Below are 142694 nucleotides of genomic sequence, written 5' to 3' on the forward strand. Positions count from 1 at the left end.
CCTCTATTGTAACCGCCGCCTGTGGCAAAGATCGTGAGCACGAGGTTGTTGCCTCCGTGAGCTCACTGTTGTAATCATTGTGATATAGTGATAGTTAGTAGTCAATGGATTGCCGTGTTTTTTCCCTCTCAGGGTTTTCCACGTTAAACATCCTCTGTACTCTTCTCTTCTTTGTGTCGTGCGTTCATTATCTGTTTTCTGTGTTCGATTTTAGACTCGGTTGTGGCCGAGTGTTGTGGGAAGGGAGCGTGGATTCCTGTCAAAAATCTGCTTCGACCCCACTCCCAATTAGCCTTCGGCTATCTTAGAAGGACTGCCCAACATTCGATACAGAGGAGGAAATTATGAAGTTGGTGCCATACGCATCGACGATCGGCTCCTTAATGTACGCAACAGTTGCAACACGATTGGACTTAGCTCATGTCGTAGGAATCATTAGCATATTTATGCATAATCCTGACCGATTGCATTGGAATGCGGTAAAACATGTGTTCAAATATTTGGTGGGCACAAAAGACTATGACATCCTATTTGGCCTGAACAAAACTTCAGGCGTAGTCGAATAAACCAACTTAGACTTTGCCGACTGCTTGGAAAGCCAAAAATCGACAATCGGATATTGCTTTAAATTCGGGAATGGAGCGGTCTTGTGGAAGTCGAAACTACAACAGTGCACGACCACATCAACGACTGAGGCTGATATGTAACCGCTTTCGATGCAGACAAAGAGGCCTTATGGCTCAATCGACTAGCGTGCACGTTTCTATAAGTCAACTCCAGTTGTCTATAGTGACAATCAAGGTGTTGTCGCTTTGTCCACATCAATGTCTCAAAGCATATAGATGTGAGGTATCACTTCTTTTGGGACTTCATCATTTTCGAGAAAATCGGCCTCGAGAAAATATCCATAACCAATAATGTTGCAAATGGGATGACCAAGTGTTTACCGGCAGATCGATTCCGGTCTCTTCAGCACCAAATGGGCGTAATGGAATGTTGGTCCGATCAGGTCAGACCGACATCGACATTTCAAGATTCAGCTTCAAACCTTTCCGATTCGACCTCGAATTCAGACTAGTTGATTCAGATTTAGCCGATTGGGCATTTTGATTCGAACATTGCCGATTCAGACAAAAGCCGATTTGCCCGATAACCCTTTGTATAAATTTGTATCCTCTGTTCATTCTTTTCATTATAGATTTTTGTTGTATACACCCATTGTCGAATATAAGAAAACAATGAACGTATTCACACTATCCCATTGGACATACTAGGTTTAGGTCATAATTATAATTATTGGAAAGGGAAGTTGCCCTAGGTCAGTTAGTATTTAAATAGACCTTTGTAACCTAGTTGTTGTTCATATTGTACACTGTGTCATTGTAACGTTGAGCAGAATAATATTGTTATATAGTCTTGTGCCTAACTCTATTGCCTTCTCTCTGCACTTGTTATTTTGATCTTGTCTTTATTCAATTGTCTGTCTTGGTATTAAATATGTCAGTACTTTTTTGTACATGTTTTCTACTTAAAGATCTTCATCAGAAGAGTGATGATTTTGTTCCGCACTTGACGACCATTTCCAACAAGGGCGTGGCGAATAGAGTACGATGGATTGTGGGTGAGCAGACATTGTGGATGTGGGTGGGTCAGATGTCTTGGATATTGATGTTGGGGAGTCTGATATCTTGCATATGATCTGTGGTTGTGAGGAACTCCTTGAATTTGCTAGCGAGTGAGGTGGAGATGGTGTAGTTAGAGAAGAGGGAAGGTGGTTTTCTACGAAAACTAACATAAGCATATGTGAACCCCATGTCAATCATGGTTTCAAGTGAGGGATGGTGATGAAATGGATTAGGGGGGTGACAGTGAGTGTATATATAAATGTATGTGTTGTGGTGTTGACTGACAAAGCTAGTCCAATGGAGCCTTGATCTAAGTTCATTCTATGAGGGCCTTTGAGTTGGGCTTTGGGTACCTATCTAGCATGTGTTTTACATTGTATCGTTATTGGATATCAACCCAATTATTTGTTAGAGGTGGTTGTTTGGGGATCTTTAGATCTTGTTTGCAGCACAAAAATGGGTATCCACCATAACCTGGGTATTGTTGCATGGAAGATTTATGTTTGAGGAACTTAGATTTATCGGGTGGGGTGAAACATCTTCGTCTTTGTCTTGTTGGGGCAGGATTTTGCCACTATGTGCACTTTGGTTTTCTCAACCCATCTTTTTGGCTGGGGATGTTTCATTTGTTTGTTTGTCGATTGGGGCGAACCTAGGTTTTGGGCCTAGCCTAGTGGTTGGATGTTGTTTTCTGTATCTCACTCCTTATAGGTAGCCAAAATTGTGTGGCCCTATTGTGCCAACCTTGTGTTTTAGTTAAAGTTTTGCAGTTTTTATGGTGGCCTTCGGTAGATACCCCATGGGGAGTGGCACATAATTGTGATTTTACAAGCTTAGGAGACATCAAGGGTGTTGTTATCTCTCGTGTTGATGCATTTTTTGGAATCCACCTTTGCTTCTTTTTGTGGCGCGAGGTTGAACCGTGGTTTTTGCAATGGGTTTAAATTGAATGACTCTGACTTTGGTGTTTTCTTCGATGTTGTTGATGTCCGGGGCATGCTAGTAGTGACCTTGGTGTGGACTAGGTTGTCCAACTTGTTCATCAATTTCTCTTCTTGAAGCCTAGTGGGTGAGGAGAAATATATAGCCTAGTTACTAGGTGCAATCATCCATTGGCTAGTATGGCACCAATCTTGTCCCAACAAACAACTCGTAGATAATACTTTTGGTGGCAAGACTAGGGCCTAGATCGAATGTGTACTCATGGTTAAGCTGATTTGGCATGTGACAATGCCTAAAAAACATAATATCGAACCATCAAATCCGGTGTAAAGATCTAAAACACAATGAGTGAATGACGATTCTAAAACACAATGGCGATTGAACCCGCACATGTTGGATCCATAATCCATTGCCTTCATGCACTTGGCTACATTTGACACTCATCAGAGTTAGGGAATCCAAGGTTTTCCCAAGTGTCAAATGAGAGGAGTATGGATGATGCATCGATATCTATCACAACTGATAATAGGAATCGGTTGTCTGAAGCATGGTAAGTATAACATTTGTGGTTTGGCATTATCTACAATAGCTATGTTGATAGGATGGGTTAATAGAGGGTTGCATTTGAAACTAGACACGGTCTCACCATCTTCGTCACAACATCGGGTCCCAATTCGATACATAACATCGGTGGTGGCCAAAGCATGTACCCAATTAATATCACACAATATTGTAAAGGATGGGTAGGTTTTGGTTGTATAGGATGGTCGAATACGAGTGTATAATGGCCGTATTCACATTGTCCCATCTGGACAAACTAGGTTTAGGACATATTTGTAATAAATTTAAAAGGCAATTTCCCTAGTTTAGTTATTATGTAACTGACTTTGTAACCTAGTTCATAGTGTTGCCATTCATTGTATTGTAATGTTTGAATAATACAGTTACGGTTCGTGCCTCTAAGTCTCTCTCTCACTCTGTCTTGATCTTGTATTTTGATTAAGTTGTCTTGTAACTCTCGGCTTCAAGTTGTTCATGTTGTTAATCTATCATCAAATTCTTGTTCTTCAACACCTAAGTGTTGTTTTTGTTTCTGCACTGACGGCTTCACTTCCAACATCTAATATCAGAGCCAATTTTGGTCGAAGGTGATCGGAGGAAATTATTCGTACATGATTTGGCAAGCGACGCCTATATAATACAAAGTTCGGCCGACCAACCGAACAATCGAGGAAGAAGTTCTTCCATATAGCCGAACAACGCTTGAATTTAGAGCAAGTTCACGAACAATCGAATATGCAACTATAATTGCAAAAGGCCTAGACACATCAAAGCCGATTGTCATGCCCTCAAGTTCAAAAATGACAAAGCTCAAAGATAGGAGCAGAAGGGCAGCTGGCAGGACGAGGTCAACTTCGTCGACTCTTCAGCCGAAATCTTACTTGACGACCCAAACATTTTGCTCATTGAGAATTCGGTCGAAGTAGAAGTTCTACTACAACCGAAGAATCCACAATGTGCGTCATACCATGTGACTCCTCACCAATCTCAGTTCCAACAGTATTCGACCCGACACTCCAACTCAATCCGAGTCGGAAATTCGTAGCATTGTGTGATAATCGGCATCAACACAGTAGAGCTTAACCCTTTGGGTGGCTCTACTCTTGTACTACACAATGTCCAACACGTATCTGAGCTAACAAGACCATTGATTTGGTTCATTTGGACGTCTGTGGATTGCGTTTTCATGATCTTTCAAGAATGGCTAGTAATGGTGGAGAATCAGATTCCCCAGAAGCTGAAATGCTTGTAGTCCGGCAACAAAGGAGAGTATAAATCTGAAGAGTTCGTCAGATTTTGTCGGTAGCGCAACATTTCACGTGAATATACAACACCTCACAGTCTAGAGTAGAATGGAATTGTAGAGCGGATGAATCAGACAATTCAAGAAAGAATTGTCTCCATGCTGCATCGCTCCTGGACTATCGAATGGTTTATGTGTGTAGGCTCTTACTCATAGCAGTACACATCATCAACATGTCGCTGAGTAGACCCCTTGGACTTCAAATCCCTCATGAGCTATGGACTGGCAAGAAGTCGAATTATGATAAGTTGAGGATCTTCAGTTGCGAAACGTTCACCCTTGTACCAAAAGATGATCGCCAAAAGTTAGAGCCGAGGTCCAAGAAATGTATTTTCCTTGGTTATGGACCAAACAACAATTTCAGCTACCAACTCTGGGACCTGGAAAACAGACAAATCATCTGAAGTTCAAGCGTCGTTTTCAATGAGTTGGCTATGCATCAAACGACCGAAAGGCCAATTGAAGTCAAAGGAGTAACTTTTTCAGAAGTGTCGACTCTTCTTGATGGCCCAACCTAGAATACAAAAGTGGCTTCACAGGTTGCCAAATTCTCTAGCACCAATTCGAATATGTTATTTGTGGGACAAAAGGCACGAGGTGTGAAAAGAATCTTAAAGGAAAAGTGTGAAAGCGGAAGCGTAAGACAAGTGTGAAAAGGTGAAAAGAGTCAAGCACTAGCAGTCGAGGGGGAAAGTAATTGAAATACAAGCAACCAAGAACAAAGGCCGAGTATCAAGAGGAAGTAGTTGGAGCGCGCCAATAGGAGAGGAAGATATATAAATCGTAAAGTGTCGAAAGCAAGGAAGGGACATACATATATACTTATTTTGAGTCAGAGTGACTAAGCCTAATCCTAGAATTGTATTGAGTGAGTGAGCGATACTGATTATACTCAGTTTTGTACTATCATTACATGATTTGTTAAGTAATCAAATACCTATACAAAGGTATTTGTTCTTGTTTAATTTATAGAAGATACAAAGGTACCCATTTGGGTTGGCCCAGCTACATGCGTGCCAAAAGGGTGTGCTAAAGGCATACACTTGCACGAAAAGGACACCACAATATATATATATATATCTGATGGTGTACAAGGTGGGCGATTTGAGACCCACTCGTATGTACCCATACAAAATGAAAACATGAGATTCAAACGTGTATGATGATGATGCGAGAGATCCAATGGTCCGACAAGAATTATGGTGATTTGAGGTCCAAATGGTCTATGATCTGTGACGGTTCGGTTTGGGATGGGCATGAGGAGATTGCTATGTCCACTCAAATTGGCATACATAATACACATACCATGGTGAGGAGGCAAAAGAAAGAAGAAAAAAACAGAGGTTTATTATCTCTGGTCCATTATTCCATTGGCTTAGAGAGACACATGCAAAAAGAAAGAGGAAGAAGGGAACAGAGTACAGAACAGAGGAGGAGACTTATATGCATATATGTACCCTTCTCCCTGTCTGAGGAGGAGCTTGCAAACATAAATTGATACAGGATACCAAAGGCTTCTAGTAGATCTGTCTTCACTCTCCTCCCTATCACCTTCCATGGCTGCTTCAGGTAAGCAAAAAATCCGCCACAAAAGTCCTCCATTCTTCATTGTTTTTGTATATATGTGTGTGTGCTTCGTTTCTCCCCCCCCCCCTGTTTCTAGGTCCTTTCATTATTGGTCATGTGAGCTAACGCTTGAAGAATGAATGAGAGATGGCTATATGGTCTAAACAATGCCCTGTGTACAAAAAGAAGTATTGTATGGATCTGATTCTTAGAAGAGTTCAATTCAAGGTTTTCTTGAGTTTTTGAAAAACAAACGTGTGGGGCAACTGTGGTGTGCAGCCTCATGCATGTGGAAAGTATGCCAATTCACATATTTCTCTAGCCCTCAGTTGCAAGAGACCTCTTCCTCTCTTGTGAGGAGGCCTTTTGAAGGCCCGTCTAGAGCACTTCAAACAGGACTTTTGGTAAAGATGATCAGACCTCACCTCCAGATGGACTTTCGCAGCTCAAAAAAGCATTTGCTGCAACCAACTTTGCATGGTCTGTACATTTTCTTTTCCTTTCGTGTTTGTGTTGTGCTTTCATTCACTTCATGCACGCTTTTTCGAAGATTTTCTAAATCCTGAAAGTGATCGATATATAGCTCGAAATGACTATTTACCTTGGAGGGACTAATGTTAGGACTGCACTCTCTGAACCAAATAATTAACTTACTAAGCATGATTAAGTAACATAAAATTCATGTAGAAGTCTAGAGCTCTTTAGGGTTTGACTCATTGCACCCGATCATGATCCCGGGAGCCAGTGGCCCATCAGCTTGATAGAGGCATGGATGCATCCCAATATCATGTTCAGGTCCCCGGAACATCGAACATGCATCTGGGGTTTCAGAATCCATAATATGGATGATCAAGAAGCAATGATCATTGACATGGAGGATATCCATGAAAAACAAATGGCTGAAAGGGCTGATCACATGGATAGCTAAACTTTACATATATGCAAACCATAGGTCTATTTCTTGATCGTAACCATCCAGGCATGTGCCATACCCTGAGGTCTATGTGAAGTCTTTAGTCATCCAGAGCTGAAAGCCTTGAGGTCTTTCTAGACCATAGGAAACAATATTGGCCAGATCCTCTAGCGAAAAGACTTATTCGGGCCTTCATCAACCTGTAAGTATTCATTCTGCTATCTTTATGAACACCGGACGATCATCTGTCTTAGTAGCATAATTCATCAACCTGTAAGTATTCAGCTATTCACATACTCATAACAACTATCAATATTTTTACATTCTGCTATCTTTATGACCACCGGATGATCATCTGTCTTAGTAGCATAATTCATCAACATGTAAGTATTCAGCTATTCACATACTCATAACAATTATCAATATTTTTACATTCTGCTATCTTTATGACCACCGGATGATCATCTGTCTTAGTAGCATAATTCGATGTTTCCCATGAACATTTAAAAATGACTTCATTGGTTTTAAATTTAGATCTCATTCCGCTTTCCATTTAATTCAGCCATGGCCTCTACAAGCAATCCTGCTGTTGTTGATGAAGTGGATTTTAAAAAGTTGCAAAATGGCAGGTAATTTCCCTTATTATGTCAGAACTATAAGTTGTGAACGCCATAATCTTGGATGTTGACAATTTTGGCGTTTAATAATATCATTGCTTAACAGTGATATAAGGGGAGTTGCAGTTGCCGGTGTAGAAGGAGAGCCTGTAAATTTAACTACTGAGGTAGCAGAATCAATTGCTGCAGCATTTGCCGAATGGTTAATGGACAGGAAAAACATAAGTACTCCTGAAAAATTAAGGATATCAATTGGCCACGATTCACGTATATCGGCAGATGCCTTACAGGTTAGCAATAACCTTTCTAATGTGAACTTCTTAATGTGCTTTCCAAATCCCATAATTGTGCAGGCTTCCCTAGTATATGCATATTTTTGGTTCATGCATCTGTTTGTATGACCTAGCACTAGACGGTGATTTTTATGATTGCCATACCTGCAATTGAGATTATGTTAGCCTGTCTCACTCTGAATCTGGACACCAGGCCATAGCTCATTGAAGTTGAATCACAAAACTATTAGTATGGCAAACTCAATGACGCAGCAGGTGTACCATATTGTAGTGGCTTGCGGAGTCTTTCCTCTTCTAGGTTATCTTCCTTCCCCATATACTTATCTCTGAATCTTATCCTCTCTCTGATGTTGGAGAGATCAATGTTGATTTGTGTGGAGGGCAGTAGTAGTGCAGATAGTTGCAGAGCCCAGACAAGAATCTACGACTGTTTGACTGTCTGTCTCTTCAATGTCTCTCCTCGTAGTCATCTCAACATCCTCCAAGTTAGGGCTTTTGGTTGTGTGTTGGATAGATGCTCAAGAAGTGCTCTTTTATTGCTTTCTTTTCAATGTTCTGTTCTTGGGAACATGGCCTTGATATCATTGGTAACATGTCTTTCACAATCACACAATTTCCCTAAATACTCTATATGACTCTTGAGTTAATGAAATAATAATCGCAAGTGATAAGAAGCACAATTGTTGTACTTAGAAAGAAAGAAAGATATATTAACATCTTTTAAGAGGCCAAAATGGTCAATAAGACCAAACCAGAGATTACATCTTAAGTGTTATCTTGTCTTGGAGAACAACAAATCAAATTAAAATAAGTATTACTCCGGAAAAATAAGAGTGTAAGATTTAAAATAAAAAAAACTGATGAGGGAATTTGGTTTTCTGCACATGTGAGATTTTTAAGTTAGATATATTGTAACTTTTGCCTTCGAAAAATCTCTAGCATAGGTTGATCCAGAATGGAGAGGTCTCTGAAGCGAGGGAAGCACTTGCGATGGTGGGGGATAATGGCCTTTATTTTCCGATGACAATGGTGTTGAGATCGTGGTCCATGGGGCCAGGGCCTACGTGCATGACAAATTGCTATTGCCCGATCAATTGTATCCCCTTTGTTATGTCCTGGTTGGGAGCCCGCTTGTGTATCCCTTGATTGACGTGTAGCATTAGTAGGAGTGATGGGGCTAAAGAAAATTGTGATTGTGCTTTGTGGATGAGATTGTGTGGCTGTATTCTTCAACAACTTTTCACAATGTCTCTTCAGCCCTAGCAAGAAAAGTCCTAGGCACCCTTGGTCCTCATATTCCATTACCTTGTGTAGGGGGCCAAAGCCTTGTTTAAAGAGGTAATGGTATCTCCCTCTGATTTCATAAAAGACACTACAGTGACAAACATAGTGTTCTTTGGGATTTCTCTCCTTGATGACACAATTGGCAAATTCTTTATTCTAGAGGTATTCGTGTATATCTGCCTACCTCAATCTGTAACTGATGTGATGAAGTTCGCAGCTGCCTACCCTATCACACTGCGCAGCGCATAGGATAGATGTATGTCCATATAATGTTTCCTGATGATGAATCCATCCTCCGATGTGTGTAAGAAGTGTCTTATAGTGGGCCATCTTCGTACCAAGTGATATTTTGGGGCTGATCCATGTTATCTTGTTTTCCAAGTTGATAATATCAGTTCAGATCACTCTATTCTTTTCCTCTTTGGTCATATTTAGATGGGGACAGTCCAAGCTATATTGGAACAAGGGTAGTGCTTCTATACTCATGCCATGTGACTCGAACCATTGCTGCATTTCAGCATACCAACAATGAATGTCTCCATTTTTAGCCAGTTGTCTTGAAGACATAAGTGCCAACCTTGGGTAACTTCGTTTAGGGAGCTCCTAAAGATGTTGGATAAATGTCATTGATCGGAACAATGCCTCGGTGATTATAGGTGCTGCTCCCATCTCTGCCCGATTATATCGTGGGGCACTGATGCTTTGCTCCTTATCATGCGGGCAATCATTGACACTGAAGGTCTCTAAATCTTTCCAATGATTTGCCTTGTTAAGACTCGGTCCCCAAGTTTCTACTCCATAGAGAAGAGTTGGTGTGACAAGTGTATCAAATAACCATAGCTTAGTTCGTGGCTCTTGGAACTGCAAATGTGCACATTTTCTTTGGAGAGCACCAAGGGCTGCATATCCACGGGAAAGTCGGGCACAAGCAGCCTCCCGTACGGAGAACCTAGGCCCTGTAAATGTTACTCCTAGGTATGTGTAGGAGCGTGTGTATTCCACCTTTTCCTCTCCCAAGAAGAATTCCGGTTCTGATCATGTTACCCATGCTTTAGTGGTGTTAAATACCATCATTTCAGTTTTATCCATGTTGATTGACAAACCTTTGTTTGTACAAAATAGTTTAAAGGCATTTAGATGTCTTTGTAGTCCCTCTGGAGAGTCAGAAATCAGCACTATATCAGCATATAGTAATATTTGTATAGCTGTACCTGCTCGGCGTGCTCCCAAACCCCTGAATCTCTCTATGTAATGTGATACCTCATCTATATCGAGACCGAAGAGAGTGGGGGATAGTGGGCAAATTTGCCAATGAACCTGAACTAAAGTTTACATCTAAAAATTTGTGAACGGAAATAAATATAAATAAACTAGTAAAACTGGATAAGGTATTTGGTGTTCCCATCTAAAACTTCTGCCTTCAAAATATCTCTTCCATGGGTTGATCCGGATGGAGGGATCTCAGAAATGAGGAAAGCACCTTCACTATGGAAAAATGCCGAAGGTACCAATGCTTCCCATCTGAATTTTCTGTTGCCTGATACATGGTAATCCCTTTTGAATGTTATAGTTGAGACCCTGTATATAGCCTGTGCTTGACTGTCAGCATGGCAGTGGCAGGTAATGATGCTATAGAAAGTGTGAAGATTCATTGCTGATGTGATTTTGTGGCCATGCCATTGGCCTTCAAGAACTTCTCTCAACATCTATTGATTCCTAGAAAAAACCATCCCAAGAATCTTTGATCTTCATATTCAATTACCTTCTAGAGTGGGTACAGTTGGCAGATGTGTCCTTTATAGCTTTCCATGCGCAATCTCAATCTCTCACTTATGTAAATAGGTCTTGAGCTGCCCTATCACCATGGACATAAGAATGTGTATCCGTGTAAGGGGATTTGATGAACATTTATCGTGCAATCTCAATCTCTCACTTATGTAAATAGGTCTTGAGCCGCCCTATCACCATGGACATAAGAATGTGTATCCGTGTAAGGGGATTTGATGAACATTCATCGTGCGATAAGTGTCAGAGAAGTTCTTTTAGTGGTCCATCTTCCTACTAAGCAGCATTGTGGGGCTTATTGACATTTATTCATAATTATATTCAACTTATAAGTTTGGATCATACTATTCTTGTCCACTTTGGTCAAGCCCAAGTGTGAAACAAACAATGAGTATCTTTATTGACAACTATTTTGATGACACAAGGGCTAACCTTGAGTACCTTTGCTTTGGTTGCTCCCAAATCTGTTGGGTACAAGTCACTCATTGAAATAGTGTGTCGTTCACTTATTTTGGTGACTTTTATCTCAGTCTGAATTGTACCATGATCACTGAGGGTTTGCTCCTTGACTTCCAGGCAATCATTGAGATTAAAATACACTCCAGACTCTTTAGCTATATGCCTATGAAGGCTTGGTCCCCAAGTTTCCACCTTGTAGAGAAAAGTTGGTGTTAAAATATGAGAACCAACTAAATGTTTTTGTGATTCTCGGATTTGTATACATGCACGTTGTCTTTCAAGAGCACCGAGGGTGAAATATCCACATGCAACCTTCTATAAGGAGAATTAGGGCCTTGAATATAACTCTAGTTCTGATTGTTACTAACCATTATATTTTACTCCAATACAGGAGTCTATTAATCCTTTTTTTTCACATTCTCAGTACCAATCCCAATCCCAACTGCAATTATAATCTTCAGTGTCAATCTCCATCACTTTTTTTCTGCTCTGTGAACTTCTGGAACTTCCAAATGGCTGTAAGGCATTAGTCATATCACCGCTTCAGCTAAAGTTTGACCACCAGAGAAACCTTTTATAAACAAAGAAACACCTCCTTATGATTTTGGATTCTCTAAGACTCAGTTTCACATCCATGAAGCTAAATTTACTGCCATCAGTCATATCACCACTTCAGCTAAAGTTTGATCACCAGAGAAACCTTTTTCTGTAAACAAAGAAACGCCTACTTATGATTTTGGATTCTCTAAGACTCAGTTTCACATCCATGAAGCTAGATTAATTTTGAACAAGGAAGTTGACAACTTGTTGGCCCCAAAGATTGGTGTTCCCTTCAGTTCTTTATTGATAATTGATAGAAGAGGATAGAATAAGATAGATATTCAACCTTAAACCATAGTCCATAGTTGAAGCCTATTTCAGCAACGAAAACCCACATGTGAGCTTCTAACTTACTCTCCATCTTAAAAGTTCCCCGGGAGCAAGCAAAAATTATAAAATAAAAATAAAGCAGTGATTAAGTGATGTCATAAATAATGGGGGCACAGAAACTTTCTTTAAATAAGTACTTGGCACTTGCTTTTTCTTCATTTATCTTCTTAGAGTGTTTTTACTTCAATCATCAGAAAATCTCTTTTCTCTTAGCCTCGATTTCCACTCGGACATATGTCTGTGCTCGGTTGTTTTGTTTTTGTCTATTTATTTATTTTCCGTGTAGAGCTATAAAAACGCAAAACCAATAACTCACTTTTTTATTTGAGTAACAAAATTTCATTAAAATTTAGAAACCCCAAAACCATAGAGAAAGAGCGGAAAATGCGGAAAATACCAAAATAATGAAGTATCAAAATTTGCGTAAATTCTATCAATTATAGATGCAATGATTATTTGTTTATCATGGAAAAAAATACTAGTATCATTACATAAAATTTAGATTCAAACTTGAGCATAATATTATAGGTGGGACTCTACAAGGAATGAAAACGAGGGTAAATCTCTATCACCTAAGCACTTGGTATATACCCAAAAGATTCTCTCCCAATGAAAAAGGAAAATATCTTTCCTGTGGGGTACTTGTAGTTTCTTTTGTAGAAAAGGTTTAAAGTTAGAGATTCTGGATGTTCTGGAATCTACTTGTGCAGTTGGTTTTTAGATAAAAACATATCTCTCAAACACAACTACTTCAGATTTGTTTTACAATAAATCATGTGATAGGTTATTGGTAGCATCTTTCTAATGATAGATTTAGGACTGGGGCAATTTGGAAGGAATCGTTAGGTTATTATACAGCCCTGTTTATTAAAATCTAGGCGGGGTAACCAGAAAGATGAAATGTTTATGTCTCTAGCTGTCTCATGCTCATATCTGTCTTGTGAGAGCCTCTTTGACGTATTACTGATTTGATAAATAGTAATATCTTTCCTTAGCGATAACATACTTGAATGTCAATGACTGGAGTCTGGGACACCTCTCCTTTAAATTCTTGGTTGTTACTTAAGTGCAATTTGTGTTGTTTCCTATGAATAGCAAGGATAATCTGCGAGTCAAAGGGTATTATTAAGCCTTTCCATGCCATAAAATTCGAGTCTATGATTTTGTAGTTTTAAAGAAAATAACATTCTTTAAAATACACTTTTATAATAAATTGAATGGGCTGGCTTGATAAGACTTCTGTTTCACATTAAGTGCAGTATGCAGTGGCTCGAGGTATAGCAAAAGTTGGAGTGGATGTAGTGATTTATGGGTATGATTATGTAATTTTTTTACTTATCCCTTTACTCAGTCTGGGAAGCTAAGTGTAGATTAACTTAAGGTAAACAACAAACCGAGACTTACAGAACCCTATGATATTTTCTTGTTACTGTACAGCTTGGCTTCCACACCAGCGATGTTCTATAGTACGATTACAGAAAGGAAGGATATGTTCTGTCCTGTGGATGGTTCAATTATGATTACAGGTAATGAAACTTGCGAGTATTCATGGTTATAAATAGCAAGAGTTTAAGCAGTGTTGATAATTGATGGAATTGCACATGGCAGCATATTGATTCAGTAATATTTTTAATTGAAACAGCAAGTCATCTACCATATAATAGGAATGGCTTCAAGTTTTTCACAAACAGTGGAGGGCTTGGAAAGCCTGATATTAGCGACATTTTGGCTAGAGCAGCCAAATTCTACGCTAGTTTTAAGTTGGACACTCCTGGTCCATCCAGAGATAATTCATTGAAAAAGGCCAACTTCATGGATCAGTATTCCTTGACTTTAGCACAAGCAGTTAGAAAAGGAGCTGGAGGTCTTGGTAAATTATTTACTTACTGATATTTGTTTTTCTGTGGGATCATTATCTGAGGCTGTATTGATATCTTATAATCTTTCAGAACATCCATTGGAGGGGTTTCACATCATCGTAGATGCTGGTAATGGGGCAGGAGGTTTTTTCCCGGTACTTTTGTGCAGCTATTCAATAATCCATACACTTTAATAAGTACTGTTCCTAGCCTGAATGCATGGTATCATTTTCACAGGCGAAAGTGCTTGAACCTTTGGGTGCAACAACTGTTGGCAGCCAATTTTTGGAACCAGATGGTATTTTTAATAGACCATTAACATTGCATTGTTATATATAAACCAATTGATGAAGATGTGAATGTTACTGCTTTTAGACTTATAGGCTAATATGGTAATTCAAAGTTGTATGATATAATCACCATTGGGATTCAAGAAGTTTCATTGATGCTAGTATTTCCTTTGAAAGAAATAAGCTCTGAACCCAAGATATATACAAGCTATACCTAATCTTTAAAAGAGGAAATTGTTTCTTCTCATTAGTGTTTGTAAGCTTTATACTTTCATATATACTGCAATTTTATCTTATCTTTATCAATGTTCGCAAGTCCTTTTAATTAAGTAATTCATGTATAAAATTATGATCTTAACCTGCCATAAAATCAGCCTGAAACCCTTATTTTCGACAGAATACCTTCATCTGTCAATCTTATAACTCAATTCATAACGTTTGCTAAAATATTACACTCTAGAATAATTATTGAAAGTTCAAATTAACTTCAATTAGTAGAAGCAAATTTTCTAAAATGAGGGAGCCTAACGTATTGTGTATATTTATTCACTGGTTAGTAAAATCATTTATATGTGATTGTGTACATCTTGTATTTATACAATTTTTCAAGGGTTGTTTCGTTAATTTCAATTTCTTCATGGCTGAGTTAGTCAATCATGCTAGAAATTCAATGTGGTGCTTGTACTTTCTCTTCAGAATTCATAGGAATAGGGATGCCAAAACATATCCAATGTGTAGACTGGCAGTCAGTATTAATGTGTGTGTAGATAGATATATCTAGTTTCATGCTCTCATTCATTTGTTCATTCTCGCATTTATGTACTTAGGGAATTCACATGCTTTTGTTTTTATAAATGTTTATGCATGTATATGGTTGCATGGTCATGTAAACGATAATTGATCCATTAGCACTCTTACTAAATATGTTCTTTTCTTCCAGGCATGTTTCCTAATCATATTCCTAACCCTGAGGACAAAGATGCAATGGCAGCTATCAAAAAGGCTGTTCTTGAACATGGTGCTGATTTGGGTATCATTTTTGATACAGATGTGGATAGGTTTGTCTAGTGTTAAAAAATGAATAACCACAATATTCATGAGTTTCTCACTGTATTGGTTCATGAATCCCAAGGTTCATAAACCTTTGTTACATGATGCAGAGCTGCAGCAGTTGATTCGAATGGCAAGGAAATGAATCGAAATGGCTTGATAGCACTTTTATCGGCCATTGTCCTTGCAGAGGTTGAATTTTTATCCGTAATTGACATTATATTTGATTATACAAATGTATGAAGGTACACATACTTAACACATTTAGTATGACAGCATCCGGGAACAACTATTGTCACTGATAGTGTTACTTCAGATGGTTTGAGCGCTTTCATTGAATCCAAATTAGGTCAGTGGATAGTTTCATATCAGAAGTTCTCAAGATAGTGCCTACATGCCTACATCCTGTGCAAATCCTGTCACTTTGGTGTACTGACTCTTGATTTTCTTTTCAGGTGGCAAACATCATCGTTTCAAAAGGGGTTACAAGAACGTTATTGATGAAGGCATCCGTCTTGTATGTGTATAGGCAATTTCTTTTGTCAATCTTCATGTTTATTTAGCTAATGCTGTCCATGGTGTATCAAATTGAAGCTGTGTACAAGCAATTTAGAAACATATAAAAAAGATCATTCGTAAAGAACTTTCCATCCACAGATAGGGCATCCATGGATTGCTTCCCCATGCATGAAAATATATCTAGGCCAGGGCTTCCCAATGTTGCAGAACTGAGAATTGATGTCCCAGATTCCTGTCATCTTGATTCACTTAGTTACCGTAAAGGTTAATCCCTGTGCTGCTGCACCCAGTCACAGATGCTTATAACCCCTAAGGATGAAACATGTCTGTAGAGTTGAGCAGACTGTAGACATGTAACAAGTAAACACCTCTAGCATGCAATAGTTTATACTAGTGTTCTGCATTTTGCCATCCTTCTGTTTTGTGCCATCTGTCACACCCCAAAGTGGGGTCATAGATGCATTGGCTTGGTCTATAGATTGATGTCAATATCTTATGGATGTTATTGTCACATCTTTCTTGCCATTCTTCTTAAACAAAACACAAAGAAATGGGGATTGTATTTATATAGGGCTTAAAAAAGATGCAAAATATATTTGATGACATTGAAAGAGAAATCATGTTTAGCACATTGTGTGCATAAATGAGTTTAGATAGGTGCTGTCTCGCAAAAAAGCTATGATCATGTTTAGCGCTAATACAGAGAGTTTTTGAGAGGGATAGAAGCATAGTTGAATGGGAATGAAGGTAGGAACGAAAACAGTAATAGGAATTCAATGGGGGTAGTCTGCGAGGGAATAGTCTGAAAATACATTAGACTGCAGTGTAGCATGGAAGAAGGTAATATTGAGGAATTTCAGGTTTTTTCCCTCTGGTAAACTTTCCATGATAGATTTCTGGCACGAGGCTTGAACACATTCCCTTTCTGACTATGGATAGAACTCTCTAAAGGCTGTAATATAGCCACAATAATAGAATCTATGCACTATACTCACATTGAATGACATCCCTCATCATTATTATTCAAGTCTACTGTAAAAGTTTATTGACCATCAAAATGTTATGATGCATCAGAGATGATGGTTATAAAAATGACTGATATGAATGGCAGCCGCGAGGATATTGGTTGCAATTTCAATAAATTAATAAGCATTTGGGGTTTGGAAATGATATGTGGGAGGCGTATGTGGGCTTAAGATACAATCAAGATTTGTCAGGCTTTCTAGGATCTGTGGTGCACATTATGTCTGTAAATCAGGCATTAGGGACTGAGAGAATATATCCAGGACGGCGAGGATATATGTCCAAATATTGGACATACCCTTTTAAGATGATAGTTCTCAACATGTTGTATACCAGGGAGTTTTATTCTGTGTTCTTTCTGATTGTTGTACTTGCTAACAAATCTGAGTAAATGTAGTTCTTAACTGCAGTGGTTATTGCACATTCTCTGACTGTACAATGAGTTTTTCAGAATTCTGTTGGCCAAGAGTGCCATCTTGCAATTGAGACAAGTGGGCATGGAGCTTTGAAGGAAAATTATTGGCTCGATGATGGAGCTTATTTAATGGTGAGCTCTGAAGCAACAGAGATTCACCTAAATTAACAAAGTAAAAAGATAATTTAAGCTGAACAGCATGTAGCCATTTGTGTTGCTTGCATAGGTAAAATTGCTGATTAAGCTAGCCTCTGGGAAGGCAGCAGGACAGAACACTGGCAGCAAAGTTCTTACTGATTTGATCCAAGAACTTGAAGAACCAGATGTTTCTGTGGAATTACGATTCAAAATTGATCAAAATCATTCAGATCTCGCTGGGCGGTAAGCCAAATTTTATTTCTGATGACTCTTTGAAAAGATAACCATATTCAACAATGAGGTTTGAGTAATTGATTCTTATGGACATTTTTCTGAAAATTATTCTTGTTGAAGTGTTAGTTAGCTTCTCTTGTTGTCAAAATCCTGAAGGTAAAACTATGTTTCATGAATGCAGGAATTTTAAAGAATACGGGGAGGAAGTTCTAAAACGTTTGGTTTTGGTGGCAGAGTCGGATCCAAATCTGACAAAAGCACCTGTTAATTATGAGGGGGTAGGTAAACCCATTTTTGAAAGATATTATTTTTACATGCATATACAGCTTAATATTAATACTAAAACTGCAGGTTAGAGTGTCATGCTATGGAGGCTGGTTTTTGTTAAGACTATCTCTTCATGATCCAGTTCTCCCCTTGAATATTGAGGTGTGCTTTTCCCTTAATTAAAATTAATAACATTGTAAATTTTTCTTAACTGTAACCCAAGAAACTCAATGCAGGAAATATTGTTGTTTTAGGTTTATAAGAAACTCAATATAATAGAAGATTAATCACTGAACACCAACAATGCATGAAGATGCTGTAAATTTGGAGTCTAGGCAACTTCAAGTCTTAGTAAAAGGATTTTCAGATCTTTGAGTTTTTTGGGTTTCTTACATTTTTGAGTTTTTTTCAGCATTCATTTTGCCTTTGAAAATAAATTTATTTGTTTGAAAACAAATGCCCAATTGACCACTTGGTAAGTGTCTTGGGCTTTGAGTGAAGTCAGTTATAAGTTACTGATCTTCTGTTGGATAGGAACCCGACCTTGAATAGTTTTTGAAGTGTAAATTCTGGGAATTGCTTCTTTCTATAGGACCTTAATTTACCTTGGGAATTCCTCGCTTTTATAATCCTCATACATCAGTAAGACTTGGACTACAAAATAATTGTGTAAAAATGACAAAAAAATACTCGGTTTTGATATTTTGAATGTTCTTCAGGCATCATCACCTGAAGCTGCTGCAAAAATTGCGATTGTTGTTTTGTCTGCTGTAAAGGATTTCAAAGCATTGGATGTAAAGCCATTAGAGAAGTATCTTCAAACTGCAAATTAACAAAAGAGAAATTTGGAAGGAACTCAGAATTATGATCTGAAGAGATGACGCTTACAAGCATAGTATTTGAAACAGCCAAGAAGAAGACTATGGCATCATGCCGTTGTCCTGATTAAAGCAGTTAGTCCTGAGGAAATTTTTTTGTGCAGTCAGTTGGGTTGATGGAACCACTGAAATTTATGTAATCATTGTAAGAAATTGAGTTTCCATAATAAAAAGTACCAAGGTTTATCCACATGAGTATCTATAAAACCAACCTGATGAATGGAAAGTTTTTCCTAATCACGTGTCACCAACCTGTGGTACCGTGCAAAAACAATACCTGTATATCTTAAGTGGATGCAATTAACTTCTTGCAGATTTTGATGGAGCTGAGTCTGGAGTTTTGTCTCCATGCTACAGTGCATGTACAATGAGAAAAAATGTTACAGAGCATAATGTGCCGTTCCAAAACAAGAATTAAATTAACTGGCCAGTAGTACTGTAACAAAGGTCAGGTGATAACTTGCTTGTCCAAGTTAAGAATTAAATCTACCAAGTCAGAGCAATTTAGAGAATTTTCTTCAAAGGCCTTTATATTCATTTCAATTGATATGTGTTGGCTGTGTTCGTATAGGATCCATCAATTATTTGTTCTCAGAAATGCATTATTGAAAGATATTGGGAACATTGGGAACTTGGGAACTCAAATTGTTATAAATTGTAAACAAATCAATGATTAAATATCAAAGCACATGGGATGTACATTAATGTCAAAGCTGTTTGTGCTACTAGAATCGAATGCACATCAAGGGGAATAGAGTAGGAATTGCTCTACATCAGAATCATCTGACTGTTCGAGGTCTATGACAGATGCAAACTGCTTGCAGGAAGTTTTAACTCTGGGTTCGTGATGTAATGAGAATAAAATGTATTCACAATATTTCTTTACAGTAACCAGCCATAGGTACATTACAATTTTAAACGAATTCCATTTCAATTTGTGAATCCAATTTACAATGAGGGTTAATGATAGCTGTGATGTGTTAACTATTCCCGATGAGGATTGACAAGTTATTGCAGTAGCCCCAATGCTTATACCATTCCCAATTCAATTTGTGATATGGGTTGCTTAGGCAATCTAGCATCTTCCATGTAGCCATGTAAAAGGAAATCACTACAGTTCTTTTGGAACCCTTGATCGTATGGATTGTAAAATTTCCCATCTTCTCCTTTCAAGTAGCTGTAGCGCATTGCGTTTGATCGCTCATTGGTTGTGATATTGCGTGCTATCTGCAGATTGGGAAAATGTCATTGTTGAAGTATGCAAAAAAGCCATTGATAATGTGATTATTTGATTACCTGGGTTGCCTGAATTGTCATCAAGGTAGCAGCGCCACAGAATATCAAAATATCAACTATAAGGAAAGTTAAAATACCAATGTGATGTGTACTGATATAGTGGAGCCAGGCAAACCCTGATGAAGAAGCACCGGTAGCTGTCCAGATTCCTGAAAAGCATGTAGTTATCATGTCAATTAATGATAAAGTCTGTTTCCATTGAATAGATGGACTTCGCTAGTAGAAAGTACTTTGAATAGTTATAATCACACTAAGAAGAATGCCAGTAGTTTCCAAGCATATGTATACAAAAAAATCCCATTTGTTCTTCTGCATCCAACAAGTCCAAATTAGCAAGCCTCCATTAAATGTTGGGAAAAAACAAGGCTCATGATGATTGTTTAATAATAATAGTAAGAATTCATCTGAGAATGACAATACGAATTCTCATTTGCCTCATTACACCCAGCTCGTGCTATTCTCTAACAAGCATGGAACATTAACTAGACAAGTACATGTTCTACTACATTCTTCACCTTCACTTTACCTTTCCAACACAATTAGAAATCCATGGGCAATGGTGATCAAACTGTTCCACGCATCTATTACATGATGAACAATGCTTGGACCGTAGAGGCCTTATAACCTGCAACAAGATGAGAGTAGAGTAAAACCAAGCTGAAGATGAAACCTGAAGCATAGAGAATAAGATTACGTCATAGACCTTGCAAGTTGGACATAATTGGGACCAATGTCCTGCCCAAACAGCTGGATTGCGGAATTCACTTTTTAGCAAAGATTGCTGCATTACAGAGTAGCTTAGTAACAAAATTCTCAAGTCAATTTATTTTGTTACAGTTTATGACAGCTTTCATGGAACAACTTGATGCAGTCAAACAAACTAACGTCTGCGAGGGGGTGAAAACCTAATACTACTGAGTGATGAGTCATGAAAAAACTTTTATGAATACAGAATGATAATTTTCTTATGCAAAAATCATGTACGTGATTAGCAACTGCAGGGATAACTGTCAATTGTAGAATGCTGTACCATTTCTATCTTGATTCACAACTGATAAGAGTACAATATATGATTAATCGATGTGGACATGAAGCTACACCTAAATCTGGAAGTAAACTTCCTATCTTATGGCCAGGACCAAATGACCTACACATTTCATCATGTTCAATTGACATCCTAGAAAATCACCCCACAAAGATCTATGCCAACAAGGGATGTCTTTCAAGATCCAGAGCATCTGTCGATGCATATTAAACATGACAATTGATGAAGTACATCATGCTGCGTCCCGCTTCAAAATTACTGGGGTAATCTGAACTTAGTAAATGTGTCATAGAAATTGAATGATGGAAAACATTGAAAGCATATTGTAGCATGCCATTGCTCTCAAGCGTCAAAGGAACTACAATATAAGAAAACAACTCGTTCAACAAAAAAAATACCCTCATGTATTTTCAACCTATAATATTATAATAAGTGCAACAGGCCACTTTCCACTTGGGATATTGTTTGAATATATTCATTGAGATTAAGAACCTTAATCTCAGTTGAGATTATACATAGAGGGATTGCTTAAGACCAAGAAATCTGCTTCTTCTGACCTTGAAGGCAGTGAAATAAAGTCTGTATATTTATGATTGCTATTTTTAGATTAGTAGAACACTCACCTCTTTTTAGGCAGAAAATTTGGTCCTTTTACATTATGATCATATACGCACCTTTGAAGTGCTAGTAACAATCGGCAACGGTTTGAACCGAACCGAACCGCGACTTAACGGTTTAAACGGTTCGGTTCAGGTTCAGGTTTTTTTAAACAGTTTGGTTTCAGCAGTTGGAAACCGTGGTTTTAACGGTTTAACAGGTTTTTTTTTTAAAATTTAGAATTTGCTTTTAAACAATCTTTTCATTTTTAGACCTTATCCTCACATTTTAGGAACATCTTTAAAATCTTTAAAATTTTAAAAATTTTTAATTAAATTTTGACTTAAGTTGAAAACCGAAACCAAACCATGAAACCCCGATTTTAACAGTTTGAAAAAAATTTAACAGTTCGGTTTAATGGTTTCGTGGTTGGGTTTGGTTCAGGTTTCAAAATCTTTAAACGGTTCAGTTTTGACCCTCTCAAACTGAACTGAACCATTGGCGATTGTTGAGTGCTAGAAGCACTGAGCATGAAATGGGTATTTCAGGCTGCTTCCAGTTGTGGAACCCATGTAACAGTGCCCATAAAGTTTATTGTTTTTTATCATCTTCCATCCTTTCACTATGATTTATCATATATTTTGGCTAGTGTACTCCTGTGACTAGTCTCAATTTTTCAGTCGTTATACAAGATCTCCATTGAAGTTTCAAAAGTGCTCATGCAATTATATTTCAACATAGATGTTGCAGTATATTATCATATGTTGAATATTTAATGTAATTCTACATGTTTTAACCTTCTAAATATCAATCCCCTAGTTAAGTCTCTGAAAGGAAATGCTGAACCGCTTTTTTCCACAATCCTTGTTTCAATGTTTCCAAACTGCACACTATAATAGATTTAAGTAATATATAATTGGACTGCAAGTTTCCAGATTAAAGTTATGGCAGCATTGCCTCGATAAAATATAAATTGGATAACATACTACTAACCTTATCATTTTGATCTTGCATTTGAACATTGCAGACGTCAATGTATCCAGGATCATTGCTATAGCACAAACGGCACACGTGATCAAAAGGAAAAGCATAACTTCTTACACAAAGAAAAGTAAAAACGAGATAATTATTTATGATTTTCAAAACAGGTCTACAATAACTACATTTAGGATGGCTCAGTACAGCAAACGGAAGTAAACAATAATGTTACCATACACCACCCTTTAAACAGAAAACAGCATCTGGGAAATCAATGCCAAAACAATCATGATGCAAACAAATATCTCATAAACTATACTTCAGAAACAATGGAGTCATACTTGTGATCTATATGCTTTAGATTGTTTGCTCAGACTCAAAGTGATACCTGCTGCATCTATATAACAGAATAAGTCCAGTTGTTGCAAGAAAAACAGATAACCAGGCCAAGGCTCCAACAGTTGCTGATATCGTGAAAAGATGGGATGCTGTAGAGAGAAGAGTATGATTGGAAATCTAATAACTAACAGTAACTTGAAGCCCATACACAACCAATGAAAGAAAAACTCACAGATAATGACGGAGTTAATATATATTACAATCATTGAAATGTTCACGACCCAGAGAATTGGAACTAATCCCAACTTTTTTATCCTTCCTAGGGGACTTTTATCATCTCCACGATTCTTTAAGACTCTTTCTGCATTTGACTGCAAAGTAAGCATACGGAAGTCAACTGCTTGTTTAAGTGTATAAATCCTGTACAACATTTGCAATATTCATTGTGTACTTACAAATAAGATGACCAACCTCTTATGGCCACTGTCAGATGCAAGTTGTTTTGGTGTACACCCACTTTTGTCAGTGACCATGAGATCTTCCATGGTACCCGCTTGAGCTAGTACTGTGCACGCTTCTATATTCCCTCCTATTGCTGCCCAATGCAAAGGAGTGCAACCTGCTTCTTGAAAAGTTAAGCCTCATGGGAACCAGCATGTATAAAATGTTCAATTACAATTGAAATGATCTAATATCTACCTTCTTTATCTTTCCGAGACTTATCGGCATCCATAAACAAGAGTAAACGAACAATATCAGGAAATCCTTTGTAGGCAGCCCTACATTTAAAATTTTATATAAAACAAATTCCAAAGAGATGTGTTATTGTTCATTGATACAACAAGCAATAGCCAATAGAAACACATTATAACTTAAAGTGTACTACCAATGAAGAGGGCTCCTTCCATCATTATCCGGAGCATCAATATCAGCACCCCAATTTGTTATCATATGATATAGTAAATTAATTTGTCCATATTGAGCAGCAATATGAATTGCCTAGAAGAAACAAGGGGACATTTCAACACATGAATCGCCAAATCCATTACATCTTAGACTCCATTTTAATGAGCATTAGGGAAAAAGGAAAGATAGATGAAAAGTCAATTTATGGATGTATGAAAAAATGCTTTTACATCTTTTAAAAAGTTAATAAAGCTTCATATGCTTAACATGAAAACAAATATTTCCTAGAGACTCAAAACGTAATTTCTTCCTTTTCTGATTCTTTGTTTCTTCTTGTATTAGTAACTATGGTGAGTATTAACTAGTGTTCCGAAGAACATAAGGAAAAGAGGCAGAAAAAACATCATTAATGTATGCACTTCACCTTCATGATCCATACAGTGAATCTGAAACCATCACAATTTGCTCACCAAGAAAACCCTCTCCCGCTAAACACCCCAAATATCCCAAGGCAAAAGTAACTAGATATTGCAATCTGCCATGTCCAACAAAGTTTCTCTAGAAAGGAATATGCAATAAGAAGAAAATGCAAGTTGAGATAGAATCTTAAAATACCCAAAAGATAGGCTTTAGAACAAGAGGAAAGGAAACTGGACTAAAGTTAAATTATTGTAGACAATGGTTAAATTACAGAACCCAAAAAGGCTAGCTGCCTTAAAACATCATAAAAAACATTTGACAATTGAAGTGCATCCTAGCATACAAATGATATCTGAAAATCGATTTGATAATGACATTCTTAGCCTGAGTATCTGTGGTCCAAAGAATTATTGAACTGAGAACAAATGTAATTCAGCACTATCTCGTGGATAATAGAGATTACTACCTCTATGTCACATCCAGTAAGAAGTAGTGTAGCAATCAATACAAGCAACATCTGGTAAGCCACAACCAATAAATATACAAGCTTCTGATAAATAGACAGAATAGCAAGCTTGCACATCCAGCAAGAGGTAATGTTACAATCAATAGCAAGTATCATCTGGTAAGCCAACCACAATAAATGCACAGAGAATCAATGAGCAAAGCTTATGCTGAGCACACTGGATGGATGGTTGAACCTGTCTGAATTTACAAAGAAGTCAGAACATCAATGCCAGCTTGAAGCCAGGATAACGGCAATTCTAGCCTGGCAATAACCAAGTGAAACCATTTGAAGAGCGTCAAGTACGGCAATTGCAAAGGACTTCCTCCAGTTGATACTTTGATATTAGACTTCTATTTCACAAATATTTCTTTTTTGTTCAGCAGTCAGTCCATACAAGAACACAAGATCCATGTTGTAATATATGACTTTCAACTGTTGGCAAGATCGTTACCACATTCTCTACATACGAAAAAAACATGGAACGGTTTTCTAGGAAACATTGGATGCATGTCCTTTCTCCCTCCATATTGCTTGTGTGATCAAATATTTGTCGTTTAATGTGCAAGGGTAAGTGCATCTTTGTCTGAATCACTGGTCTCCACTACAATCCCAGTCCTGCATAAGAGCATGAATACTCAAGTAAGATCATGAGCACTGATACATCTTGAAGATGAATCCGTGGATAGCTTCTTAGTAGATTTCCTTCAATTCAGACATCTGAACATGAGCTGGACCACGGAGAAAAAGCAATGTCCACAGGATCCAGAATTATTTGTCTAACAAAGAACTATGTCCCGAGTTAGGGAGACAAGGATCTATGGATGCAACTTTACTTCAACTCATGTTTGCATGTCCATACTGAAAACTGGAAAAGCTAGGTTGCCTTTATGATCTTTTCAAAATATATCATCCTCATTAACTTACAAAAGTTGAAACTTTCAGAAAAATAACGGAGATCTTAACAGAGACTGCTGGTTCCGAGATATATACTCTTGTTATTGCACATCAGATAAAGTTGCTGCCTATAATAAAGAGGAAGAAAGTATGCATATCTTTCTTTCCTGGAGAAGTGCTCCAAAAGTTTTGTTTATCTATTGATCCGATGTTAACAAGCTTGTCAAAGGATGAGAAGCACAAAATTTAAATCAATACTGAGTTACAAACTTATTGTGATGTTATCACATATTGAATCTTCAAGGGGGATTGGTGGGGAGGTACTCCTAGACGAGCAAACCAATTATTGGTAAAACACAAGAATTCTTATGTTCCTCTATGCTTCAAGGAAATAGTGATAGAATGCTGGGGAGGTGATTTTATTATGTTCTTTGGCATTTGCATTAACACCTACCAAAAGATATTGATACAATGATCAGATGAAAACATCAACAGGGACCAGCTATGAAATAACATAACTATATAGAAAAAAATCTGAGTTGGCTTCAAGTTTTTATATTTCCTCAAATACCTGTATTGAACCCCCCTCTCAAGAAATTTATGCATTTATATTATCAATTCGTCCACTCTTTTTGTTTCCAAGGAAAAACAAAAGGTCATTTAAAGAAATAACGATAGACTCTGGGGCATTCTGGAGTTTCACCTTTGATAAAAATTAACAAAGGTAGACATGAAATTAAATTCTATCCGGAATATCTCACCCGATATCCATGTGAATCAGCACATTCGATCCGGGCTCCATTCTGCAACAATAGATCGGCAACTGGAACGGAGCCACAAACTGCAGCCCAATGTAACGCAGTCTGTTCTGAATGATCACGGGCATTCACGGCTGCTCCATGCTGCGCCAAACCAAGAAAACGACATAACAGGAAAGACAATGAGAAAAACCTACAAATTTCTTCTACATATAACAAGAATGGCATATTCCATGCAGATAAACAGGTGTCTTCTACAGATAAAAAAAAGGAACCGATAAATTTCTTCTACAGATAAAATGAAACCCAATTTGCATACAGCAAAAAAAACCAAAAAAATCTTTGATAGAATGCATGAGGAAAACCAGATACATAAGAAGAAGAAGAAGAAGAAAGACCTAAGAAGTTTTACTTGCCTGAAGAAGGTAATGGGCAGCTTCAAAACGACCATTTAGAGCAGACCATTGAAGAGGGTAGTAACCACCACCATCGGGGAGAGACACTTGGCATCCCGCAGCCTCGACAAAGCTGCGAAGCTTCTCCATATCTCCACTAGAAGATGCTGCGGACAAGTCATTGGCATTGTGATTACTGCTGCTGCTGCTGCTGCTGTTAGAGAGATTAAGACTGATCAAAGGTTCTTCCGTCTCCTTCTCCTTCTCATTGTCTTTGTCTTTGTCTTTCACCTCCATCCTCTCCTTCAGCTGCAGATGAAGGTCCCTACCAATCACTTCGATCTCGGACAGCTCCATCGGAGGGGCAATCCACAGAAAGCTGAATATATGAAATCTATCTGTAAAATTCGCTCCTGATCTACAGAACAACTTGGCATGTGCATAAAACAGAACAGAGTTTGTTGGCTCTGTGTGTGTGTGTGTGTGTGTGTGTGTGTGTGTGTGTGTGTGTGTGTGTGTGTGTGAGAGAGAGAGAGAGAAAAAAACAATTGAGTTTGTGTTTTTTTATGTCCCAATCAAACAAACAATTGAGTGTATATATGTATGTATGAATGGGGGAAGAATATTTTCTAGGTCACCCAATCAATCATATGCTCTCTCTCTCTCTCTCTCTCTCTCTATGTGTGTGTGTGTGTGTGTGTGTAGGTCACCTAACCCACCTCTTCCTCCATAGGTCCCTTGACAAGCTGGCGCCTCCGCCTCTTTAAGCACGGCTCCTGGCTCCTCCTGGCCCACTGCCCCCCCCCCCCCCCCCCCCCACTGTAATGGAATACTACGAGGACCAATAGTGCTTTAGGTCTCTCTGCTTTCTAGAACTCAAGAGACCCAAGGAGAAGTTGCGAAAGGACCACAACACAACCACACAATGTTCGTCGACAAAGAACAATCATCGCTTTCTTTTCGCCTTGCTGCTCGGTCTCACACCTCGAGCCGATCAAGGGCTGCACAAATGGGCTCCTTCCTAACCAATGCATCGTAAAAAGGGATTATGAATCATGATAGATCGAGCAATAGCAAATTGTCATGCTCGCCATCCCCATCCTCTTGAACCATGATCTTGCCACCCCTTGTTGTCGACAAAATAAAGGCCATTATCTCCTGCTTCAGATATCTCTCCATTTTAGATCAACCTATTGTAGAGATCTTTCGAAGACAGAAAGATGCAATATATTTGGCTCAAGAATCTTACACATATCGATTATGAGATTCTTTAGTCATGTCTTAATTCTATTTCTATTTAATTTTTACTTAGTTATGTCTAGCTTGGTTTGTTGTTCTCAAATGTAAGCCAACATTTCAAGTTGTAGCCCCTTGTTTGGTTTTATGGGCCATCTTAGGCTCTTAAAATCTGTAAATATATATTTTTTCTTTTTCTTTTTGCTTTGAGTGTTCATCTATGTTATGTGAACATCTTTGCAATGATTGTGTCTCACAAAATTTATGACTAAATATATTTGCCATTTCTGTCAATTGTTCGTAATGATGATATCTGTAAAAGCAAGGAACAATGTAGTTGTATGTTTTCAAGTCTAAATATAGGGCATGGGACTAATATGTCCGGAAAATGTGAGAGAACTACACAACATTTGCAAAATATGATATGTTTGTTCACTCATTTCTTAAATTAGTTCGCACATCTAATGTCTTTGATTAATTAATTAGTTTACTTTGTCAACGGTTTTTTTTAGTAACACTTTTATTAGTAGTGGGAAACCTCAAAGTGAGATGACAACCCACAAAGAATAAAGAGAAGTATAAAAGTGTCAATTAGACTCTAAAGAGCTTAAAAGCACTCAAAGTAAAGATTGTAAATTTGCAGTGTGATGTCTCTAAGTTGCAAACAATCAAACAAAGATTGCCTGAGGGATTGCTTAAAGAAGCTGACTTCATGCAATTGATTTCGATCAAAGACCTTACTATTGCGGGCCATCCAGATGGTCTAGAGTGCCCAAAATCTTGACCAATCTTTGTCAACAATTTGGCTCCTCATCCCTTCTTAGAGAGCCCATCATTCATACAAAGACATTTTCATAGCTTCACTCGACACGTCTTCTTCCAAGCTTTTTCTTTGCTTTTTTTTTCATAAAAGACACATTGTTGACGTTGACCAAGCATTCATTAGCATTATCAACCATTTCTAGGGTTGTCTCATTCTCAAATAAAAGACGAGTGAGTGAACTTAATTTTTTTTTATTCGGAGAGGTTCGAGGAACGCCAATGTAGCACATCTATGCATCACAAACTTATATACAAGAATACATTAGTAAAATCAATACAAAATGCAATAGTTTGAAGAAGTTTATAATAAAAAAATCATTAAAAATTCTATTTGAAAAATGGAACAGTACATTCCTTGCTTCTTTCCTTCGCAAAAGAGTGGAATGCCTAAATAGCTTTGGTATCAAAGAAGTCTGATACTGCATAAACATGCATGTGTGACTTACTAATGTAAGGCAATGCATACTGTAATGCATCTGTACACATGAAAAAGGGCCAGTCGCTCAATTAAACTTGGGAATATTATGCCTCAAAGCATGCTTAATTACTTCCATACCACAAAATTCACTGGCTACAAGGAGAAAATTTAAACATTATTTTAGGGATGAAAGGGGAATCCTATAGTGCAAAAAGCAAATCTGAAAAAACATATAGAAATAGGACATAATTGTGACCCACTTCCAAGTTGAGCATGTAAAATGATTGCGTAATAATCCACTTGCATGACAAACCCATAAAAGGATGAGGCAATAATCCACTTCCATGACAAGCCTATAGTATTATAACATAATAAAGTGGTCAATGAAAAGCCTCCAAAATTATCAACAATCAACTGAAAGGTATATATACATCACTGCTTGGGTCTTATTAAGAGCAATGGACCAAATACATCCCCATTCATGATAAAGTGCAATGTGGGAATATACTTGCCCTTGTCTATATGATGGATAAACACAATTACACAAAAGACTTCTGTATTTCAAGATGGATGCACCCAAAATTACAAGAATTCCAGCGAGAAATCAGCACAAAACCAGTTCAACTAGCACAATTGCCGATGTGCTAAAATACCTACCCATCATTATTACAATACAGTAGATATTTTGATAGTGTTATAACGTAAGATCGAACAAACTAGAGCCATTTATCGGTTAGATTTTAGCAAGCTGAGCAACATCAGGAAGAGATTTAAGATGTCTAGGTATAGCGCCACTGAAGCCCAAATATACTCATCATAGCTGAAACGTTGGATGAGGTTGTCGGTGTCAAAAATGATATAGCCACAGAATATAAGAGCACCTACTCCGGCGTATATCGATGTTGAAATGGGCCCTAGAGGGAAGAAAGCCTGCAGAACATATAATAAATCACATTCAACCCCAAGTAGACTCAAAAATGAAAAGAAGAACTCACAAAATGGCTTACACATTCAACCCAGGTGGGGCAGTAAAAAATTCACAGAATTAAAGAACTGTAAACTGTGTGTTACCTGAATGATGCCGAAGACAATGAGGATGATAAGGGATGTAAACAAGAAAGGGCCCATGAAGGAGAAATCATAGCCTTTCTTTGCCGCCCAGAAAGTGTATGCAGTCAAAGATAGAACGACCACTGCTGTCAGAATCAAAGCTTCAAGAACTATGGCTCCTGATGATGAAAGAAAACAATAATCAACCCACGAGTTAATTTAATTTTGAAACTCTAAGTACTATCCGACGATATGGATACTGATGAAATACTCAATCCAATGGAAATTAGTGCTATTGATATTCTCACCACTAGTGAAGGCACAAGAGATACCAACAGAGCAGCTAAGGGCGATTGTGAAGATGCCAAGCAAAACGAGGTTTACCGGATGCTTCTGGCGATAATAATACATGGGGCACATCACTGCAGCAACCACAAAATAAACAAATAGGTGAGTTACAATAATACCCTTGCATAAAAGGCCAAGCCACTATAATGTATTGGGCCTTGCACAAGGCCAAGTATATATATCCTGCACAAAGGCATAGACATGCCAAACAGGTACAATCTGCAAAAAAGATATAGTCATGGGGCATGGACAGCAGACGTATAGCAACATTACCATTACCCAAAGCATGATGCAAATTCACAGCAATGGAAGTTCTTAAACACAGAGATACATGTATTAAATCATACACAAAAAGATATAGTCATGGAGCATGGACAGCAGACATATAGCAACATTACCATTACCCAAAGCATTATGCACATTCACAGCCCATGGAAGATCTTAAATGCAAACATACATGTATTCAATCATACACAAAAAGGCATAGTCATGGGGCATGGACTGCAGACATATAGCAACATTGCCATTACCCTAAGCATTATGCAAATTCACAGTCTATAGAAGATCTTAAATACACACATACATGTATTCAATCATACACACACATACATGTATTCAATCATACACACACATACATGTATTGAATTATACACACACATACATGTATTGAATTATACACACACATACATGTATTCAATCATACGCATACGGGCGGCTGCGCACGCAGAGGCAAACATACATCCATACACAATAAGAGAGACAAGAAGAGAGGAAATCAAACCGATGAATGGCGTGAGGGCGACGACGTAGAGAATGGCAGGGGTATTGAGAAGGAACTGAGAGGTCGGGGTGTGGAGGACGACGAAGGATGCGACAATGGAGGTGAGGAGAAGCTGAATGCCGACAATGCCATAGACTTTGCGGATGAGGCCCCATCGCATCTCGCTCTCAGATGCAGAGATTCCCGGATATAGCACATCACCGCCCCCCTGTTGCTCCACATCATAGAATGAATTCCCCGGTTTGCCATATCCACCCAACATCTCTCTCTCTCTGTGTGTGATTGCGTCTGTATATATATATGATCTCTTTGTATCTCGGTTTCTTTCTGTGCAGAAGGGAGATCTCTCTTTGTATCCTGTTTGGTCTGGGTCTGTGTGTATATATATATGATCTCTTTGTATCTCGGTTTCTTTCTGTGCAGAAGGTAGATCTCTCTTTGTATCCTGTTTGGTCTGGGTCTGGATCTGGGTCTGGGTCTAGGTCAAGGGGAACGGGAAGAGGTAGGGGAAACGTGAGTCACGGTTTTGTTCTTCTCTGTATCTTTTGTTTTGTGAAGAAGCTACTATCTCTCTATCCATGTCCACACACCGTACACGTATGTATGTATGTATGTATGTATGTATGTATGTATGTATGTATGTATGTATGTGTGTGTGTGTGTGTATGTCTGTATGTATGTCGGTAGGTATGTATGTATATATGTATGTGTGTGTGTGTGTGTGTGTGTGTGTGTGTGTGTGTGTGTATGTATGAAGCTTTTTTTGACCTTTTGATGGGGCTACAAGGTTACCCCTGCTTTATGGAGGGTTTCAAGTGTCTATGTATATATGTGTCTACAAATGTATGTATGTATGTATGTATGTATGTATGTATGTACAAATATGTGTGTATGTATTTAATTTATTTTTATTTTTTTAAAGAAGATATCTTGTCATTAGTGTAAACATTTTACAAGATTTTTAAACTTTATGTGATCCGCAAGGGAAACAACCACTTTGGAGGTTGAAAATGCCTAAAGGAGTACCATAATTGGATGTCACGAATGGAGTGGTTGTCCAGACGATAAGAAACTCATGTCGTTGAGCAATTTTAGCATCAGAATCTCTAACTATACCATCCCATTGTCCCTTCAAAGTATAAACTATGTCTAACTAGATATTTGAAACCAATTCAGCTGGTGATGTTTTAATTTGATGGAAAATGAGAGAGCACCGAGCCTTCCAGATGTGATATATAGTGGTACTACTCAGTATCTCCCATATGATATGAAAAACAGGAACTCGGCCACAACCGAGTCGAATGCAGAATAGGGAACAAGTAAATACTAAGAGACAACAAACTGATGGTACACAGGATATATCGTGGAAAACCCCAAAATAGGGTAAAAACCACGGGTGCCCACAGACACCGAACAAATCACTATAAGAAAGATGTACAATGACACGAACACGCATGCACCGACCTAAGATTGTTCACTTCGTCGATTGGCAGTTACGATAAAGGCACTCTTAGTGTCTCTCTATCTCTCACGCGCTTCATCTGTCCTAGCTATGGAGGCAACGACCACGCACGCACAGTACTCAATTACACTCTACTGCACTCGACAAGATGATTCTCACACACACTCACCTTACAACTACTGTTTGCCCTAGTTATATTTATACTTAGATAACTTTCGGGCTATTTACATGACTAGATTGAGAAGGCTTGACTCAAACCTATTTACATTTTCCTTTTGTCATGAATTCGGCCTATCCGAAAAGGGACCTAATTCCCAACAAACTCCCCCTTCACTTCAGATGGGGCTTTACCAATCCAACCCGACTCCGACATGCTCCTAGTCTTTCTGTCGACAATACCTTTGTCAGCATGTCGGAACCGTTTTCTGATGTGTGGATCTTTGTTAGAGCAAACTCTCCTCCTTCTACCCACTCTCGGAGCCAATGATATCTTCTTTGAATATGCTTGGTCCTTGAGTGGTAGGCCACATGCTTCGCAAGGTGGATAACGCTTTGGTTGTCGTAGTAGAGTCGGAATTCACCTTGTCGAATTCCCATCTCTCCGACAAACTCCTTCATCCATATCATTTCCTTGCCGGCTTCAACGACTGCCATGTACTCGGCTTCCGTGGTCAATAGTGCCATGGCCTTCTATGACCTTGACTACCACGAGAGGACTCCCCTACACAAGTCATCACATACCCGGATGTGGACCGTCTGGTATCTACATTAGCCAACATATTCAAGTCGGTAAAGCCTTCTAACATGGGGTTACCTAAACTGAATCGGAGACACATGCTCAAGGTGCCATTCAGGTATCGAAGTATCCACTTGACTGCAACCCAATGCTCTCTTCTGGGGTTGGTCATGAATCGGTTGACGACTTCGACAATATATCGAATGTTTGGTCGTGTACACACCATTCTGTACATCAAGTTTCTTATTGTTGAGGCATAAGGTACCTTCATCATCTCAGCTTTCTCCGTCTTTGTCTTCGAACATTGTGTCGACGATACCTTGCTATTTGTCAGGAGTGTCAAACCGACCGGTTTCCCACTTTCCATGCCGAATCGTTTGGGCATCTTTGCCACATATTTTTCTTGTGACATCCATAGCATCTTCTTTGGCTGATCTCGGACTATGTGTATCCCCAAGATTTGTTTTGCCAGACCCATATCTTTCATTGAGAGTGACCTAATCAAGGCCTTCTTCAGAGTTCGAATCTTCACTTGGTCTCGTCCGACAATCAACATGTCATCCACATATAGCAGGAGAATAAGACAATCTCCTCTGTCGAACTTCTTCACAAACACATAGTGGTCGGCCTGTGTTTTGTGGTACCCTTGATCGGTCATGAAGGATTCAAACTTCTGGTACCATTGTTAGGGAGCCTGCTTCAGTACATAAAGGCTCTTCCTCAACCGACACACCAGATTCTCCTTCCCTTTCTTGATGAATCCTTCTAATTGTTGCATATAGATTGCTTCCTCTAGATCCCCATGCAGAAGTGTCGTCTTGACATCCATTTGTTTGACTTCTAGATCCAAGTTTGCCACTATGCTCAACACTGTTTAGATGGAGGTCATTTTTACCATCGAGGCAAACATTTCGTCGAAATCTACACCCTTCTTTTGTTGAAAACCTTTTACGATGATTCTGGCTTTATATATGGGTGGATTCCCGCCATCTCCCGATTTCAGCTTATATGTGCCCTCTTTCCTTTTGGCAACTCGGTCAACTCATATGTGTAGTTCTCATGCAAGGAATCCATCTCGTCCCGCATGGCACTTATCCACTTGCGGTTGTGGGTATCCCTCTTTGCTTCCTCAAAGCTTTCCGGCTCCCCCTCGTCGGTTAGCAACACATGCTCTTCATTCGAAAATCAGCGGGGGGCTCTTCTTTCTCTTATAGGGTATCGTCTCTCACCATCCGACACAATTGGCTCCTCTTCGACTTCTTTAGTCAGTTCTTCATCCGAGTCGAAGTCATGTACTTCTTCATCTTCGTCGGATCCGACTCCATGTCCAACTCTGGCCTCCGACTATCGACCCGAATTCGGTCGACTCTCCATGTTCTTCAATCAGTTGTCGACTTCCAACTGTTCAGGAGGATGTGCTCTTCTCTGACTCCCAGTTGACAATAGTCTTTTCCTCCATGAAGACTATGTCTCGGCTCCGAACGGCCTTTTTGTCGACGAAGTCCCATAGTCGGTAGCCAAATTCGTCGTCTCCATATCCAAGGAATATGCATGGCCGAGTTTTCGGGTCTAGTTCTCCCTGTTTTTTCTTTGCAATATGCACATAGGCAAGACAGTCAAACACCTTCAAATGCCAATACGAAACATCTTTCCCGGTCCACACTCTTTGTCCCCTCTTTGTGGTATATGTCCGTCCAAGGGTGCCCAAGGTAATTTGTTTATCACGTACGTTGATGTCATTAGCGCCTCTGCCCAAAACGTCTTGGACAAGTTAGCATGTGCAAGCATACTTTGGACCCTCTCCATAATGGTCTAATTCATCCTCTCGGCCAGCCCGTTCAGCTCTGGCATCTTCGGCACGGTGTATTCGAGCCGAATTCCCTTCAATTGGCAATACTCCTCGAACTGCCCTCGGTATTCACCTCCATTGTCAGCTCGAACTACCTTTAGCTTCTGGTCAATTTCTCTCTTGACTCTCGCATGAAGCTCCTTGAAGACGGACAATACCTAGTCCTTCGTCTTCAACGTGGAGACCCACAACTTTCGGCTATGGTCATCTATGAAGGTCACAAAGTATTGTGATCCAGCATGTGACTTCATGTCCACGGAGCATACATCGGTATGCACGAGTTCAAGTTGTGCCTTCTGTCTCATCAGTGATCTCGATCAGAAGGAGGTTTTGTTCTGCTTGTCAACCAAGCAATCGGTGCACTTCTCAAGTTGCACGTTCTTCACCTTCGGAATGAGGTTATCATCGGCAAGTCTCTGCATCCCCTTCTCACTCATGTGGCACAGTCGTTTGTGCCACAGATCATCGGCAACGTCGGCTGCCGCATTTTCCTCCGACCGACATATCCAAGCACGCATCAAATATAGAGTGTTGGTCTTTTCAGCTTGGGCCACAATCAGGCTTCCTTTGCTGATCATGACGTCATTCCGGATGCTACATGTGTAGCCTTCATCATCCAGCCAACCGGCTGATATCAGGTTCAATTGAACCTTCGGAACGTGTCAGACATCTTTTAGTACTAGTTGACACTAGGGATCGGCAACGGTTCGGTTTAGGCTTAGCCGGTTTGGCTTGATCCAAGCCAAACCGGCTAAGCCTAAACCGTTTACAGGATCTCAAACCTGAGCCGAGCCGGTTCACAAACCGGTTAGGCTAAACCGGTTTATGCTAAACCGGTTTGTGAACCGGCTTGGTAAACGGCTTGTAAACCGGTTTCCAAACCGGCTTGGAAACCGGTTTAGAAACCTCCCTCTCTCTCTCTCTCTCCCTACCTCCCTCTCTCTCAAATGATCCACTATATACTATATACTATATACTATACATTGTACAAGCTCTCCCTCCCACTCTCTCTCACGTCTGTGGTCTCGACTCTCTCTCCCTCTCCCTCTCTCTCCCCTCTATGTAGTTCCTCTCTCTCTCTCACGTCTATGGTCTCGACTCTCCCTCTATCTCTCTCTCTCTCCCCTCTATGTAGTTCCTCTCTCTCTCTCTCTCTCCCTCTCTGTAGTCTCTCTCTCTCTCCCTCTCTGTAGTCTCTCTCTCTCTCCCCTCTATGTAGTTCCTCTCTCTCTCTCTCTCCCCTCTGTGTAGTCTCTCTCTCTCTCCCCTCTATGTAGTTCCTCTCTCTCTCTCTCTCTCCCCTCTGTGTAGTCTCTCTATCTCTCTCTCTCTCCCCTCTGTGTAGTCTCTCTCTCTCTCCCCTCTATGTAGTTCCTCTCTCTCTCTCTCTCTCCCCTCTGTGTAGTCTCTCTATCTCTCTCTCTCTCCCCTCTGTGTAGTCTCTCTATATATATCTCTCTCTCTCTCTTCCCTCTGTGTAGTCTCTCTCTCCTTATATGTTGTCTCCCTCCCTCTGTCTCTCTCTCCTCGTCTATGTAGTTCTCCCTCCCTCACTCTCACTCTCTCTCTCTTTCCCCTTGTCTTTTGTCTCTCTCCCCCTCTCTAAAGTTTATAAACGGCTTAAACGGTTTATCCGGCTTAGCCGGCTTGAGCCGGTTTGGCGAGGCTCAAGCCAAGCCGAGCCGAGCCGAGCCGCTAAGCCGCTAAGTCGTTTTCAAGCCGGCTAAGCCAAACGGTTTAGGCTTGAGCCGAGCCGTTGTCGATCCCTAGTTGACACCCAGTCGACATTACCAGGCACACATCTCTGATGCCGACAGTTCGGCATTAACCTTCATTTCCCATCCTTACAAGGCCATGGTCTCCAAGCCAAACCAGCTAAGCCTAAACCGTTTTGGGGATCTCAAACTTGAACCAAACCGGTTCACAAACCGGCTTAGGCTAAACTGGTTTGGTAAACGGCTTAGAAACCAGTTTCCAAACCGGCTTGGAAACCTCCCTCTCTCTCTCTCTCTCTCTCTCACAGATGATCCACTATATAGTATACATTGTACAAGCTCTCCCTCCCACTCTCTCTCTCACGTTTGTGTGGTCTCGACTCTCTCTCTCTCTCTCTCTCTCTCCCCTTATCTGTTGTCTCCCTCCCTCTCTTTCTCTCTCCTCGTCTGTGTAGTTCTCCCTCTCTCTCTCTCTCTCTCTCCTCGTCTGTGTGGTTCTCCCTCCCTCTCTCTCTCTCCCTCTCTCTCTCTCCCTCTCTCTCTTTCCCTCTCTCTCTTTCCCCTTGTCTATTGTCTCCCTCCCTCCCTCTCTTTCTCTCTCTCTCTCCATCTCGCTCTAAAGTTTCTAAACGGCCTAACCGGCTTGAGCCGGTTTGGCGAGGTTCGAGCCGAGCCGAGCCGCTAAGCTGCTTTAAGCCGGATAAACCAAACGGTTCAGGCTTGAGCCGAGCCATTGTCGATCCCTATTGTTGGGGGTTAGATGGAATGATGCGCCCGAGTCGACTGCCCGTGTTGATTCATCGTCGACAAGGTTTACTTTGTTCTGCTCACTTATGAGCAACAATTCTTCCTCACTTGTCGTGATTGCCGACATTCCTTTTTGGTCCGAACTCTTCTTCGAGTCGGCACTATCGGCTTCCCCTTTTTCCTTTCAGAAGTGTCGACAATTCTTCTGGAATTGCCCCGGCTTCCCACAGTAGAAGCACATGGGCCTCCCCCTTGACTTCAACCTTGTCCCCAACTTCTCTCGGTTTTGGGGACTCCTGTTTCGGCCTCTGAGCCTCTCCCCGATGTGTGTCACTTTCCGTGACTAGGGCCTTTAGGTCAAGAATTGGCTCCTTGTCCTTCCAACGAGCTTCCTCATCCAACCAGCTCGATTTTACTCTGGCTAGAGATAAGTGCATCCCTTCCAGTCCGGCATTGCCCAATGCAACGACTAGCATCTCCCAGCTATCTGGAAGGGATCTGAGCAACAACAATGCCAGTACCTCATCGGCTAAAGGTACTTTGAGTGAGGTAGTCTGGTTTATTAGCCCCTGGAAGGTGTTCATGTGCTCTGCCATATTAGCGCCATCCTAATACATGAATCTCACTATTTTTCGGAATACTGAGACTCGATTCATGACATTTTTGTTCTCCAACATAATGTCAATCTTCTCCTAGAGTTCATGAGCCTTGTTCTCTTCATTGAAGTTGTTGTATAGGCTCATCTCGATGAAGCATCGAATGACATGAACACACAGGCACCAACCTAAGATCGTTCACTTCGTCGAGTGGCGGTTGCGATAGAGGCACTCTCAGTGTCTCTCTATCTCTCACACGCTTCGTCTGTTCTAGCCATGGAGGCAACGATCTCGCACGCACAGTACTCAGTTACACTCTATTGCACTCAACAAGCCAATTCTTACACACTCTCACCTTACAACTACTATTTGCCCTAGTTATCTTTATACTTAGATAAATTTCAAGCTATTTACATGACTAGCCTAAGAAGGCTCGACTCGAACCTATTTACATTTTCCTTTTGTCATGAATTCGGCCCATCCAAAAAGGGACCTAATTCCCAACATCATACTGGTTGGACTTCCTTTCGTATTCCTGAATACTATAATGACAACAATGGTAATGTATGAACACTTCCAGATTTAGTGTAAAATCCATGGTCCATAGATTCGGTGTCATAATGGAACGCCTCACAGACAAGTGATGTCCAAACCACCATGACCTATATGAAAACCAATGGGGGAAAATAGTTACCAAGTGATATATGTATGTTTATACATATAGATAATAAAAAATGCATGCATGCATGTGTGTGTACGAACGTACGTACGTATGCATGTATATTGCCCATAGAAATCACAAGTACTCAATCAATCCTCTTGTCGGCATCGCCCCAACACCTCATCGTCGACAGATCGCTATTTATTATCACCCTCCCATTATATGCATTATTACCTTTGACAACAATGTTTAGAGAGAGAGAGAGAGAGAGAGAGGTATTGGGGGCTATGGTTCAATTGGAATATGCGGAATGCCTTCATTTTTTATTCGCAAGTTGGGGTGAGAAAATATGTTCTAAAGTTAAAGGACTTCTTTTGTGGCAATTGACAGTGCTAGAGAAGTCATGAAATCTCAACCAGGAAGAGAGAGAACTCTCCAAGGTCACATATCATCATACTCGCCATTTGAATTGGTGTGTAGGGTGGCATTGAGTTTGGTGTCGTAGTATTCTTTATATCCCTATATAGGAGGGTTCTATACTTTGTAGTAAGTTAGTCATGGTGGTGTTTTTTGTTTCGTAATGAAAGCCATTATTTACGAGAGAGAGAGAGAGAGAGAGAGAGAGAGAGAGAGAGAGAGCATGTTCCACTACCTGTGTAGTCAGTTAGTGGGTGACCATACTCTATCATGACTCCCATTGCAAGTAGTGTTTTTCACACACATTTATTAATATAATTGTGTGTTTTCACCAAGTGAGAGAAGAGATAGACAAACATACAAAGAGAGATAAGGGGGTCAAACATTGTTTTTGCAAGCGACTACTAATCGCTAGTGCCATCATTCCATTGAGTCTATTCGAATGGAGACAATCTAAGGCTTAACAAGAATGGGTTATCATCTGATGCTTATAAAAAATTGAAGGATTGTGGATGGTCACAAATCTTTAAATGTAATTGGCACTTTTAGCAAAGGTCTTTACCTTGAGAATATTGATCGAGGATTTGTCTTGGTATTAGCTCTAAGGAGACATAAAATTGCCTCTTTGTCATTGTTCTAAGTGGAAAACAATGCTTATCGTTACATACAATGTCTTATCGCTTGGCAACTTTTGAGTTACATTTCTAAGATTTAGCAAGTATTGCCACATTGTTACTTGATACCAAGACAATCAACGTTTGCACAATTCAAATTGAAATCAGAGTTGGAAATTATTTTTCTATTTCTACATTATTTGGGGATCTCATCATAATTTGGATATTTGCAATATCTATGTATGGATGGTAGGCATGGAGTTAGAGCATATCTCCCTAAGTTAAAGGAAGTCTTGATGAAGAAAAAATAATTTATTGGAGCAAGTAAAATTTATTTCCTCAATATTTTGTTTTAAGTCACCTATTGGCGATTTATCATGTCCCACTATTCGTGCAGTGGTGACATCACTCAATTGTGCTATAATTGTAGTGTTTCTCACTCACATTTTTTAATATAAATGTCCATTTTCACCATAGAGAGAGAGAGAGAGAGAGAGAGAGAAGCAATCTTGGGACCCCTTTTTCCATATGCACTTTTGGATCATTAGCCATGGGTAGGGTAGGGTAGGGCTAGTAGGGGCAACCTTACCATCCTTGTAGAAATAAGGGTTTAGATAGATTTTTTTGAATAGTGAGAACGTTGGGAGCACAAAGGTTCAATGTTTGGCAATCTATAACACATGTGGCCTCATGACTTTAGTAAAAATAAGATTGTAGGGGGAAATGTTAAGTTGATAGAATTAAAATTAGGGATGTTATATGTCAGGATGATCAACATTCCTCATTGATAGAGGAACAAATGCACAAGTTAGATATGCAATGTGCAATATTGGATGGATTATTCATGCAATTTGACATTGACGGAGGCATTGGCACAATCTACGGGTCATTTTATAGTATCAACAATGGTAAAGTTGGGTCTTGGCCCATGTATGATTTTCTTTTATGCAAATAATCTCTTCTCATTCTTGATTGCTACATAATTTACTCTTAGGAATCAAGAAAATTAATGAATGGCCACATAATTGAGTCTTAGCAATCAAGAAAACCAATGGATGCTTGGTGAGTGCTTTGTTACATACCACCACAACTTCTGCATTAGTTTTGGATAATTGATTGAGCATTGACATATAAATGGCTTAATTTTGTAACATGTTGCAACACAAGTTATTGATGCTGAAATTTTACAATGCCTACTACCAAGTTAAATGTTGATTCTAGAAGGTATTATCCACTTGGGCTGAATGCGTCTTATAATTCGTAAGAGAGAAGTTAACTTATATGGGGAGATGCAACACGGCTAAATCATTCAAGATTGCCAAAAAAATAATTATTAGGACACATACAAGTTTCTTCATTAACATGGAGGAAAGATCATGAGGATGGGTTCCAAGACATGCATACATTTTGAATACACAAGTCCATATTGCCACTTGTACTCTTATCAAATATATAACATATAGCTCAAAATTATGCAGATATTATGGTGTTACCAAAGTACAAAAAGGCTTCTCAGCAATCATATTCCCAAGTGGTTCTCAAGATTCAGACTATCATTTACCATTGTTCATCAAGTTATAACAGAACACAGTTTTTTAATCATTCCACATGCTTATCCCCGCTTTCTAGATTATCCTTTCTAAGCAAATAACCCCAATTTGTTCAAAACTTGATCTCATTGCCACTTTTCTTTTTGCGTGAACTTGATCATCCTATTGGTTTGTTGAATGGATTTGAAATGGTAAGTGAACATCCATACTATTATAATAATACCTATGCTAAAAATATGAGACATCTATGCATATCATGATTGGATCACTTAAGTCTATTTTCAACCCATAACACAAAAAAGTGTCTGCGAATGTCTTAAAGGTAGTCAAAGAGCTCATCCAATCAATGGTGGATCATACACATGAACATTGAGAGAGGGTCCTACGGCTCACAAAACATCAGTGCCAATAGCATCTAAATTAAATACCAAAACAAAAAACAATGCGATTCCTCAAAATGGTTTCATTAGAAGTAGATTTTGTCAAAATCATAGTATTTATACAATAAATCTTTCTCAAAAAGGCTTTTAAAATGAACAGCTTAAAAAAAACATCAGCTAGTTACTTCGTCACACTTGCCATTTCTTGTACTCATTAGGAAATTTGAGATTGAGAGGGTGGGTTTCTAATCTATTCTCTCATATGTAAGTACCCAATTGTTTTTTGTGTCGGGATCTTCTCACTTCTCCCAATAGTTGATCTTCAAGCACTTTCTCTAATGCCATATCTTTTGATACAGAAGGAAGCCATCTCTCTCCTCGTTTTGCTTTCAATAAAGCAATGCGCTCCTCCTCTTTTCTCCGGGCCTCTTTCTCTTTGGCCCAATACGCAAGCAAGGATGAGCAAGCCTTGGCAGCAGCTTTATCTGCATTTGCCTTTACTGCCATGCCATCAATCGCAGCCGCTAATATGCATGACTGGAACTGTCAAGCCACATATAGATGAAACATCAGTGACAACTGGCATACAAAAAATAAACACATGCCAAACCAACAATATTGGACTTCTCAACCAAACTCCTTCCATTTGAAAAAGGAAACTTTGTAGTCAGCCCCATAGATGATTTTTGTTTTACATAGATGCAAATACATCCTCTCTCTCTCTCTCTCTCTCTCTGAATGCCTATTGATCGTATCCAACCTTATCTCATTACCAATATGAGTAGCATGCTCGTGGAGCCCTTACACTACTTCGCACTCGATCTCACAAGTTAGGTATTGAAGTTGCATCATGGTATCAAAATGTAACGAATTTGAAGACATGTAAAGTATGCAATGAAGGCATGGTAGAGGATGAATGTCACTTGCTCTTCACATGCTCGACATATAGTGCAATTCGTTCAAGATATGTTGGCATACTAAGAGGTAGTGATAACTTAAGATCCATACTTAAGACACCACCTAGAGCTCATATGTGTATGCTTTATTAACACATAGAGACTTTATGCTTCAACATATGAATACCCCTTCTTAGGAAGGAGACATATATCAAGAACACATGTATACTCTGGTCCCATAGGTCAAAATTGGCCTCTTTATGGACGATAAAAATTCTAATTCTAATTCTAATTCTCTCTCTCGTACAAAATAGAAAAACCCTTGTGAAAGAAATAACGGAAACTCATCAAGCCATACCTTTTCCGAAGTTTCGTATGAATCGTCATCTATATTCTTGGTTCTTTTTGCTACTACATTTTCTATCTTCCTGGTCCTTGGTACTCCATCTGTGATAGGAAAAATAAAAAATTATAATTTAATATTTTGAAATATTAACAAATTAGAATTCATTTATTTCAGTCATTCCAGAGACTACCATTCACATATACTTGCCTTCACGAGGGTGTTCATCGGAAAGACCAGGTGGTGCACAACGAAATAGATAGAATGCACTACTGCTATCATCATTATGTTGCTCCATGTGTGTATCGTAATGCTTTGAAGTTTTTATTTCCAATGCATTGTCAATATACTTATTAAGCAGATCACGTGCCTGTTGCAAATGAAGAATATCATACATTTGAAGTGACTCTAAAGTAAATTCGACTTCTGTGAAATCTGATCATTTGTCTGCAAGAAGCAAGCATTATAAGTACTAAAACCCAAAAGCTTCTTATCAAGTTGGAAGGAGACATGTTTCCTACATGCACTAAACCACGACTTGCAATTCTAGTTTCCTTGGAAGAAAAAGCATTTCCTTCTAGCAAGAATAAGGGACACATGGACAGAGTACGGGCACACCATCCTATGCAATGGATGGTTAAACGATTATTTGGGGGGCCAGGAGGATCTACTAGCATATCTCAGGCAGCCTATGAAACCAATCTAGAGATTATATCTGAGAATGCTGTCTCACCATGGAGAGCAACAATATTAACATGGGTAAAACTGCTCAAGGTATGGTTGCTATTGCTCAAGTAATTCATAAAGAATCTAAATTGAAACATTCAATGCTCTTGAGGAAACATTATTGTTAGCTAAAAAGATAACATTGTGACCTTAGATGGATTCTGCCTTCAAAAGATCTCTAACATGGGCTATTCCAAGATAAAGATGTCTTTTGAGACAAATGTCTATAACACGATGCTCAATTATGCAAAGGTTCTTCTTTTGTTATCGTCATAGATGTCACAGTCGTTGACCATCACAAGTTTATAAATCTTGGTGGTAATGGTGTGGTGCATTGCCCATTACAAGTTTATAAATATTGTGGTAATGGTGTGGTGATGCCTTCATTCTGGATCATGATTTCCCTCAATAGAGTAGACGCCATGTGCATCTCATCATGTTGTCCCATTATTTCATGCTGTTAGAGACTAGCACAGTAATAATCAAGAAAAACAACTGCAATGAACATGCACTTGAAGCAAATGCAGATATCCTGCTCACAAAACCCTTTCCTGGAATATTTTCATAAAATTTACTCATGTTGGAAAGATGAAATATCGTCCATTCACGGTTCAGAATATTCTTTTCTTATAGTGGATTCGTCAACAGGGTAGAATGAGAGACGAATCCCTACCATTTGGATAGTAGATTGCGGCTGAAGATTTAGTGAAAAAGCTCTCATCTTTCCTGTATATAAGCATGTTCTAACAATCTGAAGGACCTAGACGTTCCAAAAGCATAGCCTGAGACAACCCATATTGGTCAGCACTAAAATGATTCGATTCACATGCAACCCATATATTCTTCAGTACTAATATGAGTCAATTCACATGCAACCCATATATTCTTCAGTAATAAGATGATTCGATTCACGTGCAACCCATATGCTTCAGTATTAAGATAACTCGATTCACATAAGCAGTGAGAAAAAACAATTGTAGAAATGATCAAATGTGTGTGTCCATCGGCATCATGGTCAGGTTTAAAGGCCCAAAGGCATGAAGCTGGCCCACAAAAGGTTGAAAATGCTTCGCTTGGACCAAAAAAAAGAAAAAAAAAGCAAGGAGGCTCTGTTTGCAGGAATCGTACCCGAGACTGGTAGAATTTGAGGGCGGGGCCAGAATCGTCTCCGGCGGCGGAGGAAGTGGAAGCAGGGGCGGCGGCGGCGGCGACTGTGGCGCTGTCGACGGCCACACTACGCAGCCTTTCCGCCTCTTCTTCGTCATCGCCATCGCTGTCGCTGCCTGAAGAACCCATATCTCTTCTTCTGTAGATCATTCATTCATCCCTTCATTCATTCATTCATTCTTTCATTCGTTCGTTCGTTCATTCATTCATTCATTCAGCCCTTCATTCGTTCATTCGTTCATTCGTTCGTTCATTCGTTCGTTCATTCGTTCGTTCATTCGTTCGTTCGTTGAGAGCTGGCTCTGCTCTGCTCTCACTCTCTTCACTAACAAAGTCTCATGTATGTATGTTTGTGTGTGGGCCTATTGAATCCCGGCACCGCCTCGTCATCATGTCCGCCCGGACATCTTTTCGCGTCGTCGTGTCCCCGCCCTGATTCCCGGGCCGTATGATTCCTTGACCCCGCCCAATCATCTTTACTTGGACAATGGGAAGCCTTGCGTATTCCCGTCTACTAGATATGTAGATGAGAAATTGATTTACCCGTGCTAGAACCCACACCATCCCCATGATATGTATAGAAGCTTTCCTCTCTCTCTCTCTCTCTCTCTCTCTCTCTCTCTCTCTCTCTCTCTCTGTGTGTGGCTGGCCAAAACTTGTAACAAAAATACCTTGCTAGAATCGTGGAAGTCGTATCAATATGTAGAAGTGTCGTTTCTTCGGCAAAACTTGTAACACAAAAATATGTGTTAGAATTGTGGGCATCTTATGAATATAGTTGTCATTTCTCTCTTCACATCCCACTTTATTGTTGTATTACTCGAGATTACTAATAAAATAATGTTTTTGGCATTTGGTTGTACAAGAAAGCACACCAAAGATGAACGGGACTAAGTGGTCGGCGAGATGTCGAGATACACATGGTAGGAGAGTGTTCCATCCCAAGTAAAAGAACTAGAGGAATGTTCCATGGTAGGTAAAAGAATCAGTACAAAGCAGTCCACAAAGGAGTGTTCCATAGTAGGTAAAAGAATCAGTGCAAGTAGCGTGTGGACATAACAGAAGTGAGAATACTGGATTGACTAACGCAAACAATTGGCGAGAATCCAATGCCTCCGAAAACCTAAGGGTTCCTTCGCACAAGGTTCGTCCACATAAGGGTGAGTCGGGGCAACAAGCCCAAGTTTGTGTCCCCAATGAAATGAGTAACCCACATCCCTTGCCAATTGTGGCCTTAACACTTAGTCTCGATGGTTGGTGGGGAGTGTAACAACTTATGTTCGAGCGTCTTCCTACACGTACTGGACACGTGTCAACTATAGAAAGTATTGTTCCAGAAATGACACCAATTCACCAATTCATGTTCAACTCGCTTGACGTTAGTGGACTTGCATGATACTATCAAGCAATTCGGGAAGAGAATGCATTAAGGTTGTGAACTTTGAATTTTCCTCTCTGAGCCCAGAGAATGTTATGCATTTTCCAGGGGCTTTAGCCACTCAACCGAAGGGAAGAGGGTAAACTGATTCTTACTCTATAGAACTGTGATGCATATTTTCATTCGTAGAGCTATCGAAGTCCCCTCACCTACTCTACTCTCCTTGCCGCTTTTTGATGAGAAAAGTAGAAAATGAAACAATGCCGCCTCTAAGGCCCCACATCTAGCACAAGCACTTCCCGCTAAATTCAATCAAGCTACTTCTATGACATGCTATGCTTTTTGTCCTATGGTTAGAAGGTCAATTGGTCGCACGTCCAGCATATAGGTTTTTTTTGGCCTTGCATGTTCATAACTTAACTATAGGTGACCTTACAGCCGCTCGACTAGACATACCAATAGTTACAAAATTCATATAGGCTACTAAAGGCTAGGCAATAATCATTTTCAGATCAATTTATCTTATAGTAGTAAGGAGAGTGTATATAATAGCAATCATGGTTAGAGTATAAATAAAAAGAGTAAAAGTATCACTCCAAGAAACATGAGTACAAAAAATCTTTAAAAAACATAGGTTCCCAGTTAAACAAAAAAAAAATCCCGCAAAGATTACAAATCTAGTTGTAAAGTACCTCTACATGAGCTTCGGGTAACCAAATATGAACTGGTATCATAGGCACTTTTACCCAGAAAGAAGCGAAAAAGGTGAGCCATAGCAAGATTTAGCGCCATTCACTAGACTCAGTGGTTAATAATATATGCAATTTCGATAGTTTCCGTATGAAAGAAAATCAATAAGATAGCTAAGAGCATGAAGACAGATCCAAGCAAGGTATATAAGAGAAACTAATGTGCCGCTCATATTTTTTCTTTATCTAGAACCCCATATCCCTATAATAACAAACATAAAGATTAATAAAAAAAACATAAAAAAGTAAAATATACAGCATGCGAGAGACACAGCAAAAGCAATCGTAAAAGATTCACCAATTGAAAATGCTATTAATATACTCTTTCTCAAAACTATCGATGTCCTTTGTGTAGATTGCATGTTTTTCATAGATATGAAAACAGAAGCAATCATACAGATATATATATATATGAGGGTTTAGGGTTTAGGAGATGGGCGGGGTGGGAGACCGGACACAATTCGGGCGGGTAAGCGGACACCGTAAAAAAAAACCCAAGGGCTCCACCGGACAATGGCCATTGGGCCGGACAAATTACAATCAATGCCCTGTCTTTTCTTTTCTCTCTCTCTCTCTCTCTCTCTCTCTCTCTCTCTCTCTTCACAGCAGCAGCAGATCCAGCCACACAGACACAGCCCCAGCTCCATCGCCATAGCTCTCAGGAAAAACGAACAAAAAGAAATATATATACATATATATTTGCAGAAGATAGAATGAAGACGACGCAGGGCCCCCCAAGCTCCGCCATTACCGCCTTCGCCTTCTCTCTCTTCCTCCTCCTCGCCTTCTTCGCAGGTCCCGTTTCCTCCGTCCTTTCCCCAGACGACTGCTCCCAGGCCGTTTCCATCCCTGACTTGACGTTTCCCGTCTCCCCACTCACTTGCGAGGTCGCCTGGCCTCAGTACAACTTCGTCCTCAGGGTACAAATGCTCTCTCTCTCTCTCTCTCTCTCTCTCTCTTTAAAATACTCATTAAACAGGTAATTGATCTCAATCTCGGGGAATATAGACAGAGATAAGAAGAAGAAGAAGAAGAAGAAGATATGTATACTATTACACGAGTGATAATGGTATAATATTGTCATCAGTATAGCACTCCCCTATGGCAACAGGCGTTTGCTTTAACTACAATGCTTCCCTTTAGTGAAATTGGTATATGCCTTATTTGTCATCAATGTGCCTCAAATGATGCTTCAATTTTCTCTCAAAAATGTCCCATACCAAGTTTGTTTCCATTCCTACGCCGGATATGTAGTATAAGTGCACTGGAGGATACATCGTATGAGTGCATTGGTGCAAAGATAGGGAGGATACATAGCGGGTCATCTTCATACTTACTCACGGCAACTTGGGATTGATGTGTGTTCTTTCATTGTTTATTTGGTGACTACGTGTCCTTAGGTGTGCACGGATAAATGTGGATGTAGCAGCCCCAGAAATACGCACTGTATGAAAATATCATATGTGAAATGGGAAGTCTGTAATTTATACAACCCGTTCCAAACTGCACTTGAAATTAATATTTGTTGGACTTCCTTATAAATTGCACAAATGATTGATCAATTCTGAGAGAGCGGTCTATTGTTGAAATAGAGACTACTGAATGGATTTGTGCATGGTGAGAGCATGCAGCGAATATTCACTCTATTTAATGGGCTCCAGAAATCTTGATTATAGGGCAGGGCTGACATGTTGAAGATGATGACATGGCCAAGTGCTCATCTCATCAATCACTAGAAGTACACAGTTATATGTGAAATTAATTGTCAGTACAATCCTAATGTTGCTTTTTTTTACAGTAAATATATCTATTTAGATCCCTGACTGACATATCAGATCTCTAATGTCTGCTCAAGATGTCTATTTACTTTAATTTAGTGCTCAGTTGAGCAGTGTTGCTCCCATAGATGCATGATAATTAAGGATAAAATGTGAGTGTAATTATATAATTGATTATAACATAAGTTTATACTTTGATTAGAAAGCTAAAGCACTAGTTAATTACCGATGATTGCTACAAACATTATTGTCCAATGCTCTTATATGGAATATTGAAGAGCTTAAAAGTCAAATATAAAAGAGTGTATAATAAGATCTGTGGGAAAGAAATGCCCCAAGGTAGCTATCTGGTTATGAAGAAATTGGGGAAGCATACCCCACAATTCCCACTTTAAATAATTATTTGAACTTATTCAAATGTATCAGACGTTTCAGTACATGTCCCTTGATAATGTTTTGAACTACGATGTTCTTGTGCATCATTTATAGTGATTACTTCTTAGTGATGCAAATGGATTGAAGACAAAAATGCAAATTTAGTGTTCCCAACATTTCCATTGATTAGATTCCAGATTGTTCCACAAAATCTTATGTTTCATCAAGGCCTCACATTTGAATGTTCCATTCCAGTCTGATGCAAGTCTTTTTTTACTTGACAGTATTTCTATGACAAAAACATACAAAGGCTTAGCATTGTTTTATCTGCAAATACTGCCATGAATTGGTTTTCCATGGGGTGGTCTCCAACAGGGAATATGGTTGGTGCAAGTGCCATGGTGGGGTACATGTCAAATGATGGTGAAGTTGCTGAAGGTATCATAAAACAATATTATCTGGCAGGCAAAACAAACTCTGGAGTTCTTGTAGATGATGGTAACTTAACAGTGATTCAAAAGTCGGCGTTGGTAACAATGAAAAATCAGACTATATACATGGCATTTCAGATAGAGATGGACGAATCATCAGCATCATCTAGTAAACTCATTTATGCATATGCACGAACTGGTCAGACGCCAGATGAAAATGGAAATATTCTCGTAGTCCATCAAGCTTCCTACAGAATGTCATTGGACTTCACTACAGGTAAGCATGCACTATGGTGGCAAACCATTCTTGCACTCATCAATTTATTGTATCACAAAAATAAAGGGAATACTGTTTTTAATATGTGCTGGCTTCATTAAAAGACAACATGATAAGAAGGTTTAACGCCTGTCCATACATCTAGGTCTGAACTCTACATTCTTTAGTTGTTCTTTGGTGTTTTTCATACCTTTTTGCTTCAATAGGTTACCTTATATGTAAACCGAATGTTTTAATCATGGCACATTCGTATGTCACTCCAATAGAAATGTAAATCTTACAACCAAGTTTTATGATTTTATCCTTTGTGGCTCACAATTACCTTTTTCGTTTTTTTATCTGCTGCCTATATATATAATTTTCTCTTTATAGTGGGCAGTCTTTTACATGTCTTTATGCCCCCCACTTTGTGTTGGTATGAACAATCACCAACTTAAATCCCATAACTGTGGTCAATGAAGGGCGTGGTCCCATTAATGCAATAGATGGTTAACTGAATGTATTATAGTTCTGACTATTTTGCCCAGATTGGCTGAAGCGCCCACGAAGTATGAGGCTCATATGATGGGCAAGTAGTGTTATATAGGTCTTTCAGCATGAGCGGATTAGAGAGCATTCTTCTTTGGACTTGAACCATGCTAACCTCTGTGGAAAGACGATGATAAAACAGATATCCAGATCATCCATTAATGAGACATGCATGCTGTAATTAACCAGCTCCTTAGAGCCTATGTTCAAACATCAACATAATCTCTAAATTACCCGTGGCATGACGCAACATTTGGTGAATGTCATGTTTTTCTAAAATTCTATTCTAGTGTATGAATAGGGTGCTTCATCCACTGCCAGTTTGGTGATTGGACTTAGGGCCTGCCTGGGTTCAACATGCATGTTGACATGGACAAATATTCAGAGCACGTTTGACTGTGGGATGATATGGTCAAAAGTTGAAGAGGATGGGTATGAACCCGCATTGTCATTTTAATGTGGATCTTGATATGAAGGGATTTTACATTAATAGTAACGGAGGCTAGCTTATTCCAGAAACATGAAACAATAATTGAAAGTGATCTAGAAGCTCAATATGGATTTTTTTCTAGGAAAAAGTTCTCATGAAGAGAGTGCCAACCTCCATCATGTTTCTCACTCTAAGTAACTGAAATTTGAGTTTTCGTAATCTGATCAGAATTGGGCAGAAATTAGGTATTAAAAAAATCAGAAATTAAGGTTTCTGATATTTTTTTGTCTGAAATTGGTATTTTGCTCTGGGATTTGTGAAATAAAGAACTTGGGGTTTACGTCGGTTACGAAATTCAGAAATTAGAGTTTCTGAAATATCCTGAGAATATTCAGTTGTGCCAGTAGGCTTTGCAGTTGCAGATCATGACAATTGGGACACTTCCGTGGACTTACTTCCTGGAACTTGTGGTTTTCTGGCTGAAACACCTTATTCTTGTGACCTCTTGATTTTAATTGAATTACCAAAGGGTCTATGCTTTCGGTTGAGATTTGGGAAGATTATTTGAGAGTGAGATTTAGATTTGTGGGATGTTGCAGTGAACAACTGACAAAAGTGGGGTAGCAACAGTTAGAAACTGAGGGAAGTGGGACAATAAATTAAATGATCTACCATTATCATATCTTGCAAGCCAATTCAAGAACGACAGTTGCTCATAGCTAGAGCCAGGATTGATTTGAGAGAACAAGTAACAAAGCCCTTATATCACTGGTAGGGATCGACAACGGCTCGGCTCAAGCCTAAACCGTTTGTCTTAGCCGGCTTGAAAACGGCTTAGCAGCTCTGCTCGGTTTAGGCTTGAACTTGCCTTAACGGTTTGAGCTCGGCTTGGCTTGAGCCTCACCAATCCGTCTAAACCATTTAAGCCGTTTATAAACTTTAGAGAGAGGGGGAGAGACAACAGACAAGGGGAATTAAAGAGAGAGAGAGAGAGAGAGTGAGTGAGGGAGAACTACACAGACGAGGAGAGAGAGAGAGAGAGAGAGAGGAACTACATAGAGGGGAGAGAGGGAGAGAGTTGAGACCACAGACGTGAGAGAGAGTGGGAGGGAGAGCTTCTACAATGTATAGTATATAGTGGATCATCTGAGAGAGAGAGAGAGAGGGAGGTTTCTAAACTGGTTTCCAAGCCGGTTCACAAACCGGAACCGGTTTAGGCTAAACCGGTTTGTGAACTGGCTCGGCTCGGCTCAGCTCAGGTTTGAGATCCTGTAAACGGTTTAGACTTAGCCGGTTTGGCTTGGATCAGGCCAAACCGGCTAAGCCTAAACCGAACCGTTGCCGATCCCTACTTATATGTAAACAGCTTGAATGATGGTTTCCAACCTGACCGAGGTTGAGATAATTCTCTCTTATGTAGATCCCATCTCTGTAGTAAAGATGGGCTAATGACCCACAGCAGTAAGGCATTCTCTACGATGATCCAACAACTTTTGATGCAGAGAAAAATGTTGTCATTGAATCGAAGTACATATTGGTTGTTTTGATGCTTTTACAGTGTCTGTTGTAGTATAATCATAATTTATGTCTGTTAACAGTGAACCAATTTGGACAAAACATTTTACTATGTCATATATGCTTTTATTGATGTCTTCAGAAGGTCAGACAGTATAACTTCTTGCCTTTTGTCTGATTTAATAACTTTGAATTCTATATCAGCTCTTCTAAAGCACCAAAATATTCATCCCTACAGGATCTGAGACCTCAACCTCAACTTCTGTAGAAAATTTACGGACAAGCCATGGCATTGTTAATATATTTGCATGGGCAATATTAGCTCCTGTTGGCGGTTTTCTAGCCCGGTATCTCCGACAACGGGCTCCTTTGTGGTTTCACCTGCATATTGGTTTCCAAACATCCAGCTTTCTTCTTGCGATAGTTGGAATTGGTTTAGGGATCAAGTTGACCCACGAACTCCCTGATGCCAGTTGGGGACGTCATAGGCTCATTGGAATCTTTGTTATCACTTTTGCAACTCTTCAGGTATGCCACAACATCATGGTCTTATATCATTTTTTGGCATTGTATTCATGTCGAATGAACGTGATATATGCATTGCGTATATGATTTAGGTTACAGCACTGTGTTGGAGGCCCGCCAAGAATCGCAAGTTCTGGAATTGGTATCATCATAATGCGGGTCGGTTTGTCCTTCTTCTGGCTGCGATCAATATTGTTGTAGGTATCAGATTAGCTGATGCAGGCCATTCTTGGAAGGTTGGGTATGCCTTTATTCTAGCTATAACTCTCATTTCATTTCTTATCTTGGAGTCCATCTACTGGTATAAGTGGTTCAAGCAACGTAGAAACCCGTCTACAGCTTTCTCCAACTATGAAATGATGTAAACAACATACTTTGCTAAAGAAGATCCCGCATCTTTTCAAACATTTGTAATTCATCTAGTTTTTCGTAAGCATATTGATTTTTTGGATGCACCAAAACATATCAGGCCAATTGGCTACTTCATGTGTCTTACACGACAAATGTATTATTGCTTTGAGTCTTTGCAAATACTGTGGTTAAAACAGTTAAAAGATTAACCCAACACATTGCATCTTGTATGATTTAGGCAATACCCCCAAAGCCTAAAGCCTAAAACTCTAGGTACCTCAGGGGGAAAGGAAGACTTGAAAGAAACTCAAAAGTTTTGTATAGTTGTGGCCATGTGGTTATATATGTACAAACAAAACCTATATTTCAAGTTATTCTTGTGGAATGTGTCGGCAGCAGTAAACCTATATAATGTCATGATTTGTGAGTAGGGCCAAGAAGTTCCAATTTCCAAACATGATCGTCACCTTGCCATACAAAATCATTACAATGAGCACCGCGTCAATGTTTAGAAGCCTATAACCAATAGCCCTAACTTAGCAAAAAAAACCCCAAAGAGATTATATTGTTGGGTGATTTGGACATTGTTTTTGGATACTTGATCTTTGTTTTCTTGAGAGTTAGTATTGAGTTAATTATTCACCATGATCCATAGATCAGGCAAAGTTCATGAGCGATCTTTTTCATAAAAATTTGTCTTCAAGTGTAGATATAAGCTTAATTGCCGATTAGTTTCCCATAAGAATTTGCTTGTAGAGAAACAAAAATAATCATAGGTTTAGCTAAGGAGAAAATTATTTTAAATGTTGGTTTTTTTATTTTTGGTGAGGAGGAAAAATTAACCCCTTGTGGTAAGTGCCTAGGACAAATGCAGAACCCCAATTGAATGGACTCTACATTAGGTGACATGTTTACAGGGGGCATTCCATAGATGTAACATATGAAGCATATTAAGACTCTAAAACGATCTCTACCAAATGCACATTAAATCCAAAGCCATACAAAAGATGTTTGCTTATATATTATGTATTGAACTGGGAAGCCATTTTTAAACATGGGAAGCCATTTTTAAACATGCCATACAGTAAATGGGATTCACTAATAATGGGACAAAAGGTGTTAGATTGAATTCTAATAGTTTGTTGGAAATTCGTGTACCTAATGCTTTCACTTGGAGTATACCAAAGGAACATTTCATTTGATTACACTTAGACAACCATGATAGGTATATCATTTTGACCTTTAGAAAATCCTCAAAAAATTTGCGAGAAACGCAATTAGTTGCAAATAGCTAGCTAGAACTTGTACCTCTGGATTTTGTAAAACTTGATGTCTTTTTGGTCGGGTGATGCTCATGCCTAGGTGAAGGCATCAAATGGTACCTTGACAAATAGAAGAGGAAAAAAATGGTGGACTTTGGGCATTTTGTCACAATTTGTCCCTACCTAGTTTGACCTTAGCTAAGACTGAAGCCACATGCATGTAAATTGCACGAGAGAGGAAGGGAGAAGGACATTGACACATGTCGTTGTCACAATTGCAAGTCGGCATCGGTGATTGGCGCACGTCATTGAACCTATAGCTACATGATCCCAAACTTAGGTTCCACACACACACACACACACACACAAAGCCCTACCTAAGGAGAAAAGGGAGGGGAACTTTAGATTCCCGAAATACCCCTGCCTTCCAACAAAATTTGCTAAACACATGTAAATCCATTTCCCACAATTTAGCATTCCTCCATGTCTCCACTTTATAACTCTTTGGAAAGTTACTTCACTTCTCTCTTTAAAAGATGGTAGAGCTTTTTGGCATTTTCAGACACCAAGATGGTTTTTTTTTAAAGATATCTTGTCCTTAGTATAAACAATTTACAAGATTTTAAACCTCAATGTGATCGGCGGGGGAAACAACCATTTCGGCGGCTGAAAATGCCAATAAGGAGTGCTGTCATTGGATGTCATGAACAGAGTAGTTGTCCAGATAATAAGAAACTCACTCCATTGAACAATTTTAGCTTCAAAATCTCCAACTATACCATCCCATTGACACGATCTTCCCTCCACATATCACTTTTTTATTTTGTTTTAAAGAAGATATCTTGTCATTAGTGTAAACATTTTACAAGATTTTAAACTCTATGTGATCGACGGGGGAACAACCATTTCGGAGGCTTAAAATGCCAATAAGGAGTGTCGTAATTGGATATCATGAATGGAGTAGTTGTCCAGACGATAAGAAACTCATGCCGTTGAGCAATTTTAGCATCAAAATCTCCAATTATACCATCCCATTGACCCTTTCAAAGTATGAACTATGTCTAACCAAATCTTTGAAACCAATTCAGTCGGTGATGTTTTGAGTTGATGGAAAATGAGAGAGCGCTGAGCCTTCCAGATGTGATATATAGTGGCACTACTCAATGTCTCCCATACTAGTTGGACTTCCTTCCGTATTCCTGAAAATTGTAATGACAGCAATTGTAATTTGGTATGAACACTTCCTCATTTAGTGTAAAATCCATGGTCCACACCTCTATGTATGTATATTTGTGTATATGTACTTAAAAAAGTCCAGGCATACACATACACATGAGAGCCACGCCTCTATGTATATTTGTGTATACTAAGGAATGCATATCTTTCTTAAAAAAAGTCTAGGCACATACACACACACACACACACACACACACACACACACAAATGTACATACACATACACATACACATGCACATACACATCCACATCCACATGCAAATATGTATATACACATACACATGCAAATATGTATGCACATTACACATAGACATAGACATAGACATAGACATAGACATAGACATACACATAGACATACACATAATACACATACACATACACATACACATACACATACACATACACATACACATACACATACACATACACATACACATACACATAATACACATAATACACATAATACACATAATACACATACACATACACATACACATACACATACACATACACATACACATACACATACACATACACATACACATACGGATACGCATATACGCTCAGCATACGGATACGCAAATACGCATGCTTACCATAGGGAACAGAACTCTGCAGCTGAACAGAGCAAACGAAGAAGCAATTGGGAAGGAAGGGAAGGGAAGGAAGGAGGCAGAGAGTATGTATGTGAGGAAGAAGGGTTCTTCTGTCTCTTTCCTTCTTCCTGCTGTCGGAGGCGGAGGAGCAGTCCTCAGGGAAACCCTAATCGGAAAGGCGAGGCGCGGCTATGGCTTCTGACGATGGGGAGCCTCAAGAGGCAACCGGAAGGGAAGAAGAAGAGCAGCAGCAGGAGGAGGAGGAGGAGGAGGAGGAGGAGGTGACCCCACCTCCTCCTCCTCTTCCTCTGCTTCTTCTTCCGGCTCCTCCTCCTCCTCCTGCCTCTGCCTCTGCATCTGCTGCTGCTGCTGCTGCTGCTTCATCCTCTCTGCCGCCACGGATCCTCTCTCTCCATAAATTGCGTCAATCCGGCAAGAAACCCCCTGGCACATGGACCCCTGCAGAGACCTTTCATCTCATCAACACCTACCAGGAGAAGTGGTATGCCCTAAAACGAGGCCAGCTCCGCACCATCCACTGGGATGAGGTTGCAGAGAAGCTAGCTTCTCTCTGCCATGGCCTCCAGGATGTTACTCCCAAGTCCTCCATGCAGTGCCGCCACAAGCTCGAGAAGCTCCGCCGGCGGTACCGAGCGGAGAAGCAGCTCATCCTCCGGAAAGGACCTGCCTTCGCAGCCTCCGGATCTTGGCCCTTCTTCGTGCAGATGGATCATATGGAGAGAGGCCCCTCTGCCCCACCCTTGCAGGCGCAGCACTACCAATTCCATCCCGATCTGCGCCAGGGCGCAAGTCATAATGCTGTCGCTGTTGCACAGGAGAATAATGCAATGAATGAGTCTACCACAATTAGCTTGGACGAGGATTCGGACCAGCCCCCTCCACGAGTATTCGCGACCCGCAAGCGGCGGATGCATCATCATCAGAACCCTTATATCAAAGAGGACCATGAAGCAGATTCGACAAAGAAGGCGAATAAGAAGAAGCCTGTGAATGGTGGTTCTAGCAGCAGCAGTAAGAGAGAGAAGAGTAGAGAAGCCTCTCCTGTAAACCCTAGCCCTCCCCCTAACCCACCATGGTATGAGATGGGTCATTCTGATGTTCAGCAAGCCTCGGAGCTAGCATACCTTGTCCGTGCCTTGGGAGAGAATTTCCTCAGGATGGAACAATTGAAGATCCAGATGCAGCGTGAGAATGAGCTGTTCCGAGCTGACATGGAGCTCCGACGGACCGAGATGGTTATCGACTCACAGAAACAAATTGCGGAATTATTTTCCGAGGCCATGATAAACATGAAGAAGAAGACAAAGAAGACAAAGAAGGATCAACCAACCAGATGATAGCTAAGTTCAACCAGGTGGAGAGCTTAAAACGTTATAATCGTGGAATTTGTAATGAAATCATTTTTCTTCCAGTTACTGTGCTTGAAAGTTCGGTTTGCCTATCTGAAATAGAAATACGTGCTTGGTATCAGAAATTGTTTTTCTAACATTCTTTTTTGGAGCAACATCCATTAAAAAAAAAGACCATGAATTGTATTGTAGGATAATGCTCGTGTTTGGTCATCTATCACCAATATTTGTCAATTGGCCAAGTTATAGGTTTTCAATAGGATAGAGCTCTTCAATGGCTGTCTCAGACGCATGTATTCCAATCTTCATTACAATCATCAATGCCTAAACTAAGTTCACGCCTGATATATATTAGTTGATTTTGGGCATTTTCTGAACAAGAGCTTTTTATATACATCTTGTTGGGCTTGGAGGTGGAACCATGTAAACATATTGTTGGCCAGAATGGGACTTGGTCAATGCTTGATGGATTGTTGGATTGCACACAAATGGCTTGTTGAAGAGTATTTTGATGTGCACATAGAGAAATAAAAGGGACAGGAGAACTCAAGTCCATGTTTTAGTCACCCACATTGGAATTCCTGCACACTAAATTCAGAAGAACCCAAAACAGATCTAATTTCCAAGCATTGTGTAGCTCGATTCATACTCAATATGGGGAAAATTACTGAAGGCAGTTGACCGATGCCCAAGCTCACATGTGGACGTGCTTGCGGAAGCAAACAAGATGTGTCATCATACTGATGCGCATGTATGTGCTCACATTGAAATAGAAAATGGGGCTGGCTGAATATGGAGCAGAGAATTAGAATATGCAGCCTATATTGCCTCACAATGTACAAGAAACAAAAGAAAGTGTCACTTTGTAATGCCTTGCATATTTATGGATGTTTGCTGAAACAAGTGAAGCTAACTTCATAGGTTCTGTAGCTGAGAATTTATAGAATCGTATTTATTATCAATTGTGCAAGGGATTCATTTGATTTCAAGTCTAGATCTGCAAGTATTGAGTAGAGATTTGTGATTAAATTTTTCATGATAAGAGGACAAAATATTGTTTCTGAACTATCTGCACCTCTTGTTATTTGTTTCAGATCAATGGGAGGTGGACCGAACTTCTGCCACGTCGATCTATCAAACATATATGATGAATCTCCATATTTTGGATGAAGATGATGATGCCATGCTTCATATTCCTGTATGATATGAGCAGGATGATGTAGGGTCTATTAAGACCTTATACTCTAGGTTATAAAGATTTTTGTATATAAACATATTAATAATAAAATACAAGAGAATCCTACTAACATGCAGGTCATTGGCTACCATAGAAGTTTTTTTGCAAAATGAAAACAAATTTAGATAGTCATTATTTTTGCTTTCTACTCTGGGTAGAAGGTATACAGCATGTAATTGTAGTGCACCTATCCCTAGTCACAATATTTTCTGCCCACTTCATCATTGAGTCTTCTTGCCTGACGTTTTTGGATTAGAGATATGATGGATGGTAAGAGTGAAAACTTATCTTACTTCAATTCGAATTTTTGAAATTGATTGCCTTCCATTATAATCATGCATAGGAGGTCATCTCTCTCTCTCTCTCTCTCTCTCTCTCTCTCTCTCTATATATATATATATATATATAGTAATGTATTAATTGTGAAAAGTCAAATTACAATGATGGAATACGATACACCAGAAAATCAATCAGGGTGCAAATGACATCCCTCATCTCTAGATACATTGTTATGGACGTGTATTGTCTCATGTGATAAAACCTGATGCAAATGACAGACATGATACCATACCAACCTACGAATCCCAGTTTCCTCATGTCTTGACCTCCTTTAGGTCTCCAATAACCTTTGTTGTGGATGCGCAAGAGTTTTCCCACAAGTCATGGGGCACATTCCTTCATGAGTTCCATTTGCTTGATAGACCTTGGGAGTGAAATGCAAGTCTTGTGGACTCCCTTAAGTTTGTAAATCCTATCAACAACTGTTATGTATGTTTCCCTTAATTGTTTTTGTCCATATACATGAATCATTGTCACAATCCTTCGGTTACCAAGCAAGTTCCATGTAAGAGATTATTCCTAATGTAAGCATGAAATAAGGAAATATAAGATAGGTAGATAGAGAAAGAGAGAGAAAGAAGGGTGGCAATCCACCAGACCACCCTCGAGCAAAGGGATCGAGACGGACTCGAGGCTTGATTGGCATCCCATACCACCTCCATGGCATTGAGTCATACCTGGTACTTGCGTGCTTGCTACAAGAGCTTGTTCATGACACAATCACAAATTCAATGTAGTCAAATGATGTGTCTAATGAGGGTAGCTAGGCCTCATATTTATAGCCCAACCTATGGCTCCCATGCAAGTTCACACTTGGTCCTAATGGGTTGTTCCAATTCCTAGTGTTAAAAGTAATCATTCCTTCTTTACACTCTTGATTAACCCTCACACTTTATCTGCGTGTATAGAATATTGCGGTACAACTTACCACGGAATAAATTATGGTCATGCCCGTAACAATCCAACTCTTGCTTTTAGTATCTCCTAGTGTATTTGCATCAACTCGAAATTTTGACCCCCATAGCTCATATGATTTCTGATTTAGGATTCAATTAGTTGAGCATGAAGTTAGTCTTTTGGTTTTGATGAATATAGTCAACTATTGCTTTTTAAACTAAAGAGAAAACCTCATGCCATGGCAAACAACTCCTTGACCTAAAGCTAATGAGATAGTAAAGGGCTTGAATAATAATATAAAGGGGTTTGCTTAACTATGATCAAATGCACCAACAATTCAAAAAATATAATTGCATGTTTGCAATGACATTGTCAAAATATGGATTCCTAATCACAAAAATCAAGATGATGCACATCGTTGTAGCTTAATTACACTAGAGAATCACTAATTTCGTTATAGTATGAGACATGATAACCCTTAATTGATTAAATCAAAACCTTAATTGCTAGTCGTGCTTTGAATGAGATAGCATGGCATGCATAGATTGTGATTACTTGAAGAATTTTTAAAAATGAATAATTAATTATATCAGACACATGTATAGCATAATCAATTAAGATCATAAGGCGGAATATGCTAGATCGGCGATCCATGATTGACATGAGACAATTATTAGGCAATTGAAGCTAGAATCATACAATTGTCGAGTATTGTTGAATGGGTGGGTCACACGTGATGTGTCACGACATCTTTGGCAATGAGCTTAATCTTAACTGTCACGGTCACTCATTGATCGATACAATTAATTGGCAGACGAAGCTAGCAACATATGGTTCCATGTGTTTTTTTGTTTCTTTTTCCTATTTTGAAGGAACAATAACAGAGATTTCCCCGAGAATGTCATGCTCGATCCGAAAAACCTTCCGATACAAATCCGGAAGTGTGTGTTAGAAGGCATTGGCAACGTTAACGGGACCAAAAGGCATTGTCCGTTGCCCATATTGCCCATATTGTCCGAAGCTAGCAACATATGGTTCCATGTGTTTTTTTGTTTCTTTTTCCTATTTTGAAGGAACAATAACAGAGATTTCCCCGAGAATGTCATGCTCGATCCGAAAAACCTTCCGATACAAATCCGGAAGTGTGTGTTAGAAGGCATTGGCAACGTTAACGGGACCAAAAGGCATTGTCCGTTGCCCATATTGCCCACTTGCATTACGCAGTGCTCATTTGGGCATGCAAAAGAAGAAGAAGAAGAAGAAGAAGAAGAAGAAGAAAGGGTTAATGAAAAAGCAAATTAGACAGAGGAAAGCGGAAAGCGGAAAGCGGAAAGCAAAAAGCAAAAAGCAAAAAGCAGAAAGCAGAAAGCAGAAAGCGAAAAGAATTTATATTTCTGTCCTCTCCTCCTCCTCCTTCTTCCTGAGGTATCTCTGAGAAAGAAGCAGAAGCAGAAGAAGAAGAAGCAGAAGCAGAAGCAGAAGCAGAAGCAGAAGCAGAAGGAGCAGAAGAAGCTCTCAAAGAGAGAAGTAGAAAGAAGCAGAGCAGGAAGACTGAAGGACAGACGCAAAGATGCTGAGTCGACAGAGCCTGCGTGTTCTCCTCTCAATTAGGTCATCGTCTTCTTCTTCTTCTTCTTCCTGCGGAGGGCTGCGTGGCTTCGCAGTGAAGGCGGCCGATATCCCCCCTCCCGTTTCCGATGCCTTCAAGGAAGCTTTCAAGAAGGCGGCCCCTAACCTAAACCTCCCCAAGTTCCCTTCGCAGTTCATGGCCCCTCGCCCCCCTGTTCCCTCCACCCTACCCTCCAAACTCACTGTCAATTTCGTCCTCCCATACAAGACCGAGCTCGAAGCTAAAGAGGTAAACATAGTCTGCGATCCTTTCCCTCTCTAATTCTATCTCTCTCTGTCCCTCCCGCCTTTCCTTTCTGCGTTTGCCTTCCAAACGAAACAGATCTCTTTGTTTCGGTGCTCTCTCTCTCTCTCTCTCTCTCTCTCTTTGTGTGCATGTGTGTATAAGAGAAATAGAGATATACAAGAGGAGGATTATGTCTATGTTTCTGAGGAAACGGATCTTTATGTTTTTATGGACTCTGTGTGTAAGATAGATGGATAGAGAGAGAGAGAGAGAGAGAGAAAGGCATGAAAGGAAAATCTATGTTAGTGTTCATAAAGAACAGATTTGTATGTTTTCGTGGACAGAAAGAAAGACATGAAAGAAAATGCAATATTTGTGCTCGTGAAGAAGAAACAGATCTTCATGTTGGCCATTGCCCCCTCAAGAGTGAGACAGTATGAATATCTTCTGAACAAAGAAGAATTCACACCCCTGTTTAGATGTTTGTGCGGTCATGGGCTTTTATGAGACAGAGATTAGTCAGAAATGTATCTGAACGTCTGGACAAGGCCATAAATGACCTGTGAGACAAATGTGAGTCATTTTGTATGCTGTCTGCCATTGTGCCTGTGAGAATGAAATGAAACGGTCTCTTAGCATCTTCAAAAGACCAAAAAGAGGCAAAAAAAGATGTAAGAGACCCGAAAAAATTATATTTCATGGTGTCTTTCTGTTTTTGTTGTTGTTATGTTATTGCCCAGAGAGAAATGAAAATGAAACGTTACTGTAAATTTTCCTTCTAAAGGCCAGAAGAAAATGAGATCAATACGCTACCATGGTCTCCTGTGAGAGAGAAATGGAAACATAAATGAAGCATCAGATTAGCATCCTCGGAATGAAATATGACCTACTAAATTGCTGCAAAGTGAGATCTTACTGTTGTCATGGTCCATGTGAGAAATAAATAAAATGTTTTAATGTGTTGAAACGGATTAAAAATGACATAGGAGACAGAAATGAAGACATGATGCTCTATCTTTATGTGGTAAGACAGATTTTCTGAGATTAATATGAATTGTCCTCTAAATGGCTGTACTGATGCAATACATAAGAACAACGTTATGCTCATGCTATCTGTTTTCGATGGCAGTATTCTGCACTGGTTGACATTCAGTCCAGGTATACCATCATGTTTTGCGTTTTTCACTTGCTGAACAATTTTCAAAATTAGAACTGCAAAGTGAGATCTTACTGTTGTCATGGTCCATGTGAGAAATAAATAAAATGTTTTAATGTGTTGAAACGGATTAAAAATGACATAGGAGACAGAAATGAAGACATGATGCTCTATCTTTATGTGGTAAGACAGATTTTCTGAGATTAATATGAATTGTCCTCTAAATGGCTGTACTGATGCAATACATAAGAACAACGTTATGCTCATGCTATCTGTTTTCGATGGCAGTATTCTGCACTGGTTGACATTCAGTCCAGGTATACCATCATGTTTTGCGTTTTTCACTTGCTGAACAATTTTCAAAATTAGAACATATGCTGATGTTCTTTCATGGGCAGACTGATGCAAAATGTAAGAACAATGTGTTTGCTTTTCTTTTCAGTGTCTACATGACACTAATTCAAGGATTTACTATAATATTTGTGTTTCTTTGTTTACTGAATGATGGTAGAATGCTTGCACCTCAGAAAACATAGAATATTATCCACTGGCGGTTTTAAATTCCATAGAGGTGGCTAGGAAAAACATTTTGTTATCAAGGATCCACTGCAGTCCATATAAGCTTAAAAGCTGCTATTAATTTGAAATCTTGTACTTGTTTTTATCAATGAAGATTGATAATGGTTGTCTTATAATCATCCTTTATTTCTATTTTATAAACCCTATGCAAGGTTCTAGAAATGATGCTGGACATCCTTCTGATCCCTCTGAAAAAGAAATATTCTAGAGGACTTTTCAATTCCTCTAAAAGGGAAATGTGGGTTTAAAATCGATAGTGGTGATCTGGAAAAACATTTTGCTATGAAGACTCCAACTCTGTCTGATCCAGCTGACGAGCTCTTAGTAATTTTGAATTCTTGTATGGATCTTATCATTAAAGACTGACATCCTTTCAAATCCTGCCAGAGGGAAATGTCCAGGCACAGAGACGTAAATTTGGCTTTAAGTCATGTGCAAGAGTTGATATCTTTCCATTTATAAGTTTATATGAAAAAACTAAATGTATGCATATACTACATCATGCAAAATAGATGTAAATAAGAGCATAGCATTTGGTATTAGAACATCAAATTAATTATCCATCGGAATGCAGTAGAGATGGTCTGTGTGTTGTTGTGAACATGGATATATAGAGATTATGAAAATGCTTGAATGAGCTCAGGCTTTGCTTCACATCTATTGACTAATCGATAAACTAACATGCTATTGGCCTCTTGGTATTTCATTTGGATGTATCTCAATACACCTGTAGTTCTCCTCAGCTTGTCTCCATGCTGTTTAGGTTAATGATATTCCATGGAATCTAGGGAATAAAAAGCATGAGCAGCCACAATCTATGCTTAAGATACTGATAAATGATTATTAGGATGTAGTTGGTTATTACAGAAGTTGTGTGTTTAGGATATGCAACTCATAATATGTTTAAACGAATGACAGGTTGACATGGTGATTGTACCTGCAACATCAGGACAAATGGGTATCCTTCCTGGACATGTGCCTACTATTGCAGAACTCAAGCCAGGTGTTCTATCTGTTCACGAGGGTTCTGAGGTGAAGCAGTATTTTGTAAGTGGTGGCTTTGCATTCGTCCATCCGAATTCTGTTGCAGATGTCACAGTGGTTGATGCGTCACCTCTTGATTGGTTTGATCCTGAAGAAGTGAGAAAAGGTTTAGTTGAGTATACACAGAAATCGAGTGTTGCAAACACAGAACTCGAGAAAGCCGAAGCTCAGATTGGTGTCCAGGTCCACAGCGCTTTATTTGCTGCATTAGGCTTGTCATGAAGCAATGGTTGATTTTCTTTCCTTGTTTGCTTTTATGTCTACCGAAGAACTTTGCATCCTAGGTCTGTCTCTCACTAGCATGCATTAAATAATATTGTTTTTTTTGAAAGGGCACAATGCTGTTATTGTCTTAGGTGAGCAGATATGTACTTCATCATAAAAGGAAACTTTTCAAAACATTTTCGTTTCCTTTCTTGGCCTCTCTTTTCTATCATTTCTTCAGGTATCCAATACAATTACTGTTAATATTTTTCTTTTGCTTACAGCATACCTAGACTCTGGTTTGCATGTGAATTGGTGATTCAATAATACTCACTTTACCTGATTCTGTTTAATGTTAACAAGAGTACAAGAAATTGCATGTGTATATTTGAGTTACTTTTTCTTGTCTTTTAGATTGAAATTTGAAGATGAGGTGAATCAATATTGCGACATTTTTATTATACTAAATAAAAGAGTTCATGTCATGCATCTTCACATGATATGCTCATTAGTGGCATTTGTCAAATATTCTCGTTATTATATCAATAACCTTAAGAGTGGTAGATATTTGCTACCAGTAGATAATATCAATCTCTTCCATTTGATAGTTAGCCTTTTGTTTTAGAACGCATGGGAACCATGTGCAATAAGTGAACAGTGTGATGGCATGGAAAAAGGTTTATTACTGTTGATCTACATACAAGGTTTGTGAAGGGACTGTTCTATATTAACTTTCAATTGAAAATATTCTTGGAATTGTATTTACAAAATGAAGATCGGAAATAGGATAGTTAAACGATATTCACTGTTGACTTTGCCTCTGAAGCTTTTTGGGCCTTGTGAAAATAGTTTTGTAGTTGTGATTTGTTGCATAAAAATCACAAGGGAGCAAGAGGAGTACAAACAATGGATGTCTGCTTTTTAATAGCAACATCTATATTACTAGTGGGAAACTTCAATGTGAAGGAAAAACTGAAAGATCTACAAGCTTTCAGTACCCAAAACAAACTATGTATGTCTGTGACCTATCTCACTCCGTCAATATGAGTCATGATTTGGGTGTTCAATGGTTCTGTGAATATCACTAATTTATTGTGCCTCTAACCGATCAAATATTTAAGTTTTGTGACCAAGAAAGTCTTATGGTTGAGCATTTTCTTGGCCTGGAAAGTTGAAGCTGATTTTGGAATCAGCTGTAATTTGGGGTTTTAGATAGCTGGGAGGGAACAGGGGCCCTCAAATGAAAGGCCCGACCCCTATTGATCTTATTTGTATAAGGTGGCAGAGGAGTCTAAATCAATGGACATTAATGAACTATCATTGATGGACGTTGTACACTTGAATGACATGTGAAAATTGACTCCAGTTCCGGATGGATTAAAGCTCGAGGCTTTGACAACAATGTAACAACAACTACGTGTCTTATGGGATCTAAGCTGTCGAGATTGAGCGAAGGTCGAAAGACCATTTCGATGGGACATAGATATATGACGGATTGCTGCCTATGAAAAACTAGCACCTAATCTCAGGTCAATGGTGACCAAAGTGCATTATGTACTCAAAGGTGCCTTAACATCATCGGAAATTGTGACTGGAATTCTTGTGATTTGGGATTGTGTTGTGATGAAGATGTAATGTGGTGTTTTTTCATGCCCAAAACTATTTAATATATCTAAGTTTTATTCATTATCATGAGCATAAATTATATTTTCTGGGGTGGGAGTATTTATGTGAAGTTGATGGCTTATCACCTACTAGGGATGGTTTGCCAAGTCTCAGATGTTTTTCAGAGGAACATCAAAATGTTACTCTCACTTGAAATGTCGTGTCAGTATAAACCATGTACGATTTAAATGATGTGAAAACAAGGCTCAAGCTAGCTCTACTTCTGATGGTCTCATTGATGGATGCAAGTTTAAATCCTTGTAAGTTTAATTCTTATAGAGTATGTTAAAGGAGTAAACACAACATTCACAAAACGTTTCCATTATATCTAGAAAATCGTTTTATTCCTCCCATATAGACAAAAACTATGAGTGTCAATAAAAATTGGGTCATCTTACTTAATGATATACGTGAGCAAAGATATCATATGCAAGAGTGGACGATAACAAAAACATTCGCAGTCTCTTCAAAAGGAAATGGACAATACTTAACTAAATTAGGGTTTGAGCAAACAAAAGCAAAAACTTCATTTTTCTTCTTTTATTTCTTTCCCTTTTTTGGCTTTAATATGGATAGAGCTATGGGTCTTGAGAAGAGCCGAATTGTGATGCTAGTGATAACAAAACAAAAAGCACACACACATTCTTTCTCTTTTTATCATAATTACACCACTAGCCCTACATCTTGGGTTTGAAACTCTGATTTTCTCACCTCTTTATACCCTCTTAATTTACTAGATGCCCTTCTGGAACATAGGGGTTGAATCCATGACTTTATGGTCTCCATTGGAGAAACTTACCAATTGAGCTACATCTATCTTAAGAACATATTGATAAGGTTGAGCCAACATCTAAGCACGAATACCTTTTGTTCAATAAGATGTTATTTGGGTCAAAAGTATCCGGATCTCTCTGCTGCATGAATTTCGTGCGGTTACAAGATCGTACAAACTCCTCCAATAGGACTCATCTATAAACCAGCCATCGGCACGAGTAATGCGAAGAACAAAATCTCTCTCTCGATCTCTCGATCTCTCGCCACAAAGAAATGAAGATTTCCGATGGGATGGGTATGGATCCACTCTGGCTGGGAGGGGCATCCATGAGAATATCTGTAAAACTACTCCTTTCTTCTGTTTCTTTCTCCCCCCTGCTCTGTTTCTACTGTTACTCCCCTGCTCCTGCTGCTACTCCCCTGCTCCTTCCTTCTATATATAGATGAGATGAAATGAACAAAGAAGAGACCGTGTTTCCACCTACGCTAAGCATCTTGCATCTTGCATTCCATCGCCCCCCTCTTCGCTCGAAGCTTCCATGGAAACAAGCAGCAGCAAGGATGTGGTTGCAGCTCAGGTCTCTTCTCTCTCCCCTTGGCTTTTGTCTTTCTGTGCACTTCCACCTGAGGAATAAACGTTCCTCAGGTAAAATTTGTTTTTATAAGAGAGAGAGAGAGAGAGAGAGAGAGAGAGAGAGAGAGAGAGAGAGAGAGAGAGAGAGAGAGAGAGAGAGAGAGAGAGAGAGAGAGAGAGATTTCTTTGGTTTCAGGAAGTAAAAATAAAAAAGTTTTTTGTGGGGAAATGGTTAGATCATACAAGTATTGCATCGTCCCTATTCTCTCGTGAGTGTGTTCTTCTCCCAATTATCTTTGAGAAAGAGGGCGAAATGCATAAATGGAGAGAGATATCTTAATGCCTTAGGCTGAAATGGCCTGTTGGTAACGAATGAGAGACCACATCTTTAAATGTTTGTCTCATCTTTTGAGAACTAACAACCCAAAATAAATATAACCAAATTAGACGATCTGCCTGAGGTATCAGAAATGTCATTAGGTAAGCACTTAACATTTTAAGAGTAGATGAACTCAATCATCTCCCTTAGAAAGATCTCTGATATGGGCGGATCTTTTACCTATCGAAGACAAGTGTGACAGGAATATGGTCCAGACAGACATGGCCTATGTACACGACAAATTTTTTATTGCCCAATCTATTGTAACCTCTTCTGAGCGTTATGGTTGAGACCCTGCTTGTGGCCCTTGACTGACTTGTGGCACGAGAAGTAATAAAACGACTTTGGTGATGGTCTTTGTTTATAAGCTTTTGCGGTTATCTTTGTCCTTCAACATTTCTTCTCTATGTTTTTTGAGTCATAGCAAGAACAGTCCCAAAAACCGTTGATCTTCATTTTCCATTACCTTGCATAGTGGACCAAAGCTTTGAATGAAGAGGCTGTGGTACCTCCCTCCTATGTCTGTCTGGTTGAGGTTCATTTTTTTTAAAATGATGTCTATCATCATGTGGGGTGTGGCAAATTCAGCCCAGATGGAAACATTCATGAAAACATGTGGGATGGATGCTTTGGTCATATCATCCATGAAAACATCATGGCTAGTGGATGCTCCATTTCTGTCCATGAAAGGTGTGGAGATCATATTGCTACACTGTACATTAGGGTGGGGTTGACCACGATGTTAAATAACAACATTCTAGTTTTTCCTGGAACTGTGCATGGTGACATTGTTACTCTAGCAAGGATAGAGCTATATATCGTCGAGTGAGTCAATATTTGGTGTCTTAGGTCAAAGGGAAGTGTCCAAGGATGCTTGTAAATGTGACTACTAGAGAGACTTAGAATCCAATGCTTTGACTTGGCCTCCTGCTAAGTTAAAGTTAATTTGTTCTTGAAAATGTTTGTTACAGCAGGTAAAACCTTTTCTTGAGGACCGAATAGGTCATATTATAGCTGCATTTTGAAGAGATGTATGGTTATAAACTAAAAAAATGTTCTTCCTGAGGAACATTATAGATCATACAGAAGTGAGAAACTATTTATTTGGCTAAATGCGAGGTAGATTTTGTTGAAGAAACATAAATTCATGAACAATTCATGTTTTGTAAAGCTTTCTTTGGTTAGAGAGAATCTATTTATTTGGCTAAATGTGACTTAGGTTTGTTGAAGAAATTATAAAGTCATAAACAAGTTGTGTTTTGTAAAGCTTTCTTTGGTTAAATGATGCATATTCTTGGCTGAAGAAATTATTTTACAGGCTTTGCTAACAGCCATATCTGAGAAACTTGGACGGGAAGTAACCGTGTCTGTAAACAAGGCTGCAATTGTCACAACAGATGTAGACCTATCAACTTCTACAGAAATGCAAGGTGAATTCAATATTGAAGAAGATTGTGTTTTTCTTTTCCATCATACATTTACTTTAGAGCTGCATATGTCCTATTTCATGTATTAGAAGTTTTTTCATGCATTTGTTGAATTGGCATTTTTTTTTTGCATCCTCACTGCAGAGGAACCCGATGACTTTTATGAGTTCACTAAAGAAGACTATGCTCGAATGGTGGCTAGTAAGAAACCAGGTTAGATCTACTATTTCTTGCTCATTTACAAGAATATTCATGGAGCAGAACCATTTATTTTCCAATCACTTCTTATAACCTTTCACTGGCAGAGATTTTGGAATCCTGCTGATTGACATTATAGCATGTTTATAAAAATGCATATTATGATGATAATATATTTGATTTTGTGATCACCTAAATTATTTTGATGCTATCCAGATGTATTCCTGAAAACTAAGAAAATCAGAGATGCTGAAGCAGCAGCAAGACGCTCATCTATCTCTAAGGTATACTGATGTGGCAACATATTTATATTTATATTGCAATATTATGGCCAGAGAAAACTGGAATCTATGTCTTTTTTTGTTCAGGCTGTCATTCGAGTGCTATTTCCTGACAATTACATTCTTGAAGCAAAGTTTCAAGCTTCAGATTCTCTTTCTGAGTTGGTTGATCTTTTGAGAAAAGTAATATCGAGACCAGACATACCTTTCTATCTTTGTAAGGATGTTTCTGAATTATTATTATTTCATAATTCGTAATTGATGGGATATGGTAGAAGAAACAGGGAATGTTATTTCATAGAAAATATACCTTTATATTTTTTTACATGTACATTTTTCCAAATAAATGTTACTGTTATGAAGTAGCTAGCCTCAAAATTTGAGGTTGAATCACACTCCCAAAATTTATCCACAAGATTTATTTGGTGCGAATGAAAACATTAGTGTTAAGTTGAACGCTTGTGCTTATTGTTATTTTATATTGTCGGCTCTATTGTTCATTACAGATACCACTCCTCCCAAGCAGAAGTTGCAACATCTAGAGAGAGATTTTTATACTGCTGGATTTACACCTGGAGCGTTGGTTCACTTCAGTTATGATGCCCTGAAAGGTTTCTTTTTAACTATTCAAATATATTAACTAAGCATATTAGTCTTTAATGGCATCAGCAATTTAAAAACTGCTGCAAGAGATTAGTACCCTTGCTTCCCACAAAATAATGTTAATATATTTTCAATGGAAATAGCCATCTTGATATCAATATGATTATGCCAAATTAATTGGAAATGATCTGGAGACCTCATTTCTTCATGGTGACATGAACCAAGTCATCGTTTCTTCAAATTTTTAGCAAAGCATTCTTCAGAACAGATCATCATTTCTTCATGTGTGCAATATAGGGACTACTGAAAATCAATTGCAGGAGATTATTGGTGGACCATATCTCAAAAGTGATGTGATGGATATTTGTGACTTGCATTTGCTGGTAAAGCCTGTAACGGATGTTGAGAAGCCAGAACTCACAAGTGGAGCAGAGTCCCCTCCAGATAGAGCAGATAGAGCAGAGCAAAATGTGGTCTCAAAATCAAGAAAGACAGGAACAAAACCAAAATGGATGAAGTTATAGTGGGAATTTAGAGACTATGTTGTCATTATAAACTGAAGCCAAAGTGGAAGAAGCTATAATCAGAGCTTCAGTGACACTATTGACGAAGTTATAATTAGAAATTAAAAAGTACAATTGTACAGTAAAGAGTACTGCACCGTGTCTCGAATAACGTTTTTGTAATTTAGTAGGCTGTGTACTATGTTTTCAATTCTGTTTTGGTGAGCTTCTGGCTTTTAAAATAATAGAAATTCTAAAAAATTCTGGATGATGATTGGCTTATATTTTATAAGTATCCTAAGTCACTGACTATGATAATCAAATCCCCATTTTGACAGTCCGTTATAATCCTGTTTAAAGTTTGTTAAGTTGTGTCATAAGTTTCTTGTTAGTGAAAGAACTTGTCTGTATGATAATATCACCGTAAACTTGATGTTCAACAGTGCGTAAATGGCATGCAATATGGCTCTTATTTTGTCTCCAATACAGAATGAAAGCATTGATTACTGACATGTTGATGTATTGTCTTTGTTTCTCAATTCATCATTCTGGTCATTCGACATTGAGCTCTACAATAGTTTTCTTTTCTTGTCTGTACTACTTTTTCAGTGTGAGCATATGCACTCAATATTGAACTTAAATGAAATCAATACTAGCTCCATTAGCAACCTCTGTAGCCCCTGTACAGTTTATCTTTATCCTTACCCCAATTTAGAGCAGTAATAATCTCCTCAGAAAAAAATGTGCTACATAAAGAAGACTGAAAAGTAATCACAAAATTAAAATGTTACCTATCCCTGATCTAGATATGTTTTCTAATGTTTACAACAAAAATTGGCTTCGAGGCATGGAAAGTACTACTGTTTTAGCCTCCATGCAAATAAAATATTCTTATATATAGACTGATAACGTACACTAGAAATTATCAACTCCATACTGACATTGTTGCGAAAAATAGTTCTTTCAAGATGCTATGGTGCTCTGCCACATGAACACATTGCATACTGTCATCAGTTTGGTATCATGCAGTGGAGGTTCCATGCATTGCCTTGAGCACTGCTTCTTCATTGTTTTTATGTTGGCACTTGGTAAGCTGGGCACAGATTTTCAACTACACGGATAAGCAATCATGACAAAGAATCTCATCACTTCCTGAGGAATCAGTTGAAATCTTTATCATAGTGAAGTCAATAAACTTGTAACATTTACATACACTCTAAAATGGCTGCTGTTCATCATGACTTTTATAGCTACAGAAGGTCCAAGGACACTTCGTGTTACAGCAGTGATGCCAGCATGATGACATGGAAATCAAAATTGGCCAAGTATAATAGCTTCACAACAAACTAGAATTACATCTACTTTACAAAAAATGCTACATATTTACATGGCTGCCAGTAGTGGTTATGATGCTGATAGATTACGGGAATGTTTTCCTTTCACACAATCCTTTCCAGTTTGTGAAAGAATATCATGATTCATATTGGCAAGCTGTGATGCATTCTGTTGATCATAAAAGATGGATAGTTCAGAAAAATAATTAATACATTAAATTCAGACGCATATTGTCTTCAAACAGATGGGCTATTTTGAAAATCAGCAAGATCCTCGTGGTCTTCATCCTGCAAAATGAACAAAAATCCTTTTATTCACAACATATTATCTAAATCTAATATGGCAGAAAAAATGACATCTCGGTTCGATCAAGTCTCTTATAATTCTTGGGAAAACATTCTAGAAGCAAGCCTCATTTAGTTTTTTAATTTGTTTCTGTAAGAAATGATAAGGGAACACAAGGAGCCAAACACCAGAATCATCCTGAGATCAGCGAACATACTAAACAGGAAAATTGCATCATTAAGTCGTCAGGTGAAGTATCACCAAATAATGTAAAGAAAATAGCTGCAATTGTTTTTGAGGTTCTGCTGATTCCAGAAATATTTTATGATGAAAATTAATAATGCTTACCCCTTCGTTCAATGTAACTTTCAGTGAACTAGAGCTTGAACAACTTGTCTCACAATCACTTGAGTAACCAAATAATGATGATGAATTTGCATGACTCTCCAGATGCCTCGATGTGAAATAACTGGTATCATCAATGCTCTCAGGAATTGGAACAAAAGCAGCCTGCATCAGTCCTAATTAATGAGTGGCAAGTTGGACACTCCAAAATAAAATTTCAAGGAACACAGTTTTTATGCACCTTTCCCATTCTTAAGCATGGATTATTATACAATAATCTTCATTTGCTTTTTTACTGTTGACAACATGTAGTGGGGGGGCAGGGTTTGAACCTGCAGTCTTCAGGTCATGAACCTCTGTCTAGCTAGATTCTCCCAGCTGATGTCCTTGAAAAATGGGTGACTTTTTACCTGTGCTCTCAAATGTTTATCATCTTGATGGGTAAAATCTTAAAAACACAACAAACCCATTGCGTACCTCGGAGGCTCCTTTTGATCCTAATCGCCGATTGGGATCTTCCGTGAGAAACCTATATTAGAAAAACAATCACAGAAATTACAAACACAATTTTATTAGAGGATGTGCCAATTCTAATATGCACAATAGCTTTTTCCAGCTTGATCACACATTGCATCTGGACTTTGCTAACCATGTCAACCTAAAGTAGGTTACTGAAGCTATCTATGCTAATTATTCATCATTGCATAAATCATTGTCTTATTCTCATGCCCTAGTACTAGATCATGTAAGAAATAATCATGCATAGTAGTAAGGAACTAATTTGAGAAAGGTTCTCCTCTAATGACTGATGGATGTCTAATTAAAATCTGTTAGAAGAAAATGTTTTAATGAGTTAATTTTTTTTGCTGACTTTAGGTATAGGCAATTGTTGATCCTCACTTGCTTCAAATCCAAATTAAGAAGAATTCTGGAAGCAAAAACGTTTGTTCCATTTCAATCATGCATACAAACAGAGGTGAATTCTAGTGCAAACATGGAATCCCCAGTGTGTGTTGAAGATAATCAACGATCCGTTATCGATTCCTTCTACACATATAGGGCCACACTGTGCTAAGGGTAGAACAATAATTAGTCAGCGTTTTCCCTACACCTGGAACATTGAATTTCAGATATATGCTTTGGAGCTAATCAACAGGCATTATCCATATGTAGAATGAGGGATGTTAAGTGCAGCAATTACAAAGATTGAAGAGGTCATGTTAGTTAAATAAGCGCTTAGATCAAAATCATTCTTCCTTAAGTGGAAAAATCTTGTTTCCTTGATTATAATATTTATTTCATCATAAGAGCATAAGAAATCCTGCTACAGATAAAACTTCAGAGTTTACCTTAACATCAACACAACATAAATGTTAAACATAATCTACATGTCATAATCTTACCAGCAACTGATGAATATTCCTTCTTTTATTTGAGAATGAAAATGGAAAGCTTAATCTATCTTGAACCACCAAATACCAAAATGATAAACATAAATGAGATGTATTTATTTGTTGAAAACTGGAGTTTAATCTAATTAGCTTTTACACACCAAGGAATTCTTGTTTAACGCTGAAAGTCATTCCTTAGAAGGCCACGTGCATTATCCTCATAGTAACTAAAGCAACTTTAGACATAATTATCATATTTACAACTACAATGATAACTTGACCTGATTTACGGTGGACCTTTAGTGCTTGTGTATGACATAAAGATTGTTGTTCCACCTTTTCATTTGCATTTGAGACAGGAAAACTGCCAGAAGAAAAAGCATGGCTTACACTTGGTATTGTAATCTGATCAGGGTGCCTCCTCCCTGAATAAAACCTTTGAAGTCTCCATGCCTCACTTTTCCTCCTTGACTTTCCTTGTGGAGATTTGGAAGATATGTCCACATTCATAGTAATACTTGTTTTGCAAAGGTCGAGTTCTCTAGTACTCCCCAGCTTAATTTTATGCACATGTTTGTGTATCTCATTCTGCCAATGAAATCTTTGATAAATGTGTCTCTCATGATCGGCTATTGACTCATCATTTTTAGTATCTTTGCCCCCTGTAACAATGACTTGGTGCTCCTCTTCAGTACACAAAGGCCCTGATCTTGTCCTTATTCTATTAAGCCCAAGAGAAAGTGATAATGATGAACTATCAAGGTCTGAACTCTCATGAACCACATTCTCATTCTTAATCTGTATTGAAGGAGCTTTAGTTTCAGATTTTCCTTGAACATTCAGGTTCCATCTACTTCCTTTATAACCACCAGACCCTTGAGAATTCGGATTCTGTCTTATTTCCTCATAATCACCTAACCCTTGAGAATCAGGCTTCCATCTCCTTTCTTCATAACCATCCTTCGCTTCAGATTCTCTTTGGTCAGGATTATACATCTGCTTTCCTTACAACCAACATTTCTTTTGACATCCCCAGTTTCACTTTGCCCAGATTCTCTTCGTTCAGAAGGAACATGATCCATCTCTCTCGTCATACCAGGACCGCTATCATGTAATCTTTTTGAGACATTAACTGGAAAGCAAAGATCTGGTATTTGGGAAGATGCCAAATTTGCATTATCCTGCCTAGCCTTTTTATCAAGATCCTCTATTCTCAAACTCTCATGAAGACATTTATCTTCTAAGTTAGTATTGATCAAACCCTGATCCTGCTTTCTTAGTGAGTCCAGCCTAGTGTCCATCTCGAATTGTCCATTGTTTGGTGTCTCTCTCAGATGCCCTTCGATCTTATTTGTGAGCTTCCCAAATGGCCCTGTTGCAAAGGAATGTTTAAATCAGGGAGTACTTATGCAAAACCTAGTCGTGTTTTTTGCATTATCTTTCGTTCATATGATCCCAAAAACTCTATGTTGAAATTTGTCATCCTTTCCATTATGTGAATTGCATAAAATAGAGAATGAAACCTCTCTATACGTACACAAAATCAAACCTAGAGAAAAACCATTAGGCGTATCCTCGTGAAGAGGTCTAACTCAAAGTGATATACTGGAAATATTTGCAGAAATAACAGGAGTCATAAATACTAGTTACCTGGTGATTTTCTAGAAAGAAAGATTATGAGAAACTTGAGAGAATTTCACAATCAGATAATTTTGTTTCTAAAGTTTCAGGTAGTTTATGAATACCAGAAGTCCTAAATCTGCGATTGGCATGGTATGGTTGATTCTTTACAAGAACAATAACCTGGATATGGAATAACTTCTTCTGATGGATCCACGCAAGTCTAATTTTATTAATGCTCCAAAAAAAACAGTTGCTTTTCTTTTTACCCAGAATGCATCGGAGAAGGATTTGATATTCAGCTGAGAGATCACTAGAGGTTTTTCTTCTTAATCTAGCATGTATCCGAGATTGTTCAATGTTCCGATGAAACTGTACGTGAGAAATCTTCGACTTTGGATATGTAAATGTTTCAAACTTATTGAAGATTTTCAGAAAGTATAGATTAGTCTCCATGTTCTTCTCCAAGCCTTCTTCTTTAAAACCTCTTAATCAAAGTTCTTCTTCTTTCAATTTTTTCTCTTTCAAATGTGATGTATATCATTTTCCTTAAGAAACTGATAGTAAGAATCTTTCTCTTTCTGTTTTTCCTCTGTGTGTGTGTTCGACATTTTCTGTGCAGGCCAGAAAACAGCAGCTCGTCCGCCTCCATTACTCCAGATTCAACAGTGGTATCAGAGCGTGGACTTTGTGAGACTGTGTGTAGCAACAAGCATCTACATTTCTGCGTTTTCCCCCTCTGCGCATGCTATTTTTCAGGACCTCGACAGAGGTAATATCTACTACACGTTTCCGTCTTGAACAGTTTTTTTTTGTGTGCCTATTTTTTGGGGAAAAATAGACCTTGGTGGAAGGTAGAAACAGAGAAGACTTGTTGTTTCAGAAGTGAGGATTTACACGCAAAAGAACCTGTGTTTGGTTTTTTTTTTTTTTTTCCTTTCGATGCTTGCTCACTTGATGTGAGTTTGTGACGTTGGAAGTTACGTCTTGGTTACAGACATTTTACCTTGGCTGATATAAGAAAGAGGTGTTGTCCTCAATCGAACACGTATACCTACCCTAGAACACGGCTTGAGACTAGGTAGGGAGTAGTGTCTCAACTATTGTTAGTTGTTTATATTTGGGATTGACCAAGTTTACCTAGCTTCCGAATGGCTGCCTCTGAAATGTCCGAGGTTTCAAGTACCTCACGTGGTGGTTCGTTCAATTCCCATAGAAATCACCCTATGAGTGGAAAAGACCACCTTGAGATCCGTAAATTTGACGGATCCAACTTTGCCCTGTGGAAGAATCAGATGAGAGATGTCCTGATTCAAAGAAGGCAATTAAGAGCTATAAGTGGTGAAGCCAAGAGACCCGAGGGCATGACCAAGGACGATTGGGAAGAGCTCGATCTCTTGGCAATGTCTACCATAAGACTGCACCTGGCTGACAACGTGTATTTCACGGTCTTGGACTGTGACTCAGCTGAAAAGCTATGGACTAAACTATCCAGTACATACGAAAAAGAGACCGCATCAAACAAAGTTTATCTAATGAGAAAACTTTATGATCTTCGAATGAAGGACAATGACAGTGTCGCTTCTCATTTGAATGATTTTGATGCATTATGGTCACAATTACTGGCTCAGAAAATGATTTTTGATGATGAGTTGAAATGTGTATTTTTGTTATGCACTTTGCTTAGCTCATGGAACACTTTTTGCACCGCTATTAGTGCAAGTGCACCAAATGGGAAATTAGTCTATAATGACATATGTGGAGCTCTTTTGGGTGAAGAAATTCGTAGAAAATCTGTGATTGCATCACACAATGGAGATGCATATAATGTTTCTGATGTTGGTCCTCGCAAGAACCAACAACGTGGTAGGAGCCAAACAAGAAATAGTGGTGGAAATGATAGAGGTAGAAGCAAATCTAGGAAGAAAAATATGGAGTGCCATTACTGTCATAAAAAGGGTCACCTTAAGAAAGATTGTTATGCCCTTAAAAATAAGGAGAAAGATAGTGCTAGAGGGCATGGTAGACAATCTAGTGGTCCCTCTTCCTCGTTGGAAACGGAGGAAGTAAATGCAACATGTGGTGAGACGGACATCTTGGTCCTAGATGATGTTAGCACACATGCTGGGGTGAACACGGTCTTTTCTCCATCATATACGTGGTTGTTGGACTCCGGTGCATTGTTTCATGTGACTCCACATAGAGAGTGGTTCACATGTTATGAAGCCAAGTCGCTTGGGAAAGTTCGACTTGGAGACTCACATCAATGCGATGTGATTGGCATTGGAGATATCTCAATGCATTTTAGTGATGGTGCTCATTTGACCATTAAAGATGTACGCCATGTTCCCCAACTAACTCGTAGTTTGATCTCCGTTGGTCAGCTTGATGACAATGGATATAAGGTGATGTTTGCTTCTCAATCCTTTCGTATAACGAAAGGAAATATGATTGTTGCAAAAGGGAACAAAGTTGGTTCCCTCTACCCTCTATTTGTTCATCAAAAGGAACACTTGTTGGCTGTCACAGACCAGCCAATGACGAGCATTTGGCATGGTCGTTTGGGCCACATGTCAAGAAATGGCATGGAAATCCTATCTCGTTATGGCCACTTACCTAAGTTGTCATTCTCTGATTTTGCCTTATGTGAGCATTGTCAACATGGTAAGCAAACTAGAAGTGCACATAAGACTAGTGTAAACTCATCCACTAAACCATTGGATCTTGTCCACACGGATGTTTGTGGACCTATGCCCACAAGATCTTTGGATGGTGCCCTATATTTTGTTACTTTCATTGATGATGCCACTAGGAAAGTTTGGGCTTATCCAATTAAGGGAAAGGATGATGTATACCCCACTTTCAAAAAATGGCTTAGTTCGGTTGAGCTAGAAAAGGACATAAAGCTTAAGGCTTTACGTTCGGACAATGGAGGTGAGTATACCTCTCACGAATTTGTTGACTTTTGTAAGTCTAGAGGTATTCGGAGAGAGTTTACAGCTCCTTACACCCCTGTCCAAAATGGTGTGGCTGATGTCATGAAGACATACATCTTGGCTTATCATGACATTCATCTTGGCGAACCAGGAATCGAACCCATAACCTCTTGGTTTACATATTGTACTTTAACCATTGTAATAACATATGTGAGATGTAATCATAATAATTATATGTTTAGTTATTACGAGATATTTAGAACATTCTAGATTATTCTAGAATGTTCTTGAATATTTCATGATTATATTTATTATTATTATTATTCATAAATATCTAAAATATTCTAGAACATTCTAGAATACTCCATAAGGGCCTATAAATAAGAGTCCATACACTCATCACAACTCATTCGGTTCAACACCAGTCTTTAGCCCTTAGCCTACTCCTTGTAATCTTCTTTCTCATAATATAATCTCATTCCCATTTCTTATCTCTCACTTATACTTTTCTCTCTCTCGCACTCTCTCCCTTTTTCACTCTCTTTTGCTATCACTATCGCTATCTCTACCGCTCTCGCCATCTCTATCGTTATCGTTATCTCTATCGCCATCGCTCTCTCTCTGCTTCCTACTCAAGAGTCACGACAGTTTGAACCGAATATTTCTTTTCCCTTTCTCCAATAACCCTAGCAAGCTTTCTTCTTTATCCTTCTTTCTTTTTCCCCCGCGGTTATGGAGTCGGTCAGCAAGCAAGAGTATATGCGTGTCCTTTCGGAGCTCGATATGCTCACCACTAAGTTTGTGGCATTAGAGCAAGAAAATCAAAGGCTACTCGGGGATCTTCAACAAGTCAATACTGAGAAAGCTCATCAATATGAGGAGTTATCACAACGGGTTCATCAACTTGAGGCTACTATATTAACATTACGAGAACAAGCGGCGGGGGTTCAAAACTCCCCAAGGGAACCAAAGATTAGCCTCCCTGCCAAGTTTGATGGTACCAGATCTCTCTTTCGAGGTTTCCTGAATCAAGTTCGTTTGGTGATTCAGTTACATCCCAATCGGTATCCAACTGATGCTGCCCGTGTGGGATTAATAGGAACCTTGCTAAGCGGTACAGCGTTAGCATGGTTTGCACCACTTCTTGAGAAGAAATCACCATTACTGGAGGATTTCGAGGCATTCGTTAAGGAGTTTCAAGCTAGTTTTGGAGATACGGATAGCACTAGGACTGCAATAAACAAGATTCGAAGACTCCGACAAGGAGATCGTCCCGCTTCAGCTTATGCCGCAGATTTCCGTCTCTTGGCATGCGACATCCCTTGGGATGAGGCAGCCTTAATGGATCAATTCCGTCAGGGTTTGCGTAACGATGTCAAAGATCTTCTTCTTACTTTCCATGAAGATCCAAAGTCTCTTACTGAAGCTATTAGCCGAGCTGTGCGATGTGATAATCGCCTATTTGAGCGACGTTCTGAACGTCAACAAATGTTACGCCGCCAACCGGAACAGACATACGCTTCTATAGTCGCCACACCGCCACAAGGTTCTAGACCCGTTACGAGGGATGGTCCCACTCCGATGGAAATAGAGTCGACACAACGTCGAGGGCCCTTATCAGATGCTGAGAAACAACGACGTCGGGCGCATCGCCTATGCCTCTACTGTGGTGGTCCAGGACATATAGCTGTGAATTGTCCACATAAACCCAGGCGTCAAGTTTACCAAGTAAGTGCACATGACAACCCTACATCAAGTTCTACTATCACTTCTAATAACTTAAGTACTAAGCCTAATAGCCCATGCCATGAGAATAGATTTGATGTCTTGAGCCAATTAGAGGATGTGTTAAACGAATAAGTCCGGCCAAAATAGGAGCCATTTGGTTGGACCATCCTAGTTATGTAGAGTCAGTACCTAGTTGTGGTTCCATTTCATCAAATCAAGTTAGTAGAGTTTTTTCTGCACAAGTCGAGCTTAGCACATCTACAGGTCATCGCGCCCTAGCCTCTGCCCTCCTAGATTCCGGAGCCAATTCTTGTTTCATGGATCGCGAGTTTGCATTGACTCAAAACATCATCTTGAAAAAACTCCCAAACCCAGTAGCTGTAGGAGTCATCGATGGTCGCCCTATAGCATCAGGAGATATAGTCGAAGAGTCTGAACCAATTCGTGTAGTCCTAGGTAATTTGGCTAGTGTCATCTCATTTAACATCATTAGTAGTCCGGAGCACTCTCTAGTTCTTGGTCTTCCTTGGTTTGAGTTACATAACCCAACCATTGATTGGAGAAAAAGAACTATTGAAGAGGTCACCGTACAATCCAAGTCTCTTGAAGCTCCAACTAAGGATCTAGGATCCCCCACAATTTCAACAATCTCTATACATCAATTACGAGAGGATGGAAGAAAGGAAGACATGATGGTATTTGCGGTTTTAGCAACTCCCTCATCTAGCTCACAAGAATTGGGGGTCCAACTACCAAAGAAGTACATAGAATTCTCCGATGTGTTCGATAAGGTGAAGGCTAATAGACTACCAGAGCATCGACCATATGATTGCCCAATTGATTTGCAGCCAGGAAAAGAGCCTCCATGGGGACCAATTTATAATCTTTCGCCCACGGAGTTAGAGGTTCTTCGAGAATATATCAATGAGAACTTGGCAAATGGTTTTATCCAACATTCAAAATCTCATGCTGGTGCACCCATCTTTTTCGTTAAGAAGAAAGATGGTACGCTTCGTATGGTCGTGGATTATCGAGGCTTGAATAAAGTGACCGTTAGAAACCGATATGCTCTCCCATTGATCTCAAGCCTTCTAGAACGCCTCAGTGAAGCAAAGTATTTCACGAAGTTAGATCTTCGAGGTGCCTACAACCTTGTTCGAATTCGTCCTGGGGATGAATGGAAGACGGCGTTCCGCACTCGCTATGGTCATTTTGAGTACACAGTGATGCCTTTTGGCCTCACGAATGCACCAACAGTCTTCCAACATATGGCGAATGATATTTTTCGAGACTTCCTCGATATCTTCATCATTGTTTACCTGGATGATATCTTGATCTACTCAAAAACTCAAGAAGAACATGATATACATGTTCGCCAAGTTTTGCAACGGCTACGAGAGTATGGTCTCTATGCAAAATTGGAGAAGTGTAGTTTCGACCAATGTCAAGTGGAGTTTTTGGGGTAAATAGTCTCTTCAAATGGCATCTCTATGGATCCATCAAAGGTTCAAACAATTTTGGATTGGCAAACACCACAGTCCGTGCGAGATGTGCAATGTTTTTTGGGGTTCGCAAACTTTTATCGCAAGTTCATCAAAGATTATTCAAAAATTGTGTTGCCCCTCACTCAACTGACGCACAAGAATCGACCATTTGTATGGAGTATAGATGCGAACTCTGCATTTGAGGGTTTAAAGCAAGCATTTACATCCGCATCAATCTTAATCCATGTCGATCCAATGAGGCGCTTTATACTTGAAGCTGATGCATCGGATTTCGCACTCGGAAGTGTACTATCCCAAATTGGTGATGATGGTGAACTGCACCCGGTGGCTTTTCACTCACGAAAATTTGAAGCCGCAGAAATCAACTATGAGATTCACGACAAAGAGCTTCTTGCCATTGTGGATTCTTTTCAACAATGGCGTCATTTTCTGGAGGGTTCTTCTCAGCAGATTATTGTCTACAATGATCATAAAAATCTAACATACTTTCAAAGTGCTCGAGTCTTGAATCGACGACAAGCTCGTTGGGCGCAGTTCTTAACTCGTTTCGATTTTGTAATTCTATATCGCCCTGGGATGCAACAAGGAAAAGCAGATGCTTTATCTAGACGTTTGTATATGGAACTTCAACCTGGAGAGGCCGCATTTGAAAGCCAAAAGCAAATCCTCTTAGGTCCTGATCGTCTACGAATAATGGCAATGCATACCATCAACACACCGGGAGATTCAAGGCTTCTTGATTCCATTCGTGAGCAGATTGCGACTGATGCGTTCGCCCAAGAGATTTTGAGCCATATTATCCCAAATCGTGCATCTAGCTCCCAAACTCAAAATCCTCGTCTAGACTACACCCAGTTTAGTTGGCATGATGGGTTACTTTTTCGACAAACTCTCTTGTATGTGCCTGACGGTCCTTCTCGACTCAAAGTCATGCAACAATGTCATGACACACCAATGGCGGGACACTTCGGCATCCACAAGACTTTTGAGTTGATTTCTCGCCGATATTGGTGGCCACGGCTTCGCCATTTTGTTACGGATTATGTTCGTAGCTGTGATACATGTTGCCGATCAAAAAAGCCTCGACATCATCCATATGGCTTATTACAGCCAATGCCTATTCCGGAGAGCCCATGGAAATCTATTTCCTTGGACTTTATTACGGATCTTCCACCTTCCAAGGGTTTTGATTCGATTCTCACGGTTGTCGATCGTTTTACGAAGATGGCACATTTCCTTCCATGCACAAAGACCATTACTAGTCTAGAGACAGCTGATTTACTCATGCGGGAGGTGTTTCGCCATCATGGTCTTCCGGATGATATTATCAGTGATCGGGGTCCCCAATTCATCTCGAAATTTTGGCGGCACATGTTCAAACTCTTACATACTTCTTGTAAACTCTCTTCCGGCTACCATCCAGAGACTAATGGGCAGAGTGAGTGCACCAACCAAACAGTCGAGCAATATCTACGTTGTTTTGTCAACTATCAACAAGATGATTGGGTGGATTTACTACCTTTGGCAGAATTTGCTTATAACAACTCCGAGCATTCTTCTACTGGATATTCCCCATTTTTTGCAAACATTGGGTACCATCCTCGTTGGACGATGCTTGAACATCCTGAACTCCCAAAAAACCCAGCTGCTGAAGATCGGCTCACTCGACTCCAAGAAGTTCAGGATATGCTTTTGCATCATTTATGTGAAGCCCAAAACACTCAAAAGAAGATTGCTGACCGTCATCGGCGTGATTCATCGACTACATTTCAAGTAGGCGATCGTGTATGGCTCTTACAAGGTAGCATTAAAACGACCCGACCTTGCTACAAATTGGATTATCAACGTTTTGGCCCATATGTCATAAGTGGTAAGATCAATGATGTGACATTTCGTCTTGATCTTCCTCCTCATATGCGTCTTCACCCGGTCTTCCATGTTTCACTTTTGGAGCCCTACACAACGAGCTCTATTCCGGGTCGTGTTACACCTCCCCCACCTCCAATTGACGTTTCCAATGGCTCTGAATATGAGGTTGCCGCTATCCTCGACTCCAAGATCATTCGCAACAAACTATACTACTTGGTTGATTGGTTAGGCTATACACCTAATGATCGAACATGGGAGCCTGTCGAACATCTTGCCAATGCCTCTGACATGGTTGTTGCATTTCACAACCAATATCCTCATAAACCAAGTCTGAACTCTTTTCTTCCGACTCGTGCAACTCGTCATCGAAAAGGGGGGATAATGTCATGAAGACATACATCTTGGCTTATCATGACATTCATCTTGGCGAACCAGGAATCGAACCCATAACCTCTTGGTTTACATATTGTACTTTAACCATTGTAATAACATATGTGAGATGTAATCATAATAATTATATGTTTAGTTATTACGAGATATTTAGAACATTCTAGATTATTCTAGAATGTTCTTGAATATTTCATGATTATATTTATTATTATTATTATTCATAAATATCTAAAATATTCTAGAACATTCTAGAATACTCCATAAGGGCCTATAAATAAGAGTCCATACACTCATCACAACTCATTCGGTTCAACACCAGTCTTTAGCCCTTAGCCTACTCCTTGTAATCTTCTTTCTCATAATATAATCTCATTCCCATTTCTTATCTCTCACTTATACTTTTCTCTCTCTCGCACTCTCTCCCTTTTTCACTCTCTTTTGCTATCACTATCGCTATCTCTACCGCTCTCGCCATCTCTATCGTTATCGTTATCTCTATCGCCATCGCTCTCTCTCTGCTTCCTACTCAAGAGTCACGACAGCTGAGAGGATGAATAGAACCATCCAGGACAGAGTCGTCTCCATGCTACACCATGCAAACCTCTCGCAAGGTTTTTGGGCAGAAGCTGTTTTAACAGCAGTCCATGTGATTAACCTATCACCGAACACAACCATAGGTCTAAGAGTGGCACAAGAGGTGTGGACTGGCAAGACACCTCATTATGCTCATCTTAGATTTTTTGGATGCGAAGCGTATGTACACATTCCAAAAACTTTAAGAAAGAAATTAGACTATAAATGCAGAAAATGTATATTTCTTGGTTACGGAATTGATGGACAGTTTGGATATCGCTTATGGGACCCTGACACACGTACTGTGGTCAGAAGTAGTGATGTTGTTTTTGACGAGAACAAAATGCATAAACAGTCCGTAAAGGAGGTAGAAGTGAGAAAGGTTGCATTTAAAGATAGTACGCCTTTTGTTGATGAAAAACAGAAAAATCTTATTGATGTAGATGCTTCGCAGTCACAAAAAACTGTTATTGACCAGGATGAAGATGCCCAAAATGATAATGCTCAGCACAATGATGTGCAAAATGATGCTTTTCAGCAAGAATATGCTCATAATGATGATGCTCAGAATGAGGTTTCTCATGCACAACCTGATGGCACTCAGGTTTAGGATTCATTGAGGAGATCTATGCGTGTGCCCAAGGCACCTAGTAAGTTTGTTGATTATGTAATGCTAACAGATGCCGGTGAGCCTTCATGTTACAATGAAGCCATATCTGTAAATGACCATGTGAAATGGAAACAGGCCATGCAAAGTGAATTGGACAGCATTTATAAAAATGGTACTTGGGATTTAGTACCTTTGCCAAAGGACAGGAAAGCATTGCCATGCAAATGGGTATACAAGTATAAGTATACATCTGATAGTGCTTCTCCAAAGTATAAAGCACGCTTGGTTGCAAAAGGTTTCAAGCAAGAATATGGAATTGACTTTGATGAAACCTTTTCTCCTGTAGTTAAGATGACTACATTACGTATGTTGCTTTCATTGGCTGCAAATCAGAATTTGGAACTTGTCCAAATGGATGTGAAGACTGCTTTCTTGCATGGGGACCTTGATGAGGACATTTATATGGAACAACCAGAAGGTTATGAAGTATTGGGAAAAGAACATTTGGTATGTAAACTCAAGAAGAGTTTGTATGGGCTTAAGCAGTCCCCGAGGTTATGGTATCAGAAATTTGATGCCTTTATGAAGACTCAAGGATGTACTAGAAGCAATGAAGATGCATGTCTTTATACGAAAAACTGTTCAGATGGGAGTTTTATCACATTGATATTATATGTTGATGACATGCTTATTGCTGGTAAAAACAAGGATGAGTTATCCTCGTTAAAGAAAAACTTGAGCCAGAATTTTGACATGAAGGATTTGGGAGATGCAAAACATATCCTTGGTATGCGTATCACTCGTGATAGGAGTAAGCGATGTATTTACTTGTCTCAGGCTGAGTACATATCGAAAGTGCTCATGAGGTTTAATATGGAGAATGCGAAGCCGTTAAGCACTCCACTACCTTCATATGTAAATCTGAGCACACGTGATTGCCCCACATCCGATGAGGACAAGAAATTCATGTCCAAGGTTCCTTATCAATCCGCTGTTGGGAGTCTTATGTACGCTATGATAGCGACCAGACCAGACATTGCTTTCGCAGTGGGAGCTGTGAGCAGATTTATGTCCAATCCTGGTAATAAACATTGGGAGGCAGTTAAACTGATTTTAAGATATCTGTGTGGCACTAAGAATAGGTGTCTATGTTTAGGTGGTGGAACTGTATCCATCATCGGATACACAGATTCTGATTATGCTGGCTGCTCTAACAGCAGAAAATCCACTTCAGGATATATTTTTCAGTTTATGGGAGGTGCGATATCTTGGAGATCTCGTCTCCAAAAATGTACTGCTCTGTCCACTACAGAAGCAGAGTATGTCGCAGCTAGCGAAGCTTGTAAGGAAGCCGTATGGCTGTCCAGATTAGCTTGTGACATGGGCATATCTAAGCTTGTACCCATATTGTTTTGTGATAGTCAGAGTGCCATTGCATTGGCTAAAAACCCAGTATACCATGCGAAGACCAAGCATATTGGAGTGAGATATCACTTCATTCGAGAATGCATAGCTGCTGGCTATATTAGGCTTGAGAAAGTTGTCTCTCAAGACAATGCCGCAGATGCGTTGACCAAGGCTCTATCGCACGAAGCACTAGAGCATTGCTGCCACTTGATGGGGATAACTTAGGTCATGAGGTTACACATTGTTTCTTGTACATTGTGTAACATACTCATCAAGTAGGATGTGTAGGTCTTGTTCAATCTCCCCATTAGCCTTGTTGATCCCTAGTTTGGCCTTTTAGTGGGAGATTGATAGTAAGAAAAGGCCAAATCTGTAATTTCTTACTATTTACGCATAGGTATATAAACTAATAGAAATGAGGGTTTCGTTTGCCCCCGAAAAAGTTTTGTCTTTCTCTTTCTGTTTTTCCTCTGTGTGTGTGTTCGACATTTTCTGTGCAGGCCAGAAAACAGCAGCTCGTCCGCCTCCATTACTCCAGATTCAACAGAAACAACAGTAATTTTATATGAAGACCACATTTTGCATGGATGAAGCTGGTTCAGAGGAGCTCTTTGGTGAGAGAACCGTCCTAATCCAATCATTCATCCACCATTCCTTCCCAATTAAATGAATGAGAGCACAATTCTCAACTTCTCCCTTCTCAAAGGTATTCCAAAACTTTGCTCCTCCCTCGTTCAATTCCATAACAAGAAACCCCAATCCATCATATCAATGATGATCTCTCTGTCTTTCTATTTCTTCTTCTCGCCCTGTCTTACCATAAGAAGAGGGTTTGCAGGTGGGAATACTCACCACTATAGTACAATGACATTCACGTGTTGGAAGTTATCGACCGTACAACTCGTTCGGAGCATGGATGGGAATGTCGAAAACGATATGCGCCTTGCATTGTGGACGATCGACTGTACCTCACAAGGGCTTGCAACAATGGTAGAGGATCCGACGGACCGAGGAAAGCATTCAGGATATGCCGGTGCGGTGTCCTAGGCGCCAATGCCGTAGGAGGTGACATAGGATTGTGAATGCCCTTCATGCCGTTGCCGGGGATCGAACCCGGGTCACCCGTGTGACAGGCGGGATTACTCACGACTATATTATAACGACATCCACGTGTTGGAAGTATCGACCGTACAACTTGTTCGGAGCATGGATGGGAATATCGAAAACGAGGCCCGGTGTCGTCGCTAGCAAGGGGGTTGCAAAAAAATTTGTATGGAAATGGGCGGGGAAACCCAAGAGTGCGCTCGGACAGTCGAACGGGATCATATGGCGATATGCGCCCTGCATTGCGGATGACCGACTATACCTCACAAGGGTAGGGAATCCAGCCCACCCAGGAAAGCATTGAGGATATGCCAATCCGGGGCCTTACGCCCCAATGCCCTAGGAGGTGTCATTGAATTCGACCCGCCCTTCACGCCGTTGCAGGGGATCGAACCCGAGCACCCGCATGACAGGCGGGAATACTCATCACTATCTTGGAAGTATCGACCGTACAACTTGTTCGGAGCATAGATAGGAATTTCAAAAACGAGGCCCGGTTTCATCGCTAACACAAGGGTTGGAACGAAATTCGTACGATATGGCCGGGGAACTCCAGGAGTCCACTGGGACAGTATCATATGGCGATACACGTCCTGCATTGCGGACGACCGACTGTACCTGACAAGGGCTCGCAACAATGGTAGAGGATCCGACGGACCAAAGAAAGCATTCAGGATATGCCAGTGCGGTGTCCTAGGCCCCAATGCCCTAAGAGGTGACATCAGATTGGCCCCGCCCTTCGCGCCGTTGCCGGGGATCGAACCCGGGTCACCCGCATGACAGGCGGGAATACTCACCACTATACTACAACAACATCCACGTGTTGGAATTATCAACTGTACAACTTGTTCGGAGCATAGAGGGGAATCTTGAAAACGAGGCCCGCTTTAGTTGCTAGAATAGGGGTTGGAACGAAATTCGTACGATATGGGCGGGGAAACCCAAGAGTCCACTTGGACGGTATTTTATATGGCGATACACGTCTTGCATTGCGGACAACCGATAGTAGAGGATCCGACGGACAAAGGAAAGCATTGAGGATATTCCGATGCGGTGTCCTAGGCCCCAATGGCCTAAGAGGTGAAAACGGATTGGTCTCGCCCTTTGCGCCGTTGCCGGGGATCAAACCCGGGTCACCCGCGTGACAGGCGAGAATACTCACCACTATACTACAACGACATCCACGTGTTGGAAGTATTAACCGTACAACTCGTTCAGAGCATGGATGGGAATGTCGAAAACGAGGCTCGGTTTCCTCGCTAGCACAAGGGTTGTGCAACGTACGCATATGGGTTGGAAAACCCACGAGTGCACTCGGTCTCATCTGCCGATATACGCCCTGTGTTGCAGACGATCGATTGTACCCCGCAAGGGCTTGCAAGAGGTAGAGGATGCAGGGGAGCGATGAAAGTATTGAGGATATGCCCATGTGAGATCCTAGGCGCAAATGCCCTAGGAGGTGACATTGTATTCGTCCCGCTCTTCACGTCGTTGCCGGGGATCGAACTCGGGTTACCTGCATGACAGGCACGAATGCTCACCACTATACTACAATGACAACCTCGTTTTGGATGTATCAAACAACTCGTTCGGAGCATGGTTAGGAATGTTGAAAACGAGGCCCAGTTCCGTCGCCAGTGCACGGGTTGCAATAAAATTCGTTTGTGTATGGGCGGGAATACCCACGAGTGCAGTCAGAGGAGATCATATGGTGATATGCGCCTTGCCTCACGGACGATCGAATGTGTACCCCACAAGCGCTCTCATGGGGTAGAGGATGCGAGTGAGTGAGGAAAGTATTGAGGATATGACGGGAATACCCACGAGTGCAGTCAAAGGAGATCATATGGCGATATGCGCCCTACCTCGTGGACGGTCGAATGTACCCCACAATGCCTCTCAAGGGGTAGAGGGTGCGAGAGAGCGAGGATAGCATTGAGGATATGCTTTGCCCTAGGAGATGACATCGTATTCGACCCGCCCTTCGCGCCGTTGCGAAGGATCGAACACGGTTCACCCGCGTGACAGGTAGGAATACTCACCAATATACTACAACGACATCCACGTGTTATCGATCGTACAACTCATTTGGACCATGGATGGGAATTTCGAAAATGACGCTCGCTAGCACAGGGATTGGAACGAAATTCGTACGCATATGGGCGGGGAAACCAAGGAGTGCACTCAGACGGGATCATTTGGCCATATGCGCCCTGCATTGCGGACAACCGACTGTACCTCACAAGGGTAGAGAATCAAACCCATTGCCGAGGATATGCTAGTATGGGGTCGTAGGCCCCAATGCCCTAGGAGGCTTGACATCGGATTGGCCCTACCCTTCGCGCCGTTGACGGGGATAGAACCCGGGTCACCCGCGTGACAGGCGGGAATACTCACCACTATACTACAACGACATCCTTGTGTCGAACCGCACAACTCGTTCAAAGCATGTATGGGAATTTCGAAAATGAGGCCCGGTTCCGTCGCTAGCACAAGCGTTGGAACAAAATTCGTACGATATGGGCTGGGAAACCCAGGAGTGCACTCGGACGGTATCATATGGCCATATGCGCATTGCATTGCGGACGACCAAATGTACCTCACAAGGGCTCCCAACGATGGTAGAGGACCGGCGGGACCGCCGAAAGCATTGAGGATATGCCGGTGCGGTGTCGTAGGCCCCAATGGCCTAGGAGGCTTGACATCGGATTGGCCCTACCCTTCGCGCCGTTGCCGGGGATCGAACCCGGGTCACCCGCGTGACAGGCGGGAATACTCACCACTATACTACAACGACATCCTTGTGTCGGAAGTATTGACCATACAACTCGTTCGGAACATGGATGGGAATTTCGAAAATGAGGCCCGGTTCCGTCGCTAGCACAAGCGTTGGAACAAAATTCGTACGATATGGGCTGGGAAACCCAGGAGTGCACTCGGACGGTATCATATGGCCATATGCGCATTGCATTGCAGACGACCAAATGTACCTCACAAGGGCTCCCAACGATGGTAGAGGACCGGCGGGACCGCCGAAAGCATTGAGGATATGCCGGTGCGGTGTCGTAGGCCCCAATGCCCTAGGAGGCTTGACATCGGATTGGCCCTACCCTTCGCGCCGTTGTCGGGGATCGAACCCGGGTCACCCGCGTGACAGGCGGGAATACTCACCACTATACTACAACAACATCCTTGTGTCGGAAGTATTGACCATACAACTCGTTCGGAACATGGATGGGAATTTCGAAAATGAGGCCCGGTTCCGTCGCTAGCACAAGCGTTGGAACAAAATTCGTACGATATGGGCTGGGAAACCCAGGAGTGCACTCGGACGGTACCATATGGCCATATGCGCATTGCATTGCGGACGACCAAATGTACCTCACAAGGGCTCCCAATGATGGTAGAGGACCGGATGGGCTGCCGAAAGCATTGAGGATATGCCGGTGCGGGGTCCTAGGCCCCAATGCCCTAGGAGGCTTGACATCGGATTGGCCCTACCCTTCGCGCCGTTGTCGGGGATCGAACCCGGGTCACCCGCGTGACAGGCGGGAATACTCACCACTATACTACAACGACATCCTTGTGTCGGACCGCACAACTCGTTCAAAGCATGGATGGGAATTTCGAATTCGAGGCCTGGTTCCGTCGCTAGCACAAGCGTTGGAACAAAATTCGTACGATATGGGCTGGGAAACCCAGTAGTGTACTCGGACGGTATCATATGGCCATATGCGCATTGCATTGCGGAGGACCAAATGTACCTCACAAGGGCTCCCAACGATGGTAGAGGACCGGATGGACCGCCGAAAGCATTGAGGATATGCCGGTGCGGTGTCGTAGGCCCCAATGCCCTAGGAGGCTTGACATCGGCTTGGCCCTACCCTTCGCGCCGTTGCCGGGGATTGAACCCGGGTCACCCGCGTGACAGGCGGGAATACTCACCACTATACTACAACGACATCCTTGTGTCGGACCGCACAACTCGTTCAAAGCATGGATGGGAATTTCGAAAATGAGGCCCGGTTCCGTCGCTAGCACAAGCGTTGGAACAAAATTCGTACGATATGGGCCGGGAAACCCAGGAGTGCACTCGGACGGTATCATATGGCCATATGCGCATTGCATTGCGGACGACCAAATGTACCTCACAAGGGCTCCCAACGATGGTAGAGGAACGGATGGACCGCCGAAAGCATTGAGGATATGCCGGTGCGGTGTCGTAGGCCCCAATGCCCTAGGAGGCTTGACATCGGATTGGCCCTACCCTTCGCGCCGTTGCCGGGGATCGAACCCGGGTCACCCGAGTGACAGGCGGGAATACTCACCACTATACTACAACGACATCCTTGTGTCGGACCGCACAACTCGTTCAAAGCATGGATGGGAATTTCGAATTCGAGGCCTGGTTCCGTCGCTAGCACAAGCGTTGGAACAAAATTCGTACGATATGGGCTGGGAAACACAGTAGTGTACTCGGACGGTATCATATGGCCATATGCGCATTGCATTGCGGAGGACCAAATGTACCTCACAAGGGCTCCCAACGATGGTAGAGGACCGGATGGACCGCCGAAAGCATTGAGGATATGCCGGTGCGGTGTCGTAGGCCCCAATGCCCTAGGAGGCTTGACATCGGATTGGCCCTACCCTTTGCGCCGTTGCCGGGGATCGAACCCGGGTCACCCGCGTGACAGGCGGGAATACTCACGACTATACTACAACGACATCCTTGTGTCGGACCGCACAACTCGTTCGGAGCATGGATGGGAATTTCGAAAATGAGGCCCGGTTCCGTCGCTAGCACAAGCGTTGGTACAAAATTCGTACGATATGGGCTGGGAAACCCAGGAGTGCACTCGGACGGTATCATATGGCCATATGCGCATTGCATTGCGGACGACCAAATGTACCTCACAAGGGCTCCCAACGATGGTAGAGGACCGGCGGGACCGCCGAAAGCATTGAGGATATGCCGGTGCGGTGTCGTAGGCCCCAATGGCCTAGGAGGCTTGACATCGGATTGGCCCTACCCTTCGCGCTGTTGCCGGGGATTGAACCCGGGTCACCGGCGTGACAGGCGGGAATACTCACCACTATACTACAACGACATCCTTGTGTCGGACCGCACAACTCGTTCGGAGCATGGATAGGAATTTCGAATTTGAGGCCCGGTTCCGTCGCTAGCACAAGCGTTGGAACAAAATTCGTACGATATGGGCTGGGAAACCCAGGAGTGCACTCGGACGGTATCATATGGCCATATGCGCATTGCATTGCGGACGACCAAATGTACCTCACAAGGGATCCCAACGATGGTAGAGGACCGGATGGACCGCCGAAAGCATTGAGGATATGCCGGTGCGGTGTCGTAGGCCCAATGCCCTAGGAGGCTTGACATCGGATTGGCCCTACCCTTCGCGCCGTTGCCGGGGATCGAACCCGGGTCACCCGCGTGACAGGCGGGAATACTCACCACTATACTACAACGACATCCTTGTGTCGGACCGCACAACTCGTTCAAAGCATGGATGGGAATTTCGAAAATGAGGCCCGGTTCCGTCGCTAGCACAAGCGTTGGAACAAAATTCGTACGATATGGGCTGGGAAACCCAGGAGTGCACTCGGACGGTATCATATGGCCATATGCGCATTGCATTGCGGATTACCAAATGTACCTCATAAGGGCTCCCAACGATGGTAGAGGACCGGATGGACCGCCGAAAGCATTGGGGATATGCTGGTGCGGTGTCGTAGGCCCCAATGCCCTAGGAGGCTTGACATCGGATTGGCCCTACCCTTCGCGCCGTTGACGGGGATAGAACCCGGGTCACCCGCGTGACAGGCGGGAATACTCACCACTATACTACAACGACATCCTTGTGTCGGACCGCACAACTCGTTCAAAGCATGGATGGGAATTTCGAATTCGAGGCCTGGTTCCGTCGCTAGCACAAGCGTTGGAACAAAATTCGTACGATATGGGCTGGGAAACCCAGTAGTGTACTCGGACGGTATCATATGGCCATATGCGCATTGCATTGCGGAGGACCAAATGTACCTCACAAGGGCTCCCAACGATGGTAGAGGACCGGATGGACCGCCGAAAGCATTGAGGATATGCCGGTGCGGTGTCGTAGGCCCCAATGCCCTAGGAGGCTTGACATCGGATTGGCCCTACCCTTTGCGCCGTTGCCGGGGATCGAACCCGGGTCACCCGCGTGACAGGCGGGAATACTCACCACTATACTACAACGACATCCTTGTGTCGGACCGCACAACTCGTTCGGAGCATGGATGGGAATTTCGAAAATAAGGCCCGGTTCCGTCGCTAGCACAAGCGTTGGAACAAAATTCGTACGATATGGGCTGGGAAACCCAGGAGTGCACTCGGACGGTATCATATGGCCATATGCGCATTGCATTGCGGACGAGCAAATGTACCTCACAAGGGCTCCCAACGATGGTAGAGGACCGGCGGGACCGCCGAAAGCATTGAGGATATGCCGGTGCGGTGTCGTAGGCCCCAATGGCCTAGGAGGCTTGACATCGGATTGGCCCTACCCTTCGCGCCGTTGCCGGGGATCGAACCCGGGTCACCCGCGTGACAGGCGGGAATACTCACCACTATACTACAACGACATCCTTGTGTCGGACCGCACAACTCGTTCGGAGCATGGATGGGAATTTCGAATTTGAGGCCCGGTTCCGTCGCTAGCACAAGCGTTGGAACAAAATTCGTACGATATGGGCTGGGAAACCCAGGAGTGCACTCGGACGGTATCATATGGCCATATGCGCATTGCATTGCGGACGACCAAATGTACCTCACAAGGGCTCCCAACGATGGTAGAGGACCGGATGGACCGCCGAAAGCATTGAGGATATGCCGGTGCGGTGTCGTAGGCCCAATGCCCTAGGAGGCTTGACATCGGATTGGCCCTACCCTTCGCGCCGTTGCCGGGGATCGAACCCGGGTCACCCGCGTGACAGGCGGGAATACTCACCACTATACTACAACGACATCCTTGTGTCGGACCGCACAACTCGTTCAAAGCATGGATGGGAATTTCGAAAATGAGGCCCGGTTCCGTCGCTAGCACAAGCGTTGGAACAAAATTCGTACGATATGGGCTGGGAAACCCAGGAGTGCACTCGGACGGTATCATATGGCCATATGCGCATTGCATTGCGGATTACCAAATGTACCTCACAAGGGCTCCCAACGATGGTAGAGGACCGGATGGACCGCCGAAAGCATTGGGGATATGCTGGTGCGGTGTCGTAGGCCCCAATGCCCTAGGAGGCTTGACATCGGATTGGCCCTACCCTTCGCGCCGTTGCCGGGGATCGAACCCGGGTCACCCGCGTGACAGGCGGGAATACTCACCACTATACTATAACGACATCCTTGTGTGGGACCGCACAACTCGTTCAAAGCATTGATGGGAATTTCGAATTCGAGGCCCGGTTCCGTCGCTAGCACAAGCGTTGGAACAAATTCGTACGATATGGGCTGGGAAACCCAGTAGTGTACTCGGACGGTATCATATGGCCATATGCGCATTGCATTGCGGACGACCAAATGTACCTCACAAGGTCTCCCAACGATGGTAGAGGACCGGATGGACCGCCGAAAACATTGAGGATAAGCCGGTGCGGTGTCGTAGGCCCCAATGCCCTAGGAGGCTTGACATCGGATTGGCCCTACCATTCGCGCCGTTGCCGGGGATCGAACCCGGGTCACCCGCGTGACAGGCGGGAATACTCACCACTATACTACAACGACATCCTTGTGTCGGACCGCACAAATCGTTCGGAGCATGGATGGGAATTTCGAAAATGAGGCCCGGTTCCGTCGCTAGCACAAGCGTAGGAACAAAATTCGTACGATATGGGCTGGGAAACCCAGGAGTGCACTCGGTCGGTATCATATGGCCATATGCGCATTGCATTGCGGACGACCAAATGTACCTCACAAGGGCTCCCAACGATGGTAGAGGACCGGATGGACCGCCGAAAGCATTGAGGATATGCCGGTGCGGTGTCGTAGGCCCCAATGCCCTAGGAGGCTTGACATCGGCTTGGCCCTACCCTTCGCGCCGTTGCCGGGGATCGAACCCGGGTCACCGGCGTGACAGGCGGGAATACTCACCACTATACTACAACGACAACAAAATTCGTACGATATGGGCTGGGAAACCCAGGAGTGCACTCGGTCGGTATCATATGGCTATATGCGCATTGCATTGCGGACGACCAAATGTACCTCACAAGGGCTCCCAACGATGGTAGAGGACCGGATGGACCGCCGAAAGCATTGAGGATATGCCGGTGCGGTGTCGTAGGCCCCAATGCCCTAGGAGGCTTGACATCGGCTTGGCCCTACCCTTCGCGCCGTTGCCGGGGATCGAACCCGGGTCACCCGCGTGACAGGCGGGAATACTCACCACTATACTACAACGACATCCTTGTGTGGGACCGCACAACTCGTTCAAAGCATGGATGGGAATTTCGAATTCGAGGCCCGGTTCCTTCGCTAGTACAAGCGTTGGAACAAAATTCGTACGATATGGGCTGGGAAACCTAGTAGTGTACTCGGACGGTATCATATGGCCATATGCGCATTGCATTGCGGACGACCAAATGTACCTCACAAGGGCTCCCAACGATGGTAGAGGACCGGATGGACCGCCGAAAGCATTGAGGATATGCCGGTGCGGTGTCGTAGGCCCCAATGCCCTAGGAGGCTTGACATCGGATTGGCCCTACCCTTCGCGCCGTTGCCGGGGATCGAACCCGGGTCACCCGCGTGACAGGCGGGAATACTCACCACTATACTACAACGACATCCTTGCGTCGGACCGCACAACTCGTTCGGAGCATGGATGGGAATTTCGAAAATGAGGCCCGGTTCCGTCGCTAGCACAAGCGTTGGAACAAAATTCGTACGATATGGGCTGGGAAACCCATGAGTGCACTCGGACGGTAGCATATGGCCATATGCGCATTGCATTGCGGACGACCAAATGTACCTCACAAGGGCTCCCAACGATGGTAGAGGACCAGATGGACCGCCGAAAGCATTGAGGATATGCCGGTGCGGTGTCGTAGGCCCCAATGCCCTAGGAGGCTTGACATCGGATTGGCCCTACCCTTCGCGCCGTTGCCGGGGATCGAACCCGGGTCACCCGCGTGACAGGCGGGAATACTCACCACTATACTACAACGACATCCTTGTGTCGGAAGTATTGACCATACAACTCGTTCAGAACATGGATGGGAATGTCGAAAACGAGGCCCGGTTTCATCGCTAGCACAAGGGTATCAATGTACGCATATGGGTTGGATGCAGGGGAGCGATGAAAGTATTGAGGATATGCCTGTGCGAAATCGTAGGCGCCAATGCCCTAGGAGGTGACATCGGATTCGCCCCACTCTTCGCGCCATTGCCGGGGATCGAATCGGGTTACCCGCATGACAAGCAAGAATACTCACCAGTATACTACAACGACAACCTCGTGTTGGATGTATCGTACAACTTGTTCGGAGCATGGCTAGGAATGTTGAAAACGAGGCCCGATTTCGTCGCCAATAGATGGGTTGCAATGAAATTCGTCCATGTCTGGGCGGGAATACCCACGAGTGCACTTAGAGGAGATCCTATGGTGATATGCACCCTGCCTCGCAGACGACCGAATGTACTCCACAAGCTTTCTCATGGGGTAGAGGATGCAAGGGAGCGAGGAAAGTATTGAGGATATGCCAGGAATAGCCACGAGTGCACTAAGAGGAGATAATATGGCGATATGCGCCTTGCCCCGCGGACGACCGAATATACCCCATAGGGGCTCTTAAGGGGTAGAGGATGAGAGGGAGCGAGGAAAGTATTGAGGATATGCTTTGCCCTAGGAGGTGACATCAGACTGGACCCGCCCTTCACGCTATTGCCGAGGATCGAACCCAGGGAACCCGCGCGACAAGCGGGATTACTCACCACTATACTACAACGACATCCACGCGTTAGAAATATCAAACGTACAACTCGTTCGGAGCATGGATGGGAATTTCGAAAACGAGTCCCGGTTTCATCGCTAGCACAGGGGTTGCAACGAAATTCGTACGTATATGGGCGGGAAAAGCCAGGAGTGCACTCGGACGGGATCATATGGCGATATGCACCCTACATTGTGAACAACCGACTGTACCTCACAAGGGCTCGCAACAATAGAAGAGGATCCGACGGACCGAGGAAATCATTCAGGATATGCCGGGGCGGTGTCCTAGGTCCCAATGCCCTAATGCCCTAGTTCGGAGCATAGATGGGAATGTTGAAAACAAGGCCCGGTGTCGTCGCCAGCAAGGGATTTGCAACGAAATTCGTACGGATATGGGCGGGGAAACCCAGGAGTGCACTGGGACGGGATCTTATGGCCATATGCGCCCTGCATTGCGGACGACCGACTATACCTCACAAGGGAGGATCCGGCCGACCGAGGAAAGCATTGAGGATATGTTGGTGCGGGGTCCTAGGCCCCAATGCCCTAGGAAGTGACATCGTATTCGACACGGCCTTCGCGCCGTTGCAGGGGTTCGAACAGGGTCACCCGCGTGACAGGCAGGAATACTCACCACTATACTACAATGACATCCACGTGTTGGAAGTATCGACCGTACAACTCGTTCGGAGCATGGATGAGAAGCAGGAGACGACAAACCCCTGCAACTACGTCGAACCTCTCGAAGTGAAAAAGAAAGCCAGATGGTGGTAGACTATCACGTACGGATTTGCCTTCCCCGCCAACCACGTGTCAATGTTCCTCTACGGATATGAGATTGTACCCCCAACACTTTGTGCCCCTTTGGCTCAAGGCCTCTTACATCCGATACAAGTTCAAGCTCCATTTGAAATTGTCGGATAGGACATTATGGGCCCCTTTCCCGAGTCACAAGAAGGGAACAAATTCATCCTCGTCATAACCGAGTGCTTGACGTGTTGGGTTGAGACGGTTGTTATCCCAGAGGCTACGACCATCGCCTCCAAGAGAAAATCATCTTCCCCCATGGTTGCCCACTCCAAATCTTGTCCGATCGAGGACCCCAGTTCAACAGCGAGCTCCTATGCCTAGTTTCTACACAATTAGGAATCCAACAATTATTCACGTCACCCTACCATCCGCAGAGGAATGGATTGACGGAGCGCCTCAATCGAACCTTAAAACAACAAAGCTTGGCCTACATCGATCCGTTGCACTCGACCTAGGACCAGATCTTGCCCTTTGTTACGAATGCCTACAACACAACTGTGCAAGCCTCCACCTGCATTAGCCCATTTCGGGCCCTTTACAGAAGGGACCCGCGCTTACCCCCAAAAGTGGCAGTCCCACAACCAATCACATGACTCCACTCTAACACAGTGTCCTGGTGGTCCCACCTGCAACAACTCCAACCCCTCCTCCGCAAAGCCATCACGAGCAACCTGCACCAAGCACAACTACGTCAAAAACAACAACACGAAGCAAGCCACACCGACCATCAATACCACGTCGGCGACAAAGTCCTCGTCTATTTCCCCATCCGTCGTTGAGGCCTCAGCGAGTCGCTCATGCACTGATGGATCAGTCCCTTCGAAGTTTAAAAGCAAATACGCAACACTACATATATGCTCCGCCGCGCCCCCAACAACCGCTCTACCTTTGCCCACCAGTCTCACATGAAGCCCTTTCATAAGCTACCATTGCCCCCGCCTACACTCATGCCCACGCCCACGCCCTTGTCATCCCCCCACCTAGAACCGTCGTCCACGCCCTGTCACGATCCGACTGCACAATAACATTTTTTACAAGGGGGAACTGTGGCGGTCACATGAACCAGACCCAAATTAGGCCCCTACCACCACATGGACCACACCCAAATTAGGCCCCTACCAAGCCCCATAATTAGAAGAGCTAATTGGAGCGAGAGAACACCCTCCACGCTAAGAGTAGTCTATAAAATGTAACTTAGAACGTAATGGAATGGGAGCTATTCTTGAGAGCATTTCATATCTTCAACATTTCACAATATGGTGATATGTGCGGGAATACCCACGAGTGCACCGGGAGGAGATCATATGATGATAATCACCTTGCCTCTCGGACGACTAATTGTACCCTTCAAGGGCTAGCAAGGGGTAGAGGAGCCGGGGGAGTGAGGAAAGCATTGAGGATATGCCGATGCAAGATCCTAGGCCCAAATGCCTTCTTCTTCCTCTTAGAAAAGAATGAATGTTCCTTCGATCTTTTCTTCTTCTATGTCAGTCTGAGACGTGAGATTTTAAACCTCGTCTTCACCTACTTCTTCTTTCGTAGAAGAAGATGTAAACCATTATCGTTTGTCATGGTTTCTTCTTGGTTCCTCACATGATTGCTTGACACACACAAAGGGAAGCTTCTCTTTCTTCAAATAAGGAGGGCAAGCAGGAGGTGTGAATGACCAGAGACAGAAAGAGAGATGGAAGGATAGGAAAGGAAATTAAAGGTTTGAGCTGAAAGATGGAAGAAGGGGAGGAGGAGGAATTTGCAGAGAGAGAGCAGAGCACAGAGAGAGAGAGAGAGAGAGAGAAGGAGATTCTAGTTCAAATCAAAATAAAGGCAGACACATGGAGAGCGCGGCCATGGCAGAGCAGAACAGAGCATGGACATGGACATGGGCATGGAACAGAGCATGGACATGTCACATGTCACATGGAAATGGAACAGGGCACGGGCACGGGCACGGGCACGGGCACGGACACGGACACGTGTAAACCCTCCCAAACACATCTGGTTGCATCCCACGAACTGGGCAAAGCACAACACTCGAAAGGATATGGACATGGACGCGGACGCGGACATTGACACGTGTAAACCCTCCCAAACACAACACTTTGCATCCCCACGAGCTGGGCAAAGCACACTCAAAAGGCTCTCGCTCACCACATCGTGGCGCGGTGCGATCGATCCCTCGTTGCTCACACTTCGATCCCTCGTTGCTCACACTTCGATCCCTCGGCATAGAAAGTGTGTCCATTCCGACACCTTTAAGAGCACATGTCTAGCCCTTGCCACCTTTTAATCAATAAAAAGGATTGATGTTGTAAAGGATAGCCAACTGTTTCTGGACGTGATTGTTCATCTTCTAGCATATCAGCCTCCATAGAATATGCCTCTAAACAATCAGCCAATCATTCGTGAATATCATCCCAAATGGTGCCAAACATATTGAGAGAGATTGGCATGTCGACTTACACTCTCCATGATAGTTCACATCGGACCCGAGAAGGAAGTAAAATGATTCAAACATCAACCTATTATAAAATGTTAATCCAATATAACATTTTGCCAAACATGTGAGATGCATAAAATCCATGAAAGAACATGCGGGATCAATTGTAAGGGTAATCCAAGTTGTGATTTGAATGGAATAAATATATGAGATTATTGATGAATGTGATGAACGCGACCTTGAAGTGCATGTATGTAGTAATGTATCATGGATCAACTATAACTCAACATCCATGGGGTAAATTTCAAGGAGTTTATTGCATATCGGCAAATGTTGTTGCATACTGTCTATAAATGAAGGCATGCGAAATACCATATTGCCTAAGTTATCGCGAGTCAAAGCTGCTTCATGGATCATGGATGTGCCACGTGATTGCACTGGACACTATCCATTGCTTTTACCTAAGAACTCGTGGTCGACAAAATATACCGAAAAGATGCATGTCAACTATTGATCCTTGTGATGCTTGATTTGTATATTGAAAGGTCCATGAGGATATTATATGTCTATGCATACCCCAAACATAACTTTTATAGTGAGCACCTCTGAACCATTGAATGAGTCTAACAAAGGCACCATGTAGTGATGTAAACAATGGTAGAAAATGTATCATGTCTTTATGTAGTTGTCTAAAAATGAATCATGATAAGATAGAACCATATATGATATATTTCGACAGAATCTGCGAAGAAAAGAGCTAAGTGTCCAACATATCTTTTGGGCATGAATACAGTGTTGGGAAACTTAATAGCAAACTCATGCCAAGAACTAGTTTACAAGTAACCAACTCTTGCAAATGCACCAAATAGTGATGCAACCAAATCTTACAAAAGCTTGTGTCTTGGGAAGAGCCATAAGATGGAATCGTTTTCATTATACCTTGTTGAGATGCATATAGAGTATGCAACATGTCCTAAGAAATGGAGAAGAATAAAGAGTTTGGCAAATCGTTAATACACACACACACACACTCTCTCTCTCTCTCTCTCTCTCTCTCTCTCTCTCTCTCTCTCTCTCTTCATAATTACCTTACCCTAGTGATAAGTTGTTACACTACAAGCACTACGTCTTGGGTTCGAAACCAAATTTCTCAGCTCTCTATTCGATACTATTTACATATCTCTTCAATTACTAGATGCTTATTTTTTGTTATAATTAACTTACCCTAGTGGTAAATTGTTACACTACGTCTTGGGTTCAAAATCTAATTTTCTCACCTCTTTATTAGATACTTCTTACATATCTCTTAATTCACTACATGCCACTATGAAATGTAGGGGTAATCTTGGATTTGAAACCCAAATTTCTCATCTCTTTATTACTCCATATATATCTCTTATTTTACTAGATGCCACTATGGAATGTAGGGGTCAACCCATGACCACATGGTCTCCATTGGGCAACCTTACCAACTCCATAGATATCTCTTACCGATGCAAAGTGCCCTATGGTTACATTTATGTAGTAGCAGAGAGCTTATCTAAAGGTTGTTGGTTAAGCACCCATTGGTAAATGGATCATAATATCTTTCAAGTGACGTGGAAACTAACCAAGATGGCCATTCTTATCCACCCTAGTCGACTATCCATAGGCATGCATGCCAATGGGGGATTGCGGAGATGAGTCTTTGGGAATGAAATGATCATACTCTAACTTGATTTAGTCCATGAAAATTTTCACTTCACACAGTTTTGAGGATATAGTACTACATGTAAGAATCGACAACGGTTCAAATTTGGGTTAATCGGATTGTCCTTGTCCAAACCAAACTAGTTAAGCCTTAACCGGTTTGGGAGTTTCCAAACTTGAACCAAACCAGTTTAGGATTTGGTTTAGCCAAGCTGATAAGGTTTGACCAGTTTGGAAACCAGTTTGGCCCAAATCAGTTCAGTTCAACTTGAGCCATCCCAAAACGAGCTCAAACCGGTTAAGGAAGCTCAAGCCCAAAATGAATCGAACCGAACCACCAAACCGTTTAAAAAAGGGTTACGGTTCGGTTCAGGCTTAAGTTGAGTTGTTGTCGATTCCTAACTTTATGTGGATGATGAAGTTCTCTTCTCATGTTGGATGGTGCACAACAATATACAGGGACTCTCAAGTCATTTTGTGATCACAATGGTTAGGTGTTTACCTTCCAAAAGATCAAGATCATGCTTCTCTAAGATAATATAGTAAAAGAAGCCTCTCATTACTTACAAATTACAATAATGCACCCTCAATGTTGCTTGGAGCTTTAAACGCCTCGTGCTTGAAGTCCTTCTTAATTACAACTAATCAAGGAAAAGGGCTTTATAAAGTATATTGTATTTGAAATATGTGAGTTGTGGTTGGGAAAAACTTTATAAAGTATCTCAATGAGATTGCAAAAGTATAGGGGAAAAACACAATATGGTGTAGCAATAAATCTTAGGTTTTACAACTATAGGATCGTGAGTGGAAGCTTGACACAATGGCCCTTAATTGTAGTTGCATTATTCGTTGTAGATTTGAGAGTTGAGACCATAAACACAAAAGGCGATGTTTTTAAAATTGCATTTGTTGTAAGTATAATTACAATTAACGTTTTCAATTTGAGTTTAGACATTGCCATAAATAACATCGAATCTTTTTAATTCGAGATCATATAATTCATTGTGAACAACAACACATTAATATACACTAACTTTTCTCTGTAAAGGGTGGGAATTTCATTTTTCACAATCAACTTGTTGAAAGCGTAACAATGGCTTTGTCGCAATGGCAATGCGGACAAAATAGACGGGCTCTGCATGTCAATGTACAATCATGTCTAACAAGCATCAAGACATCAAGAGTAGTATTATATTTCTAGACCCAAAAACATGCAAGTGGATATTCCATAGGGTATACATCCAATATTTAAATCTCAAAGACGAAACAAAAAAAGAGAAGATAGAACCCAACAAGCTCTGACATGTTTTTAAAAAAATAATATAAAAAACGAGGATGTTTTGTACAAAGAAAAGCTCATGTATCGAATACCCTTGACAAAATGTAGAACTCAACCTCACTCTGAATTGTGTAAGAGGAGCGTATTTGGTAATACCAGTTCCACACAAATATAGCTCTATTTTCCTTTGCTTTACATAAGGCATGAAAAGTGCAAACTTATTGGGAGGTGTTTTGTTATTTTTTCCCTCATGTTTTAAAATGCCTCTAAGAAAAGTGATGTTATTTTGCTTACAGAAATATGCCTTTTGTGTCTATCATGCAAATATGGCTGATTCATTCATTCATAAAGACACATAGTTTCTAATGGCAAAATATGCACTCTGGTGTGGTCAACTAGCATCACGGTCCACATTATTGGTTAGTGCATATTGAGGTTTGATTTGTCTTAGGTATAACTCAATGTAACCTAATATATATGTATTAAAAAATGTCGAAGAAGGTTGCATAGAGTGTTCATATGTCAGTGTTGAAATATAACAACTATAACACAAAAGACGGGTCATTTTCTGAATGACAAAAGTTATGATATTTTCAACTTGTACAATGTTTGCATATTTGAGAAACATAAGCAATAGATAAAAAGAGATCTATCTCTATATATAAGCTGATCGAAATCTGTGTTGCATAATGACATGATACCATTTATATTATCAGATGACCATATTTAAAAGAAGAAAAACAATTTTTCAAAATGAAGTTCATAAATGAATAGAAAGAAACACTCTTAAACATTGAACCATCTTTTTCTTTTTTCCCCTCTCGCTATGACAATGAAATCATTACAATAATTGAAAAGATGAAACTTTGGTTTTGGCATGTGGTTTCCTTGGACTTTTTTTGGTCAGTTGAAAGTAGGAATTTCTTTCCTTTTTTTATGTTTGAGTATCCATGTTGACATTGTTGTCTTGATCTGGTAGCTCAGGTCATCACCTTGTAAGACAAAAGGGTTGCTTCAAGAGCCAATCAACCCCCCATTACAAGAAAGGCAAAACAATATCTAAGTTGCCCTTAATCATTCAATGGCTCTTACTGTAAAGCAGACAAAAATGAACGGAGATACTTGCATCTCATTTTTTGTCAAGAAATTCTAAACCTTTTGCACTCGGCACAAGGTTTAGTTTTGCAAGATATTCAGTGTTGTAGAACTTGCTAAGATGCCGCAATCCACTATCACAAAGAATTGTTACAATGGTGTGTCCAGGTCCTAACATCTGAGCAACATGATATGCACCCACGCAATTCATTGCAGATGAGCTCCCAAGAAATAGTCCCTCGTTCTTCATCAGATACCTGAACAGTAAAACAATTATGCCCTGTGTTAGACATCCTTTTTACACTGTACGGTGTTAGTGTTGCACAAAGTATTTGTAGAATATATTGTATCCAGAGAAGTCATTACAGCAAATCAAAGATGACACAACACTTAAGATGTAATCACTTGTTTGGTCTTATTGACCATTTTGGCCCATTTTGGTCTTAGTAGTAAAGCACATTCAACAAAGTTTAGAAAAACAATTCCCCTATTTATAGAAAAAACATGCACCTACCCCATTCATCTATTCTTAGAAAATAAATTAATTTGGAGAAGAAAAGAAACTATGGATTCAGCCTTTTTCAATTTACTAATCTATAGAATTACTTACTAGAAAACATTTACTCCACCTTTTTATCTGTACTAAACAATAGATTTACTTGCTAGCTTCACTTTTTTATCCTTACATTCAGCCCGAACAGAAACTATTTAAACTTGGGGACCTTAAAGCAATAGGTTGCAATTCAGCAGTTACAAAAACAATTCCGACTTGTGAATTTTCATGAAACAGATAGACGCCACTACATCAAAATATAATAGAGCTCAAAATTAAAGGTAGCAGATGTAAGATTCTGAGAGGACCTTGACATTTCCACAGCTTCCCGGTCAGTCCCTTGAAAAGCTCCATCTAATTGAGCAAGCTTGAAATTCTCAGTCAGTCGATTTATTCCAATGCCCTCCGTGACTGTATCAAAGGGGTTTTTCAATCTCTTCCCTTCAGCTTCTTCACGCGCATACATAACTCCCCGTGTAACACGATTAAACAAGGCTGAACCAGGAGGGTCTATTAAGAAACACTTTATGTCTTTATCTTTCTCCTGTCTTAACACAACAAATTTGTCAGAACTTTCAGAGCACAGGGTATCCCTCAGTCTTCAACAGTTTACTACCCTACAAATGAAGTATTTTTGGAATAGCTAGGCCTATTAGCACAAACATCCCAAATGTTGGGAATCGTTTAGTATTTTTCCCTTACTATAAATTTGCACTTGCAAAATTTAAAAATCTCCTGTCAATTGTAACCTTATCGCGGAAAACCTGGAACTTCAAGAATTTCTAGATGAAAAACATTCCAAATTTGACAAAGTTTTCCTTACAGACAATTTTCCAGTTAAGACATATTTTGGTATTTTTTCCTTATTTTGAAATCGCCATATTTGAAAATTACCTTTGAATTGTAGCCTTAATATGGAATAACCTGGAATTTCCAAGATTTTCTAGAAGGAAACTTTCAAATTTCGATGAAAATTTCCAAATTAAATGATGGTTTTCAACTTTTTGCAAGATGGGAAACCAAAGAGAAATACATCAACAAAATTAACCTTTAAAAATCGAGACACACCAGCTATTGTACCCCCGGTACCAGCTGCGGCAACAAATGCATCAAGTTTGCCACCTGTTTGTGCCCAAATCTCTGGTCCAGTCCCGTAATAATGAGCTCTAAAATTTGCTAGATTCTCAAATTGGTCGGCAAAAAAGCCCCCTTTGCATGTATCTTGTTCATGTAGTGAAGATTCAGGGTTTTCCTTCAAATAATTATGTACAGGCTTATCTGAATTGAGCTCCAAATTAAATGAAGAAAATTCATACTTTAACTCGTTTCCACTATTTAGAGGCATGGCCTTTTTATAAGAAGCTTCTGCAGATGCTGCTTTTCTTCTTGCAATATTTACAAAATGATCCTTGTGAGAAATAGAGACTGGTCTAACTCTCTCTACAATGGCACCAAGAGCTTCCAGAATCTGTGCCTGAGGAATAGAGATGCAATGTTAGGCTCTCAATACTTGTAATAAAATATTATTTTGTAGCAAGAGTTAAATGCTCCAAGAAGTGAAAATTATGTATTTCTTCATGAGAAAAGTACAGCCGTTTGAACTTTTTTCTTTGTGATATGTATTATTTCATCAAACTATAAAATTTCCACTTTCACAAGGATATCCATGTTTCCCTTGTTTTTCAAATTTGAGCTTTAATATTGCATCAACTTGAACCTCAGGACTCTTAACCAATTACATTAGGGTTCAAATAGTAGGCTCACATCTACATATTGATAAGTCTGACTCCAAAAATTTTATTCTGAGGTTTTAGCAAAAAACACCCTAGCTTCAACTTGATTATCTCTTCATTATGATATAAAGAGGTAAATATTAACTCGCAAACAATAAATATCACTGCATTTTCAAGACTGAATTATAAAAGCATAATCTGACCCTTGGCGCTCAACATTTATGCTGATTAACACCTATTGCAAGCATTATTCTCCACCTATAAACTATTTGATATTCAATAAACCACAACACCCACATAAACATTACAATATATGTGCAGCAGAAACAAAAAATTATTGAGGATACTAAGAAAGGGGGAACCTTCTCAATGGCTGCATCATCTGGAATAACTACATGACACTGACAGCCATATGCCGCAGCAACTGTTGCAATACTGATTGCAGTACTTCCTGCACTTCCCTCTGTTATGATACCTCCAACACGAAGCTTCCCAGATTCCATTGCCTATAAATAAATTTTGAACACATTTCTCACTCTGGACCTTCACCTACAATTTCTTCTCCTACCTATCTATTTATCTATCAACATCTTAATCTACAGATACATCACACGGTCTCCATCTCGTCATTTCTTCCATAGTAGTGATCAGCAATAACTCAATACTACATACTTGACCTCTATACACCCATTACTTTTCTTCCATCTATCTACCTATCCCCATGCATGCATCCATCTATCTATCCATCCATATATTCATACATACAAAGACTCCATCCACCTAGTCTTCTCTTCTGCTTCAAATCCTATCTATCTATCTATCCATCTATAAATCTATCAATCAGTACCACAAAAATATATCTCCTACCTCTTCAATTATCCGGACAGCTACTCTGTCTTTGATGCTCCCGCCAGGACTAAGAAACTCTGCTTTTCCCAGAATCTGAAAATCCAAGTTATCTTTCCAAATCTCATCAAATGTGGCAAAGAGGAATTTTGAATTGTTACCAAAAACGCCAACAAAGAGCCAGAAATATTTTGAATTACATATGGAAATGGTCACAAAGCTTTTGAATTACTAGTTGTAATTGACGCTAGCCTATTAATTTACTAAAGAAAAATGTCACAAAGCTTTTGAGCTACCAGCCTTGGAGCGAAATGCTAAAAATGCAGTGCCACTAAACTTTTGCGTAACAAAAAAGAAAATATGACGGAAGAAGCACAAAGCTTTCGAATTACCAAACGAAATGTCAACCAACTGCCACAAAAGAAAAAAAAAAAAAAAAAAATCGAAAAAAGGAAAAGAAAACCCATTCTGCAGTTTCCCGTTTAGTCTTTTTTTCTACCTCACATCCAGTTGCGAGGGACAAGCTATCGATTCTTATCAGAGGAGTGTTTCCGATGGCTTCTAAGACGCCGCCTCTGTTCTTCTTCGTTCTCCGTTTCGCTACTGCTCTGCTTTTTCCTCTTCTTCTTGTGGCTAGGGACGCGAGGGAGAAACATCCATAGGTCGCAAAAACAGAGGCAGCAAGACCTGCAGCAACCAAGAGGGAGAGGGAGAGGGAGAGAGAGAGGGGAAGGAGGCCTACTCTGTTTTCCTTCATTCTCTCTGTTCTCCTTCTCCTTTTCCTTCTTCTTCTTCTGCTTCTTCTTCTTCTTTCTTCTTCTTCTCCTTCTTTTGTGGTTTGTGGAAACCATTTAAACCGATCTCTGTCTATTTGGGCATTTTGTGTCATGAAATCTCTCTATTTTGGTGTAAACACAACCAGATAAGGCAAAACCCCAAATTAAAACTCTCCAAATGAAGACCTATACAACAAGTCGCAATTTAAAGTGCCCAAATTGCGTTTCAAGAATTACCACCATCCGTAATCAGAGTTGTGTGTTTTCCATTCTTGTTCAGCCTTAAATGATAGCCATTGAAGAGACTAAACGAAGCCATGATACAAGAGATTTTAGTAGTCACTTGTAAAAGCGGCATTTGACCTTGTAGAAGACAATCAACCCATGGCTGCTCTTCTATTTGTAGAGGTAAAGGGCCTTGCATCAAACTTATATTTTGTCTTCGTTCATAAATAAACTCATGATTGGGCAAGATGCTTAATAATCGTCACTATTAGAGACATGAACTAATGTAAGCATTAGATAAGGATAGAATATAGATCTAGATAGAAAGGAGATAGAGAAAGAAGGGTGTCGATCCACCCGACCACCCCCGAGCGAAGGGATCGACTTAAGAGATAAGGAGGTATACTTATTAGTGCAACGTCAGGTACAATATCTATATGATGGTCTATATTACGTTTAGGAGGTAACCCATCTGGTAGTTCACTCGGAAAAACATCACGAAAATCATTTAAGATTCCATCAAGTTGTTGTTGTTCAAAATATGGTAATTGAACCGAGACATTGTCGATATTATAAACGTGAATGTCCGGATCAAGTACACAATAAAATAGAGTAGAACAAGACAACTCGGACATTGATGGAGAGGAAACAATCGAGAGTGATTGTTTTTTTACACATTGAATAAAATGAGTACAATCGTTCAGTACAAATGTAATTGAATGATGAACCCAATCAATAGATAAAGAAGAGTTTTTATTATAGAACCAAGGATAACCCAGTATTACATCAGTGGTACAAAGATTCATCACATGGAAGTCTACTTCCTCTATATAAGTGTCAATAGAAATTCCTAATGAATGAATCGCCCCGTTGATGTATTGTACTCTTCCATCAGCCAAGTGCACCGTATAGGTGTGATCACTTATGGTGGGTTGGATTCCCCATATCTGAACCAAACGATCATTCACAAAGTTGTGTGAGCTTCCCGAATCAAACAAAAATTGTACGGGTGATCCATTGATATACCCGTTTGCACGTAGTAAATCATTGGGACCTAATACATAGTGAGGGAAAGAACATTGACAATTACTTAAATGATGTGTATAGACCTGAAGGACATTAGGAATCTAACCTTTATGGTCTGCAGCTTTAGCTTTGCTGTCGTGCACTTTCCGTTGGAGTTTTCGACATTGCTCTTTTGTATGACCCTTCTTTTTGCAGAATACGCAAAAAGGATGTTGTCGCTTACAATCGCAATCCATGAATTCGTTGGGTGTCTTGCATTTCCCAACGAATTGCGACTGCTTAGTCCCGGGCGCTTCGTTGGGTTTGTTGTGGTCCTTCTTCGAAGTGCGTTGATAGCGAAGAACTATTTCAACGGCCCCTTCTTTACACTCTCGTTTAACCCTCACACTTATCCACGTGTATAGAATACTACGGTAAATTCTCACCACGGGATATTATATGGTCATGCCCGTAACAGTCACACTTCAACAAACTCTAAAATTCTTTGAGATTGAGCATCAAATATATCTCCCACCTCTTTGACTCCCAAATGAAACAATTGATTAAAGTGAGAGTATAATATCTCTTGTCCAGGCCAATATAATAGCCAAGAAGACACAAGTAGATATTTTTGCAAAGAATTACAATGCCTTCTATTAAATTATGGTTTCCATACAAATAATGTGAGCGCTTCATGCCATGATCGCTTCTCGTTGCGAGATGGTTCCACGCAACCCATGTGATTCCCATCTTATTCCTCTTTCTCCACCACAAATATCAAAGAGGTTGCAAAATGGAATACAAAGCTTTATTTGCCTTTAGCAACAATGGCAAGTAATATATTGTACAACCTTTAAGCATATGTGAAATAGCAAAGTTTGTGACTTCCAATACATTAACTTATCCCTTCACTCGTTAGACGTTAATTCAATCAATTGACCATTTGTGACATCCATTCCCAATGGATACCCCAAGTGCAAAAAAAAAGAGCCTTGATGATGGATCCCGTGAGGGCAATATCTGTGTAATTCCCTAGTAAGCATTACTTAGGACACCACATCTTGTCCTAATAAAAATATGAGGCGAGACATACGTGGTCCAAAGCTCGTTTTATGTATTAACATGATCATACCATCTCTCCAAATCTAATTGTACCATAATAATTCTTGATGAGTGTGTCAATTCTAATTCATGGCCATTTGAAATCTAACATATTATGCAATCTATTCTTACCTTTAATGAAATCGTATTGGGTGGGGTGTATCAACTATTACAAATATTGTTGAACTATTTGCCAAGTCCCAATTTGTAAATATCTTACACAAACCCCCATCAAAGCAATAGGTTGTCATTAATGAAATGACTCGAGTGATGTCACATAAATAACTAATTTAATGTGACCAACCTTCCATGCTTGAGGCGCACAACCAGAATCCCAACAAAGTTGAAACATTAAAGCTAGGAACCCATTTAAAATGTTGGAATAACGCTTAAAAACTTCATTTGTCAAGCCATCCCAACCAATGCTCTTACCATTAGGAAGATGCCTTAAAACTATGCCTATATCATCCTTTGTAAAATTTGTATCCAATTCATGACTAAAGAGGTCATGCATACGTCCGACCACATCATAAAATTCAACGTGGCTTTAATCACCTCATTTTCATAAACAATTGTGGGTCAATCAACTCCCTAAAGTGAACACATATTGAAATTATTGCAATAGGATCCACTATAAATTCATCCCCTTACTTCCCATGTACTACATTAGATCGAGTATAAGCAAGATGTAGTGCATGAAGAAACAAATGAGATTGACACTTATTTCTATTAGCCCATCCTTGAGGTGTCACATAGCATAATGATAACTTTAACATTGCCACCAAGAAATAGTGGCTTGCAAATATTGATTATGAATATCCAAAATCTCCTCATCTAATGGGTCATATATCAATAATACAATACACCTAGATAGAACTTGTGGGAATCATTGAAGAAGACATTGTTGCCGTTGGGCATTAGTTAACGCATACATAAGATGAATTATCTTAATGTTTCATAAACCTGCATCTCATGCTCTTATTGCTTTATTATCCACTTCTGAAAGTTCGCCAAAATTTGCTCCATGTGATAATCAAAGTGAGGTTGAAACAAAAGAGAATAGTTAACACATTGCATGATTGCGAACCTCAAAATGTCGAGAACTATCCGTCCCCTATGCACAACGCTCGGCCACAACTGAGCTTAGAATCATACACAAAAAATGGGAATGAATGCATGACATAGTGAAGAGAAGAGTACACAGGATGTTTACGTGGAAAACCCAAACTAGGGAAAAACCACGACAGCCCACAGGCTGCAAACTATCACTATGTTACAGTGTACAACACGCCGAGGCAACAACCTCGAGCTTTCTATCTTCGCCACAGGCGGCGGTTACAACAGAGGCAACAACCTCTTCCTCTCTCTCTCTCTCTCTCTCTCTCTCTCTCTCTCTATACACAGTTACGTGCTCTGATCTCTTGCACCAACAAGAATGACAACAACTATTCTATATAAAAGTTTGCCCTAAGTCATATTTATACTAATATGACTTTTCGGCTATTTACAAATATAGCCTCGATGGACTCTCAGAAACATATTTACGAATATGTCTCTTCATCCGGTGAGCACTCCTCACCGGGTCTTCACCATCCGGCTCTCCATAGCTGGGTACTCCTCATCCGGTTCTCACCGGGTCTGCACCATCCGGCTCTTTGTAGCCGGGTACTCCTCATCCGGTTCTCACCGGGTCTGCACCATCCGGCTCTTCGTAGCCGGGTACTCCTCATTCGGTTCTCACCGGGTCTGCACCATCCGGCTCTCCGAAGCCGGGTACTCCTCATCTGGTTTCGGCCTCAGCTGAGTTTGCTCATCATCACTGTTCTTCTCCCTTCCCATCCGGAGGGACTTATCTCCCAACAAACTCCCCCTTCACTCCGGCATGGGGTGTCTTACTAGTCCGATCCTCTTCCGGCATGCATCCAGCTTGTCGGGTATCAGCACTTTGGTCAGCATATTTGACCTGTTGTCGGCCGTGTGGATCTTCGTTAGCGTGTACTCCTGGTCATCTACTCTTTCCCGGATCCAGTGATACCTTCGCTGGATATGCTTCGTCCGGGAATGGTAGGCCGCATTCTTAGCAAGGTGGATGGCACTTTGACTGTCGCAATAGAGCCGGTATTCATCTTGCTAGATACCGAGCTCTCTGATGAAGTCCTTCGTCCATAATATTTCCTTGCCGGCTTCCACAACCGCCATGTACTCCGCCCGCCTCTGTGGTTGACAACGCAACCGTCTTTTGTAGCCTTTACTGCCACGAAACAGCTCCCCCTGCATATGTCATTACATACCCGGATGTAGACCGGCTGGTATCCACATTAGCCAACATGTCCGAATCGGTGAAACCGTCAAGTTGAGGTTTTCCGGAGCCGAATCGGAGACACATATTTGAAGTGCCCTTCAAATACCGGAGTATCCATTTGACCGCGTTCCAGTGCTCCTTGCCGGGATTGCTCATAAACCGGCTCACCACTCTGACTGCGTATCCTATATGTTGGGAGACAGGTCCCTCCGGATGGGAAGGGAGAAGAAAAGTGCTGAGAAGAAAAGTGCAGACCCGGTGAGAACCAGATGAGGAGTACTCGGTTACGGAGAGCCGGATGGTATAGACTCGGTGAGAACCGGATGAGGAGTACCCGGCTACAGAGAGCCGGATGGTGCAAACCTGGTGAGGAGTGCTCACCGGATGAAGAGACATATTTGTAAATATGTTTTTCTGAGAGTCCATCGTGGCTATATTTGTAAATAGTCGAAAAGTCATATTAGTATAAATATGACTTAGGGAAAACTTTTATAGTGTTGTTGTTATTCTTGTTCAAGTAAGATCAAAGTGCGTAACTGTGTACAGAGAGAGAGAGAGAGGAAGAGGTTGTTGCCTCTGTTGTAACCACCGCCTGTGGCAAAGATAGAAAGCTCGAGGTTGTTGCCTCGATGCTTTACTGTTGTACACTGTAACATAGTGATAGTTTGCAGCCTGTGGGCTGCCGTGGTTTTTCCCTAGTTTGGGTTTTCCACGTAAACATCCTGTGTACTCTTCTCTTCACTGTGTCGTGCATTCATTCCTGTTTTTTTTTGTGTATGATTCTAAGCTCGGTTGTGGCCGAGCGTTGCGCATAAGGAGCGTGTAGTTCTCGTCACTATATCCGGTCGGGTACACACCATTGCGTACATTAGGCTCCCGACGGCAGAGGCATATGGGACCTTCATCATCTCCGCCTTCTCTGCTTTCGTCTTCGGGCTTTGCTTACTGGATAGCCTGCAGTTTGCCGGAAGTGTCGATCCGACCGGTTTCGCATCTGACATGTTGAACCGCTGAAGCACCTTTGTCACATATTTCTCTTGTGACAGCCACAGTTGCTTCATTGGCCGGTTCCGGATGATATGCATCCCCAACATTTGTCTTGCCGGACCCAAGTCTTTCATTGAGAAGGTCCGGTTGAGAGCCTTCTTCAGCATCCGGATTCTGGCTTGGTCCCGTCCGACGATCAACATGTCGTCCACGTACAGAAGGAGTATCAGGAAGTCGCCTCCTTCGAACTTCTTCACAAACACACAGTGATCGGCCTGCATCTTGTGGTACCCTTGATCGGTCATGAAGGAGTCGAACTTCCGGTACCATTGTCGGGGAGCCTGCTTCAGTCCGTACAGGCTCTTCTTCAACGGCAAACGAAGTGCTCCTTCCCTTTCTCCACGAATCCTTCCGATTGCTGAATGTAGATCTCCTCTTCGAGGTCACCGTGAAGGAATGCCGTCTTCACATCCAGCTGCTCTACCTCGAGGTCCATGCTTGCCGCTATACTCAGCACCGTCCGGATGGAGGTCATCTTTACTACTGGGGCAAATATCTCGTCAAGGTCCACGCCCTTCTTCTGCTGGAACCCCTTCACCACGATCTTGGCTTTGTATCTTGGGGGGTTGCCGGCATCTCCCGGTTTCAACTTGTACACCCACTTGTTTCGGAGTGCCCGCTTTCCTTTCGGCAACTCCACCAATTTGTACGTATGGTTCTCATGCAGGGAATCCATCTCATCTTGCATGGCACTTAACCATTTTCAGCTGTGGGTGTCATCCTTCGCTTCTTCGAAGCTTTCCGGCTCACCCTCATCGGTCAGCAGAACATGCTCTGCATCCGAAAATCTCCGGGGGGCCCTTCTCTCTCTTAGAGGATATCTCTGTCTTCGGGCTTCGGTAACCGGCTCCTCCATTTGCTCTTTATTCGAATCCGATTCGGGGTCTTGGCCGGTTCCGGTTTCAGCTTCCTCTACTTCTTCTTCTGCCGGTTCGATATCCTCACCGTAACCGGCTAGTTCCTCGAGTGCTAACCGGTCTCTTGCCGGTTGGGTCTGTTCATTGTAGAATCTATCCTTACCGGTCGACTCGGAGTTCATTATCTTCTTCTCTGACTCCCAGTCGGCGAGCGTCTTGTCCTCCATGAAGATAATATCTCGACTCCAGAATACCTTCTTGTCGACCAGGTCCCACACTCGGTAGCCGAACTCATCGTCACCGTAACCGAGGAATATGTATGGCCGGGTCTTTGGATCTAACTTTCCTCTCCGGTCCTTAGCTACATGCACGTACGCGAGACACCCGAACATCTTCAGATGCCGGTAGGATATTTCCTTACCGGTCCATACTCTCTGTGGTGTGTCTCCGTCCAAGGGTACTGAGGGTGATCTGTTTATCACATATGTCGCCGTTGACAGTGCCTCAGCCCAAAACTTCTTGGGTAGTTTTGCATGCGCTAGCATACTCCAGACCCTCTCCATTATGGTCTGGTTCATCCTCTCGCCCAGTTCGTTTAGTTCCGGCGTCTTCAGCATGGTAAATTCGAGTCGGATTCCCTTCGAGCGACAGTACTCCTCGAACTGCCCCCGGTATTCACCTCTGTTATCTGCTCGAACCTCCTTCAGCTTCCGGCCGGTTTCTCTTTCCACTCTCGCGTGGAGCTCTTTGAAGACGGATAGCACCTGATCCTTCGTCTTCAGCGGTGTGGCCCACAGCTTCCGGCTGTGGTCATCTATGAATGTCACGAAGTACTGCGCTCCGGCATGTAACTTTGTGTCCACTTGACACACATCAGTATGCACCAACTCCAGTGGTGCATTACGTCTCATCGGTGGCCTTGGTCGGAAGGAGGTCCGGTTTTGCTTACCAGCCAGACAATCAGTGCACTTCTCCAAGTGCACGTTCTTCACTGGAATGAGGTTGTCGTCTGCCAGCCTCTTCATCCCCTTCTCGCTCATGTGACACAGCCTTTTGTGCCACAGCTCACCGGCAGTGTCGGATGCCACGCTCACTTCCTTCGGACATAACCGGGCATTCATCAAGTACAGTGTGTTGGCCTTCCGGGCCCGAGCCACAATCAGGCTCCCTTTGTTGAACTTCATGACACCCATGTAGCCTTCATCATCTAGCCGACCGGCTGATATCAGGTTCAGTCGAACCTTCGAAACGTGTCGGACATTCTTCAACATCAACTTGCATCCGGTTGGTGTTGTCAGTCACACATCTCCTTAGCCGACAATTCGGCATGTACGTTCATTCCCCATCCGGACACAGCCGTGATCATCGACTGAGTAGGATGAGAAGCATTTCTGGTCCGGGGTAAGGTGGAACGACGCTCCGGAGTCTACCACCCAGGTCATCTCGTCGCCGACAAGGTTTATCTCACTCTCCTCGGTGATGAGCATCAACTCTTCTTCACTTGCCGTGATTGCCATCGTTTCCTTCCGGTCCGGCCCCCTCCGGTCTTTACCGTTCCGGTCTGGGGTCCGCTTCGAATCGGTACCGTCGGTTTCCTTGTCTTTTCGGAAATGCCGACAGTTCTTTTGGAAGTGTCCCGGCTTGCCGCAATAGAAGTAAGTAGGTCTCCCCCTTCACTTTGACCGTGTCCCCGACTTCTCCCGGTTCTGGGGACTACGGTTTCTTTGTCTTCCGCGTTCCGATTCGGTAAGGAGCGCTTTGGAGTAAGAGCTCGTATCCTTATCTTTCCGACGCGCCTCCTCATCTAGCAAGCTCGACTTCACTCTTGCTAGGGATAATTGTTTTCCTTCCGGCCCGGCGTTGCCCAAAGTGACAACCAACGTTTCCCAGCTATCCGGGAGGGAACCGAGCAAGAGTAGCGCTAGTACCTCATCGGCGAGAGGTACTTCCAATGATGTTGCCTGGTGGATCAGCCCCTGGAAGGCATTCATGTTCTCCGCCATGCTGGAGCCATCTTGGTACCGGAGTCTTACTAGCTTCTGGAATACCGAAACTTGATTAACAACATTTTTGTTCTGAAACATAATGCCGATCTTCTCCCAGAGCTCATGAGCCTTGCTCTCTTCATTGAAGTTGTTGTATAGGCTCATGTCGATGAAGCACCGTATGTACGCCGTTGTCTTCATGTGCATCACCTCCCATATCGTGGCGTCGATTTTGTCCGGTCTCTTGTCCCCAAACTGAACCGACAACCAAAGATCTTTAACCACGACCATGTCCCTCATCTTCGACTTCCATACCGAATAGTTGGAGCCGGTGAGCTTGAACATGCCTCCCAACGAATCGTCCATTTTATGTGTCGTTTCGCTCTGATACCACTTGTCGAGAACTATCTGTCCCCTATGCGCAACGCTCGGCCACAACCGAGCTTAGAATCATACAAAAGACAGGAATGAATGCACAACACAGTGAAGAGAAGAGTACACAGGATGTTTACGTGGAAAACCCAAACTAGGGAAAAACCACGGCAGCCCACAGGCTGCAAACTATCACTATGTTACAGTGTACAACAGTAAAGTGCCGAGGCAACAACCTCGAGCTTTCTATCTTCGCCATAGGTGGCGGTTACAACAGAGGCAACAACCTCTTCCTCTCTCTCTCTCTCTCTCTCTCTCTCTATACACAGTTACGCGCTCTGATCTCTTGCACCAACAAGAATGACAACAACTATTCTATATAAAAGTTTGCCCTAAGTCATATTTATACTAATATGACTTTTAGACTATTTACAAATATAGCCTCGATGGACTCTCAGAAACATATTTATGAATATGTCTCTTCATCCGGTGAGCACTCCTCACCGGGTCTTCACCATCCGGCTCTCCGTAGCCGGGTACTCCTCATCCGGTTCTCACCGGGTCTGCACCATCCGGCTCTCCATAGCCGGGTACTCCTCATCCGGTTCTCACCGGGTCTGCACCATCCGACTCTCCGTAGCCGGGTACTCATCATCCGGTTCTCACCGGGTCTGCACCATCTGGCTCTCCGAAGCCGGGTACTCCTCATCCGGTTTCGGCCTCGACTGAGTTTGCTCATCAGCACTGTTCTTCTCCCTTCCCATCCGGAGGGACCTGTCTCCCAACACAAAACTGTGAGGAATCGTTCTCGGCCACAACCGAGATCCAAATGTGTAATGGAAGAAACAAAACAGAAAATAGAGATTGATACACTTACACAGAAAGGAGACGACATTGTATGTTAACGTGGAAAACCTCGAGAGGCAAAACCACAGGAGTTCGCAAACTCTTAACAAGATCACTATAGAGGAGAGGAAGGCTACAATGAGAGACTCAGAAGCAACGACCTCAAGCTCTATGTCTTCGCCGACCGGCGGTTACAACATATACAACTACTTGTATTTCTTTCTCTCACTCTCTATCTCTCTGTCTCGCTCTGTATAAAGTAGCTAACAGCTCACAACAAGAAATAACTACATTCACCATACGATGAGTTTTGCTCTAGTTATTTATACTCATATAACTTTTTGGCTATTTACAAGTATAGCCTCAACATGCGCATCCGAACATATTTACTAATATGTTCCTACTTCTGGTTCACACCGCATTCGGTCGGGTACCTTCCGGATTCATCTGGTCCGGTTTCCCAACAAACTCCCCCTTCACTCCGGCATGGGATGTTTTGTCAATCCGATCTATCCCAGACACACGTCTAGCTTCTCAACCGACAACACCTTGATCAACATGTCCGACCCGTTCTCTTCCATGTGGATCTTCGTTAGGGAAAAGTCTATGTCTTCTACCTTCTCTCGGATCCAGTGATATCTCCTTTGGATGTGCTTGGTCCTAGAGTGGTAGGTTGCGTTCTTTCCAAGGTGGATGGCGCTTTGACTATGACCGCAATAGAGTCAGAATTCCTCCTCTTGAATTCCCAGCTCTTCGATGAAGTTCTTCATCCCGATTACTTCCTTGCCGGTGTCTACGGCTGCCATGTAATCCGTTTCTATTGTCAACAGTGCCAACGATTTCTGCAGCCTTGACTGCCACGATATGACTCCCCCTACATAGGTCAGGACGTATCCGGACGTGGACCAGCTGGTATCTACATCACCCGACATGTCCAAATTAGTAAAGCCTTCCAATAGAGGTTTACTTGAACTGAATTGGAGGCACATGCTCGAGGTGCCTTTCAGGTACCAGAGGATCCACTTGACGGCAACCCAATGCTCTCTTGCCAGATTGCTCATGAACCGGTTGACCACTCCGACCGCATATCTGATGTCCGGCCGGGTACACACCATTGCGTACTGTAAAGAATCAAGAGATGGATTCTTGTGAAGCGGAAGAGATATAAGTTGTGTGTGTATGAGAGAGAGAGAGAGAGAGTGAGAGAGAGACAAGGAATACGCAAGGTAAAAGTATATTGACAAAGGAGAAAGACTCAACACTTTACAAAGTGGGAGGAGGGTGCTTTATATAGTCACCCTCTCTCTTCATTAACTACAAGGCTCATGGAGCATGGGGAATGTGAAAGCTCATAAGTTATGTGTCATAGAATATGATTCTATGACTCATACTAAATGCTAGAATACAAAGTGGTGACTTAATGGTGACTCTTGACCGTTGGAGTGTCTATTCACTCTCAAGGTGAGTTCACACACTAGACCAAGTTGAGCTTGATTCTCAACACGCCCCCTCAAGCTCAAGTCGGGTTAGTTTCAGACAGTATCCGAAATCCGCTTCGACTCGCGTTCCGGTGTCCGCGTTGACTCGCGTCGACTTGCTTTATGCGGAGTTGCGGAATCCGTTGCTCCAGCTTGCGTTGTGCGTAGTTGCGAAGTCTGTGCTTCGGCTTGCGTCTTTCTTCGCGGCTTTGAGCGGTAGATCGGCTCTTCGCAGCTTCGTTGCGTGGTTTCGGAATCCACACGTTATTGCGTAATGCGCGGTTGCGGAATCTACGCGTTATTGCGTAGTGTCTTGCGTACTCCCCCTCAAGCTTGGCAGGTCAGGGATCGTTAATCCGAGATTGGTCATGAATTGCCATAGCTTGTCGGCTCCTAAAGCCTTAGTGAAGATGTCGGCCGTTTGAAGATTTGTACTAATGTGTTGTAGGTCGACATCGCCAGCTAGAACGCGCTCTCGGATGAAGTGATAGTGCACTTCGATGTGCTTTGTCCGCGTGTGGAACACCGGGTATCGAGCCAGATAAATATTGCTCATGTTGTCGCAGTAAAGGGAAGTCGAATCCTTGATGGGTAAAAACCCAGATCCTTCAAAATCCTCTTGAGCCATATGGCTTCACACGCAACTACGATTGCGCCCTTGTATTCCGCCTCCGTACTCGAAAGAGCGACAGTAGGCTGCTTCTTGCTACTCCAGGATATTGCTCCGCTGCCGAGGGAGAAAACAAGTCTAGAGGTTGATCTTCTATCAGCTTTGTAGCCGGCCCAATCGGCGTTGGTGTACCCCTAGAGTCGTATTGGCATCGCGGTCTTGTAGAGGATGCCGTAATCCATTGTGCCGCTCACGTATCGTAGAACTCGCTTAGCGCAATGCAAGTGAGTATCACGTGGTGTTTGCATGAATTGACTAAGGAGACAGACCGGATAACTGAGATCGGGTCGAGTGATCGTGAGGTAGATGAGACTCCCGATGAGTTGCCGATACTGAGTCGGCTCACACGCTTTGGTGCCGAAGTTCGCATCTAGTTGGAGATTACGATCGAGCGGGGTTGCCACGGATTTGCACTCAGCCATCCCGAACTTGTATGACAAGTTGAGGATGTAGTGCCGTTGAGAGATCATGATTCCAACCGGAGTCCGAATTACCTCGATGCCGAGGAAGTATGGAGCTCCTTCATGTCCATCATCTCGAACTTGTCGGAAAGGAGGGATTTGACTTTATTAATTTCGACGGGATGCTCACCTCCAATTACTAGGTCATCCACATATAAAATGATGACGATTAGACTTGCAGAATCACTTCGTATGTAGAGGGAGTTGTCCGATTTTGACATATGGAAGCCGATTTGATGAACATATTGCGTTATCTTCGAATGCCAAGCATGCGGTGCTTGCTTGAGGCCGTAGAGTGGCTTCTTGAGTCGGCATACAACTTTCGGATGTGTGCTCGAGTTGAAGCCGGGTGGTTGTATCATGTACACCTCCTCTTCTAATTCGCCTTGTAGAAAGGTGTTCTTGACGTCCATTTGATGGAGGTGCCACCCTTTCGCTACAACAATCGCAATTACGGTCTGCACTGTCGTCATCTTTGCCACCGGGGCAAAGGTCTCTTCGTAGTAGACGCCATGCGTCTGAGCGTATCCTTTCGCTACGAGTCGAGCTTTGTAGCGGTTGACGGAACCGTCGGCGTTGTACTTCACTTTGTAGATCCATCTGCATCTGATCGCCTTTTTGTGCGGTGAGGTGGAAATGAGATCCCACGTCTCGTTCTTCCGTAGTGCCTGCATCTCCTTGTTCATTGCTTCGATCCATCGCGGGTCCTTCGCGGCTTCCGAAAAGGTTTCCGGCTCTCGTACTGTTGCTATCTTCATCATAAAGGCGTAATGGTATGCCATATAATTGTTGTAGCCGAATCGGCTTACGGGGTTCTTTTCACGAGTGGATCGGCGGAGCTTCTCGTTTGCAGAGATGAGGGCTTTCTTAGCTCCAATTGGTACCTCGAAACCGCCGAACTCACTGTCGAGTGACTGAGTCGACTCATCGTCGTCGACGAGATCGTTTGCGTATTCCACCATTTTCGCCTTGCAAAGGTCCATCATCGGGCTAGGCCGTGATGTGCTTTGATTGCTCAAAGGCTCTTGTGGTCCGCTCAGTCGGGTCGTGATCGGACTTTCTTCGAACATGTGCGTAAGGCGATCTTCATCCTCTATGTCTTGTTCGGCGGATTCCAGGTCGAGCGGAGTTGGAGTTGGAGTTGTCTCTGGTGCGTACCAAGATGCGGACTTGTCGAAAACGACATCTCGACTTACTCGAGATTTTCAAGTTGAGGGGTTGTAGCACTTGTACCCCTTTTGCTCCAATGAGTATCCTACGAGGATACATTTCTCCGACTTCGGGTCAAGATTTTGACGCTTCTCGATGGGGATGTGCACGTACGTTATTGCGCCGAATAACCGGATGTGCGATAAGTCCGGCTTCTTTCCGAAGTATTTTTCATGCGGAGTGACCTCGTGCACGCCGGATGTTGTGCACCGGTTCATTAGTTAGACGGCCGTATTTGTAGCTTCGGCCCAATATGACTTGGGCATATGCTTCTCGTTTATCATGGTCCGGGCTACTTCGAGGATGTGCCGATTTTTGCGCTCGGCTACCCCGTTTTGTTGCGGAGTGTGTCGGCGATACGCCGAATTCCTTCCTTTTGGAGATACGCCGTGAAATTGTCGAAGACGTACTCCTTGCCGCCATCCAATCGAAGACAACATTCATGTCGGCCCGTGGCTTTCTCGACTTCATTCTTGAATGTTTGGAAGTGTCCGAACACTTCGCTCTTTTGCCGCATCGGGTAGATCCAAGTGTACCTAGAGAAGTCGTCGATGAAGAGCATGTAATATCGGCATCCGCTGAATGTCGCCGTTTGTGCCGGTCCCCATACGTTAGAATGGACTACGTTGAGTAGACCTTTGCTCACGTTCCGCTCTTTCGGGAATGGGTGTCGGTGTTGCTTGCCGAATTGGCACGCTTCACATACACCTTCAATCTCCTTCTCTTTGAATGTCGGGAGTCCGATGACGACTCCTCTTGATTTCATTGCTTTGAGCTTTTGGAGATTTATATGGCCAATCCGCTTGTGCCATAACTCTATGTTGGAGTCGGCTTTCATGCCCTTTGCGAACATGGCCGATTTCATCTCGTGTGGGTCAAGAATGAACATTCGGCCCTCTCTTCGTCCGCGTGCAATGAGTCGGCCCTCTTTTTCGATGAAGCAACCGCCTTGATTAAATCAAACTTGCATCCCTTGCTCTACAATTTGGCCAACGGAGACCAAATTCTTTGTAATGGTCGGTACATGCAAGCCATTTTTAATGTAATTTTGCTTACCTCCTTTTCCGAACGGAACATTGCCAATGTGCTGAATCGGGTGCGTAGTGTCGTCTCCGGTTTCAACATAGCCGAGTCGGTCTGGCTCTTGAAGTTCTCGGAACCATTCTTGATGCGATGTCATATGGTTTGAGGCACTGGAATCGACGAACCATACGTCTTCCGGACCGGAGGCACTAGTTGAGGTAGCGGCCGACATAGAGTTTGCTCTATGTTTCATCATGAACATTCCGCCATGGTCGGAGTTGTGCGCATACATTCCGCCACGATCTTTGTAGTCGGAGTTGTGCCCATACATTTCGCCATGGTCGTAGTTGTGTGCATACATTCCACCACGATCTTCGTAGTCGGAGTTGTGTGCATAATTCGTGAGTTGTTGGCTTGTGAAAGCCGATTCACGCATCTTCTTTCGGCACTATTCTTCGTGGTGGCCGAGCTTTCCGCAATATCCGCATTCGGTTGCATTTTGACGGCTCGGGCCGGAGTGAAAGCTCCCCCTTCGTGCGAAGGTTCCTTGTTGGCCTCCGTTTTGTGGCCGAAATTGGGAGTTGTTGTCGTAGGTCAGACCTCGTCCGCCTTGTCCTTGGCGGAATTGGCCTCTCGCTCGTCCGCGTCCTCTTCCTCCATTAGAGTGCATGTAGAGCATGTGGGCTTCCGACTCATTGCTCCTTGTACGCACGTGGTTTTCTTCGACCAATAGCATTGATTGGAGCTCGAAGAAGGAGGGAGATTTCTCCCGTGCTAGAATGGAGGTTCGCATCACGCTGAACTGTGGTGCGAAGCCGCCGAGGCATATTTGCATCATCTCATCATCATCTATACTTATGCTTATTGAGCCGAGTGAGTCGCAAAGCTCCTTGATCTTCAAGGTGTATGTCGTGATGGACATGTCCCTTTGTTGAATGTTGTTCAACTCTTGGCAGAGTTGAAGCTTCCTCGTGGTCGTGTTGGCGGCGAAAATCTTTCGTAGATTTTCCCACGCTTCCTTCAGCGTCTTGGCTTCTCGAATGTAATCGAGCATGTGGTCGTGAACACATGTCGCCAAACAATACATCACGCGGCTTGCGGCTTGCTGCTTGCTCCCATGTCGCGTATCCGGGAGCCGCTTCGGTGGGTCGGTCCTCATGCACTCCTTTGATGTAGCTCCAATAGCCTTGTCCGACAAGGTATTGGTGCATCTTGTACTCCCAAGATGCGAAGTTGTTTTGATCCAACTTCTCGGTAGGGAGAGCACTCCCCATTTGAGTATTCATTATGTCGATTCTTCTTCTTCTTCTTCTCTCTTCAAATGCGAGCTATGTAGCGAAGCTACGATAGCTATGAACCAGTTCTTGGTCGTCGGCGTAGAGCACAACACACGATCACGATGAGGCGAATGGGCTAGATTGAGCTACCAAATCGCTCTGATACCATGTAAAGAATCAAGAGATAGATTCTTGTGAAGCGGAAGAGATATGAGTTATGTGTGTGTATGAGAGAGAGAGAGAGAGAGAGTGGGAGAGACAAGGAATACGCAAGGTAAAAGTATATTGACAAAGGAGAAAGACTCAACACTTTACAAAGTGGGAGGAGGGTGCTTTATATAGTCACCCTCTCTCTTCATTAACTACAAGGCTCATGGAGCATGGGGAATGTGAAAGCTCATAAGTTATGTGTCATAGAATATGATTCTATGACTCATACTAAATGCTAGAATACAAAGTGGTGACTTAATGGTGACTCTTGACCGTTGGAGTGTCTATTCACTCTCAAGGTGAGTTCACACACTAGACCAAGTTGAGCTTGATTTTCAACACGTACATTAGGCGTCCGACTGTTGAGGCATACAATACCTTCATCATCTTAGCTTTCTCTGCCTTTGTCTTGGGTTTTGTTTCCCAAACAACTTGTAGTTTGTTGGAAGTGTCGACCTGACCCACTTCGCATGCGCCATACTGAATCTTTGGAGCAACTTTGTCATGTACTTCTCCTGTGATAGCCACAATAACTTCTTCGTCTGATCCCAAACAATGTGTATCCCTAAGATCTGTCTCACCGGTCAAGGCCTTCTTCAGTATCCTGATTTTGGTACGGTCCCATCCGATGATCAACATGTCGTCTACATACAATATGACTATTAGGAAGTCTCCTCCATCGAACTTCTTCACGAACACACAATGGTCGGCCTACATCTTGTGGTACCCTTGGTCAATCATGAAAGAGTTGAACTTACAATACCATTGTCGGGGAGCTTGCTTCAATCCATATAAACTCTTCTTCAACCAGCACATAAAGTTCTCCTTCCCTCTCATGATGATGAATCCTTCCAGATGTTGCATGTAGATCTCTTCTTCGAGGTCACTGTGCAGGAACGTTGTCTTGATGTCCAGCTATTCGACCTCAAGGTCCATGCTTGCCACTATGCTTAGGCACCATCCAGATGGATGTCATCTTCACTACTGAGGTAAAGATCTCGTTGAAATCCACTCCTTTCTTTTGTTGGAAGCCCCTCACCACAATGCGGGCTTTGAACCTTGGTGGATTTCCGGCGTCTCCTGGTTTCAACTTGTATACCCACTTGTTCCGGAGTGCCCACTTTCCCTTCAACAACTCCGTCAATTCGTATGTGTGGTTTTCATGCAGGGAATCCATCTTGTCTTACATGGCACTTAATCACTTGCGCCTGTGGGCGCCACTCTTTGCTTCCTCGAAGCTCTGAAGCTCTCCCTCGTCGCTAAGGAATACATGCTCTTCATCCGGAAATCTCCCGGGGGGCCTTCTCTCTCTAAGAGGATATCTTCTGTCCCCGGCCAACACAGTCGCTCTTCGACTTCTTCAATCGGTTCTTCATCCGAGTCCGAGTCAACTCTGTGTTCGGCCGACTACCTTGTTCCCTGTTTGATAGTCGGCCTGACTCTTGGTTCGACTCTGACTGTCGACCCGAGTTCGGTCGACTCTCCATATTCTTCAGTCGACCGTCGGCTTCCGACTGTTTGGGAGAATGTGTTCTTCTCCAACTCTCAGTCGACAATAGTCTTCTCCTCCATGAAGATTATGCCTTGGCTCTGAGCGACCTTCTTGTTGACTAAGTTCCATAGTCAGTAGCCGAATTCATCATCTCCATAGCTGAGAAATATGTATGGTCGAGATTTTGGATCTAATTTTCTCCTTTGATCCTTAGCCAAATGCACACTTGCAAGATAGCCGAACACTTGTCGGTATGACACGTCTTTGCTAGTCCACACCCTTTGTGGAACATCTCCATCCACAGGTGTTGAGGGTGATCTATTAATCACGTACACTATTGTCATCAGCGTCTCAACCCAAAACATCTTGGATAACTTAGCATGTGCGAGCATACTTCGGACCCTCTCCATAATTATTATCGATCATAGTACTAATGTAAGCTTAAGATAAGGATAATGAAAAGATAGATAGAAAGGAGAAAGAGAAAGAAGGGTGCCGATCCACCTGACCACCCCCGAGCGAAGGGATCGAGACGGACTCGAGCCTCGATCGGCGTCCCATACCACCGCCGTGGCGTCGAGTCGTACCTGGTGCTGGCGCGCTCGCTACAAGAGTTGACCCACCACACGAGCAGAGTCTCGATGTAGTCAAAAGATCATCAAATGAGGGTAGCTAGGCCTCTTATTTATAGCGAAACCCAAGGCCCCCAGGCAAGTTCACACTTGACCTAATGGGTTGTCTCAATCCCGAGGATTAAAAGTAATCCTCCCCTTCTTTACACTCTCCTTTAACCCTCACACTTATCCACGTGTATAGAATACTACGGTAAATTCTTACCACGGGATATTATATGGTCATGCCCGTAACATACTCCCCCTCTTTAAAACATTGCACTCTTGCAATGGAAAGTTAGGGAAGTTAGTTCTAAGTGTATTTTCGCGTTCCCATGTGGCATCTTTTATTGATTTATCCATCCATTTTATTTTGAATTCTCGGATTTCTTTAGTACGTAATTTTTTTGTTTTAACATCGAGAATTCTTTCTGGTACATGTGGTTTAGAAGATAATTCTTCAGAAGTAACCAGAGTTTCAGTCGTAGCTGTATTGTCGCCAGAACCTAGAAGTTCTTTTAGACGACTCACATGAAAGACTGGATGAATTCCGACACCATCGGGAAGAGCGAGACGATAGGCTGATGACCCAATGCGTTTGAGGACTGTAAAAGGTCCACAAAACCGTGGGGCTAACTTAGCGCACTTACCCGTAGACAATGTCTTAGAATTGTGAGGTACACGTAAAAATACCTTCTGTCCAGGGTTGAATACACGAGGTTGCCTATGATGATCGGCATAAAAACGCGCTCTATCTTGAGCTGTTTTTATATTATCTCGTGCAATATGCAACATATCTTGCATATCCCAAAGAAAGTTTTGCGTACTTCGCAACTCATCATGATGTATAGTAACATCAATCGGGGCTCGTGGCTGAAAACCATACATCAACATAAAAGGACTATATCCCGTCGACGTATGCTTGGAGCTGTTATAAGCAAACTCCAAAATTGGGAGATAACGTTCCCATTTTGTTGGTTTTGCACCAACGTATGCTCGAAGCATGTCCTCAATAATTTGATTTACTCGTTCTGTCTGTCCATCGGATTGAGGATGATCCGTGGAGCTCATGCTCAATGTAGTTTCTAACTTCTTAAAGACCTGTGTCCAGAAGTCACTAGTAAACTTTGGATCTCGATCACTCACGATATCCATCGGTAACCCATAAAAACGAAACAATTCGTCAACGAATTGGTAAGCCAATTCAGGAGCTGTTACCGTGGTTTTAGTAGCAATAAATCTGGCCATTTTAGTTAGTCGATCAACGACAACCCAGATGGCATCATGACCTTTTTGGGTGCGAGGAAGGCTAACAATAAAATCCATGGATATACTTTCCCACTTATTATTGGGAATGTCCAAGGGATGTAAAAGTCCTGCGACTTTAAGTCGCTCGGCTTTGTTAACCTGACACTGGTGACATTTAGTCACATAGCTATGTATGTCAGGACGCATCTTAGGCCAATAAAATTGAGTGGAGATGAGAACGAGTGTACGATGTATTCCAGGGTGCCCTGCTGAGGGTGCATCATGGCATTCAAAAAGAATCCTCTTTTTGACCTCGGGTAAATCTGGAACACAAACCTTCCCATTACGGTAGAGCAAACCGTTAGCAATGTGGAAGTATTCCTTCGAGGATGTGGTGGTGTCTGTTCCAGACTCAACTCTTGCCCAATATTTTGCGAAATAACTGTCATCAGGATACTTTCCTCGAAGGTGATCATAAAGATCTGATGATATTTCAGTGAAGCTAAGCGTGTTAACTTCACGGATGCGACTTAGTGCATCAGCGACAGTGTTCATGGAACCTTTACGATATCGTATGGAAAAATCAAAGTCCTGGATGAGATCAGCCCATCGTGCCTTACGACCTTTCAGGTCTTGTTGGTCACAAAAATATTTCAAGGACTCGTGGTCCGTAGTTACCACAAAGTGATTTCCATAAAGATAATGGCGCCATGTTTTGAGCGCATGTATAACTGCAAATAATTCCTTTTCTTGAACGGTATACCGACATTGAGCAGAATCAAGTTTCTTACTCTCGAATGCTATCGGTTTACCATCTTGATACAAGACAGCACCTATAGCGTAATCGCTGGCATCGGTTTCAACCTCAAAAGGTTTTGAAGGATCGGGTAAAAGAAGTGAAGGAACCTTGCAAACCAGGTCCTTGAGTTCCGTAAAGGCAAGGTCTAGTGTAGCATTCCACACAATAGGTTTTGTAGACTTACGCGTTTGACCTTTTAAAAGATCAGTAAACGGCGTCGTCAATTGGGAGTAATTACGAAGAGACTTTCGCAAAAACCCCACAAAACCAAGGAATGATCGAACTTCTCGAATATTCCGAAGAGTGGGCCAAAGCTTGATTTTCTCAATGCGAGAAGGATCAATTTCAACTCCTCGTTCGGTTATGAGATGTCCTAGATAAGTAATTGATTTCTTGAAGAACTCACATTTTGAGATCTTCGCATAAAACTGTTTGTCACGCAATGTTTGTAAAACAAAGCGGACATGTCTAGCATGTTCTTGTAATGTACGGCTATAAACTAAAATATCATCCAAGAAAATAACGACAAATTTTCCAAGTTGTTCTCGGAAAATGTCATTCATTTCTTGTTGAAAAGTAGCCGGAGCATTGGTCAAACCAAAAGGCATAACCAAAAACTCGTAATGGCCATAGCGCGTACGAAATGCCGTTTTAGGAACATCGTCCTCACTTATTCGTATTTGATGGTAGCCAGTACGGAGATCAAGTTTCGTAAAATACCGAGCTCCCTGGAGACGGTCAATTAGATCGTCAGCCCGGGGCAATGGATACGAATTCTTGATCGTCACTTTATTCAAGCGTCGGTAATTAATACACATACGCCATGTGCCCTCTTTCTTTTTAACCAAGAGAACTGGTGCACCCCATGGAGATTTACTATAACGTATATAACCCATTCGTAAATAGTCCTTGAGTTGCTTAGATACCTCATCTTCTTCGGATCGACTTAAGCGATACGGAGGTATACTTATTGGTGCAACACCAGGTACAATATCTATACGATGGTCTATATTACGTTTAGGAGGTAACCCATCAGGTAGTTCACTTGGAAAAACATCATGAAAATCATTTAAGATTTCATCAAGTTGTTGTTGTTCAAAATATGTTAATTGAATCGGGACATTATCGATATTGTAAACGTGAATGTCCGGATCAAGTACACAATAAAATAACGTAGAACAAGACAACTCGGATATTGATGGACACGAGGAAACAATCGAGAGGGATTGTTTTTTTACACATTGAATAAAATGCGTACAATCGTTCAGTACAAAAGAAATGGAATGACGAACCCAATCAATAAATAAAGAAGAGTTTTTATTATAAAACCAGGGATAACCCAGTATTACATCGGTGGTACAAAGATTCATTACATGGAAGTCTACTTCCTCTATATAAGTATCAATAGAAATTCCTAATGAATGAATCGCCCCGTTGATGTATTGTACTCTTCCATCAGCCAAGTGCACCGTGTAGGTGTGATCACTTACGGTGGGTTGGATTCCCCATATCTGAACCAAACGATCATTCACAAAATTGTGTGAGCTTCCCGAATCAAATAAAAATTGTACGGGAGATCCATTGATATACCCGTTTGCACGTAGTAAATCATTGGGACCCAATACATAGTGAGGGAAAGAACATTGACAATTACTTAAATGATGTGTATAGACCTGAAGGACATTAGGAATCTGACCTTTATGGTCTGCAGCTTTAGCTTTGTTGTCGTGCTCTTTCCGTTGGAGCTTTCGACATTGATCTTTTGTATGACCCTTCTTTTTGCAGAATACACAAAAAGGATGTTGTCGCTTACAATCGCGATCCAGGAATTCGTTGGGTGTCTTGCGTTTCCCAACAAATTGCGACTGCTTAGTCCCGGGCGCTTCGTTGGGTTTGTTATGGTCCTTCTTCGAAGTGCGTTGATAGCGAAGAACTATTTCAACGGCCTCTTCGAAGGATTTTGGATCCTTATCGTGCACTATCCAGTGATAGTCCGAATTGGGGATGCCATTGACAAAACAAGCTATCAACCAATTGTCCCCTTCTAGACCCGATTTTTGGATTTGGGTTCTAGCATGGTGAACATAGTCTTCTAGCGAGGAAAATTTCCTGCTAGAGAGGTTCATTAAAGCTTGTGCTGCCTCGGTTCGAGAGGGAGGTTGCAGAAATTGGCCCTTAAAAACCGTGACAAAATCTGTCCAGGTATCGGGCAATTTCCCCATAGTACGGAGGCCACGCCACCAGGCGGCGGCCTTACCCCCGAGTTCTCGGCCGACATATGCAATCTTCGTACTATCTGGCGTGGGATAGAGCTCAAAATGAGACTCCCATCGTCCCAGCCATGTGCAGATTGCTTCTTCGGTTCTTTCCTTTTTGTCTCCCGTAAATGGCTTAACGACAAATGATGGTTCACCTTGTCGCTCATCAGGTCTATTAGTCTCACGTTGTAGGCTAATGACACGTGCCTCAAGAGCACTCTGAGATTGCCGAAGTTCGGTCATCTGTTGAGCGGTGAAACTAAGGAATTGGGTTATTTGTGCCAAATACATCTCAGTGGACATTTGTCCAGGAGGATTCCCTTGAGTTCCTTCCGCTTGAGCGGATGACATCGGGTCGTTAATTTGAGCCATTAAAGATTATTTCTGGAAAAGAAATAGGATAAGGTCAGAGATATAGTCATAACATCTTGTCGTGATGTAAACATATCATGGGCGAGCATTAATCGATATCATTATCTCACGTCAATACCCCTCTAGACGTATGAGATGAGGTTCAAGATCAGGTTACTATGGTAACACAAAGGTGTTTTAAAAACCATGGGGGTGACAAATAAATGTCTTTCCCTGATCTCTATATCGATTTTTTCATGGTGGCTCCCCGAGGCTCAACCATGTATGTTCGCGTCATGAATAGTTTATACACGAAAAAAAATGTTAACAATAAACTATGTTTCGGTGCCCACATAAGTGGTTTCGGCTCTTTAAGTCCTATTACGAGGACCCCGAGGTGCACTTAGACCTTAAGTCTAAACATGTGTTATAGTCATATGTATCAAGGATGTTGTATGGTCTTGGTCATATTTGAACTCGAGACCTCGAGAACAAATACATTAAACACTTGAGCCAACCAAGTAAGTTGCTCTTCTCGAATGCTTAATGTTTGATGCGTATAAGAGATATGCGAGGCAATTGATCATATACGTTTTTTTAAAAGAACATATATGTCAAGGGTCCTTATTTCGCCCTCATTTACCAACACTATGTTGGTACGTTACCTAACCTCAAGTCTCGTAATTACGATGGCATATGTCAAAGGGCAACCTAATGGTCAAGCCAAATGAGCCCTCGTTTCGTAGTAGGCTCACGTGGGCCATCACATGGTCACGTCATTACGAATGCCTCTCGTAAGAACGAGCTCATGGTGGCATCGTATCCATGTAACGAGGGAAGGATGTTGGATACGTGCGTCATTGGAGCGACCTCACTTGAAGTGGGTCAAGCCCTACGTACTCAACATCATTTTGGCTATTGGCGTTTCTTTACGTAACGAAATCGAGGTCGTCAACGGGGTTATCAACAATAAAAAAATGTTGAAAAAGGGATGGTGACAACGCCATTCTCACAAAAATGTGAGGACGGCCACCAACATCCTTTTCCCGATCATGACAACTTTCGATATAATCACGTAATAACGAATATACACATATGGTTACTTATCACATATATACGATCAAATACGTATATATGTGACCACATATGCCTATATTCAACATATCGTTATAGTAAATAGCCACAAATGATGTGATCGAGATACGTAATCGAGGTATATACCTCTACGCACACGAAACATCCACAAATAAGAGATCATCGTAATACGCAATGGAGGTATTGACCTCTTACGCATACGAGACCAAACGCATATCGTTTACAACAAATCAAGGTATTAAACTCATACGCAAACGTAACATATGTTCGTGAACGTAATACGTAATTGAGGTATTAACCTCGTACGCATACGACACTCATCACATATTATTAACATGTCAAACGAGGTATTGACCCCGTGCACATATGTAAACGTTTTAGATAATCAATTAAAGACCACTACAACATCATTGATTTAATGAAAAAAATTACATATAAACTAAACACATGATTAGATGGGAGAAGAGAGAATAGAAAAAAAAATATGGAAAGAGTTACCGAAGTTCTTTGTTGATCGTTGTCTGGATCAAGGCCAACCGCACAATGATCGATCAGCATCAATCAAAAGACAAATGAAAAACAAAGAAACATTAGTAAAAAAATCTGATACCAAATATTATCGATCATAGTACTAATGTAAGCTTAAGATAAGGATAATGAAAAGATAGATAGAAAGGAGAAAGAGAAAGAAGGGTGCCGATCCACCCGACCACCCCCGAGCGAAGGGATCGAGACGGACTCGAGCCTCGATCGGCGTCCCATACCACCGCCGTGGCGTCGAGTCGTACCTGGTGCTGGCGCGCTCGCTACAAGAGTTGACCCACCACACGAGCAGAGTCTCGATGTAGTCAAAAGATCATCAAATGAGGGTAGCTAGGCCTCTTATTTATAGCGAAACCCAAGGCCCCCAGGCAAGTTCACACTTGACCTAATGGGTTGTCTCAATCCCGAGGATTAAAAGTAATCCTCCCCTTCTTTACACTCTCCTTTAACCCTCACACTTATCCACGTGTATAGAATACTACGGTAAATTCTTACCACGGGATATTATATGGTCATGCCCGTAACAATAATGGTCTGGTTCATCCTCTCGGCCAACCTGTTGAGTTTAGCCGTCTTCGGCACGGTATACTTGAGTTGGATACCCTTCAACCGACAGTACTATTCAAACTGTCCTTGGTATTCTCCACCGTTGTCGGCTCGAACCGTCTTTAGCTTCCGGTTGGTTTCTCTCGACTCTCGCATGAAGCTCCTTGAAGACGGACAATACCTAGTTCTTCATCTTCAACTTGGAGACCCACAACTTCTGACTGTGGTCATCTATGAAAGTCACGAAGTACTGCAATCCAACGTGTGACTTCGTGTCCATGGAGCATACATCGGTATGCACGAGTTCAAGTGGTCCCTTCCTTCTCGTCGGTGGTCTCGACCGGAAAGAGGTTCTGTTTTGTTCACTTCTAAAGTTGCACATTCTTTACCTTTGGAATGAGGTCATCTTCAGCAAGTCTTCACATCCCCTTCTCACTCATGTGACATAGTTTCTTGTGCCACAAATCATCGACAGTATTAGCTGCCACATTTGCTTCCAACCAACATATCCGAGCATGCATCAAATATAGAGTGTTAGTCTTTTTAACTCGGGCCGACCGGAGGACGAAGGATTGGACACCTTACCGACACCGGAACCGACATAGAGATGGGAACATCGGCGGCCAAACAACGGCTACGATTAAGATGGCCTTCACAACAGCCAAAGCGGCAACGGCCGAGTAGAAACAATCCGATAAATGACGATCGGACGAACAAAAATGTCCCAGAATGGCGGGAAACCAGCCGGAATACCCGGACATTGGCCTGAGTGGTTGTGGTAGCCAGATAGTGGCTGGAGGGTCGGACAAGGCTTGGGAAATAGTCAAGAAGACTGACGGCCAGATAGCGACCAAGAAGACCGACGATGGAATGATGTCGATGGAGCTAGAGACGGCAACCAAAGATGACAACCGATGGATGCCCGGAAAGTCGAATGGCTGGCCGAACAGATGGGCAAAGAAAGAAGGCCGAATAGAGGCTGGATAACGACCATACAGAAAACCTCTGATTGAGAAAGAGAAAAACGACCACTATCCGGACATGGTCGTTGATTATGGCAGCCACATGGACGACGACTAAACAGATATGTAGAAGTAGACGGAAAGAGAACCGACTAAGAGCAATAGAGAAGGTGAAGGAATAGTTGAGATGAGCAAAATGTCACAGACTTACAGCGGCAAAAGGAGAATATTGTAGGGCTTGCCGGCGACAGTCACTCCGAGAACGAGACATGGCTGGTGTTGCAAGAATGCAAGATTACGCTGCCACTAGGAAGACTCCTACAGCTCGTGCCAAGATTCACGGAAGGACTGAAGACGGCCATGACGGCAGGAGAATCATCACCGGCACCGGTACTCTTCTCAAATCCGGAGGAGGGACCAACGGTGGTGGACACCAACAGTCCGGTAATCACTGCCATTGTAAAAGGGAAAGAACTCCCCGGCACAGTTATAGAGGGAGGCTCCGGGGTGAATGTAATAAGCCTCCGGACGTGTGATGCCCTGGGAATCCACGAGTGGGAGCTGTGTCCGTTCTGGTTACGGATGGCCGATACAAGCTCAGTGCGGCCGACAAGATTAATACGAAAATTAGAAGTCACCGTTGACGGTCATACATTTCACATCTCGGCAGTAGTGCTACAATTACAAGCACAAGGCGCATACCCGCTATTGCTGGGGCGGCCGTGGTTGAAAATGGCACATATCAAACAGAATTGGAGGAAAAATATAATTACCTTCCGGCGAGGAAAAGCTAAGGTACGCGTACCAACACAACCAAGGACGAGCACGGCCGAGGAATGTACATCATTGTATGCAGAGTGCGTCAACATGCTAGAAGGGTTAGCTGACGAAGAAGAAGCTCAGTACTTGCAGGAAAACCCGAAGATCGTACCCCTCTTCGAAATTGACATTGTCGAAGCAGTAGCACCATACTTCCCGCAACCGAAAGAGACTAAAGCAGAACCGGATAAAGACGCAATCCGAGAGTTACGGCAAGCGCAGGAAGCGTTGGAACGGGAAATGGCCATTTCACAGCGCGTAAAAGCGTCGCAACTTGAAGAGGTGAACCTAGGGACCACGGACGAAGCAAAACCGGTGCACATCGCCAAGGAGATGAAGTCCGAAGAAAAAATCGTGATGATCACACTTCTCACGGAATTTCGCGACGTGTTTGCCTGGTCATACGAAGACATGCGAGGGCTCGACCCTCAGTTATACCAGCATCAGATTCACTTGAGCAAGGACGCAAAACCAGTGGCATAAAGACGGTACCGGATGAATCCCAATTATGCCGCCAAAGTCAAGGAGGAAATCGACAAATTGCTAAGAGTTGGCTTTATCCGTCCGGTAAAGAAAGTGACATGGCTGAGCCTGATCGTAGTCGTACCGAAGAAGAACGGAAAAATTCGAGTTTGTGTGGACTACCGGAAACTCAATGCGGCTACGGTAACGGATGCGTTTCCACTTCCGTTCCCAGATGGAGTGTTGGATGTCGTCGCCGTCCATGAGGTCTATAGCTTTCTAGACGGATTAAGCGGGTATAATCAGATCCGGATGCACCCCGACGACCAAGAGAAAACGGCTTTCGTCACCGAATGGGGGGTGTTTGTGGCCGTGGTGATGATGTTCGGACTCAAAACGGCACCGGCAACATTTCAACGAATCATCATGGAAATCTTTGGTGAATATATCCCGGCTTTTATGCAGGTTTTCCTTGACGATTTCATCGTCTATAGCCGGGAGGAGGACCATTTTCAGCACCTCCGTCTTTGTCTAGAAAAGAGTAGAGCGTACCGGCTAAGCTTGAATCCGGCGAAGTGTGTATTTGGCGTGTCCAGTGGAACCTTACTAGGACATATTGTGAGCCAAGAAGGCATTGCAGTCGACCCAGACAAAGTGAAAGCCATCTTAGAAGCACCAACGCCAGCAACGGCAAAGGCATTGAGCCGGTTCTTAGGTCAGATCCGGTGGCACAGCCGGATGCTTCGATACTTGGCCGACCTGGCTACACTGTTGCATGCCGCCGTACATCGAATACCATTCCAGTGGACCGACACCGAGGATAGGGCGTATAGGGCCCTCAAGGTACTATTGTCGCAAGCACCGGTAGTACAGCCTTCGGATTGGAGTAAAGAATTTCATGTGTTCGTGGAAGCCTCCGACATCGCAATCGGAAGCGTACTGATGCAGCTTACGGAGCCAAAGTGGTACCGGCCAGTGTACTATGCCAGGCGAAAGCTATCCCAAGCGGAACGGAACTACTCTACCACGGAACGGGAAGCTCTAGGGATGATCTACAGTGTGACAAAGTTTCGGCATTATTTATTGGGAAGGAAGTTTTCCTTCCATGTAGATCATTCGACACTCCTTTACCTGGTGTCCAAGGCGTCACTCACCGGTAAGTTGGCCCGGTGGACCTTACTGTTACAGCAATTTGAGTTTGAAATATTCCACTGACCCGGTATACAGCATGTCGTGGCAGATTACTTAAGCCGATTAGAGTCCGGAGAGACGGGTGACGGAGTAGCGGACGAGTTTCCGGATGCGGAGCTGTTTCGAGTCACTACGGAAATGGCAGCAGATGAGACGGTGGCACAGGAAGACAAGTGGCTCACAAATATGCACCAGTTTCTGAGCACAGGACTGCCTCCGGAAGAGATGAACCAGGACGAAAGGAAACGCCTGGCGGTGCAAAGCCGACATTTCTGCTTACTGCGAGACACACTTTACCACAAGGGCGCGGACGACATATGGAGACAGGCTGTGCGCAGCGATGAAAAGGACCTCATACTGAGGGAAGCCCACTGCGGAGTTGCCGGAGGTCACTATGCCGGAGATGCGACGACCAGGGAAATATGGCAAAGTAGCCTATGGTGGCCAACGACATTAAGAGATGTTGTACGGTACGCAAAAGAATGTGACCTATGCCAGCGAATGGGCCAGCCAACGGAGCAGGCTCGGATGCCACACCAGCCTGTACTACCACTCGAACCATTCCAGAAGTGGGGGTTGGACTTTGTTGGACCGTTCAAACCACCGGCAATAAGAACAGGTAATCGATACGTCATCGTCGCGACGGATTACTGCACGAAATGGGTGGACGCCAAAGCCTTAAGAGACAACACCGCTGCGTCAACGGCAAAATTTCTATACGAGTACATCTGGTGCCGTTATGGATGCCCAATCGAATTAATAAGCGACCAAGGGGGGCACTTTCTTGGCCAAGTAGTTGAAAGCCTGACGACATTCTATGTCGTTGTCCATAAACGGAGCACACCCTACTATCCGCAAGCAAACAGGTTAGCTGAATCGACGAACAAAACGCTCCAGAATATCCTCCAGAAGATCATCAACGAAAACCGAACGGATTGGGATACCAAGCTACATAGCGCGCTTTGGGCATACCGGACGACATATAAAACGAGCATCCGAACAACACCGTTCCGGTTAGCGTTCGGACTAGAGGCGGTAATGCCGGTGGAATTCCAAGTACCCAGCTTACGGATCCAGCTACGGGAACGGCTGAACGAGAAGGAGTCGAAGGCAATACGGTTAACAACGGTGTGTGAACTCGAGGAACAACGACTGGCAAGCATCCTGCACTTAGAATTGGAACAACGGCGACGGAAAGCATTTGTCGACCGGCACAGGAAAGGAAATGAAAAAATGTTCGCAATCGGCAAGCCGGTGTTAGTATTTCAGACCCGGATGGGCAAGATGCCGAGTAAACTACGGTTTAGATGGACTGGTCCGTATTGGCTGACACGTGAGTATAATGGGTCCTACCAGTTAGAGACACTTGCCGGTGAAGTGCTAGATAAATGGGTCAACGGATTCCGATTGAAGCCATATAGAGGACCAATGCCCAAGAACCCATTTGAGCAAAGGACCGACACCAGTGAGGAAATGACAACCTGTGAGGGGAATGGCAACCACCAAGACGGAGGAGACGGCAAGCCGGTAACAGGGGAGAATGAGGCGACGACAATCCGTAATGAGGCCGGTAAGGGTCCGATAGGACCAACGGACAACTAACCTCAAACCACATTTAAAAAAAAAGAAAAGAAAAAAAAGAAAAAAAAGAAAGAAAAAAGAAGCGAAGTAATCATGCAAAAGCGAGGTATGAGAGAGAGCGAGGAGCGAAAAGGTACGTAGTGGGCATTTAAGCGCCACCACAAGACATAATGCTATTTTAGTACACGACGTGCACACACTCGAAAAAGGCGCCAGAATGCACAGAGAAAAACCATTGCGCGTGGAGACCCTCTACTTTCGCGAACACAGGAGCACAGAAGCACCAAGGCGCTGCAAGATCATCAAACGAGAACCTACACACAGAGAACCCCCGCCTTCTGAACTCTCTCTCTCTCACTCTCACTCTCATCACCAGCCAACCTCGCCACCACAATCCGACCTCGACACAGACATGGACCCGCAAACGTTGTCGGAAGCCGCTAAGAAATGGCTAAAGCAACACGATCTCGAGGGCTTCTTGAAGATTATGGAGGTACCGCCACACAAAGAAGCCGACAAGGTGATTAAAGAAATCGACATAGAGGTCATAACGGATGAGGCGATCCATGCGTTAACAGGCCTTCCGGAGGGAGGCATATTCATGATTGACAATCCGACCTCGAAGCAACTCATCAAGTATTTTGGTGAGTACTCCCTAGCCAGCAAGGGCTACCGGACAGAGGGCGGCGGAGATATGTTGTTCCACGAGATTGCCCGTGTGCTCCACGAATACGGCCATGTGTACCCCAGACCCCCTGTCATGCCGCAGAACCAGGCAGGGATGATCATCGCCACCTATGAAGGGATCAAGGTGGATTGGCCGGTATTGATCGCAGACGGTTTGTATGCGGCGATCGAGATCGTCAGAGGAAAAGACGGCAAAGAAGGCCGAGAAGGACGGAGGATATGGCACGCAGTAACGCACTGGCTCACCTTGCTTGTGCCACCCGTCAACCCCGTCCAACCCAAGAAGCGGGGAAGAGTGGCGGACGACACCCCAAAGACGGCTTCCAAAAGACAACAGTTGTTGGCCTCTAAGGCCACTAAGGGGAAGGCGGCAGACGCAGAACAGGAGGGAAAGGAGAGCGCCAGCCGGAAGCGGCCAATGGATGCGTAGGAGGAACCACCAGTACGGCCCGTAAAGTTTACACTCTGCCGACCGGTGAATAGAGAAGCGTATCTCTTGGCGGCAAAACTCAATGCAGGGACTCGGGAAGAGGAAATAGAGGAGGAGCCTACAGAGCACCTCCAGCAACGGTCGTCGGCAAGGACCGTTGAGGCAGTCGGGAAATGTTCGGACCCTCAAACGGAGGGAACACCGGCTCCCCATACTGAGACTCCCACGCCAAGGGAGGAACCGGAACCGGTGCGTAGGGCACCGGAATCAAAAGCCCCTGCACCACCGACAACACCGACAAGCCCCATTCTGCTAGAGCCAGAAAGGTCAATACAACCTCCCTCGGCCAACCAAGAAGAAGCGCAAGGGGAACTAGGACAGCAGGGTGGTCCACGGGCAGAAACGGAATTACAACTCGGCGCAATCAAGTGGGACCACCCATCTACAAGCGAGCCCATCTGTCAAACCTCCATGCAAGCACAACAACAATGCACGGATAGCCTGTGGCTCCGGTGGATAGGCGAACAGATTGCCGGAGCAGTGGGGTATATTGAGGCGGAAGAAAGAGCGCAAAGCGAACGGTTGCTCGTCACAACCGAACAACTAGAGATGGCCCAGTCCAGAATCTGGTGCCTTGAAAAAGACTTGGATCAAGTCACGGCAGAGATGGCCAAAATGGCCTTAACGGCAACACAGATCCAATCACCGGTGACTCCGGTAAGTGTACAGAATAAAGAAACAGATCAACCTGTACATACCAATAAGACCCCGGCAACGGAAACCGTTCTAGAGAGAGATGCGGCGCAAGCCCAGGAGCTTGCCGAATTGAGAGATGAACTTGCCGCACAAGAAGCGCTAAGGAGCCGGGAACGGGAATTGAAGACAGCAGCCGAAGCAGAATTAAAGAAGACTGCTGAGAACCTCCGCCGGGCAGAGGAGAGCCTTCGGAAAGGCCACCAAGCGTACGATCGGCTAAGGGAGGAAAAAGACAAAGTGTTGCAGGAAAAGGACAAGCTGCGGAAGACGGCGGAAACGAAAATTGAACGGCTAAAGGAAGAGCTCCGCCAGCAGAAGGACCGCGAGGACCGGGCCCGTCGACAGATCAATGCACGGCTCAAGC

General features: G+C 42.2%; 9 protein-coding genes, 10 non-coding genes and 1 pseudogene across 21 annotated transcripts; 5 read left to right on the plus strand and 15 right to left on the minus strand.

Annotated features, from left to right (window-relative positions):
• The first annotated feature begins 5815 nt into the window (after positions 1-5815).
• Positions 5816-19135, plus strand: LOC147858806 (phosphoglucosamine mutase family protein). Of its 2 annotated transcripts, XM_087325884.1 has the most exons (18): positions 5816-6000; positions 6277-6477; positions 7473-7539; positions 7634-7817; positions 13538-13590; positions 13716-13804; positions 13921-14148; positions 14228-14292; positions 14375-14435; positions 15368-15485; positions 15588-15669; positions 15754-15826; positions 15933-15994; positions 17471-17566; positions 17661-17815; positions 17988-18084; positions 18158-18235; positions 18793-19135. In XM_087325884.1, exons 1-18 carry the CDS (start codon positions 5988-5990, stop codon positions 18904-18906), a joined length of 1836 nt encoding a protein of 611 aa, XP_087182010.1. In that variant the 5' UTR covers positions 5816-5987; the 3' UTR covers positions 18907-19135. The 2 variants fall into 2 exon arrangements, with proteins under 2 accessions (XP_087182010.1, XP_087182011.1); XM_087325885.1 differs by lacking the exon at positions 6277-6477.
• On the minus strand, positions 9433-10756 carry LOC147858807 (uncharacterized; annotated as a pseudogene).
• Positions 19136-19796: 661 nt separating the features above from the next.
• LOC147858808 (protein S-acyltransferase 24-like) lies at positions 19797-27553 on the minus strand. 2 transcript variants are annotated; one of them, XM_087325886.1, is made up of 13 exons: positions 27109-27546; positions 26696-26836; positions 24093-24205; positions 23906-23985; positions 23662-23825; positions 23439-23577; positions 23256-23355; positions 22883-22940; positions 20951-21028; positions 20774-20872; positions 20478-20556; positions 20248-20396; positions 19797-20178 (listed from the first exon to the last, which is right to left on the minus strand). In XM_087325886.1, the coding sequence occupies exons 1-13, from the start codon at positions 27442-27444 to the stop codon at positions 19981-19983; spliced, it is 1734 nt and encodes a 577-aa protein (XP_087182012.1). In that variant the 5' UTR covers positions 27445-27546; the 3' UTR covers positions 19797-19980. The 2 variants fall into 2 exon arrangements, 1 of the variants encoding a protein (XP_087182012.1); XR_015530360.1 differs by lacking the exon at positions 20478-20556 and having other exon boundaries at positions 20041-20178; positions 27109-27553.
• A 2400-nt stretch (positions 27554-29953) lies between these two features.
• On the minus strand, positions 29954-32064 carry LOC147858809 (BI1-like protein). Its single transcript, XM_087326167.1, has 4 exons — positions 31743-32064; positions 30922-31035; positions 30635-30792; positions 29954-30493 (listed from the first exon to the last, which is right to left on the minus strand). The coding sequence occupies exons 1-4, from the start codon at positions 32002-32004 to the stop codon at positions 30290-30292; spliced, it is 738 nt and encodes a 245-aa protein (XP_087182293.1). The 5' UTR covers positions 32005-32064; the 3' UTR covers positions 29954-30289.
• A 10412-nt stretch (positions 32065-42476) lies between these two features.
• LOC147858810 (uncharacterized) lies at positions 42477-45745 on the minus strand. The gene is made up of 4 exons (XM_087325289.1): positions 45563-45745; positions 43919-44078; positions 43724-43812; positions 42477-43012 (listed from the first exon to the last, which is right to left on the minus strand). Exons 1-4 carry the CDS (start codon positions 45728-45730, stop codon positions 42728-42730), a joined length of 702 nt encoding a protein of 233 aa, XP_087181415.1. The 5' UTR covers positions 45731-45745; the 3' UTR covers positions 42477-42727.
• Positions 45746-48400: 2655 nt separating this feature from the next.
• LOC147858811 (cytochrome b561 and DOMON domain-containing protein At3g07570-like) lies at positions 48401-54048 on the plus strand. The gene is made up of 4 exons (XM_087326348.1): positions 48401-48648; positions 50166-50589; positions 53301-53590; positions 53680-54048. The coding sequence occupies exons 1-4, from the start codon at positions 48442-48444 to the stop codon at positions 53950-53952; spliced, it is 1194 nt and encodes a 397-aa protein (XP_087182474.1). The 5' UTR covers positions 48401-48441; the 3' UTR covers positions 53953-54048.
• A 3045-nt stretch (positions 54049-57093) lies between these two features.
• LOC147858812 (uncharacterized) lies at positions 57094-59715 on the plus strand. The gene is made up of 2 exons (XM_087326331.1): positions 57094-58407; positions 59497-59715. The coding sequence occupies exon 1, from the start codon at positions 57224-57226 to the stop codon at positions 58388-58390; it is 1167 nt and encodes a 388-aa protein (XP_087182457.1). The 5' UTR covers positions 57094-57223; the 3' UTR covers positions 58391-58407; positions 59497-59715.
• A 2668-nt stretch (positions 59716-62383) lies between these two features.
• LOC147858813 (ATPase, F1 complex, delta/epsilon subunit) lies at positions 62384-65981 on the plus strand. The gene is made up of 2 exons (XM_087326012.1): positions 62384-62733; positions 65384-65981. Exons 1-2 carry the CDS (start codon positions 62446-62448, stop codon positions 65729-65731), a joined length of 636 nt encoding a protein of 211 aa, XP_087182138.1. The 5' UTR covers positions 62384-62445; the 3' UTR covers positions 65732-65981.
• Positions 65982-68567: 2586 nt separating this feature from the next.
• PUX1 (plant UBX domain-containing protein 1) lies at positions 68568-72307 on the plus strand. The gene is made up of 7 exons (XM_087326564.1): positions 68568-68730; positions 70424-70535; positions 70677-70745; positions 70947-71014; positions 71099-71228; positions 71518-71622; positions 71912-72307. The coding sequence occupies exons 1-7, from the start codon at positions 68692-68694 to the stop codon at positions 72136-72138; spliced, it is 750 nt and encodes a 249-aa protein (XP_087182690.1). The 5' UTR covers positions 68568-68691; the 3' UTR covers positions 72139-72307.
• Positions 72308-91940: 19633 nt separating this feature from the next.
• TRNAD-GUC (transfer RNA aspartic acid (anticodon GUC)) lies at positions 91941-92012 on the minus strand. Its single transcript has one exon. It is a non-coding gene; the product is annotated as a tRNA-Asp (tRNA).
• Positions 92013-93105: 1093 nt separating this feature from the next.
• TRNAD-GUC (transfer RNA aspartic acid (anticodon GUC)) lies at positions 93106-93177 on the minus strand. Its single transcript has one exon. It is a non-coding gene; the product is annotated as a tRNA-Asp (tRNA).
• A 1459-nt stretch (positions 93178-94636) lies between these two features.
• On the minus strand, positions 94637-94708 carry TRNAD-GUC (transfer RNA aspartic acid (anticodon GUC)). The gene has a single exon. It is a non-coding gene; the product is annotated as a tRNA-Asp (tRNA).
• Positions 94709-95402: 694 nt separating this feature from the next.
• On the minus strand, positions 95403-95474 carry TRNAD-GUC (transfer RNA aspartic acid (anticodon GUC)). The gene has a single exon. It is a non-coding gene; the product is annotated as a tRNA-Asp (tRNA).
• A 311-nt stretch (positions 95475-95785) lies between these two features.
• TRNAD-GUC (transfer RNA aspartic acid (anticodon GUC)) lies at positions 95786-95857 on the minus strand. The gene has a single exon. It is a non-coding gene; the product is annotated as a tRNA-Asp (tRNA).
• Positions 95858-96167: 310 nt separating this feature from the next.
• On the minus strand, positions 96168-96239 carry TRNAD-GUC (transfer RNA aspartic acid (anticodon GUC)). Its single transcript has one exon. It is a non-coding gene; the product is annotated as a tRNA-Asp (tRNA).
• A 693-nt stretch (positions 96240-96932) lies between these two features.
• On the minus strand, positions 96933-97004 carry TRNAD-GUC (transfer RNA aspartic acid (anticodon GUC)). Its single transcript has one exon. It is a non-coding gene; the product is annotated as a tRNA-Asp (tRNA).
• Positions 97005-97610: 606 nt separating this feature from the next.
• Positions 97611-97682, minus strand: TRNAD-GUC (transfer RNA aspartic acid (anticodon GUC)). The gene has a single exon. It is a non-coding gene; the product is annotated as a tRNA-Asp (tRNA).
• A 311-nt stretch (positions 97683-97993) lies between these two features.
• On the minus strand, positions 97994-98065 carry TRNAD-GUC (transfer RNA aspartic acid (anticodon GUC)). The gene has a single exon. It is a non-coding gene; the product is annotated as a tRNA-Asp (tRNA).
• A 311-nt stretch (positions 98066-98376) lies between these two features.
• TRNAD-GUC (transfer RNA aspartic acid (anticodon GUC)) lies at positions 98377-98448 on the minus strand. The gene has a single exon. It is a non-coding gene; the product is annotated as a tRNA-Asp (tRNA).
• Positions 98449-106153: 7705 nt separating this feature from the next.
• LOC147858825 (Pyridoxal-5'-phosphate-dependent enzyme family protein) lies at positions 106154-110461 on the minus strand. The gene is made up of 6 exons (XM_087326135.1): positions 110155-110461; positions 109677-109751; positions 109172-109315; positions 108125-108550; positions 107385-107620; positions 106154-106780 (listed from the first exon to the last, which is right to left on the minus strand). Exons 1-6 carry the CDS (start codon positions 110410-110412, stop codon positions 106558-106560), a joined length of 1362 nt encoding a protein of 453 aa, XP_087182261.1. The 5' UTR covers positions 110413-110461; the 3' UTR covers positions 106154-106557.
• Positions 110462-142694: the final 32233 nt, after the last annotated feature.

This window comes from Azolla caroliniana, unplaced genomic scaffold (genome assembly GCF_043228905.1).
Source record: "Azolla caroliniana isolate FFs.n. ecotype wild unplaced genomic scaffold, voAzoCaro1.0.p SCAF_10, whole genome shotgun sequence".
NCBI lineage: Eukaryota > Viridiplantae > Streptophyta > Polypodiopsida > Salviniales > Salviniaceae > Azolla > Azolla caroliniana.

Bases quoted from the DNA above. Each gene is read 5' to 3' on its own strand.
- LOC147858806 (XM_087325884.1), top strand. The intron at 7,818-13,537 runs GTTAGCAATAAC...CATTAAGTGCAG, and splicing joins TATCGGCAGATGCCTTACAG to TATGCAGTGGCTCGAGGTAT. The intron at 14,293-14,374 runs GTACTTTTGTGC...TCATTTTCACAG, and splicing joins GGGCAGGAGGTTTTTTCCCG to GCGAAAGTGCTTGAACCTTT.
- LOC147858808 (XM_087325886.1), bottom strand. From the start codon at position 27,444: ATGGAGCTGTCCGAGATCGAAGTGATTGGTAGGGACCTTCATCTGCAG. The intron at 23,578-23,661 runs GTAAGTACACAA...CTTACTTTGCAG, and splicing joins AGAGGTTGGTCATCTTATTT to TCAAATGCAGAAAGAGTCTT. The intron at 20,179-20,247 runs GTAATCAAATAA...CCCAATCTGCAG, and splicing joins TGACAATTCAGGCAACCCAG to ATAGCACGCAATATCACAAC.
- LOC147858809 (XM_087326167.1), bottom strand. From the start codon at position 32,004: ATGTTGGGTGGATATGGCAAACCGGGGAATTCATTCTATGATGTGGAG. The intron at 30,793-30,921 runs GTGAGAATATCA...TTTCATCATCAG, and splicing joins CTCTTGTGCCTTCACTAGTG to GAGCCATAGTTCTTGAAGCT. The intron at 30,494-30,634 runs GTAACACACAGT...TATGTTCTGCAG, and splicing joins TTGTCTTCGGCATCATTCAG to GCTTTCTTCCCTCTAGGGCC.
- LOC147858810 (XM_087325289.1), bottom strand. From the start codon at position 45,730: ATGGGTTCTTCAGGCAGCGACAGCGATGGCGATGACGAAGAAGAGGCG. The intron at 44,079-45,562 runs GTACGATTCCTG...CATTTGCAACAG, and splicing joins TCAAATTCTACCAGTCTCGG to GCACGTGATCTGCTTAATAA. The intron at 43,013-43,723 runs GTATGGCTTGAT...GTGGCTTGACAG, and splicing joins CATACGAAACTTCGGAAAAG to TTCCAGTCATGCATATTAGC.
- LOC147858811 (XM_087326348.1), top strand. From the start codon at position 48,442: ATGAAGACGACGCAGGGCCCCCCAAGCTCCGCCATTACCGCCTTCGCC. The intron at 48,649-50,165 runs GTACAAATGCTC...TTTACTTGACAG, and splicing joins AGTACAACTTCGTCCTCAGG to TATTTCTATGACAAAAACAT. The intron at 50,590-53,300 runs GTAAGCATGCAC...TCATCCCTACAG, and splicing joins GTCATTGGACTTCACTACAG to GATCTGAGACCTCAACCTCA.
- LOC147858812 (XM_087326331.1), top strand. From the start codon at position 57,224: ATGGCTTCTGACGATGGGGAGCCTCAAGAGGCAACCGGAAGGGAAGAA.
- LOC147858813 (XM_087326012.1), top strand. From the start codon at position 62,446: ATGCTGAGTCGACAGAGCCTGCGTGTTCTCCTCTCAATTAGGTCATCG. The intron at 62,734-65,383 runs GTAAACATAGTC...AACGAATGACAG, and splicing joins CCGAGCTCGAAGCTAAAGAG to GTTGACATGGTGATTGTACC.
- PUX1 (XM_087326564.1), top strand. From the start codon at position 68,692: ATGGAAACAAGCAGCAGCAAGGATGTGGTTGCAGCTCAG. The intron at 70,536-70,676 runs GTGAATTCAATA...TCCTCACTGCAG, and splicing joins AACTTCTACAGAAATGCAAG to AGGAACCCGATGACTTTTAT. The intron at 71,229-71,517 runs GTAAGGATGTTT...TGTTCATTACAG, and splicing joins AGACATACCTTTCTATCTTT to ATACCACTCCTCCCAAGCAG.
- LOC147858825 (XM_087326135.1), bottom strand. From the start codon at position 110,412: ATGAAGGAAAACAGAGTAGGCCTCCTTCCCCTCTCTCTCTCCCTCTCC. The intron at 109,316-109,676 runs GTAGGAGATATA...ATTTATTTATAG, and splicing joins CTGTCCGGATAATTGAAGAG to GCAATGGAATCTGGGAAGCT. The intron at 108,551-109,171 runs GTTCCCCCTTTC...TCTATTCCTCAG, and splicing joins ATGATGCAGCCATTGAGAAG to GCACAGATTCTGGAAGCTCT.